The sequence below is a fragment of the Rhyacophila brunnea genome, unplaced genomic scaffold, assembly GCF_057557595.1.
Source record: "Rhyacophila brunnea isolate RB1 unplaced genomic scaffold, BYU_Rbru_1.0 scaffold_6, whole genome shotgun sequence".
NCBI classification, from domain to species: domain Eukaryota; kingdom Metazoa; phylum Arthropoda; class Insecta; order Trichoptera; family Rhyacophilidae; genus Rhyacophila; species Rhyacophila brunnea.
This window is the reverse complement of record NW_028233276.1, coordinates 2,462,242-2,597,548: the sequence shown is the minus strand read 5'-3', so window position 1 is coordinate 2,597,548 and position 135,307 is coordinate 2,462,242. Positions and strand designations below refer to the sequence as shown.

At 31.8% G+C, this 135,307-nt stretch overlaps 1 protein-coding gene across 1 annotated transcript; it reads right to left on the bottom strand.

Annotated features, from left to right (window-relative positions):
• Positions 1-17,114: 17,114 nt before the first annotated feature.
• LOC147065095 (uncharacterized) lies at positions 17,115-123,352 on the bottom strand. The gene is made up of 10 exons (XM_085957109.1): positions 123,044-123,352; positions 72,399-74,022; positions 30,373-31,327; positions 27,636-27,778; positions 26,266-26,814; positions 25,801-25,961; positions 24,328-24,608; positions 23,778-23,941; positions 20,226-20,304; positions 17,115-19,322 (listed from the first exon to the last, which is right to left on the bottom strand). Exons 2-10 carry the CDS (start codon positions 74,004-74,006, stop codon positions 19,006-19,008), a joined length of 4,257 nt encoding a protein of 1,418 aa, XP_085813235.1. The 5' UTR covers positions 74,007-74,022; positions 123,044-123,352; the 3' UTR covers positions 17,115-19,005.
• Between the last annotated feature and the right edge of the window lie 11,955 nt (positions 123,353-135,307).

Genomic DNA, 135,307 nt, shown 5'->3' with positions numbered 1-135,307 from the left:
AGTTAATTAAGTAGAAAAGATGGTTCTGTGTGTTGTCTTAAAATGTGGTATCCGTACTGATAAGCAAGAAGATGGTATTACGTTTCATAGGTAAGTTAATACATGTTCGTGATAATTTACTTTAAAATAACTTAAATTATGGATATCTTTATCTAATGGTTGCATTTTGACCGCTTAAAAATACTGTAAAAAAATAGAAAATTATATTTTAATTCTGAGCGTCTAGTGCGAGCACTTTGGGCGATCACTAGCGAAATGGTCTATGGTCTCGAACATTTGTAGACGAATGCGTTCGCTCGCCCACAAACCAAACGCAAGGCACGCGGCTTCATTTGGCAATGCAACGGGTGGCGTCTAGATGTATCTATAGTCAATGACATCTTATATATTGGTGCTTTCAGTGCGTTTAGAGCAGGGGTAGTAAACCTTTGTATACCAACCGCCCACTTTTGTATCTGTTAGTATTAAAATTTTCTAACCGCCCACCGGTTCCACAGTAATGGCGATTTTTAAAGTAGGTAAGTAAATTTATTTTCTGAAAATGAGAGTTACAGCAAGTTAAAGCATAATATACTTAATAATTACTTACCAAATACCTACTTCAAGTCAGACTTTCGCTAAGTTTAGCAGAATAATCTTTATACAACAGCTTACCGTAGTTAAATCTATCTTTTCATACTTTTATTATTATTATTTTATACTTTGCATAGGTACATAGAAGTATGAAGTCTGATGAATTACATTTAATAAATTAAATTATTAATGCGATCCCCGAGGTTGATGCTGCGAAACAATTTATGAAAACATAATGAAAATGTTTTTAAAACCCCTACCGCGCCCACCTAAAGCTGAAACGCCCACTAGTGGGCGGTAGGGACCAGGTTGACTACCCCTGGTTTAGAGTGACCTACCTATCTACGACGTACGTAACGCAGTTTATCTGTTATAGTTTCATCAAGTTCTTTACACTATAATGTCAATGTTTTGGTTTCAGTACAGGTCAACCATGTTTCATATTCAAAATGGTCGATGGATGTAGTAATTAATAAAATCTATTCACATCAAAACAAAATACATTTTGCCAATATCTGAAATTATGACATTGTTTTTTTGAGCGAATCTAAAATTGTGTTGAAATCCTTTTGAGTTTTGACAGATGCGTGTGATTAATAGTGAGAAGTTTTCTACAAGTGAACCCACAATGCGACAACATAAGTTCTCCTTTTTCAGCTTCACTTTTACATATTTGAGATTCATCTTCTAGAGGTTTTATGTCTTTGTTTCAAACATATTTATTTATAATATATATACAATGTCCCATTTTTAACCAATTCGATTTTAAGCCACCCCTTCCGATTTCATAAATGTAAATGAATGAGCGAGACCTTATTATATTATGGTTTAATATTTCTAAATGTTTATTGAGTAAGTCTTAATTAAACTAAAAATAATTACAAGATAAAAAGAACTTTTTATATACAACGTTTTTAAATTTTCTGTTGAATCATATAAACTTGACTTGACTAGCTTAAACGATCAAAAAAATTTGTACTTGATAGAAATACTGAATAATGAAATGTCATTTCATATTGATTTCCATAGTAACGCACGTATACATTATTTAATAATTTAGTTGCTAGGACCACCCCCTTAGCAACCAATAATGGTATCGAAATAACTTTTCAAACAAAACAGAATTAACTAAAAATGAATTCAATTCTACTTAAAGATGGCTAAGAGTATTAAAAAAATGCATTGGCATCGTGTTCTGATATATTCTAAAAGTTTCAAATGTCTAGCTAGTCGGGAAGTTAGTTAAAAATCGATTGCAAGATTTGTACCAGACAAATAAAAATACGACCTAAGAAAAACGTTGTAATAAAGGTAATGTTTAAATAAACACAATGAATCTGACAAATAGAATTTATTTAATAAAATGTAAGTAGTATGTGTGTACATATTGTACATACATACATTTAAACATCAATATCTTTCCACATAATTTCTCAGTAAATACATGTAACATTGAAAACAATGAGAATTTTAACAATCATCACATTTATAATAAATCAATAAATTTCATTCACTTACTAAGGTACAACATGAAATATTATATATAACCGTGTTCATTATTTTTTGTACTCCATAGATTAACATTTATTCATAGCAGATTATTTTTACAGCAAAAACATCAAAAAGGTGTGCGTAAAACTCTAATAAATAAATAAAATACATTTATTAAATTTGAGGTAACTCGTAGTTTGTACTATACAACATTGGTCTATTTCTTCTGCAAACGAATGTGAAATTCAATCAGCCCACTACCGAATTGTCAGAAGAGCAATATTGCTAACTTCTGATCCACGGTGGGCAGCTGAAATAGTACACTTCATATATTTAAATGGTTTGCGAACAGAGATTGAAATCTTTAAAATTCCGATAAAATCTAACACATCAACTTTAAAACTAAATACAGTAAAATCTCAATCTAATTTAGCACTTTAGAAGTCCGGCACTATCTGAAGACATCTGTATCAGACACTTATATTTTTACTGATACATCATAAAACTTTTAAAATCAATATGCATCATTTTTAGTTTTCCATAAATTCCAGCAATCTAGTACCAACAGGTTTTATATAGTTCCAGATTAGTGAGATTTTACTGTATACATATATGACATCTGGGGGGGGGGGAAGCTTCATCACAGAATTTGAGCATAACAGTATATATGTGGTATAAAACACTTGATGGCATTTCTGGAACTATTTTAGTAACAGGATTCTTAGCCTACAGCAAAATTAATGGTTGGCAGATCAAAATAATGGAATGGAACAAATTTGTGAATTTTCATCTAAATATCCATTTTTTGAAAGTTGGCGACCAAATCGTAGTACGTCTCCTATCCTGGGCCAGTCATACCAGATCCACAACGCCTTGGACATTGAGCCACTTACGGAAATTGCACAGCTGAGAGAATAACCTATCTCTGCTTCCGACATCCTCAATTTTTCCTGCAAAAGTTGTAGTAAATCATACTTCTAATTGCGCGAAATATAGTCGAAGTATGCGAATTTTCTGCACTTGATAATAACAAAGTGCTAGAATACGGTGGACGAGTGGGCGGCACCGGCTTGCGCAACTCAAACGTATAACCGTGTGTGAAGAGTTCGTAGATAATATCTTTTTTTGTGCGTATCACACATGGTTATACGTTTGAGTTGCACACGCTGCTGCCGCCCCGCTACCCACACATACGTTCACTCTGGCCAAGCACTTATTAGTACTCTTAGCTTATTGACTTGTCTTAAAACCACCTTATTGGTAATGTGACCAGCCTAGAAAATTTTCATGGCATGCCGATACAGTCACATTCATAGCACTTACGTGTCACGATTTAATTTTGTATTAAGAATTTGGTAGTCCATTTCAAATTTAATAAACCCTTCATGAATAATTAATTAATTAGCCATAGACATCAATAATAATTTATGGAATTGACTTGTTTTAGTAAATCTAAAAATATATTAAAATCTTTGCAGTTTTTGGTACTTTCATGAAAGTATGGCACGCAGAGTAATTTTTCTTGAAGTCTTAATTGAATATGACATGATTCAGTTTATCAATATGGACCGACAGAATCATTTATGTATTTATCATCAGGAGACAATAACCTGGAGGGTATCCTAAGAAGCTTCCTCCAACAACTTTTTCCATCTATCCCTTAACAGTGGTAGCTTTGATTGAATTTAAATAACATTATTAAACTTGCCACTACTTATGCAGTGTGCAAATATTCTAACCAATCTGTTTTTTCAAAACTCCATTTATTTTATTATGTTAAAAATAGTTTATTATATTACTAATATTTTCTCTTCTATATGAGCCTCTCATTGAGCGAATATTGATTTGGTACTTCGTAGACTCTTATACGCCTCTTTTAGGCATTTTCTTTTTTATCATGACTCAATTTGTGTCGATTGAAGGAGAAAGATTTCATACATTTGTAATCACACTTGTCACAGGAATATCGCTTTTCTTTCGAATGCGTCCATCGGTGAGCCGTCAAATCGCTGACACGTTTACCTCTATAACTACACAGATTACAACTGAATGGCTTATCTTGACTGTGGACCTGCTGATGCCGTTTCAAATTACTCAAAAGGAGACATCTGTGATTGCAAATCTGACAGACAAACGGTCTATCCGCGGAGTGAATTACCTTGTGCCTCTTCAATCTACTTAAACATTTACAGCGATAGTTACAAATGTTACAAATAAAGGGTTTCTCATCTGAATGGATTAACTTGTGACATTTCAACTGGACCGACTGCCGGCATGTGTACCCACATTCATCGCAACTAAATGCTTTGTTGCTCGAATGTATTACTTTATGTTTGGCCAAATCGCATGCCGTCATACAGCGATATTCGCAAACATTACAAAAAAACCTTTTATCCTCACAGTGAATTAATTTGTGAGCTTTGAGATTGCTCGGGTATTTACTACGATACTGGCAAAGATTACAAAAATATGGTTTTTGGTCGCTATGAGTCAATTCGTGGTTTTTTAAATAGCCCATTTTTTTGCAGGTGTACTCGCATTTTGAGCAAGAATATGGTCTCTCTTCGCTGTGGACAACTTTATGCCGTACCAAATCACGCAGACGCATACATTTGTAGTCACAAATCTGGCAAATAAATTCTTTGTTTTTGACATGAGACAATTTGTGTGTTTTAAGATTGTTCGAATATTTTGTTTTATACTGACAAATATCACATGAGAATCGTTTCTCATTAATATGAGTGATTCTGTGTGACTTTAAATCACAAAATTGAGTTGTTCGAAAGTTACATCTTTTACATGAGAAAATTTTTTCTTCCCGATTTCCTAATTGATCGTTCAGCAATTTTGCTCGTGATTTAATACTACTGTGTATATAATCAAAGATTTTCTGCGTAACATGAAACAGTTTGTGCTTTTTTAGTGTTATAAAATCCGTACATTGAAAGTCACATTCCTTGCAAGTGAATTGTTTTAAATCGTTACAATCTCTGGCAGGATCCACTATCTGAGAATCTGTTTTAGAATCATGACATTGCCTAACGTTTTCTTGCTCGTTTAGTGTAGATTCTGATGCTATTGTTTCTGGATTACCAGAATCTTGGTTAATACTTATCATTCTGTTGTTAATTATGTTTGATTTCTGGATAAGACACAGGTTGAAATGTCTCGGTGACAGCATTCGAACAGTATCTATTATGATTTCTTCTCACCGATGCCGTAGTCTCTGAAGTCATATTTATCTTTTGAGAAGTTCACATCTGCAATAAATACCAAATTTCATTATTGACGATACTTGTTTCTCAGCGAGTAGGTATCAGATTGCGAAAAATAATAATTCTCTAATGGTTTTTGATCAAGGGCTGTAAATATCCCCAAGAAAGGATGGAAAGGAAACGAAACTTGTGAAATTTGAATTCTTCCTTCATAAGAAACCTTATTGATCATTTTCTTACTGGGTAGAAAACTTATCATTTCACATACAGGTAACCCCCTGTTGATCGCGGGGGATATGTTTTAGACATGGTTGCGACAAGCGAAATTTCTCAATCATCGGGGGGAGGGTTTCAAAAAACAAAACAATTTAAAATATGAAACACTTTATTAATAAACTAAACAAAATGTATAAAAAAATAAATTTTACATAAAATAACATTGCAATAAACTAAAATAACATTCATTTTGTTCCACGTTGCAAAAAAAACAACAAATTAGTTCACCTTGCTTGGCCTCTCTGCACTTATTATGTAAAATGCACACAGCATACTTTAAAAAAAAAATTAAACAATCAACGCGATAATTTTTAGGTAATTTTGTACGATCATTTTTCGGGGTCTAACCAAATTAACAATAAATGTAGGATAGATAAAGAATCCCTAAGAGTACATAATTTGACAAGAAAATTTCTTGTGTTTGAGTACTTATCTATAGTGGCTTTGTTGAATTAAGTACTCCAACCCAAGACTAATGATAAGGTTTGATGTGAAATGATATGGAAGAAAAATCATTGTCACACTAACATAATATATCATAAGTCAGTTTAACCTAAGTGTTCAGGAGGCAGTTAAAACTAAATATTTCAACTTACGGAATCAAGTGCATATACTTTTTTTGTTGTAGGATAATTTTTCACTATTCTGAATTATACTTTAAGGCGATGTCTTTGGCCTAAATAACACATATAATGTGACTTTTACGCCATCTTTTTATATTTAAAGGCATCTACCATGAATTTCTAAGAATCTGTTACTAAAAACTTTGGTCAATTCTAACCAGATGGCAGTAAGTTACCATAATAAGTTGCAAGTATTATTAAATTGCCAGATGAAAAAAATCGCTAGACAAAAATTCATTTACATATTATAAGAATATAATAATATATTCTACTATAATATTATTATATATATATACCTATTCAAATAATAATATTTTTTTTTAAATAAGTACAATATTTTATTATATCGTATTGACATTTTTATGATTTAAAAGAAAAGTTTTAAATCAATTTATACTTGCCAACTTCTTTTTTCATTTTGAATAGAAATTTAGAATACAAAAGGCCAATATAGGGCCAAAGGAATGAAAATATGGAAGAGAAGTGTCTATTGACAAATTTTTTGTTTTTATTTTATAAAGTAAAATATACTATATGCACATACCAGGTCACACTGCAGATGAATATTACCTACTCTATAAACTTAGGGAAGGTAAAGAAAACAACTTGTTCATAGGAGTGGTCAATTTTAATAGAACATTACACAATAAAAATAATACAAAAACCTTATAAATAGGATAATTAAATATATTTACACTTAAAATTAGTTAAAATTATGAAATAAAACCCTAAATATGTACTTTAAAATTGCTTTGAGCTGCATCCTATACTGTGTGATACAGCTCAAAGCAAAATTTTGTGCACACGTATATATTGCATTTTATGCAAATATACCTGGTGCGGGACTTGCATCCAGGGTATCTGCACACGGATGCTGAATGGTGGCCAACGCTGTCCAAACATACCTCAGCGATCGGTTGGGGGACAACCGTTCTCCTGCGAGCTGGTGGCTCTGTGTCTACCTGCGATGTCGACATGTTTCTTGGCCGACCTCGTGCTGGCAGTGTTAAAATGTTGGCTACCCGATCTTCATACCGAATAATAGCTTTCGCTAATCTGATTCAGTACGACAACAGTCCCATAATATCCTTTCGGGGTACATTTTCTAGTTTACAATTCCGCATATACATTAGCCAACAGTTTACCACCGCCAAGTCCACAAAGTGGTTAAAAACCCTCACAGGCCATTTGCATGTCTTCATCGCAGTCCTGTAATAAGTAATTATCCGATCGCAAAGATCAATGCCACCCATCGACATATTGTAGTGCTTTACAATGGCCGGCTGAGTGGCACTGATCTTCCTCTTTACTTCCTTCGACCATCGCATGCAGGTACCAACAGGAGTACTGCCGACCGCAGTGGAAAATAATAACACGGATTTATTTTCTTTCCACTTGACTACACAGACTTTGTCATCCTACCGAACCTTCTCATCCCAATCTCCCCTCTGCATTGCCTTATCGTTTTTTTAATTTCTTAATCACATCGCCGAGTCTATTACTTCTGACAGTTCCAGTTAAGAACATTTTGTCGTGAAGTAACGAATCGGCGAGCTTCAAACTAGTGAAAAAACGATCAGTATAGACAATGCAGGAGGATTGGGGAGAGTCCGGCGGAGTAACTTGACCACACTTGCGCCCAGACCGAACTGCTTCATATCTCCATCTGATACCGTTCCCTTCCCTACATATATGTGAAAATCTATCACTAATCCATCTCTGGCCGCGAGAACAAAATTTTTAAGGCCTACAGGATTTGGCTTGTTAAGCACAAATTGCCTGTGTCTACAGCGGCCAGTGAACGGCATCATTTGCTCATTGATGGAGTTATGAGCAGGTCTGGGCAAAGTATGGCATTTTTTTAGAACCTCACTTAAAAAGGGACTAATCTTCCAAAGTTTATCTGTGCAGCCCGTGCGGTCAGCAGTGTTATCTGCAAAATGAAAGTGATTCCGCAGTTCGAAGTACCCGTCTCTGGGCATTGCTTGATTAATGATTGGAATGCTTAGATCATAACACCAGTACATTCGAGTCTGCGGAAACCTTAATGTACCCATCATAATTTTGATGCCGGTGAATACGAATTTCGAATTCGTATTCACCGACCACAAGTCCCTTTTTTGTGCTGAATATAAATTTGTCTGCTCAGCTATTTTTTCGAAGAGAGTGAGGTTGAAGTATTCGAAAAAGGAGCTGAGGACATTGTCAGCAACATGCCCTCTCACCAACAAATCTTCCTCCAATTCCGGACCAGCATTCGGCATACTGAAACAATAGGAAAAAAATATTATTACATTATCCATATTTCCTCATTAATTCAAGTATTTAGCAGTAAAAATACAAATAATGATGGGCAATAATATGTCAACTCCTCATTCGAGACAATCGCTACATCATGTGTACAAGATGTAATGAATTCTTGTTTTTATGCCAAAGCATGTAATGAAAATGAATCTAGTGTATGACCGGATGGTCTATAAAACCAATAAATATATTATTAAGAAAATTGTAAACCTACCATTTTGTGAGCCACGGAAGAACCCTGGATTGTGATGTCGAAGGTTGTAAATGTCGTCGCTGTTGTCGGACTCGTAACCGTCGCCGACTTCGCAGTCTGTCGTCCAATATTTCGTCGAGTTCATCAGTATTAAAAGATTTATCTATATGTAAACAAAAAAACATAACCTAATTACATTCATATACTCGTGTCAAACTTATCAGTTTATCACTGTAGATAACGTTTTCAATTTACGATTATGTTGTATTAAAAACACGGACACGTGTTTGAAAGCACATAAAATATTTGATTACAATCAATCATTGGTTACATTGTATAAGCATTGTGAATAATTATAATGATGATTATGAGATACATTTTCGAGACAAGTTTCAGTAATTTTGAATGAAATTAAAATTTTATTTTATTAAATTCGGTTCTACAATCATATTATGCGAATGAAAGAAATTCACTATCTATTAGATAATTTACAAAATGTACAAGATGGGCTCGATGACATTTGTCATAAACATAACCTCAAACTAACGTAAAGTATTTATAATTCTACGAAAACGATGAGTCTACGCCTAAAATAATATATATTGATGATAAATGCATGATGGTGATTGAAAATACAGTATATGTAACTCTTTTCAATAATTTTTGAATGTTTGTTTGACAATCAAAACTGCGTGACATAGTTTGTCATTTTGATGTACGATAATAATATTATTTATTATACACTGAAAAGTTTACTTACTTGACAAAAATGTTACTGATGAGTCGATTCCTTCCTGTTTTCAAACAATATACCTAATAATGGCCAAATAAAGAAGAATTGTCATAAACCCGATATTCGATCTTCGATCGAGAGCACGAATGCTACCATATGTTAAAATGCGAGATTTGTTTATTTTGTTGATTATTTTTATCATAAATAATGATAAAAAACAGTTGTAATTTCAAATACTAATTGCAAATAATTCGCAGTTTCAAATTTTGAATATAGGCAGGTTTCTACGTAAATTAAGTTAATATTGTAATTTCAATTATTAAGTTATTTTTATTCATATGGCAATTTCGCCTCAAACTGATAAACTGATTTTTGTCAAAATGCAGAGAAATGTTATTTTGTCTTGTCTATGTGTGAGTTTCATTTTCAACGTCATGTTATGGTTGTGTGTGTATTTTGTATGAAGATATTTTGTTTCCAAATAATTCCACGACGGCAGCACTATACGGCCAAGCGTCGGCTAAGTGTTGTCAGCATGTTGCCAATTCGAGCAATTATTATGGTTTCGATTTCTATCGATTCGTTAATATACAAAAATACAAGATTAAATTTAAATAACTGCCGTAAAAATTAATAAATAATATTTTTAATAGAAACGCTAATCGTTTTTTGCGATAAATTGCGTCTAAACCGAGATATTTCGATTTTAATTGCATGCTTTCTACCCTCTAAATCGATGTTTTTTAAATTAAAAAAAAAAGATATAAGGATATAATAAATTCCAATTTACGTTTAGCGTTTCGCTAGGTAATAGATTTAGGTATATTTTTATCGTAATTTTGATAATAAATCTTATGTCATTCATTCTTACCACCCGATAGAAATGTACCGAATTTGACACGTATTTTTGGTATATAGAACTCCACGATACATCTTAATTTTTTATTTTATTTTTCTCATTACTTTTGAATGTATATCTACCGATTAATAAACTTTTCTAGCTATTTTTCGATAACAACTTTACCTAGAGACATCACCTTAAACAAAATATTTAATAATTTTTAAATTATAATGTATCTACAGGACTTACATGTTATTAGAACTATCAAGCGTATGAGTTACATTATAGCTTGCAAACTTATGACTAGGGCCCGGATTTATATGCTAGTGCATGTTTTGTTAGGGTGTATGCAGAGCTATAAGAGTTGCACAGAAATCCGTTTTGAAAGACGCAGAATCCAAAAATAAATTTTTATTGTGCATATAAATGCATATTTGAGACGTAAGAGCATATTTGAGACATTAGTGCATATTTCATAAATAAATGCATATTTTAGAGCTTTTGAATGTATAATTTTTTTTTTTTTTTTTTAAATATTTTATTGAAATATAACTAAGTTAGGAAGGAAGATAGTTTAGATGCACTTGCATTTTTAATACGATCTCCGAGCTGTGGATTTATCAGTGGAAAAGTGAAGTCAACTCGGGCACTATTATTTAAAGTTTGCCCAAGTTATGTATGGTTTACATTGCATTTATTATTCAATTATTTGTAGGTACTTGTGAAAAAACTATTTTGAAAATTGTAATTGATTAACTTTATATTCTTTGTTTGTGTTTTTTGTTCTGATATCGTATTATGTTGAAAAATTATTAACTTGTTATTCAATTTGTTGTCAGTAATATTGGGTAAAGTGGGTATTTACAATTTTTTCCCACAAAAAATGTTAATTTTTAACTGCATATTTCTTCGGTTTTAGTGCATATTTTATTGATTTTAAGTGCATACGTGCATGCATATAACCATGTTTTTTGTTGCATACAAATCCGGGCCCTACTTATGACATACGTAATGTTCGACTGGCTGTCGAGACACTACCATAGATAATATATGACACTACTGAGATACATTATGTTGATTTACAATATTTACATGATTCTGTCTTCTTTACACTTGCATATTTGGATATTAAACAAATGAAATAGATGCGTTATCATACTTGTAACTCGAAATCACCAAAACACGAAATCTGAAGAAAAATGACTTACAATATGTTAGAATTAAGCCGACGATATTATTTATTAAGTTAAAAGTTGTCTTATTTAATTTAGTTGTCAATTTAATATTAATTACAATCACAATTCACTCTACTTAAATTTTTTATTTTTGGAAAAAAAAAAATATATACAGTATAACCCCTATTTTACATTTTTTAAGGGACTGAAAAAAAAAACCTAATTGGAGGGAAAATGTAAAAGGGGGGTATTGAAAAAAAGAACATTCTAAAAGTATTCCTAAATTTCGGGCCAGTGAAACGCGTAAGCCAACGTGTTTATTCACTTTTTCGAGAATGTTCCTTTTCTCTTGCACTGAAAAAGCTTTCCTTTGGTTAGATATTATGTGTTTGAAAGAATGAGGACGTAAAAATGAATAATAATCGAACCGAAAGCAATATGAAATAAATAAACCGCGAACTTGTAACTTGTAAGACTGATGACAGAATAATGACAGACGGAGTGTATCCAAAACACAAACACGATGCTAAAAGAAAAGATGGCGACCAATGGACCAATCACCTTGTTATGCGCCGAACTCGGGCCAATCACAGCGTCGCTCGCCGACCAATCACCGTGCGCCGTTCTAAAGACAAGGAGTTTTCCCTCCAAACACCTTCGCCGTTCGAATGTCACGACCCAATTATTGTCAAGCGCGCGTAACTCGCATATTTTGAATATTTCTGACGTAAATCGCGGGAAAGAAAAATGTAAATGCGGGTATTAAATCGAGTGCTTAAAGTCAGACAACGTTATCTACAAAAAAGTGTTTTTTTTTTTTTTTTGAGATAACGTTATTTTACATTTACGGCTACATGATAGTCAAACAACGTTATGAAAATCTTTTCTAATTTCTTATTAAATCGTCAGCTAAGCTTAACGCTAACTACATAAGTTACCCTTGTTTTCATATTTTTTTTAAACTATCCCTATAAATTTTAACATCATCATAAGCAAGATAAATGTACAATACACAATAAATTATAAAATATTAACATTAGGTTTAAATAAACATTTCCCTTGTTGAGTTACAAGAATCTAAAATAACGATTTTTGGCTCTCCTGTAAAGTTGCACTTTTGTAGATAGTGTTGTTTGACACTAAGCCCTCGAAATGTACTGAAATACATCGGGACTGAAAAAATTACACGCAATTGCCGGGAAAACGTGAATTCCGGGCACGTAAAAACGAGGTTGTACTGTATTATATAAGTACTTACGTCTTAAATATTTTATATCAAATGTTTGCGATAATGATCTTTCTTTTGAATTTCATTGTATTCTTTCTGGGTCAGTGTTTGGACAATGATTTTTTTCCATATATGCCATCTAATAGCTTACAGAATTTTCCACAAAATGGCATCATTTGCAATTTTTGTGGACAAAGATCTTTCTTTCCGATTACCCTTCATATATTGTCTTTTTTTTAACATTACAATAGGCCATGAGGCCCAATGAAAGTGGTGTAATTAATAATAGAAGTGAAACAATCACAAACATTCAAGTTTTGAGTAAATCATATACCAGGATCGAACCCTGAGTCCCCAGATGAAAGGCCAGCGTCTTATGCAGTGGAATATGAGGGCCTAACAAATGCAGTGTACTTTAACGTTCTAGCTAAATGAAAGTACAATGTCAAAAAGTTATTTAGCGTAGTAAATATGATAACGATTTGTTCAAGTACTCACCGGTTATCAATGCAAATTATGTAAGTAGGTATTACATTTTCTTTCCAGGGATATGGCTTTATCTATAAAAAAACTATTGGGCCATTTTATATATCAGTTGGTTGACAGGATAAGATGGTTGCACGGTCCATATGCAGTCGATTGAAACCTTTAAGTAGGTATTTTGACAATAGATCCATGTTTTTTGTCAGGGTTAGCCTTTCTCCCAATTTGGGCAAATAGCTCAACAGCTATAGAGTATTGGCCAAAATACACAATGGACATTTTATTTCTCTTCAGCATTCCTTAGCAGAGCGTATTCTAGAAATACTATTTTAACTTAATAACTTACAAACGATTTTACGTAAAACATTGAATGTGATTATTTTAAAATAGTTTTCTTTGTTATCAAAATTTTCATAATATACATTCGAACAAATACCGCGCCCGTATGTGCAGCTGTGTGATTATACGAATTCCTTTATGAATACGTATGTATAGATAGTATTTACATTACTTGGAATACACTTGCACTTTATTTTATCATATATTCATATTTCAGATTAGTATTTTCTTTTTCAATCATGGGAATCGGTAAATTTGAATTGACATTTTCTTCCTTTCTTTGACATTTCGAGAGCAGTTTAAATTCTACTATTTATGGTTTCCATAGACTAAAATACTTTAATTAATACAGTATTGCCATCTTTTTGTCAACAAATTAAAGTACGCGGTCCACGATAATGAATATTTCGATTTTTTAGCCCAATAAGTGTAAAAATAAAATTTATGATTATGACTATGTCGTATTACCAAGCATTCAATAGGATGTCATATTTTAGCAATATATTTATTTAGGCTGGCGAATGATGGCGCTGTGGCATATTTTTTTTAACCCTCGACAGCTGGTTTATAATACATTCCTGCATATATTACAGATGTCGTTGTCAAATTAAATTATTTTTATAGAATTGGAATAATCAAGTTATTATTTAAATACATACGTCAGTAATTTTATTAAAAAATATTTTTCTTAAGAAGGTACCTAGGCTTTAAATAATCGCCTAGTATGGAGTCTAGCGAAGCTAAGAGCCGAGCGAATAGGCGTCAACATAATTAATATTATAATGTTGTGGGTCCCAGGTTCGAAACCTGGGTCTGGAAAATACAAAAATATTATTTTTCAATTTGTGTTTGGAGTCAGAGTCCATATGGACCTAATAAGTTAAGCAAATGGCTAACATCCATTTCTCGTAAAAAACAAAAATCTGTTAATACAACAAACCACTCTGCGGAGGCCCATATTATGATCCTATTAGGATCGGACATGGTCAAAAGAAGAAGAAGACAGAATATGGAGTCTTCCTTGTCTTGTAGTCTTGCTATATATATCCCTAGTTTTCCCTAAGTATATTTCATTGAAGCATAAGGTATCCGGACGAAACAGAATTTATGAAGAAACAGAACTGTTACACAACCAGCGCTCGAAATGGATTAGAACGCATCGAAGCGCAGCTCCTGTTTTTGAAACCTCGTGAAAAAAAAATGTCACTTCTAAAAATTTATAATAAATTTGACAGTCATTTCGTACACACCTATTTCTACAAAAAATAATATGTTGTGTTGTTTTGTTACAAAGTTTTTATGCGATCTTAATAAGACATAAATTCTTATTATTGAGAGTTTGGCTATAGTATTCCAGGATTCTTCAATGTCTGTGGATATTGTATTATCACCGGCCTTCTTCGCGCTTAGGCGGAGATGGCAGACCGTGATAATTTCATGGCCAAAGAAGCGGGGGTAGGAGACAGAAACGCACGGTGTATACTGTGAGGCTGGTTTATTTTATCATTATGCAGGGTATTGTCGTTGGCGGTTGCAGACGCGGCGTCGCTGGCTGTTCCGCGTCCGAGGCAAGAGAGTCAGGGCTTGCGGTCCTTTTTCTGGCTGAGCTGGAGATGATTGTGGCTGGTTTGGCGTCCGATGCGAGAGAGAGATGCTGGCTGTTCGGCGTCTAATGCGAGAGAGAGCTTTTCGCGCGCGTCCAACTGTCAGATCTCGGCGTCCTGTTCGTCTGTCGGTTGCGAACTTCTCTGTTTTACCGACGGATTGACTAGTGGCGGCGCGAGCGGCCGTTTTTGTTAGACCGCGTCTGTTTTGGTGGGAGCGTGGACGAATTTGAAGTTCGTATTTTCAGAGGAGGTAGGCTCCGCTCGGCCGGGGGTTGCGAGAGCCGCGAAGAGTAGACGTAGGCTGTGGTGTTATGGGAAAGTTGATGGTTCGGTCCGTCCTTTGAAGTGGTCTCCTGTGGGAGACCTTTATCCGGTATCAGTATGATATTACTAATTTAACTAATTAAACGATCGGGAATAATACATTTTGTATAAGTACAATGTAATGACTTTCTGCGGGGACAGACAAACCATACACTATTTACGCAGCAGTTAAAGTAATGAAAATAATAATACCATTAATTTTTGACAGCATATTTCGTAAAAAAAATGTCTTTAATAGTAGTGTGTATAAATGATGTCTAAAGACTGTTATTGAATTGTTCCGTCAAAGGTAGTTAGGTATATATATTTGGTATAATATAACAACAACAAAAAACTCGCACACTAATATTTTTGGAAGATTACCAAGCACTCCGGTTCATAAACTTTTCTATTTCAAGCACTAAGCTCTACCCTGTCACTCCAATTTCGAACAGTGTACCACTATGTGTGCAAGCAATGTCCTTCTGAACATCACATTCATCGCAGAGCTGCGAATCACTTCTCCTTATGAGGACGATAAATCTTTTACCTATTGCATGGCCTGATCGTAGCCTCAGTATCAACTTGAGCTTATTTCTGCTCAGAGGCAACGCGGCAAACCAGGACACCAGAGATTGGGAAGGTAGTTCCCCTTGTCTGTGTATGTCCTTTGGTGGGAATCTATCCAAATGCTTTCATACATTTTATTTATGGAATCATTCTAATCCAAGCATTGGATCCACTGATATGGCATCCCTGGTTAGCAAGCTTCTTTTACCAGATCATCTGCTTTTATATTACCATGGAATCCTAGTAGGTATATTAAATTTAAAAATCAATGATATTATTTATTATTCTGGATGTTTTTTACCTTCAGAATATTCTTTTTTAATTAGATAGGTAACTGTATTTCTGGAGTAATGGTATTTACAAAACTGGCTTTTAATTGAGATTGATAATCTTTGATCAATCATGAATGAATTCAGGCTTTTAGTCCCAATTATTCTTGGGAGTGTCGTTACTCTATTATTTGAACTTTAGCAGTAAGTATGTACATAATGTATGCTACAATTTTAATTCATTAATAAGCATTCTAAAATATTATCATCAACATACTTCAGGTTGCACAGTTTCACCCTGGGGGGTTATAGCCCATTTACACGTGCATGGATTTACTGCTGACAGTATGTATTATCGCTGCCATAACAAGAAAATGCAAATGTAAACACGTTTTATCATGCAACTTCAAAAACTACATGCATGGATCAAAAAAGTTCAGCAGCTTCTGAATTTTCACGCGACAGTTGAAACTTGCCTATATCTGTGCATGCGCAGTAGAAATATAGGGGCGAAACTGGCGGAAAAAATATGAACTATTTTGATGTTTGCTGATTTTCATGACATGTCCGAATCTGTTAAATAAAATAGCACCACACACACTCGGGATGCGAGTTAAAGTTGCCAATACGCATACGCACACGCTTCGAATTAATCATTCCTGCATAGACCATCAAAGCTCGCCGGTCAGCGCATCCCATACATATCCACGTTTCGACAGATTACGTGTGACTGTTGTGTGTGTGACTTCATAATATGCAACATCGGTGCGACGTTCCTAGAAGTTTTGATTTATCGCTGTGCGGCAGACGAAGCAAGTTTATATGTACGAGGCGGCTAAGGGTCATTGAAGAAGAGGTAGAAATTTATAAAAAATAAATAAAAAAACACAATTTTCAGTTTATCACAGTATGACATGTTTATTACATTTCATCAGTTTTTACTTTGCCATAATATATTTATTAACATTGTCTCATTTTGTCTTTTAATATAAAATACAATAATATTCCACGTCTCGCTCTATAGGCGAATGCAAAAATAAGCACGATTATAGTAAATTTATTATTTTCTTTCAATATACATAAATTCAATAATTTTGTTCAATAATAATGTTATACGTATAAAATTACTAAAATAAATTTGAGTATTATTATACTACTAATAGTGGAATACTTCTCAATATAATTTCTAAAAATAATTGTTTCTCCTAAATAGTAAATTTACGAAAAAAAGTCTTAAGAAATACAAAAAAAATAATACATATTATATTTCAATATAGTATTTAATTAATAATTAGAAATAATGCACTTTTAAATGCCTGTGGCTTATATAGAATAATAATTATTTTATATTGCAGTAGGTACATAGGTACCCAACTTCAATATTATATTATTTTTCGTTGTCAACATAAACTGAATAATATTAAATAAATTATTAGGTAATTAAAAAGCTTCTAAATCAAATTTTGCACAAAATAGTTTACAAAATAATTAAAAAAAAAATAGTAAGTATTTAATAATAATAATAATATAGTGTTATCTAATACAGTTTTATAATATTATATTTTTATAAATTCTTGATGTATATTATATTTTCTTGATACGGAATGTTTAAATTGAATCCTGTTCACTCTGTAGGTAGGATCAAAACAATCTTTTAAATTTACGATTAAATTGTAAACATAGTAAGTATTATAATGTAATTTTTTTTTAAATAATACATTTGAAAATATATTTAATAATAATAATATAAAACCCGTTGTCGTTTGCTGTAATATGCCAGTTTTCAAAATAAACCATGAGAAATTCATTTTAAGCCGCATTTAGACCAAGCGAACGAATGTTTGTTCTTCCCCCACTCCAACGAAATTCTTATGCTCACTCAACAAAAAGCGAGGGAATTTCGCTGGAGTGTGGGAAGAACAAACATTCGCTCGCTTGGTCTAAATGCAGCTTTACATTTAATTACATAATAAACAAATATAAAATTTATATTAAAATTTGTTTGTACATTAATAATTTTCCCATTTTTTGTTGAATTCTTATTTGAAACTTATAAAAAAGACAATGGTTTACTGTTTATCATCAATCTGGTCGTGGGTGTAATAATAATTAATAGTAGGTAATAGACAGACACAAAAAAGAATATTATTTTAGGATTCATGTCATGATGGTAATAATGCAATAATAATTAGCATGTTACTTAGTTTGAATAAATTGAAATTTAAATCTCTTTTTTTTATAAGTACCCCATAGAACTATTTCATCAAAAATAAATACCACTTTGCAAAACAAAATAATTTATATTATGTCCCAGTCTAGGTTTCTTAAAACGATCGTTAAATCTTCGAATTGGAAATAAATAATAATTAACATCTTTCTAGACATTTTACTCTAAGCATTGACCACGTGACGTAATTATTACCAATGCGTGCGGCATTAAAATATAATAGACAATACTGAGAGTGTCGAAGTAAATGCTCAGAGTAAATGTCAAAGAATAGACAATAATAATCGTATAAAACAGTGTCCATTATTTATATTTATGTTAAATATCTATGATACAAAAATATAAATAGTTTGAAAATATACCAAATCGTCTTAATTATAATAACAGCTTGTTCAACATTAATTGCTATTATATTATATCAATTAATGTTAAGTCTTTTTCTTGTGCTATTTTTATAATATGTAAATATTTTCATCTACAACCTACATTCCTGTGAGGAAATAGTATATTTTCAATCCTATTGGACAGTTTTATTATATGTGTAACCGATCACGTTTATTTCTTTCCGTTTTCGAAGCAGTGGCACTGCTCTCCTGCCGCGTGTTCGTGTCCCCCCTTGACGGCTTGCTGGAACTGCTTCTGACCTGACAGGGCGTAACTCTTGTTGTCTACGCTCTGCTGAGTCTGATATTGGGTGTTTGTGTATTGCGTCTGTGATCCCTCGGGCTGGTAAGACTGCTGTTGCTGTTGCTGGCCATTGATCTTGTACTCTTTGTAGACCTGGGTCTGGGCGGACGCTGAGCCTACAGAACTTTCGTACCAGCTCATATCGAATTTGTAGAATGATGCCAATTGATTTGCAGAACTGCAACCTAGAATAAAAAAATCAATACCTATGAATATCTACTGGTTTAAGAAACACTATATAGCTAGATTGTCTACATAAAAAATAAAATGAAAACAAGTTTATAAATAGTTTTATATAAGAACGACTATAGAGTTCAGAAGATTTAGGAGTTTCTAAGTTATGGGATATCTTTACCCATTGAATCAATAGATAATTTATTATAACAATATCAGAATACTATCTTCAAACACGATTAATACCCCGTTTACACTTGCATGGATTTACTGCTGACAGTATGTATTATCGTGCAAGTTGCAAGATTGCATGCATGTATCAAAAAACTTCAGAAGCTTCTGAATTTTCACACAACAATCGGTAGGTACTTGCATGGCGGTGCGCATGCACAGTAGAACGATAGTGGCGAACCTACCGGAAGAAATCCGAACTACACCGCACATAATATTTTTACGTTTACCGATTATCGACGAACTCATTTGAACCTGTCTGAATTTGTCAAATAGCACCATACGATGACAACATCGCGTCTAGCTTACGCTTGAAGAATGAGATTGGAGAGACACTAGAGACAGGCAGCACTTTTACATGTAAACAGTTATTATTGCCATAGTTTAAAATACCCACTATTGGTGCAAGCAAATCCATGCACGTGTACAGGACTATAAGATACATTTGGCATGTAAAAACATGTTAAACTCATCTTATATGCTTCATCATCGACAGTCTAGGACGTTATCTTGCTCACTGCATGAGTGCCGATTAAATAATTTGATATAAAAACTTATTTTATATTTTATCCTGAATTAAATTAAATTTCAATTAATTTAATTTAAATTTAAAAAGTTTCATCAAAATAAGTAGATTTTATTTTTAATTTTAGCAAATATTGAAATTGTATTATGATCTTTACCTGCGTCCCATGAGTAAACTCCTTCCAAGGTGTAAATTCCATCACCATTAGTGCAAGCGAGAGCGCTTCCAATGTCAACCTAAAACAATTAAAAAATACAATAATTAATAAAAGAATATTTTCAAAACTGACAAAACTTCAGAAGATATGAAATGAAGCGGTGAACCTTTCATAAAAAAGGATTTCACTATGAGGGGGGTACTATACCAACACTCACTTAATTCACTTAGTGGTAGTTTTGGTATCGCTATAACACAAGCTTGTAAACATTATATACTAATATATATTTATTCAAGTATCCTATTAAAGTAAATGCATTACATATTATTATAGTCAACAATGGAGAAAATCTCATTAAGTTTTTTTTAGGGATCACAACATTTCAGTAGGGGATGGTGGAGGTAAGTTGTGGAGATTCGACATAAATAGTGGACACTAAACTTTGTCAGTCATACTTATTTGTTTTCATTGAACTAAGAATACAAATTTTAGATGATAGTTTTTAAAATTATATAAGATTTTATAAGAGAACAATCTTACTATAACAATATTACAATTTGTTAAAATAATAACATTTTATACAGAACTTCCACAAGTCCAACAAGAGATAATATAAGGAATAGAATGGTTATTATTTTTAACACAAAACAGTTACGTAGTTTGTTATTAATTATAATATTACTTATACTCGTTTAATCCTCAGAATTATAATTATATTATAAAATATCCATTTGCATAGATGAACATTTTTCATAATTCATAGATCTCTGGGAAAAAGAATCATTAAAATAATGCAAGTATTTAAAATTTTACAAACAATATAATATGTAATACAACCTGTTTGTAATAAAATAAAAGATAACTTCCTCGATAAAGTGGAATGAATGTTACCAGTTAGTTGCATATTAATTAAATCATTTGACTTTATTATCACTAGAGAATAATTAATTATCTTTGCTATAATTATTTTCAATCCAGAGTGACGGTTTTATGTTATGGCAGCTAATAAGACACCATAAAAATGCCGGACCCGCAGCAACCACAAGGTCAATATTCTAGTTTACTTAGTATAATTTAAAATTTTAATGATTGAATTTTTTTAAATATCCAACGGAAAATTTCGAAATGACAACAAACAGCTCATTCTGTTGGTCTGCATAAAATTACAATATATCTTATGAAGAGTTTTATTCGAAAAAATGGTAAATATCATTGCTACATTCTCTTTTTAACATAAACTTGTTCTTAATTTAAAATTCAATCTTTCGGTTGTCAACTGACACGGGTTAAAGAATAATATTATGTCAATAAATGAATACAATTTCTGTTATTATCAATTTTAATTACAATTTGTGTGAATATCAAAAAGCTTGGAGAATACTAAGAGTGATTTTCAGGTAACTCAGAAATAATGGGAACTGAAATACCTAACGGGTAAGGAGTAGCAGGTAACCGATCTTGAGTAAGGAATAATCCGGGATAAACTTTCTTAAGCACGTGTCAAGAATACGTCATACGTTTAATACTCACAACTGCTCTCGGTTTATGTATGGACACTCATTTAATATTGGTGTATAACAAACACTATTGCACGTGCATAATGTGTGTTTCATTTTCGTAGAACACTCACACATTCAAAACCCTGCATCAAAATGTAGTTTATTGAATATTGCCTATCGGAATTCTATTTATTATCTGTTCTGTGGGGATTTTATATTATACCACTCAATGGAGTATCCACGTTTTAGTGTGGTTGAATTGGTAATCATAGAAAAATTAATATTCTTTACTTTGTCTGTTTTCACATTTTGTTAAAATGCACGTATGATAAACTGCTGTTTGCGATTTCTGTGATTGCTCAACTAAATAATATTGAATCACCGCCCATTTATAATAAATTTTAGTTTCATTGTTTATCTGCAGATTTAATAATTTATTGACCGATCAAGTTAACAATAATATTACTGATTGGTAACTCAATTACCATATTAATTATTTCCTATATTCATGTAATTTTCACCTCTGAGGGCAATGTTATAATACCAGCGTATGGTTCATTTGACAAAATGGCCATATCTGGTAACAACAATAATCATTTAAAAATCTCCATTTTTATGAATATAAAATAATATGTTAATTTTCAAATCTATGATTTGTATACGTGCATAAAATTACTCTTATATTGGCTGGCCATATAAAACCAATTTGAATTTGCATTTTTCTTTTTGTACAAATAAAGTTGTAGATTATATTGCCAGTAGTGTAATAATATTATAATGAACAAATTTATTGATTCGTAAATTTTCACTGGATTTTTAGAACTTATTGTCAATTCAATATAAAATAGAAAAAGATAACCCATTCAGCCACCTGACATGAATATATTATTATTGTTATTATACTTTGTGATGATGTGTCAACGTTTAAAATAAATTATTGGTTAATTAATAAAATACCGGTTATTTAAAGAATCCTCCTTGTACCAACCTGTGCACTAATGCATACAAGTTGCCAAAAAGAATGTTGTCATATTAAATGAATCATGTTTTTAAATAACAAACAAGGTGTTGTATTGTGTTGTAGGCAAAAGTGACAGTTGACAGATTGCATAGGTGCTCTACAATTAACAAAGAAAATGATTGGATAATAAATACATAATAAAATGATTTGGAAGAAATCGTAGGTACATAATTAAGTTATTATGAGGATTTTCCATTCTTAATTTATTCTATTGAAGATGGGAAGGAGAAGAAGAAGGGGATAATATTGGATATTGGTATTTGATTGATTCGATTGTTGATTAGGTACTAGAACATCATTTGCATGATCAGTGCCACGGGCGAGTTAACTCGCGGGTTCTTGTAACTGTTTGTGTATATTTTCTAAACAATATTACTAAGAAGAGCAAAGGGAACCCCCGCTTAAAACGAATTCCCATTTTACCGTCTTTGCCATTGGCACCACTGCTTGTTGTCTATGGCAGTGGGCGGGAAAACCTGACTTCCGTTTCAGAAAAGTCTGCACGAATTTGCAGTATATATTTTTGTTTTACGAAAGTTCGAGTTTCTGGTGCAGTATGAATTTTATTATCTCGTTTTATTTATAGGCGACGATCGTATCCGAAGATGTTGTTTGCACTATAGCTTGACATTAAGTCTTTAGTAATGTTTCCTAGATAACTATAATATACCTATAGTCAATTTTGTTTCGTTTGTCAAGTGTTTGGTTTGGTTTATTGAAATGTCTAATTTGTTTATCTACATTTTATTTGATAAGCATATTTTTTTTTGTAAAACTATTATTGAACGATTAAGCAAAGGAAAAACTGGCGCATGTTACTTTCAGGATGTTTTGGGCTCATATAAAAGAGAGCTACTTACTCTCCATAGTAAAATAAAGGAAAATAGGTAGTAGGTATAATATTATTATGGTAGAAACTATCATTTGGTATAGAAATAATTGAGGAAGGGAAAGAAAGAATAAAGAAGGCAAAAGTTATATTTTATTCAATTATTCTGGTGTATAAGATAAATAAAATATTTGGTTACATACCTTGCAAACGCTAGCACTGGCTAGTGAGGGTTGACCGCAGATGCAGGAGTTGGGATCGTACTGACTCAACAGATGAGGGTAGTTCTGTGAGATCTGAGCTTGGCACTGGCCAGAGGGTATCAAGTTCATATCCACTGCGTGCATGATGCTGTTGGGAATGTTGACTGGAATAGACAGTAGAGAATATTGCAAATACATACTGAATACATTTTAATTAATAATATGTTTGAACTATTAATAATTATTATAGAAAAGGAAAGAACAGAGAAGAACATACCTGAATAAAGAAATTTATTTAATAATCTTATGCCAGGTACTAATTAGGGAGCCGTAACTATGGCCGTTGCAGATACAGTAACCAGTATGGACGCCAAATAATTAGTTCGCGAGCCAAATAAATAATTATTTCGCATCTAGAGTTGGTTATAGTATCTGGAACGGTTACAGTTACGGCTCACTAATGAGTACCCGGCTTTATAAAATGAAATCAAGAATTTAAGCAATATTATTACAACAACAATAAAGATATTTTAGATATAAGTTTTCTTACTCTGTAACACTTGTTTTCCCCATCCGGTGGTGACGCACTGCAGTCCTTGGAGTGTCTGTTCACTCTTTGTCTGGCCGGGCAAGCAAATCGGTGAGATATGCTGAGCCAATCTCAGTCTCTCTTGTAAGACCAGCGCGGCGAGGTCATACTGGTAGTTTCCTGGTGTGTATAATGGATGACGGATGATTTGTTCGACTTGGATGATCTGGAATGGCCTTGGCTCTTCATCGATGCCCAGTTTCCATTCTCCTCCCTTGATCATGACGTTGCGTGCTTCAAGACTGGAAAATAATAAATATTTTCAGTGAAACAAATCTTTACAATATACAGTTTGGAAAAAATAATGTCCACAATCTTCAAGTAGCATTGGAGATAAATAAAGACTGCTTCAAACATCCAGTATATACTAGAAGAACCGAATTCAAAATAATAAAAAAGTTATATAACCATGACTGATCTAGTAGGTATTAAAGCAGAACTGCTTTATAAGAAATGATTAATTCGGGCTTGTTCTAGTTTATTCATAAAGCTAAAAGTAGTACTTGTATCTGTACAGCTGTATATTATTTAAGTCTTACATTCTGCTTTAACAGCATTCTCGAATCTTAGAATAAGCCCTTACGGTATAAGAAAGTTGGAGAATAGAATAGTCACAAATATTCATGTTCAAGATCCAAAAACATAAAATGTCAATTGAAAACAATACCTAGGGCAGTGGTGGCAAACCTATAGCACGCGTGCCACTAGTGGCACTTGAGGTGGTTTTGAGCGGCAACCAAATGTTTTATTTTGAAAGGAAAAAAAATATAGCTATAATAATAAATATACGTATAAAAAAATAGCAGTCAAAAATACTCTTCAAGAATAAGCATTATGTTAAATCTAAATAATATATAATTGCATAGGTTGGTCCTCAGGCTTTATGCGTCGCATATAATATTATCGCACTAACCTCATCAGGCGGCGGGGGATAGATGTTCATAGATTTACAATCCTTGAGACCACTATAGCGAGAGAATGCCTCACCTATCAGAGTAATGTTGGTGTCAATTTGCGCGTAAAGAACCAAACTAAGTATTACAGTAACAAACAATTTCATTTCTACCCACAGAAATTGCTGTAGGTACCAAATAAGAAAGCAAAACTTGGTGGAGCTTGTAATAGTAATTCTGGCAGACAGTTTCAAAATTGGTGGACCGAAATGTATGGTGTAATTGAAAAAAGTGATAAAGCTTTATTATGTGTGTTTGTTCTGTGAGTGATATCTAAAACATCATCATTTTTAGAGTTCTTAAAAACCATTTTTTTTCTCCATGAAAAACTGCTCGGCACGTCAGACAGTCGAAAAATAATATTTGGGAAATTTTGGGACGCGTACGTAAAAAGGTTCGCCAACTCTGATCTAGGGATTTATATTTATGAAAATATAAGTTATATAAAGTTAGATGATATAGCATGAAATATATTATTTACCCTTCAACGCAATGAGCGCTGGTGAGGACAACATTCGCTGCAGTGATGACTCCTCCGCAAAGGAGAGACTTGTTAGTTTGCAGCAACACCATTGCTTGCCATGGTATTTCACCGAAGTCTGTCTCGAATGCATCTTTGTTTCCAAAAGGCTTCTGTCCTCCCTATAAACATGGAAAGAATAAATTATATTTAATAAAATCTTTATTTCATAATAAAAATATAATTATGATCATAATCAGGGGCGTAGTGCTATTGTATTTTAACGAAAAAATGCGCCTCCTACTTAATACAAAATGTGTATATATGCACACTACTTGTACATAATTATATAGTATGTAGTAGGTACATATAAAATATATTATGTTCACCTGTGTTCTGTTACCATTAACAGATTAAAATAAGTGTCGTAGTACTAGACTATTGAGATATTATAGTTTAGGATCAATCCAAGATTTAGGTGCTTACCCGTCTTGCTCCACAGGTTCCAGCTTCATTGTAGTTGCCTAGTTGAATTTGTCCAGTAGTGTAGGTGGGTTCACCAGGGTTTCCGGGATTACCAGGGGTCTGTGGGGGGAATCCAGGATTATTTGGGGTTTGCGGGAAACCTGGGTTAGTTGGGTTCTTTGGCGATCCCGGGTTTCTTGGATTGTTGAATCCTGGGTTGTTAACATTTCCAGTTGGGTATTTTGGGTTGGGTTGGTAATTAGGTGGCGATCCAGGGTTATTCGGGTTTGCGGTATAGATTGGAGTATTGATTGATCCTTCTGGTCTTGGGCCTTGAGGGAAGTTGTTGTTGTTGGGTCCATTGGGACCACGGCCAGGGTTGGGTCCTCTTCCAGCGTTCGGTCCACGTCCACCGTTTGGTCTGGGTCGATTAGCGTCTGCTTTGTAGGCTCCGGTATCACCGAATGCTCCGGGCACCCATTGGCCGAGCTGGTTTGTTGGCCAGGGGTCTGTGTATGTCGGATCACGGCAGCACTTTCCTACTAAACCGGTTGAGGGGTCTTTGCAATCCTAGAACGGTAAACGTAAAAATACAATTACATATAAGTTCTTTTTATTAGTTGTCTTCTAAGAGCACATTATCTACATCAGTATATTAGAAATCTAAAAAAAATACGACGCCCGGCGGAACTCGAATCCGCATCCACTGGATTCGCAATAATGTTACATTCTCAAATCTTTTGAATTTTATTATTCGTTGAATAAAAAAAATATTTTATTAACTACCTATAGATATACCTACTATCGACTAAAGGAAGTTTACACACGTCAGATAATTTTGAATACAATGTCGTCAATAATTATAATTATCTCCACAGATTTTTTTTCTATTGGTTATAAAATACATTTTTTTCAGAAGAGATTTCAAATTTATGCATGTTCAATACTTAGAATATTATATTCTTAAATCTTGTGAATTATTCGTTGAATAAAAAAAAATAGTTAATTAAAAATTATTAGCAAGTTCAAGTAGGTAAGTTACAACACAAAATATCTTGGAGTAATCCATGACGTCGGTTAGGTTAGTTAGGTTAGTACAAAAGCCGATAACCAATGTAGCTCAATTTTGAAAATCGCTTCAGAGAAGTATTATAAGAGCCATAAGTTAAAATTTGACGAAATTAAGTACGGCACCTTTAACATTGTGGTCAATGTGCTCGGGCGCGAAACCCAAGAGATGCAGGTTCGATTCCTGCGGGTGTCATACTTTTTTTTTTTAATATTTTTTCTATTGGTTATGTGTTTTTGTTAAGTGTTTTCAAAATTATGTATGTTCTATTTCTCTATTACTCTGAAGCGATAATATAAAAATATATAAAATGGTAAGTTACCGTCAAGGGTACTCTGAATTCTTCTTGGTCTTTGGTGAGGTACACGCTCGTGTTGGAAATGATACCATCAGCCGTGCAGAACTCCTTGCTCGTGCATTTCAAAGCAGCGGCGCAGGCGGATGGAATAATTGGGACAGGAGTTACTGTAAACATAAACAACAGACGGGATAAGCATACAAAACCTTACTAGAAAAAATAAGCCACGATATTCTCATAAAACAGTTCAGGTGCTATGACCGTTGTCGTATACATAGGGAATGGGACAACTGGGCGCCGGGAGAATTGGGCGCCGCACTGTCGAATGAAATAAATAGACTTTCGTTACGATTGTATACAGAAAGTAGACGAGGAATTTTAATCAGTTTCTATCTACTACTTGGTAGTTTTAACTCATTTTGCTTTTAACATAATGTTTTTTATTGCGGATTGAAAATTATCATGCTTAAGGCATAAAGCCCACCAAGACGGACGAGCGGGCGCAGTCGGCGTAAGAAGCGTATATTCATAACCATAATCACACGCCTCTTGCCGCGCATTACCCATCACCTATGTAATAAGGGGCCCAAGAGCACAAAATAATTATTATTACAGCGTCTCTCATAACAAAGCAATAAAAATATTATATTATTTCTCGGGGATTGTAATTAAATATCGGACACGCAATAACTAAACAAAGCGTACACTGTTCTTATATAATGGTCTTATCGACGACGCTTCGAGGAGCATGATTTTGCTAGCCGTGTTCAATTAATAGACTCCGTTGTATTTTCGTTAATACGTATCGCCGAGAAGCGAAAAACGGTGACTCATGCGGCAGGCGGGCACAAGGCGTCGTCAAATCCAGTGTGCGCTGGCGTATTTGATTACGTTGTATTTTCGACAATTTACGCGCCACTTGTAGAAATTTTGCGCGAGCGCCCCACTCGCTGCGCCAATGGACTTTATGCATTAGGCTTTATATGAAAATAAAAGATCTCTCTGCTCATTTAAACAATATGCACAATTAAATCATCATTTACGTGTGCATATTTAAATTCTCACTAAGTATTACAATAATTTAAATATAAATAATAATATTAAAAGTAGGTACCTATATTATTTACGAACGTCTATAATATATTTTCGAATTTCATTTGATTGCGTGGCACCCAGTTGTCCCGGCGCCGAATCGTCCTAGACCCGTATACATAATATAAGAGACGCAGTTTATTTTGTGATTCATCTACTTCAGACGATAGTATACACATACACGCAAGTCACAGTGCCAGGTTCAGAAATGGTCGTGGTTCCCACTCCTCACTTTCGTAACTTGGTACCTACTTGACAGGAATCGAGCGCGCATTTCGGATTCGTCGGCCATTCGTAATTTCTCTACCCGAGAAGATAGTAGGTATACACGAAAAGTCATGGTGACTGCTACGGAAGTAGTTGTGGATCCCGTTCCCTGTCACTTAACTTGATATTTTAAGGGCACCTCGAGCACGTATCAGTACCCGGTTTATAATAATTACTGTCGTAATACTAAAGCGTAAAAAAGGTGAATTATCCAACAATCCTCTCCTATATATGAGAAAAATTATCCAATTACATGTCAATGGTAATAATAATACGATTAATTCCTTCAATGGATTTAAGTTGTAAATAATCTTTGAATATAAAAATATTGATTTTTCTCTAGATAGGTATTATTAACATGAAACATGTTTTACACATGATCTCCGACGCAAAAGCGTTACGAAAAATAGACGTAGAATAACTATAGACCCCGATTACTTACGCTCGTCGATTATTTTAATTTTACGTTTAGTAGCCTACATTATGTGCGACGTATTGTTCGTCGGTTATTATTACTTCTTTAGTTTTATTATTGTAATTACATAATTTTCAGAAAAGTAAAATTGTTTGAATTCTGTGGATCTTTGACAAATAAATTTTCTTTCGAATTTGGACAACCAGCATTCAGAGAATCAGTTGGCAAAACATGTTCCATGTTTAATAATTTTAGCCGTCAGGGTTTAAGTAACCATCATTTTTATTAAATCGCATGTTTTGTAACCCCGTTACTAGATTACGCCAGTCAATATGACTGTATAAAATTCTTATGTTATACTGCAATAGCTTGTCGTCTGTATTTTACCACGTTTTTATTAGCTCGTATTCTTGTTTGTCCGGTGAAGATTTTTCTTGTGTGTCCAGTACAATTTTTTTCTTGTTTGTCCAAGATTTGTATTGGACGATTGAAGATTTTTAACCAACTTCCCGACTAGCTAGACATTTGAATCTTTTAGAATATATCAGAACACGACGACAATGCATTCTTTTAATACTTTTGGCCATCTTTAAGCAGAATTGAATTCATTTTCAGTTAATTCTGTTTTGTATGTTTCGCAAAAAAATCGTTAAAAGTAATATTTACTACTCACTATTATTGGTTGCTAAGGGGGTCCTAGCAACAAAATTATTAATATATACGTGCGTTACTATGGAAATTAATATGAAATGTCAAAATGACATTTCAGTATTCTATAATATTTATTCAGTATTTCCATCAAGTACAAAAAAAAGTATTTATTAATACATAGAATTCTCAAGTTTATATGATTGAACAGAAAATTTAAAAACGTGGTAGGTACATGAAAAGTTTTTTGATCTTGTACTTATTTCCAATTGTAATTAATCAGGTATCAATAAACACTATTGTTCCATAACCACGAAATATAAAATATAATTTAAATACCTTTGCTGGGTGGGTTTCTGGTCTCATCTAATAAGATTGAGCCTTCGATATCAGGTCTTGGCAAAATCATCTGGCTTCCAGTTGAAGGCTGTGGCCTCTCGTCTTCTTTAGGAGGAAGATATTGGGGTCCCTTGGGTTCCTGGGTAACTGGTCTGTATGGCGTGGGTTTAGGTGCCGGTGGTTGGTAGGGTGTAGGCTGTGGTTGATAAGGCGTGGGTTTAGGTGCTGGTGGCTGATAAGGTGTAGGCTGTGGCTGGTAGGGTGTTGGTTTAGGTGCTGGTGGCTGGTAAGGTGTGGGCTGTGGTTGATAAGGTGTGGGTTTAGGTGACGGTGGGTAGTAAGGCGTGGGTTTTGGTGCAGGTGGTTGATAGGGCGTTGGTTTAGGTGCTGGTGGCTGATATGGTGTCGGTTTGGGTGCTGGTGGCCTGTATGGTGCAGGCGTGGGTGTTGGTGGACGCGTTAATTCATCAATACTGCCGCCTGTCACAGGGGGCAAATATGGTATACCAGGCTTTAAGTTTGATCCCGATCCGGGGAAGAAATCTTGGGTCTGCGCGAATGATGAGTCGAAGAATCCTTGCTGCTGCTGTTGTCCAGAGATGGGGAGAGTCACATCGCCTGATGGCCTACCACCGCTTTGAGAGCCTTGGCTGGTGAAACCTTGTTGGTTGTTAACCTGGTCGAATTTGCCAAAGCCTGTTGGTTTATGGTCTACTGAGCCCTGAACGTGGATCAAGCCTGATGAACCGGACACGTGCGTTAATCCGGAAGAAGTAGTGCCAAATTGCTGATTTCCTGAGGAGACCAGACCGGAGCCGCTTGCGGTTGAGTCGATTCTGCCGGCGTTGCTGGATCCAGACTGGAAGGAGTTGCTTTGGTATATTTGAGAACCGCTTCCTGTTGAACCGTTGGCCCTGTACTTGCAGCACACTTCGGTAGAGGTCCTGCATTGAGTCTTGAAAGAATAAGAAAAAACATAAATTAGTTACCGTGCTAATAAATATACATGTTGTGTATTTAACTTTCATAGATAAACAATAAACGAATAAATTGAATATTTGTATTACATATTTGTCTAAAAAAATGATGTTTGTAATCAGGGAACTCGGAAATAATGGGAATAATCGGACGCTCAGTTAAAATTGGTGTATTACACACACTATTGCACGTGCATAATGCGCGTTTCATTTTCGTAGGACACCACACATTCAAAACCCTGCATCCAAATATAGTGTATTGAATATTGCCTATCGAGAATTCTATGTATTATCTGTATGGCGTCAATATAGATAGGTTTTCAGAATGAATGTGTCTGAGTAGGTACACAATGCTGCAATTGCGATAGAAAAAATGATTATATTATTAATTGTTTCTGTGTAAAATTTACTAATTTTGCGGCGTTGATTTGACTCACCCCGTTTATCCTTTACGATACTGATAATGGTTGTTTTGGCATATTCAAAACAATCATCTCACTTTTATTTTTGCTAACAGGGAGATATTTTCTGGATATCTTAATTTAAGATATAATTATCATTAAAATCTTTATTAGCCTGTACAGTAGTGAATCGTAACGCAGAAAAGATATACAACTAATTCATTTTCAATTGTCCAATTAAATGACGATATCGATGGTCAAATATTGACACCTCGTATTTTATAGTTTATTTATAACATTTTAACTACCCCCTACCAAAATATTGAATGTCAGGTACTAGGTGTCAATCTTAGACCATCGATATGTCATTGATGACAATAATGTGTTCGAAAATTCAAATATAAAATGTATTAAAAACAAATGAACAATGCCCAGTAAAACAAAATTATTTTTTCGCAATCCTTTGTTGATTTTTTTCTGCGTTATGTTAATCAATTAATCCGATGTATTGCATGTCGTTACACATCACAATACAAAAATAAATTTCAAAAAACATCATTTTAGGCATTTACGTCGCTTGTTCGTATAATCGATACAGTATTAAATATTAATTTGCGCAACAGTTCAAAGAGTTAAGTCGCCTGATTAATTGTTCGCGCGTTGCGCAACGCTCAGGCGGACAAACGCAGAGCCAGCGGCGAAAGGTCGCAGTGGTAATTGATTATTATTCGGCAAAGGTTGATTCACTTGTCGCCGCCATTTTGACACACGGCCGATTCGGCGCGGTTTACGCTACCATTTGCAGAACGCTGCATACAGTGACATTCCGTGGGGGTAGGCTGGTCACGCGTTGCTTAAGGGCGGCGAATGAAGGAACGAATACGAATATTACAGCTTTTTAGAGCTGTGGCGAATCCAAAAAATTTCAAATATTTACTATTTTATAAATATGGTGTTTTATCGCAGACGCAATTTTTTCACAAGGGGGTCTCCAAATCTGTTAGATCCTTAGACCTCGACGTAGGTACATAAAAATAACTTTCGTTGAAATACTTTAAATCTCAATCAATTATGCGTACCTATGTATTTTTAAAGGAATTTTGTTCCATTCGTCTGTTTATGACAGCTGAACATAAAAATAATAGTAGTATAGTAATAATAGGTGAGATTTAAAAAATCTATGAAAGCATTTTTAATCTTACGAAGGGCGTCACACTTCGTCATAAAATATTACCCCCCCCCCCATGTCTAAATTACGTCACATTTTTTAACCCCCCTCTCATTAAAAATTTCCCGCTTCTTTTCTAACGTAGAATCATTTGAAATTTGAAAACTATGACTGACTCGGACGAATTTGCATATTATAACTTTCATCTCAGGCAATAGAGCTATTTTTTCTAAATATACAACTAGATATTATACAATTAGAAGAATATATTATTGCATTAATAGTTATTACATATTTTTCTTACAGACAATGATTGTCGATTAGATTTGCAGAGGCGCCAAATACCGGTCGGTAATTTAGTTTAACTGTTATTAGAAAATTATCATGAAAATCCTCATTTTCGCTTAATATTATTATAATATGGAATTGGTGACTCTCTTTGTAAACCAATAATCCATTAAAATAAAATGAATTTCTTACATTCCGTATCATTATCATATATTATTATAATATATGTAATCAAAATATATGTAAAACCGATACCGTCTTACCGCGATAAGATCTATTTAACCACATTAACGTGATAATTTACGATTCGCAAAAGTGTGAATAATACTAATTATAAGACACATTTTATTTTACTGAATATAGGCTAGAGCTGTGAAATAAGTAAAACTTATACATATCTTTGTATTTTTAGAAAATATTATGAATTTAAGTGATTATGTGCTACGCCGTGCTCGCGTTGTAGGTAAAAGGTCTACGACTACGAAATCATCGTAGCAAAACGTTTTATAACTGTAGTGTTCTTTATGTGGGTTATCACTTTGGGAGTCGTCGATGTATCGTAGGTTATGGTGTTCAGGATGATGATGAAGAAGTCGAAGATGTATGCAGGAGCGAGTCTTATTTGCAGCGTAACGGTCGGTACGATAGTATAAATACAATGACAGTACATATCATATACTGAGATAGTTACGTGCCAGGTACTTAGATTCGAATGACATTTTGATAAATCAGTATTCGTAATTTATACAGTCAAAAGTAATACCTAAACATTATAATCTAGTACATAATTATATTGAACGAGTCAGCTGTTTAAATACGAGTAGCTGTGAATTTTATTTATTATTACAGTCATAATAGAATATGATACTATGGGAATGGATATAAGACTAATTTTCCATTGCAATACCGTATTTAATATCGCTAATCAATCTGCTGATACAGGTAAACAGTTTTTTACCGGTATATGAGTCGCTGAGAATTTATTATTGCAGTCGAATAATTTGATACATTTAAAATAGATATTTGATCAATAATATACTGATAGCTACATAACCCTGCAATAATATATAACCGTATACTATTTTATAATAATGGTAATGTAATACGACGAATGCCTTCAATAGATTAAAATCTATCCACCATCTACAATTAACTATCTTATGGTTAGATACAATGGAGTCAACAATGGCTATTAAGTTATTTACAGTTTCAGATTTATTAGCTTAGACACTTTGCCACTTTTAATCTTCTCAACACGGGATGTAAGGACTGTCAGAGACGAAATAAAGCACGACCTGTGGCAATGTATCAAAAGCGAAATTGACGGGTTGATTGCAGCGCTGTGGGGTCAGTAATGTCAAACGAAAACTCGCAACGCGGTCCACCGGTATTGTGGGGTCGAACGCGTAAGGATTAAGTATAATTATTGTATCTTACAGCACTATTATTATTACAGCGCCACCATTTCAGCGCGAGGTAAATATACATCGACCGTTTATTAGCGTCTACGACGATTCGGCGCCGGGACAACTGGACGCCACGCAATAGAAATAAATTCGAAAATAAATAGATGATCGTGAATTATAGATACTTTTAAAATATAAATTTAATATTATTATTTAATACCTTGTGAGAATTTAAATATGTACACGTAAATAATGATTCAATTGTGCATATGTTTAAATTTGAACGAGAAAAAGGTTCTATTATTTGTATATAAAGCATCAGGCATCATAATAATTCTCAATCTGCAATAAAAAACGCTATGTTACGAGCAAAATGAATTAAAACTACTAAGTAGTGGATAGAAACGAACGTCTATTTGTTCCATTCGATAGTGCGGCGACCAATTATCCAGGCGCCCAGTTGTGCCATTCCCGTTTATTGTTATTATTGTTAATTAAACAATTAAAAAAATGTTTGGCGCTGAAATATCCAGTGATGAAACGGCGGCGCTGAATTCTACCTCCGATCCCTATTCGGGTTAGTAAATCGCTTTGGCGGGTCAAATGAAGCCTGCCCCTACAGGTCAGATGATGCACAGTTTCGCGAAATGTTAACGCTGTATCGTTTCGATCTTGATTTACCGCCGCAATCAAGACTCTACTGTAAAATTACAGGCTACGAAAATTCATAATAATACAAATTAATATATTACCATTATGCATTTTATTCCATCAACGCAATGGTAAAAATTAATATTGAAATGAAATAATTGATAATAATGAAGAAAATTACTCGAACCTGATTGCTAAACCATTTTAAGAAGACATTTTTTGATATTGGTTAAATTTTATGTCCTAACATTTTTCATCATTTAACAAGTAATTAGATACGATAATACTTATATTATTGCAGACGTAGGTTATGGCCCCCTACCCATCGCTAAGGTGTTACGATCTATAGTAGCGTTTTCCATAGTACGACATTAATTGAAACTTTTAGAATATATCAGAACACGATGTCAATGCATTCTTTTAATACTTTTAGCCATCTTTAAGCAGAATTGAATTCATTTTCAGTTAATTCTGTTTTGTATGGAAAGTTATTTCAGAAAAATCCGTAAAAAGTAAAAGACTATTATTGGTTGCTAAGGGGGTGGTCCTATGTACATGGGTTACTATGGAAATCAAAATGAAATGTCAAAATGACATTTCAGTATTCTATATTTGTTTGTTTGTTTGTTTTTTATTTACTTCATATTATCAAGTACAATTTTGAGCATATTGAGCATAATAATTCAACAGAAAATTTAAAAACGTTGTATTTAAAAAGTTCTTTTTATCTTGTAATTATTTCAATATCAAAATAACCTATCTTACAATATATCAAAATGGAAATAATTCTGACAGCAGTAAATTCTTTCGAGGTAAAATAATTAAGAGTAGATATTTAATGTAATTTGGCGATTTTGTTGTATTGTTAATACAGATATATTAAAAAATAGATACTTGAATTATATAGTTGTTGAGTATCGACAAACAGTAAATAAAAGTTGCATCGTACAATCACGTATTTTAAAATGTTATATTAAAATAGCACCGCGGTGACTTTTTCTTTACTATTGGAGTAAATTTATGGTGTGTGTTTATCTCAGTTATCTACTCAACTTTCTTTCCTGTGTACCATCACGCCGGGCCCCCGTTGAGCCTTAACTTATAAAATTTATGATTGAAAAACAGTACAGTTAAAAGAAAAAAGAAGACGTAGAAATTTTATAGAGAATACATACTTATATAATATCGTCAACTAGATAACTTGTTTGGATAACAGTTGATAACAAGTTGGTCATTGTTGGGAAAATGAAATTTAAACTTTACTTGATTACCAAACATAATGGATAATAATTCTGACCTGAGAATGAAAACTGGACAAAAACCAAAAAGTCTAAAAACGGTTTTTCGGTTATTTCATATTTAAAAAAAACACTGTTCAAAACCATTTTAACTATCATGTTACATTAACTTTTTGAATGATAGAATCACACATATTTTTAAAATCAGTTTATAGGCTCCCCTGTAAAATTCACTAATAAATAGCGAAATAGTTAAAAAAAAAATGGTCTTTGTCAAGTTTTCATTCTCAGGTATTCAATTCGAGTGCTTAAAGTCAGACAACGTTATCTACAAAAAAGTGTTTTTTTTTTAGATAACGTTATTTTACATTTACGGCTACATGATAGTCAAACAACGTTATGTCAATCTTTTCTAATTTCTTATTAAATCGTCAGTAAAGTTTAACGCTAACTACATAAGTTACCCTTGTTTTCATATTTTTTTAAAACTATCCCTATACATTTTAACATCATCATAAGCAAGATTAATGTACAATATACAATAAATTATAAAATATTAACATTAGGTTTTAAATAAACATTTCCCTTGTTGAGTTACAAGAATCTAAAATAACGATTGTTGGCTCTCCTGTAAAGTTGCACTTTTGTAGATAGTGTTGTTTGACACTAAGCCCTCGAATTGTTCTTGTCTAATTGGGATCAATTATTAAATAATGTTCAATTTTATGAAAAAATATTGTAGATATATTATTTTATTTAATTAAGGCATTTATTTTATGGTTTTAAAATTATCTAATATTTTCCCATTAACTTCTGACTTACTTAGTTCACTTAGATGTATCATTTTGTAGAGAAGAAAATGTAGAATCATATTCAATAGCTATCGAAAAAACAGTGAAAATCAATTTATAATAATTTTAATAATTATACTTTTGTTAATCGAAATCCTTGATAATTGTCGTTATTTACAAAATATAATTTTATAAATTAGAAATTTATTTGCTCTGTTATAAAAGTTTGAAATATATATATATATATATATATTAATAATGTTATATCTACTACACTTTCAGTATAAAGTTAAGAGGTTGATTGAATTATTGATGTGTTAAATTCACATTATTGTTGGTATATTTTTAACCGCCTCCAGCCCCAAATTATGACATTTCGTCTTTAAATATTCCTCCCTTGTTGAAATTCGTTATAAATAATTTATTGAAAATTGGCGATTTCAGAAAAGGCTTTTTATTTTTTCATTTTGTGACGTTGGATTTTCTACAACCCCTCTATCCCCTTTGACATAAATAAACCCCTTCCCCCGTTAGGACGTGTTTGTCATAATATGTATTGACGAGCCCTTATTAAACAAAATAATATGTAAGTATGCTTTAGATATTTACATGGTTAAATTTATTATAAATATTCCAATAAAATACCTATATATATATATAAAATATAACCAAGATGTTTGTTTAGCGTTGAATCTAGCCAGATTGAAAATAGGAGTCATAAATTATGATTAAACTATACAACTGTTAGCAACTCTTGCGAAATGAATCGGTGATGTATTTATTATATTGTTATTATAAGTACAGAGAGATTGTACTTGATATTACATTATTTTCGATGCATTTCGTCGGAGCCATAAATAATCGACAAAATACTGCATCGAGTAAGCCTGGCTCATAAATAATGATGGAAAAATAAATAGCATTACGTACTTTAAAACAGGGGCCGCATATCAAAAATAAAATTCTCACCGGTTATAAATCAATCTCACGATGGTTCAACGATTCCACAATTTTCGGATATAATTAAATACAATATTAAAATAAAAATGAGATGCTTTCTTAAGCCAAGTTTTATAATATCAATTACAGTGTTTTTTTTTATTCGAAGATTGCTTTAAAAGTGTCTTCAGAGTTTAATCTAGCTAGACAATAGTGCATCAGTATTGCCATCTTAATAAAAAAAATATGGTACGTGTTGGTTGCGAGCATATTATTATTATTTCCTCTAACAACTATCTATGAGTCTCTTTTTTAGTTTTTCTGCATACCTAATAGATTTTTTTCTTGAGAGTTATATTCAAAAGCTTTTTTTCAGCATCCAATAAAAAAAATCTCTCAGATTCATGTCTGAGAGCTTTTTTTGAAGTGCTAATCGAAAATATTCTTTTTAAACTGATATGTGAGAGGTTTTTTTTCGATATTACGAACTGAAATCGAATATTTTACTCGCAGAATCAAATTTAATGCAATAATGCCTTTTTTCTGTCTTCTCAATAGAGATACTATGTTACAATATCATTTTTCAAATCATATTATTATCTACTAATATTCCGATTTTCAATACTATGGTATATTATTATCAATATAATTTGCGATGCATTTAATATTTCGGTATTAAAAGTTAACTATAAGCCTCCGCATCATTAGAATAACATGTTGTTTCTACTCTACCTAGAACAGTACCTAGTTTAACACTATTGACAACATTATTATGTTAGATGAAAAATGTTTATTTATTAGTGTTTAATCATTTTTAGAACAATTACAGTAAACGGATCCCTATGAGGATATGATGATAAAGGTAGGTAGGTGCAACCACACATATTAGTTGTTTACTGCATAGTGATTTTTCTGTCATCTCACACGTGAAAGTGGAGTAACTCCTTTTGGTAGACTACACCGAATGATTGCATATTAATATCAGAGTGAACTTGTGGCAACTCGAGAGTAAGTCCAAAGACGTGCCAATAAAGCAGGAGCATAAAGGATAAGCCACCCAACCAGCCAAAAGGTTTCCCTTTATTCTACAAGAACTGATGAGGAGAGTCAGGAGACATATACTAAAATGGTTGGACTATGTATGTAAAAAGTTAGACATCGCATGTGGATAAGAATAAGCCAGTAGAGGTAACTTGCAGCAGATAAATGGGAGAAGAAACGTCTCATGGAAAAAGGTATGGGCTTCATTGGGTTGGATAGGCGATGATTTTGATAATTATTATTCAAAAATATCACTTCGATTTTTTCCTCACAGTTTGAGTGGTGGTGAAAATGTAGCCGATACCGAATTATTGTACAGGAGAAATTGTCACGACACCTTCTGTCAGAAGCTTCAGCACTGTGTATTTATTATCATTCAAAACATCAGCAATTACTATTAGTTAATAGAATGTATATGGTTATATGATTAAACTCAAATAACACAATATTATATAATATAGTAATTAAAAAATATAAATTGGCACTGTTACCAACACAATGATATTTATAGTTAATGCATGTGATGCACTTTAGTTTTCATATATTATTGTATTTGGGGAATAATTGAGCAAAGCAGTCAGCAGCTGAGTTAAAACGGCTTGATTTTTAATTTTAAATTTTCGCGCGGCTTGGAGATAAGCAATGTTTGAAAAAAAAACACAGAATAATACGAGTAAGATAGATATTCTAATACCAATTGCTACCTATAGACTAATATTTTGAAACCAGTTTTCTGAATGTCCTCAAATATTACCAATGTTAAATGGGCCTTTCGTTTACATTAAAAACTTTTATGCAAATATTAAAATAACACATTCTTTAACATGTTTAAGTTTAACCCATATTTCTCTACATTCGAGGATCGTACCTTTTTACCAGAGAAGATAAACATTTTCCCTTATTTTTGTGTTCCCTGGAAAAAAACCAACAGATACCCCATGACGATTTTTTCAACAGTCGACAGTTAGGGGTGTCATATCGAATGAAAGTACCTATACTGCTATTATATCGGAAGACAAATATCGATGATTGCCAGTAGGTATAATATTCAGACACCGAAATATAAATATTTATTTAAAAATAGTATTCCTCATAAAAAGTCTAATAATAAAACCTTAGTGAAGACTTATAAAATGCTCAAACAGCAGTGAGGTATGAATTAGTATTAGTCGTGGTGGTTTTAGTTACGAGATAGACCGAGGCGCTCTTGAGAGATGAAAGTTGTTGCCTATGCGATAAACCTAGTAATACATTTTGTATAATTTGATTGTGGAATATATTGTGTTTCTTTTTAATTTGTTGATATTTTCGTCATAAAGGGACCTGCTTCACGGAAAATTGCCAATTAATTCTTCTTCTTATTGTGCCATCCCCTAGCGGAGGTTGGCCACCATCAAGGCGATCTTATTTTTGTCGTCTGCTACCCGGAACAGTTCAGTGGAGCTGCACTCGTACCAATCACGGAGGTTCTTAAGCCACGAAATGCGGCGCCGTCCTCTGATACGCTTCCCATTGATCTTTCCTTGAATGACAAGTTGGGGAATGCTGTATTTTTGTCCTCTCATAATGTGGCCGAGGCACTGTAGTTTTCTGGTTTTGATACTACGTAGAACTTCTCGGTCCTTCCCCATTAGATTGAGAACTTCAACATTTGTCACCCGGTCAGTCCAATATTCCAAATTTTGAATTTTATTTAGTTTCGGTGATCGTTATAATATTATTATAAAGTATAACCGATTGTTAAGGCTGCAGTAGGCATTAGCTTATTTTTACCTATGGTCCACCGGCAACATGTACCTAGTTGTATGAATAATTTTCGTATTTATTTTTTTAGAAGAAGACACATGTCACAGCTAGCACATGTAACTCTTTATAACCTTGAACTATGAAAAAAATGAAAAGGTGATATTTCGATATGACCAAAACGAGAATGGCTAACATATTATTATATTTTGGATGTAAAAAAATAATAAAAAACGACTCAACTGTCAAAATAAATTTGTATAAGTTATACATACTTACTTGTTTTTTTTTTGGTTGACGCATTTTACGAATACATTTTAAGGCTTTAGCAACCGTTTGTTAGACAGACACATTTTGTTCGGCTTATTATAGGCTTATTTTATTATACGTGTAAACAAATTGAGCATCTCGAAACTATTTTGGATTATTGTTTGGCATTATGCATCTATAGATCAATCTATGTTATTTTTAAACAGAGATAGTAAACTTCTTTAGGAGAGATATTATAACTCTCTATTTGCATTCGACTGTTGTATCGAGATTATTAGCGTCGCTATTTTCATTCTATTATCTACATAATCGATATTTATTATTACCCTTCAATTATTTTAACTGCTCGATAAAAAAACATATTCGACCGATTTCATTTCACATGTGTAATGTTTTCATGACATATTCCCTTTGGTTTTATGACGTCACATGTCCGATTACTTTTACTTCAGCTTTATTATTATTTATTGTTAGGTTAGGTAGCAGGTAAGCTAGTAGCAAAGCATTTTAAACAATATGAAAAACGAAGTAAAAGTTATTGATAATAAAATATATTGTGACGTGTATGATAATTGATAACATTTTCTATTGCAATGATCCATTTGGATTTTCTCAAATTTTAATGTAGGTAAATTTAATTGGCACAGTCATCATAGATCAACAACCCGATGTGGATCTTGGGCAGCTCACGGAGAGGACCAGAATTACCATATAGCCCAGAGTCCCCAAATCGCCCATAAAGAAACTTTGAGCATCATTACTTTTAAATACGATTCGATCAATTTCGTATAGTGACTGACGACTCAGGACTTTTTTTCAGAGCGGAGACACTTCTTCGCAAAGTTCTCATCAATATTATATCTATTACATACAATAATAATTTATAATCACGTGATAACGGAAAATCGAAGATTTTTACCGTCATTAAGCTAGGTGTAAAATGTAGGAGAAACGATTAACCCGTCCAATTTCTAAGTGATTATGGAAATATTTATTGCCTTTTTATTTAGCTAGTTAAAATTCGATCGTCTGTATCCTTCCATTACTTTGATTTTGTCGTTTTATTGATAAAATTATTGTTCTATTTTCGGTACCAACCTAACAGTCGAAATATTGAAAAAGTGTTTTTAAAAAGGGAGATAAGGGTAATTATGATTTAAACAGTACTACACCACTGAATATCACAATAATTCGTATTTTATATATAAATTAATGATTCAATTAGGTGTCGGAATGCAGTAGGTAGCAAAAACATCACACAAAAATACCAACTGGCAACACATGAAAATGCTACTTACTTAAAAAAACAAACTTATAATAGTTATTTTATTACATAAATTTAAAATATAACCTCTCACCTACATAGTAGGTAATAAACACATTATCATATTGATTCAATGCATAAGAAATTTATTTATTCCTAAATTATTATTTGTGAATGTGAAAAATCATCATCGTCTCTTAAAATATATTCATATTTGTTGAAAGTTGTACAAACGAATATTTTAATTTGTGTATTTGGGGTCGCCATTTTTAATTAAACGGTGATTTATAACATGCTAAAAGATTCAGTCGCCATTTTTGGATGTACTGGAAATGATTATTTTGTTATTTAATATTTGTAAGGTCAGAAGACAATTTTATTTTAGAATAACCAATATATAGGTCATGAACGATAATAAAATGCACTCCATATTTTTATTCTATTTTAATATTATAAAAATAATAATTATCCTTGTTATGGAATAAAATTGTGCTAATCGAAATTGTTAATGTATTCCTTTACTTTTATAGTTTTGTCTATGGTAATTTTGATAACAAATATATACTTTTATTGAATTGGTTATGTTGTTATATTTATTGAACGTGTTTGAAAGGAATGTATCAAAGAAGACAGACCCACCTACACAATAAATTAATATTGTCAAGTCTGCATGTGAACTTTAACAATGGAATTATTTAAAAATGGCCTTAGAAATATATTGCCCCCATAAATTGGACACTAATCGATATTATTTCATGATGCCTGCATATATTTCGCATAAATTTGCGGCGGTTGACATTCGTTTTGGTTAAATTGCTGTAAGATGTAACACGACCTCTTCATTAGTATGAAAATATGCCGTTTGCTGTAAATAATATTCAGCTTTTTCGTACCATTTTCCTTTTTAGTTTATTTATCTATTATTTAACTTTATTATAATATTGTCAACTGACACTCCGAATATAATTAATTATACTTACGGATAAAATGTCTTGTATCCACGTATTAATTACGAACAAAATAAATTTATTATTATATGAAATTATTATGTTATGACATAATATTATTATTGTCGTATGAAGTGACAAGATGGACGAGCACGGAGCGTAGAAAGAGCCCAAGGAGGCCTGGCGGAGGATTAAATAATAAAACCAATGATGATGGCAGGGCCGTAGCAAGATGTTTTAGCGCCCGTATAAGTAACAAAATATCTATGCTCCCTTACATAATACAAAACTTATACCAATACATATTTATATAATATATACTAGGTAGATACTTATACATATTGAATTAACTTGTGTTCACTTACCTACTTTATTTATTAATTAAATAATATAGATTGTAATAATATCAATGGTAAAAATGTACGGTCCCCTAAAACTGAGTAAAAATTCTAGAATCTCTGATTATTGTGATCAATAGGTATAATAATCCTACCATTCTTCATAATATACATCGTCGGTGTTTTGTAAAAAGGGCGAATCAACCATTTTGGCGAAATCGAGATTTTAACGAAAATACAATATGTACCCCACTAGCTTTGTTGTGTAAAAATGACGAATTTGTATCTCCACAGAAAAGTACTTAAAAACGATACTCGACTAAAATTAAATTAATTAAAATGTCGAAATAAAAAGCATATGTGACATATTAGGCCTTTTAAAATATTATATAATACTACCTATTATAATGACAGTATTCTTTCTAAGTTTTATTATAAACTTGTTAGATATTTATAATCATCTACAGGTAATAAACAAATAAATGTCAAAAGTTAAAAATCCTCCTGTAAAATAGCATTTTGGTTAATTCGCCCTTTTTACAAAACACGGACGACATGTTGATGAGTGAAACACAAAGAATTTACGTATAACATAATATGGTACACATATTTATACGCCGTTTATAAAGAAATAAATAATATACACTGAGGGCATTTACATCACAGGTATTTTTTAAGGATAGTTCTCCCCATAATTTGATTATTTCAGAGTGATATTTTCTTTTATTATTTCCATTTTTTACTCTTAAAAATTGCCATGATTCAAAAATACCGCATTCGTATTTTGTCAACAATTTCATTTATGATATATATATATATATAGTAAGTATATTATACAGAGGAATCCCCGGAGTGGTGCACGTTATTATTTATAGATTTGTAACTGCTAATATTAAAATCCTTTTTCCTCGATATCGATCTTACTTAGCACAGAGACTTGTCTTGCATTATATTCTATTTTTAATAACTGCATAGCTATAACTGTGTTATTTAAATGTTCCGATTTAAAAATATATTTACTATAACTAACTAAAAACTAAACCTCACAACCATGTAGTGATCTACGCTTTCCAGTTATCATTATTAAAAAATATATTTTTGAACGTTTACGAAACTGCACTTCTCCGTCTCTACCCGGAGTGCCCTGCACTCCTACTCCTTTGTTACGCCACTGGATAATAGTGATTACATCAGGCAACTGATCAAACATTGAATCCGCACCTGGTTATGCAAAGTTATGGCAGGCATTCCGAAAATGATTACAAAGAATAAATTTCAAGTTCATAAGAGTTTTGTCAATAATAAATACGCAGCGTAATGAAAAGCATCTGTGATTTTGAAAATGATCGCCTATTATTGCTTGTTTCCTTTCCAAAATATCGAACCTTACTGATAATGTGGTACATTGGAACTATAACCGCTAGTTATCATGTTCAATTGACTCACTGAATGAAATGAATGACTCGCAGTCGTTGTGATCCGTCGCACCTACAAGTGTTAATCGTGTGCGTGTGGCCTTACATGAGAATCTTCAAGTAAAAAAAAAAAGTAGGTGCGCATATTTTGCGCTTATTATATCATTAACTTACCGTTCTTGTATTATTGACACAATATGCTACTGAATTGATTGTTAATATTCGGCCAAGACTACTTTTCAAGGCAATTCACTTACCACTATCTACTTAATAATATTGTTTTTCGAGATAATTTTACAGCTAGTCAGTTTTACGCTGCAATTCAGTGCAAGTGCGTTCGACAAATTTGTTGATTTTTCAGAAGATTTATTTAAATCCTCGTACTACGTTTTAACAATAAACTTATAAGGTGTGCAAAATAAATACATCACTATACAATATTATTATTCCAGTATATTTTAGCCATATTCGGCTTTTAGAGAGAGCTTTATTTTATAGACAGTATATCACAATGAATTATCAGTTATTAGTTTAAAATTCTTTAATTAACGTATTGGTATTTAAATCAAAGACAGTTATAACTATCGGGAAGGGTATATTATTATAAGTTATATTTTAAATAAAATTTAAATACCTATGTGGATAGTAAAATAAATATAAAACATATCACTTTTACAAGTTCTGAAAAACTCAGTTCATTTCGATTATGTTTTAAATCCAAACTTTTGATGACTATAATAATTGTGACGAAATTTTTCTACCAATCAACCCGAGGCTTCATATTTTACATATTTTTTTAAAATTATTTTAGATGCGTATTGATTATTTAAAATCAAATGTATCAAATTGTAGGTTCTGCTAAAACCGATACACTCCACCTTAATGAATATAATTGCCAATTTTCACTCAATTAAAGTTAATAAGTTTATTGTTATCAACTTATCAATCACAAAAATATTTTAGATATGTATGATAAGACAGCAAGCAGCAAGAAATGCTAGATTTTCTCGAAATTATAAAAAAATCTAAAAGTCAGCATTTCGAAACAATACATCATAATAGTATCAACATTGTTTTCTTGAGAATGAACATTGGAGAATATTTTATTGTTTCACACCTAATAAGTATCATAAAACTAAAAGTTAATTCAGTTATAAAATTTAGTTATCGCTTAAATATTGTAATGTAATATTAGTTTTATTGGCAATATGTCGGCATGTCGATTTAAAAAATCTGTTGTAATATTTGGATTGTTTTATGAGAAGTCTTAGACTTAAACTAGACTAGATTTAACGCTATACACCATTTATACGATTTTGCAAGCTAGATGCCTATTCAAAAATTCTGGATATGACAAGAAACACCAAATTGGCAAAAATGGAAAAGTTGAGCTTTTTTGCAAATTTTTGCAGGGCCTCAAAATAAACAGGTCTCAGCAGTCTTTTTGACTTAATAAAGGCTACAAAGTATTACTACAGAGCATTTCTCACTAAAATTGGTAATTATCTATAAAAATTATTGATAGGTCTTTATGCAAATGGCCGACAAGTTAACAGTGAATTAATGATCGTTTAGCCAATAACATAATGGAACAGCTTTGCATTTAAAATTGACACAAAACATGTCACAACGTCTATAAGTTATGCATGTCAAACATTCCATAGATATTTGTTAATTTCTCGGAATCTGATAAAGCCATTGTTTATTATGTTTAATTTGCAATTTTTATTAACAATGTATTCTACAATGATGCCAAGAAAATGTTGCAAGAGCCAAAAAATTAACTATATCCAGAGTAATTCGTTTACAAGGTATTACAGTTATTTTTGCGATTATGATGATTGCTCGTGTCAGTGTGAACTTGTTATAAATGCTACTAATAATAATTATTGTTATTTGAATAAAAACGATGTACAGAATGACGTAGTTAATTTAAACATTAGTTCAAGTAATCCTTTTCAGATTAATTTTTAATATAAGCTCCATCTGTGTTATAGACGATGAAGGAAGTTTTTTTTCCTAATTAACATCTTTGTGATTTGCTTTTTTTATACTGAACAAAATGGTAATGGGTAATTTCTGATATTTTCAATATTTTTAATTACAACATACGAAATAATTAACAATAAACATATTATTGTATTATCAATGTGTTATAATATAGGTAACCTAACAGTAGGCCGTACTTAATTGAATATCAAGTACAGTTTATTTTAAATATTATTTTTGTATAATATAGACTTCCGAATCTTTCTTGTATATCCAAGGTGCGGCGCTAGTTATTTTAATACAAACATTGGTTACGATTACAGCACAATTACAAGAGCGTGAAACGAAAGTGAAACGGCAAATAATTTTCAATAATATTTGGGACGTAATTTCGGCCGCGTTGCCATTCGGAGAGGGAAAGTCGACCTGTGGGCACGTCAATTTGTTTTGTGACGGCGTCGGAGGAATATATTCTCAAATTGTGTAAAGATGACTAAAAAACGTTCCGCATGTAGGTATTTGAAAAAGAAAACATGTCAATGAATATACTATTATTATTAGTAATATAACAATAAACATAACATTAAATGGACGCATGTTGGATTTTTATGACAAATTATATTTGGTTCGGCCGCGTCATTTGCACAATTCGCGCATCGCCTAGTCACGATCTTTTTAGACCATGCCTCAGCTGAGGTATAGTCTTAAACACGAAATAATACATCATTTTGAACGTGTAGTGGTAATTTGGTACATTATTCACAACATTAGTACAAAATTCTCGTATTAATTTAATTTTGTTTTGTGAAAGTAAATGTTAAGTTATATTATATCAAAGCCTCGCTACTGGCTCATATTACTGATATAGTATAATTTTGATATTAGTTTTCCGACAAAGGAAAACCATTATAGTAAATATATTTTATGTGTGGTAACGATTTTTAAATTAATATTATTCAAGCAAAAAATATGCAGTCGAATCATAAAATAGCACATAATTAATATTGGTATGCATTTATGAAATTTGAATACAAGTTTAATAAAATTGTAGTTATCTGGTATTGCTTCAAAATTACGAGCTGTTTCGTAGAGGGCAAATTTGTCAGAAATTGTCAACCAAGCCGTGAAAATGGAGAATCCGTATATATTAAATGTAATAAAATAAGCTCTCTAAATCATACTTTTGATCATAAAGAATATTAGAATATTGAAATTTATATCCAATTTATATAGATATGTAATCATCATAAATTTATTAACATTCCATTAAGCACCTGTTGTCAATAAAATCAATTAAAAAATCGATAAGCCCAGTATGCATGTCATCACATTTTGACAGATGACATCTTAAATGGCGCCAAATGACATTGCTAGACTTTTAGCGCTTGCAACACTGACCGTTTTGTGGCGCGGACCAATAATAACAAAGTATTACAAATTCGAGGACATGCGTTCGAAATTCAAATACTAGGCGTAGACAAATGGATTTATGACGCATAGGACATCTCAACTTTTAAGAGATTAGGTTATGATTTATAACATGGCTCATTATCATAATAACATTTTTTAGCAATAAAACAGTTTGTATCTTGTAAAACAAAAGATTAGCAATAAACACGCATTTATGGATTCCCAGCATACGATCGTAAATAACAATTATGTGCATATAAGATGAGAAAAACGCCGTTCATTTGGGACATTTGGAAACGTCTATCATGTTTACAAAATATAGTATATTCATTTAAATCCCTATAGTACCTACGCCCCACTCCGCAACAATGTAATTTAAAAAAAAATCAGCACGGAAAATGAATAAAAAGTTACCCACCTATCTAAAATAATAATTATATCTCCAGCAGAATATAATATTTTCAGCCAGATTGAGGCTATATTACTTTGCCATACAATCTTTCAAAATCACTTTATTCATAATATGAGGCGTCATCAAACAACGGTACTGAAGGACTTTGGATCGATTATATATATATAAGAAAACAGTGTAATAATATGATAAATTAAACAACACAGGACAGCAGGAAGAGGCCTTCATCCAGGAGTAAGCCGATGTTCACTAAGATTATGATAACTAATTTTTTTTCCTTGTTTGTCCCTGCCTATAACCATTGTATTTGTTTAATTATTACATTGTATAATATGTGACGTATTAGCTACAAACTGTTGCGTCATAATATGACTGACTAATTAAATAAACAATGATGCTATGGAGGTATAATACTGATTTGCTATACAACAGCATCTTGACCTCTGGCGAAGACTCCTTAACATGTTTTTTTGTTGTTACGAGAAATATTTGTTAAACACAACCTATAGTATGCTCAGCATCTACATACACAAGATTTAAATTTTCCAGCCTAAATTTGAATCCATGACCCACGATTGTCAAGATTGGTCGTATGTCACTACTGGAGTGCGAGTGCCACATACTATTATAGGCATGGCCCCCACAAGGAGCTCTAGCCTGGGGGCCTGGGATCGGGGGAGCCCGGCGTAGTGAGTCGACCTGATAAGTGAGATAAACACATATCACAAACTTCCTTTAATAGCAAAAAAAGTCGCCTGCGGTGCTATTTGACTATAACATTTTAAAATATGTGGTTGTGCAATACGAAAAAGGATGATTATTGTGTGTCCAAAAATAAATTCTTTCTTAACTTTCTTCTTTAAGCACTACGGCGGATGGTTGCAGCATCAGTCCCGTGCGGCTCCGTCTCGGGACGGAATAAGCACTTAAAGTCACTTCTTTCAGACATGTTTAAAGCGTCATGGAAGACGGCCGTGCATATCCACGGCTGTACATATATGACGGGTGGTAGTGGGAATTTTAACGTAAGTAATTCAAGTGGATGTATTAAAAACATAAAAAATCGCTAAAAATACACTGAATACCCTTAATTTTACCTCAATCACCATTTGGAAAATGTTACTGTAGAGCGTCACACACACTGCCTTTAAGCTTTGCGATAGGTAGGAGAGGCGCTAAAGATCCTAGCCTGGGGGCCCGCTTCAGTATATATATATAAACAATTTAAACAATACAAATGTTAGGTTAAACCTAAAATTTTCCATTACAGTGTCATCTGTGTTGTAATTTAACAGTATTGTTAATTTTTCTTGTATCTAATAACTTTGATCTGATAAAAATTCGGTAGTCACTAAACAATTTCACACTAATATGGAAATACTAACACATTGTTATATACGTGTGAAAATTGAAAAATACAACCTTACTGCAAAATCCGGGTTAAAAGTCTGCTTCGTACTAAACTTTGTGTAAACAAAAATAATATTATATCAGACGTAACAGTATCTATGATAGCATGGATAAACCCACTATTTATTATGTAGGTCTAAATTTGCAATCCTGGTGTTTTAATGTAATATAATAATTATTGATCAGGTTTTTTCACGCTATTTATAGTAAGCATCTTGATTTTATACATCCGCATTTTTAGTTACAAATAACTCATGCAAATTTTGTGTAAAATAGCATGTAATTAAAAAATACTGTATTACGGCTTGACTTGTTGGTAGGTAGGTATATTACGTATTTTTTTATGGAAGTTGCTGCAGTCCAGTGTAGCCATCTTTTTGTTCGGTGAATAATTTTAATACGCGGTCTAAGAAATTATAGTATTTTGGCAAAAAAATATAGTACAGGTTGTCATATTATGTTGAAAATGCAGGGCTCGAAATGGACCGTAGCGCCGTTCGGGTTCATACAATCCGCAAAATTATCGTGGGAAAAAGATCTGACCCTCTGAGCTAGATTTATGTCATATTATAATAAAAAATATAACACACTTATTTTTATAAAATACACATAAAACTGGAAAACTTTACTATGTTAATATTTTCGTAAATTTATCGAGCGCTCTGGTTCGTAAAATTTTTCGTTTCAAGCACTGTAAAAATGTATAGGTTTTTTGTTTTTTACAAAAATAAATAACGGATAATATGAGAAATTCTGAGACCCCTTTTTATTAAGGTACCTCTTCCGATCAAAAACGCTGACCGATAAATTCAAGAATTTTCATTTTAAACCAGTCAAAGGCTTTTTTTACGTTTTTCGAGCAAGTTTTTTCCATGTTCTCTAAATTTTCTTATATTGCAAAATTATAGTACTTTTCACCAATTTATAGTATGGAAATATCGAAATTTTAGTTGTTTTTGTGTATTTTTTCCGATATTCCGATATTCCGATAATTATAGTATTTTGGGCGTACTATATCTGTTGTATTATCGTACATAGTACGCAAACGAAAATTATAGTACGGTTGGCAACACTGTTATAGTTAAGTAATATATATCGCGCGTGTTGTTATTAAATTTACGAGAAAAAAAATCTCAATGTAATAAAGTTGTAATTTTCCTCCTGCATTTCATTTGGGCTCAATTAATAGAAAAGGTTCCCGTATTGATAGTTGTATAATTAGGTATTGAGCGTAGACGAAAAATAAATATTTTATTTGTAAGATATTTTTTTACCACATTTTGTTTACTTGCGACATTATTCCGAAACGAATGAATAATTATATTATATAATATTTAAATAAGAAAAAAGGTTTATGTGTAGGTACTAATTTTCATTAATTTTGCTCACTGACAATTTTATTATCCCAAGATCTCTAAAGAAACGTAATGTTTAATAAATACACAAATATAAAGGAATTTGGTTACCTTCTGGATGTGGCTATAAGAAGGAACAATAATTCTCGACATGTAGACATTACTTAAATACGTGTTAAACAAAACAATTAGTATGTTTTTTCGTTAGAAGTTTCATTAAAGTTTTTCACGTTAAGAAAACACGCATTCAATATTGGTCATATTTGAGAAAACTCAGATGGAATTTGTATTTCTTATGTTTTAGGGCCTGACTGTCATTAAGCTTAAATTGTCTTCAAAGACGTGGTCGATGGCGAATGGTTTACGTATTTCTATTTTTAATATTCCATTTTGTAGTATTAAGTGTTTATGAATTTATTTGACATCGACTGTATTTTAACTTTTTTTTTCACAATGGTCGATCTGCTATCGGAGCACTGCGTAGTACCTACACATAATTTAGGATATTATTGTTAGTGATTTTCTCAGTTTCTTCTCCATTTTGCTCACTCGAGCATGAGTTGGGAAATTGGATTATACAACGCAACTAAGTATTCGTAAAATAAGTCTTATAGAGCATAATATGATTAAAACGTTGAATGTTTTTAATACAATATATTGAACCGATAAAAATGTTGCTAGATCCGAAATTATAATGTTGACAATTCATTTTGTAATGAAAATTGTCCATGGAATTATTTGAACAAGTCCAACCGCAAATACTTACATAGGTATATCGCTAGCCGCTATTAAATGATTTAAAAAAAATCAATAAAACATTATTTAGTATCGGTATATTGCTATGCATGGCATTCGTTTCAGTTGCCCAACCTGTCGCATGTAATCCGCGACCGACCCCACGACCTCCTGTGCGCCTGCACGCCGCGCGGTGACACACTTGTGAAAGCGCTGATCGATTGATGACGTCCAATCGATTTATATCTTTGAGAACCGCTTTTGCATAACCTACATTTTAAACGCATTCTACGAACATTAAGTAAACATAAATATTCAACTCTGGTTTTAACTCTTGTAAGAAGGATATTGATAAATGAGTCGTTAATAACTAAAGTGGTTTTGTATAAAATAAACTCATCTTATTTAATCATAAACATTTATTATTATTACATAAATAATTTTTCAGATTTATTTTGTTTATAATTTTTTGAATACAGAAATTTCATTTAAAATTTGAATGTAGAACATAAAATTTTTAATTAAAAAAAAAAATGGTGATACACTGGATGGATAGAGATAATCGTAGAAAACCGTTTGATAAACATGAAGTTAGAGTATGTCATATTTTAATACTTATATACTGTGGTTTTTAATTACTGGATTATTTAAATATGTTTTAATAATGAATACATTTTATTGTACCTACCCCGTTATTTGTATATATTTAAAAAGCTTTTAGCCAAATTTTAACTGCATTAGGATTTAACATAAAGCAATTAATTTTGACTGCATATATTATTTTGTTTTTATAAATATATTATGGATTACATTTGACCTATAAGTCATAAAACCTAAGAAATACATGTTTTCAAAAAATATATTATACACACAGATGAAAATGACCGCTATCTGGATTGTATTGAGGGTCAATTTATAAACTGCGTTAAACTATATACCTCATTTTTATTGTTACTTTAATTTTAAATAAATACATTATGTATGTACTTAAAACTGAATTCTATTTACATTGCAATATATTATTAGGGTGGGAGATCCACGGTGGCCGCGCGGCTTAAGCATTGGACTATAAAGCCGTGGATCCCAGGTTCGAATCCTGGGTCTGGCAAGTACACATATTGTTTTTCAATTTGTGTGTGTCAGGGTATGGACCTAATAGGTTGAGCAAGTGGCTGACATCCATCTCTCGTAAAAAACAAAAAATCTGTCAATACAAACCTCCACTCTGTGGAGGTCCATAATATGATCCTATTAGGATCGGACATGGTAGAAAAAAATAAATATATTATTTAATTAAAGGATTATTATTTATATTTTTGTCAGATGTCTGTATTTTTTTCTGGGAAACAGTACTCATTTTTTGTTCAGATATTGTGTGGACGTGTACATCTTGTAGATTTTGAATGATTGCATAGTAATAATATGCAGATTTCCAAAGTTTGGCAAAATGTCATTTAATTTTAAAATGCATCATAATACGTTCCATTTACTTACAAACATAATTTTTCAGTCATATTTTGTTTATGATTTTTTTAGATACAGAAATTTTATTTAAAATTTGAATGTAGAACATAAAATTTTTAATTATGAAAATTTCGTTACACACTAGATAGAATAGATACTTGTAGGACGCTGTTTGACAAGTATGAAGTATGTCACTGTAAAGTTTCTATCATTATTTTTATATATTAATAATAAGTTAAGTTATAGATTCGTAAAGATCATACGTAAATCATTAAATATTTTGAAATTTGTCACCACGTACGCGACAAGCGATGAATAAATTATTCTGTATATTATCTTATAGGTTCTGTGTGAATAAATCATATGATTAACGGTGGATGTGTTATATTATTGTGATCATTATTCAAAGAAAGGTATACGCACGCAATAAATTATTATCTACCTTTTGTAAACAGTTGCATTGCGCGGAATTACAAAATTGCAGCAATGATACGATATATCAAAATGTCTGATATATCATTGGATGTTCACAAAATATTTTTGAAAAAAGAACACGATATTTATATACGTTTAGAAATATCGCTTATTTCTATTATCTCATTAAGATAAATAACATGGAATTTCTTAATTGAGTTAGCATTTACTTGGTAGAATTCCATTTTACAAGAAATAAAAATATAAATAATAAGAAATTCTACAGGTTTTAAGGTAAGAAATAACCAAAACACTCGAACATTGTACTTATATATCCATTAAAAACCCACTTAGGGTTTTCAAAGTATTGATGTTACACTGGCATAATATTGTTGGAACGAATAAGAAAATGTATTCTATCTCTATCTATACGTATAGTATTTAAGCAAAGGCAAACGGCCTATCTGAATAGTCTTGATAATGGTGTTACAGTTGAAATAGATATCGACAAAACCTTTTTAAAAAAACCTGTAGAATTTAATATTATTTATATTTTCATTTCTTGTAACATGGAATTGAAACAAATATTGTTTGGGGAACAATAATTAATATTAATACTAATTATTAATATATGCCATGGGGTAGGTATTATTACAATAATTATTTGTCTAGTATGACGTGTTATCGCGGCCATAACAAGAAAATGCACGTATAAACACCTCATATTAAAGTGCAAGTTTTAAGATTGCATGCATGGATCAAGAAAGTTCAGAAGCTTCTAAATTTTCTCGCAATAATTAGTACTTGCATACGGTGCGCATGCGTAGTATAACGATAGTAACGAACCTGCCGGAAGAAATACGAACTACACCGCACAGAAAATTTTGACATCTATCGGTCATCTACGAACCTGTCAAATACATACAATGACAGCATCGCGTTTCATTTACGCTTAAAGAATGAGATTAGAGAGACAGTCAGCACTTTTACGTGACAAATTATTATCGTGTATGTTTAAAATACACACTATTGGTGCAAGTAAATCCATGCACGTGTATAACATTATGGTGCTATTAGGTCCACACTCTGAATTCAAACACACCCATTTGCCATTATAGACCAGCACATTACCGCTCGGCCATTGTGGGCTTTAGATGGTAACTAACATAATATGTAATTAATATTACTCGTATACGTACAACTGTAATCTTTTGGACATTTGAATTACACTGTAAATCCTTAAGTACTAGGTACATGCAAATTAATTGTCGATTTGTGTATAATATTAGCTCTAAAATGTGAATTAATTATGCTTTTAATTTTTTGATTAATAATAATTATGTACATACATGTAAAAATACTACAAAGTATAAGGCGTGTGTATGTTTTATAATTATATATGTAAGTATATTATATAGAATTTTAAATGTTAATGCGAAAACATTCTATCGCTAAATAATATTTCGCAAATTTTAAAATCTAATAAAACTCTCTTGATAGAAAGAGAATAAAAATATATTGCATGCCACAACAATGCGTTACAATAATAGACACTAAGTATGTACTTGAAATATAAGATTCGCCGATTCAATTATCAAAATTTTTTGTTGGATAAATTCTGAAGTATCGACGAGGTGCCGAGAGATCATCTGATTTGAGTAGATAATTGACGCAATTTTATTATGAGCATTGTACAGCCTTTTTCTCAACACCCAGTGTGGCTAAGGAGAGGAGACTGTCAAGTGTCATCGTATTGTCATCATCATCAGTCAGAGCCTCTGACCCCTGCAACCTGTCCTTGTAATTTGGTACTTGGATGCTTTTAAGCCTACAGCGTGTACACTTACTTGCTAATGTGAAATTATGCATTATCTACAGAGTGCACATGCAATACTTACTATTTTTTACTACGTTTTTATTAGCTCGTATTCTTATTTGTCTGGTACAAATCTTGCAATCGATTTTTAACTAACTTCCCGACTAGCTAGACATTTGAAACTTTTAGAATATACGAGAACACGATGCCAATGCATTCTTTTAATACTTTTAGCCATCTTTAAGTAGAATTGAATTCATTTTCAGTTAATTCTGTTTTGTATGAAAAGTTATTTCGGAGGAAATCCGTAAAAATTAAAATACTATTATTGGTTGCTAAGGAGATGGTCCTAGCAACTAAATTATTAATAAATATTATACGTGCGTTACTATGGAAATCAATATGATATGTCAAAATGACATTTCAGTTTTCTATAATATTTATTCAGTACCTATTTCTATCAAGTACAAAAAAAGTATTTATTAATATATAGAATTTTCAAGTTTATATGATTCAACAGAAAATTTAAAAACGTGGTTGTTTATATAAAGTTCTTTTTATTTTGTAATTTAACTATAATATTAATTAACCAAAAAAGAGTTGCTATATAAAACAATTATTATTAGACGAAATAATAGGTACTCCCGTAGTCGCATGCATAAGTCATTGGATTATCATACCGGGGGTTAAAGCTTTTATAAAATATCCAAAGTGGAATTGAAAAAGGTCACTAAGTTTCCCTTGTGGTTAAGTTTACTACAAAACTATCCACATTATAGGTTAATGTTTTGTGAAATAAAAACATCTTAAATTATGCAAAAAGCATAAAGTAAGTATGCGACGAAACTTCATTATACAGATGACCGATCACGCAAAATGTAAATATAATTATGTAAGGTTTAGGACAACTAAATAAAGTCATTAACAGTTAATAGGCCCCATTTTCTTTTTTTATTTAGAAATAATGAATGCATTGCTGCCAACGCAGTATATTATGTATTTCTTTTATTAATATATTTTTCTATTAGGTACCTACATTAAATCTTTTGGAATTGTTATATGTAGTATTGTAATACAAAACATTCGTCTTGGTATCTCTACTATAATAGATAAATCTCTTTGTGGTGATGCCAATTGGTAGGGCAATTCGGATATTGATATATCCCATGTACGTGAGGATGAGTATATATAGGTGGACGTTGTTTTATAAATTCTTAAAATAGGGTCTGCTTAGCTCATTCGGTGTACCTACTTCGTTGTGTCTAATTTATATTTTTTACTGTTTAATAACTTAATGATTTATATATTTTTTATGTAATACTGTTTTAATATTATTTTTTTCTTTCTAAATGTCATGTTGTGAACGTCTTAAATTAATAATTTGTAATGTTCACTGTATTTATATAAAAAAAAAAGAATTTAGATATGTATGTGAATTGTTCATGTATTTGGAATTATAATGTATTGTCCTAATAATCAATTGTACGTAAATGGCATGTTAAAGAAAGTTGAAAGAATAATAATGATGTGTGTACGATCAAAAATAGAAATATCCATATTTAAAGCTAATAATGAGAAATGTATTGTATGTTTTAAATACCTAATAATATATTAGTTTAATATGATACCTATTGATATTCTATGGGGCTATATTAGGGCTAATTTATAAATTTGAGTAAGTAATCCCAATAAATAATATTGATAATTGAAAAAATATTCAATACATTTCGTTGATAGTTCCGCAATAGGCGTATTAAATAATGGATAGTTCTACTTTTGATTGTATTCAATTCATTAATAAGCTATCGTGATTTAGAAAGCACTCTGTACGGATGGACGTGCTCGTTGAGTCGGCGGCAAGCGAAGAGATGTCGCGCCGAAGATATTGTGATTAACTGGAGAGTGGAGGAGACATAAACGCAATATGATGCAACTGGTGTCAGAGGACAATACTAAATTAATATTTGAAAGGCGTTCAGAATTAGTGTCTTATTTGATTTTCATTCGTGTATTTTGCAGGTGCGTATTTAAATTAATGAATACGTATGTATTAAAACAAGCCAATTGCGTATGCCGCCTGAATAATGTCTTCAAAAGTGACCTCCCACTGTGCCTAAAGCGCAAAGTGTTAAACCAGTGTGTGCTTCCCGTAATCATATATGCGTGTGAAATATGGACCCCAAGTTAAAGAGAGATCCAGAAACTTAGAGTAGCAAACGGCAACAGAGATTTAATTGCTGTTGTAGCCAATGGAGGATATTGATTCCAAAGCGATATCAAAAATGCTGACAACTCTAGCTCAGAAGATAAGGCTTTGAGCACAGGGTCGTATTTTAGATCTATTAAAATTTCCTCCTCTGTATTTGGTATGTACCGTCGAATCTTGCGAATGGATTGATGACCTACTGGTACATTTGATAATCAAGTGATGGAAAATGATGCAGAATGGAGTTCTAATGTTCTGCACTTCTGGCAGTTTTGAGGCTTCTTCCTTCGCGGCACACCCTGAGATTTCTTGCGGCACACAGTTTGGCACATATTTACTATAGACTATAATTATAATATAGCAGAGACCGAACTTGAGTCAACTGAAATTGAGATGACTGGACTCGCTGGCGTTTGATCCAGAGCGTTGGAGCGGAACTCGGAGCAGGAGCACGGAGCAATGGGATATTACCCGGAGCACCGAAAATTTGTAGTGCTCCACTGCTCCGGATGTTTTTATTATTATTAAATTTTCATCCTAAAATCCAATGAAAATAGAATGATGCTTGATGCCAAGTTGACACTTTGCAACACTGGAATTACTTGAAATATGGCAACACTGCCGAGTGATAAACAACCTCACTTTTTTGACAGAAGAGGCAAATAATGAGTGACGATTTGCTGTCGGGAATTTTGTTTAATTGTATTAATAATGAAAATGACGATTATTTTAAAACTAGTTTTTTTAATTTTTTAACATTTGTATAGGTACATACAATACTAATTATTAAAACTTTTTACCGGAGCAGAGCAGACCCTGGAGCGAAGTTGGAGCAAGTATTAGGTCCCGGAGCGGAGTAACTTAAAAAAGGGTCTGCTCCAACGCTCTGGCTTGATCGTCCAGATCTAAGTATTTGGAAGAGGGTAAAACCCGCCAAGTATTATAATGCCACAAATGATGATGATTATTGATTATGAATATTTTAAAAGTGTATTTTCAATTAAAATAATGATGCTACTACATTCTTCAATCTTGTATCTAGACCTCTTAAATTAATTAATAATGTATTTATTCACAGTAAAGGGTAAATATTCTTTTTTATTTATTCTAGTAATTATTGTAAAATAATACAGTATTAAGTTTTTTAGAAACCGTATTAATGTAATTAACTAGGTACAGAAGCTGTGTATAAAATTTTGAAACTTATATAGAAATATCGGAACAGCCTTCTCATTTATCAATATTTTTCCTTAAAACAGTCCTTCATTTCGATTGCAATGTTCCTAGTATAAAATATTTCAATTTAAACGTTTGCCTATTTCTCAATAATTGCAATAAATTCCTTCGTGCACGCTAATGGTAAGTGCAATTTATTAATGTTGGTATAATACACGACGAAGGAAATTTTATTGAGAATCTCTCTCGGTGACAATCAATATTGGTTGCGAAATATTTTGAAGTTATTGATAGTAACGACACATTACGTTGCGCTAAATGGATTATTTATAGTTATTTTATGTGTGTTTAATAGTTAATCTATGTAGGCGCCGTAGAGCCAGGTAGGGTTTTTTAAGTTTTGAGGTGTCTATTTAAAAAAAACCGATTAAAGACACAATTCATTATGTATGGTGAATTATAAGTGGTTGGTATTAACAATTGCAATAGGTACATTATTTAGATTATTTTAGTATGCTATTGTTGGGTTTTGTAAGTAATAGACCGTTACAATAATATTGTGTGAAATTACATATAGAAGGTACGTATTTTTAAAGTTATACTTCTTTTGGCACGTTTGGAAAATCAGATCAACGTGTATTATTATTTAGTGACATGTAGCTAACACATAATTTATTTTTTCACACAAAAAAAACGCACTCGATTGGATTCGAGCCACCGGTTGTTCGGTTATTAGCCGAACGCATTACCTTTACGCCACAGTATGATACTGCAATCGTGACAATTATACAGTATACTATTATAGTTTAGAATTGTTCCGTTGCCTAGGCAGCGAATTTATTATTGTCGGCCATTTGCAATTCCTTACGTAAAGAAACGATTAAACGTCAGATTGACATTTGGTACTTTAAAAATAAAAACAACGAGAAACCATTATATAATTTAGTAATATAAGTTACAGTGTACAGAAATAAACTTAAGGCGTTCCAATAAGCGGTCCTTTTTTTTGAGTGTGTAATTTAACAAGATAATTAAGAGCTAGTCAAAGAATCTAGTTTATCACAAGTTTTGTTTTTGTTTGTTACGCCAAAGAAGTATAACTTCTAACGCGCATACATGAGTACACACACCGATTTTTTTTGTTATATATTTACCATTATTGTGAACTTATCGGTTTTTGATAATATATGCCTCATTTAGTTGTGTACATATGTGATCTTGAATATTGACAAACACTTTTCTTTTATACAAAATGCATAAATATAAGTAATATCAACATCTCGTAAAAAATGATGCTTCAGAAACATTTTTATTCACTTATGTATGATTAAGTGAATGTAATTATCCATTATTCATTTAGTAAAGGTAAATTAGCGCAATTTTGGTGCATACTCAATATTCTATCTACTGAGTATTGATAACGACATCTTATGATTAATATTTAAATACCTACTTTTATGTATTTGTTATTATGGTGTAATCATGGGCCCCATATCCTGAAGCGGGCCCCCAGGCTACGATCTTTGGCGGGCCCTCCTACCTATCGCTAAGGATAAAGGCAGTGTGACGCTCTACAGTAGTGTATTCCAAATGGTGTACGCGGCAAAATTAATGTGCATATTTAGTGTTTTTTGTATATTTGAATTATGAAGTTGTCGAGTATCGATACACAATTAAAAATTATATCGTGCAACTACATAATTTAAAATAATAATATTATGGAAGGAAAATAGCGCAGGCGACTTTTTTTGCTATTAAAGCAAATTTGTGATGTGTGTTTATCTCATTTATCTGGTCGACTCGCCACGCCAAGCCCCTCCTTAGCCCGGCCCCCCTGGCTAGAGCCCTGTCAGCCCCCCCTGTGGGGGCCATGGGTGTAATACCCCGTCTACACGTGCACGGATTTATTGCTGACAGTACATATTATCGTGGCCATAACAAGAAAATGCACGCGTAAACACGTTGTATCGTTTGCAAGTTGCAAGATTGCATGCGTGTATCAAAAATGTTCAGAAGCTTCTGAATTTTTACGCAATAAATTGGTACTTGCATGGCGGTGCGCATACACAGTAACACGATAGTGTTGAATCTGCCGGAAGAAATATGAACTACAACACACAGAATATTTTGGCGTCTACAGATTATCTACGAACTTGTCTGTACCTGTCTGAATCTGTCTGATTTTGTGAAATAGCACCATGATGAAAACATATCGTCTCTCTTATGCTTGAAGAATGAGATTGGAGAGACAGTCAGCACTTTTACGTGTAAACAGTTATTATCGCGATAGTTTAAAATACATGCCATTGGTGCAAGTAAAAACATTCACGTATATAGGCGCTATAATACGAGTACTATACAAATATTCGAAGAACGTACCATTATTAGTTAGTTGCGTATAGGTAGGTATTTACGATTGTCATCCTCGAAAACTATTTTGGGACCACGTTTTAATTAATTGTTGAATTCAAAACGAATTTTTGAAGGAAAATATGCGTGATTAAAATAAAATAACAATATTGTAATATGCAGATGTTTCCTAATTAATTGTATCTCATTTGTGTTAACCGAATATGGTTATAAAAATAAAATACGATTAATTGTGGCCATCTCTAGTGTGCATACTTAGAGAAACTATGTGAGATATTTCCAAATAATAAATTCCAATCTGACAACCGCTAAATCAAACACATGTTTCATTAAAATTCCTAAATTCAGTGATTTTTAAACTATCATTATACAATTTAATATAATAATACACCAATGACATGTTTGTTAGGGATTTATGAACCATTTCTATACAATTCACAATGACTGCTGTCAAATAATGAACCAGAGATTATTTTTGATTTCTCCATCTAAATAATTATTGCTGTGAAAACTAAACGTAATTACAAACTTGTTAGAAAAAAAATATTATTATAACTATGATAATAATATATATTCATAACTCCCGTCTCTACTCTATTTTCGTACTTATCTACTCTATCTAGCAGTTTTCCTACACACATAAAACCCGTCACACAAAATAAGCACCTATAATATGACTTAATATGTATTTCATATTTATAACATTGTAAATGATTCGAATATCATTCTACTCGGACCATTCATTTCGGACAAAATTAATTCAGCTCTACTTTCAAAATGGATAGAACTCTCCTTTACTTGATTCTCTTATATACCATGTAATTATACTTTGAGATTTGACTAATAAACCAACACTGAAGATTAACACCAACCCAGTCGTATTGCTGACGGTTGCGAAGGGTGACTTTTGGAAATAGATAGGCTGTGGAGATTGGAGAAAAAGAGCACACCTGTTAGATATACTTACGGAAAAAAGAAGATGATATGATATTACTTCTGCTGAATTAGTACACACTAATGATAACGACACACTAATTCGATGAAATTCTAAGAGCTCACTGTTGATATAAAATTGAGCGATGAGTTTAAATCATGTATTTTGCTAAGCATTTATACACATCAAAAATCATTAACCTTGATAAAATAAATTTTTATTTTTAGATTGACCGCCATAAATATTATCTTATTATTAATTATTTTGGACAAAGCTGCAGTCATAAACAATTCTGTAATGCCCAAATGTTTAAGGCTTCGTATTTCAAGCCTACGGTATTTTATATATTTCTGTAGACGGGGCTGAATAAATCTGAATTCCTAATAAAATAATCGTATAAATACAATAGTTGAGGAATGGTTGCGCAGTCGCATATTTTTTACATTTGATTCGAATTCTAAATTCACTACTTGAAGATTCGGACGACAGATGGGTCTGTTTTTTTTTTTTTTAATTTATAGTATCTTCAGTCAATTTTTTAGAAAGCAGGCTTTAAGTTTAAATATTCTGATAGTGTGGAGCCTTCGCCATTGAACTACGTAAAGGATCGGAGGCCATTGGTAAGGATTTCCGTTGCCGAGCACAATATAAAAATATCTATTCAATAGTATTTTAAACGACTGCTATTATAATGACGGAGCTCTATTATAAAAGAAATCATAATATTTTGAGAACATTTTTTTGTGTAAAAAATCAATAATACTGTGTCAAAACTCAATACATCAGCCGACCTTCACACATTGTAAGATGCGAAATAAAAGAAAATATATAAATCTTCCTCTTATTTATTCAATCAATTCGAGAACCTAACCTTCACCATTTTTTATTTACTACTCTTTTAATATAATTTTAATTTGTATTGATACTATATATATATATATATATATATATATATATTCAGTGGCGAAGGATGGAAGTAAGCTGTTAAGATCCGCCATAAATAGTGGACATTAAACTTTGTCAGTCATACGTATTTGTTTTCATTGAAATAAATAAGACTACAATTATTTACAGATGGTGTTGGCTAGTTTTTAAAATTCAATTAAACCTTGCGAAAACCAAGCAATAATAGATAATAGTCAAAAAATACTCGTCTATCTATAAAAAATCTAAAATTATACAATTAATTCATACATAACTGGATATTTTATAGATCGAATAATATTTTTATCTATTATAGTTGGTTTAGGCAGGGTTTAATGAATTTTAAAAAAAATGAACCAACAATATGTGTAATAATATGTATTCTTAATCCAACGAAAACAGATAATTATGCATGAAAGAGTGTGCACAATTTTGTCGTATCTCCAAAAATATACTAAAACTATTATCGATAGGGTAAAGCAGGGCTTAATTGATTTTTTAATCAATTAGTGGTACAGTACAGTACCAGATAGATACAGTTAGATAATATCAGGCATCTTAGTAGATCGCACCCTAGGGATGGAGTCGTGAAAATGCAAAAACTTCATACATTCAGTGGTAAAAATAGTATTATTTCAATCAGATTTTGAAAGGAAGCCATTCACCAGATGCATATGCATTTGGAATCAAGTATGACAGTGTTAAAAATATGTAGCAGAACTACTTTATGACATTTAACAGCTCAAGGTTAACGGTTACCTGTAAGTTGTGCGTATGCAGTTCATCGTGGGACACTTATTCGTACGCCGCAGTACGTGAAACATGAGTTCGTATAACATTTTATCAAATGACGAGTTCTTCGTTGAACATTTCACCGTGGAATACATTTGTACGTATCTTAGAAAATGTGGCGATAGTTTAAAAATAATACTGTTCCAATTAGATTAACCCTAACCTAACCTAGTAAAGACATCTCATAAAATTTGCCACATGTTGTAGCATACGTACAAATATACTCCACACGGTGAAATGTTCAACGAAGAACTCGTCATTTGATTAAATGTTACACGAACACAATATGTTTCACGTACTGCGGCGCACTAATAAGTGTCCTGCGGTGAACTGTTTACGTACAAATTTCCGGATACGGCGGTGTTGTGTGTCATGAGCGGCCATGTTAAAAAGTAACTTTCAGTTAAGTGATATGTTGAATAGCCTTGCTGGAGCAGTTTCTAGAACTGCATATAAAAAACTCTCTATAGACTTCGAATCATATAAGAGAGGCAGACACAGTCATAGCAATAAGAAGACGTGTAGGATTTTGGAAAAGTAAACCAAAAATAAGATATTTTCACATGAGGATTATCAACTTAATTGAAAATTAAACGACATCTTACAAGGTAAAGAAAATGGAAAAAGAGTGTCGTAGTCAAGACCTAACACGACTAATAAGAAAAAAAAGAATAACAGATAGTTATAATATCAATTTTTTTTATTATATCAAAAACGTGAGATCATACAACTGGCCATACGATTTGAATTTTTATTACCTTTTTAATTTTATTGCAAAGAAATTAAAAAAAACTTGCAGAGAGCACTAATGAATTATTGATCTTGATTAAATAATTACTGTATTATTTTAAAATGATAATTAATTTGATTGTTTTCCATATTATTTCAATTTTAATCGACGTGTATCTTAATTTATGTGTCTATTTTAATAGGATTTGACAGAAATGCAAAAATATATTTGTAATAATTGAGAGCCAGTGTATCGTGTGTCCGAAAAGAATACTTTCGGGAAAACACAATTAAGATTTTTTACCCACTTGATTGATGTTTATGGAGTTTTGTTTTTAAGAATTTCAGATTTCTGTTGTAAACAGACTAAACAAGTTGATTGGCTTTAAGTGCACAATCTATCTTTTTTAGCAAAGTCGAACTTAATATGACACACTGGATTTATGAGGAATGTCCACCGTAATTTTGATTATATTTCAAACATAAACTTAATGACTTATTCTCTATTGAAAGCAGGGAACTCAGAAATAATGGGAACTAAAATACTCGACAGGTGTGGAGAAGCAGGCAAGCGATCTCGGTGTTGAAGAATATGGGATAAACTTCACGTGTCAAGAATACGTCACAAGTGCTCTCGGTTTATGTACTGACGTTCATTTAATATTGGTGTATTGAAGGTTAACACACACTATTGCACGTCTATAATGCTTGGTTTATTTTCGTAGGACACTCACACATTCAAAACCCTGCGTCAAAATGTACTGCATCAGGATATAGCCAATATATATTACTCTGTTCTCTGATTGAAAGTAATAACACACACACATTTTCGTTATCAACAAACCTGGCGTATACGTAGTAGAACTCCATTAGAATTATTTTAAATCAGGGTATTTAACAATTATATGATATTTAATTAATTAATTAATTAAAACTATGAAGATAGAGCCTTATAATTTAAGATTGTTGAGTTAAAACGTTGTAAGTGGCAATTAATAAGATCGCTTGATAGCAATTTATTTGAAATATAATAATAATATCAACAATTATTGTTTATACTATCGATTAATTCTATAGACCGAAGGTTCTTGATGGAATTTGAATTTTAATTCTAATGGATTTAAGTAATTTATATTGACAGTTATTTTGGGCTATAAATCCATCCTCAGCATGATCCAAAATCATAAAAATCGGACAGTAAATGCCAATGGTCTTTCAACAATTATATTTCAAATAAATTGCTATCAGGGTATCTTACAAATTGTCACTTACAGCGTTTTAACTCAATATTCTTTAAATTATAAAGCCTCTATTTTCATAGTTTTCTTTGATGTCATATAATTATTTCAATTGACGCTTAGCATATTTTAGACGAGTATTCATGAATAGAAATTAAATTTATTGGTCTTTCATGGATGCATGCAGAGTCGAATTTTATTTATCATTTTTACGCATTCTTCTATCGCGAACTATTAAAAAAAATACTTTTTATGACATGATCGGCCGCCAGATATCCTGCCAAAAGGTCACGACCAGATCTTCTAACCACCTATTATAAAAAAATAAATAAAAATAATTGTCGCTGCAAACAAGAAACGCAGGATTATTCGCAAGAAAGGTAAATTTCGACGACATATTAGTACGTTCGCGTCTCCGTGTAAATATTATTACAGAACATTATAATTTCAATGCCAAGATTTTTGGAATGGATTCGATGAAATCCTCATAAGATGATTTAATTAGCATTTATCGTATATTTCAGTGGCTTTCAAACTTAACTATGTTTTTTCAAGATTTTTGACGACGGATATATTATTTTCGTTTAAAATATAAGTGTCAATAAAAATCAATAAAAACTTTTTGAACTAAAAAGGTTTTTGAATGTTTCAGTAGTGTTATAACGGGATTTGATAGACACATTGATTTTGTTTCATAAATGACAGTTAATCGTAGCGGATTTTGAAAGAGGCTATAAAATTTTCATGCGGTTTAATAACGAATCCAACGATATATATATCTTAATTATTTCAAAATAGTGTTATAGTGGGTTTTGAAATTTAGCGACACATATATCCGTTTATATACCTTCTAAGTATACGCATATGTATTTAGTGACAATATATTTCCATGAACAGAAAACACAAGTTTAGTTTGGAACACGGTTCAAATCCATATGCAGTTTCAGTACTTATATGGATGGCGTCTAAGTCATAAATCTGCCGTCAAAGTCTTGGTCTATGGCCAGCGCTCGAAATGGATTAGTTTACGAACCGGAGCACTCGACAATTTTCTGAAGATATTAACATAGTTATCAAATTTTATGAAAATAAGTGTGTTAGATTGCATATCTAGCTCAGACGGTCAAATTATTTTTATACAAGGCGGAGCAATAACTTTATCGATTTCACGAACCGAAACGGCGCTCCGGTCATTTAGAGCCCTGTCCATGGCCGTATCCGAAAATTTGTACGTAAACAGTTCACCGCAGGACACTTATTCGTGCGCCACAGTACGTGAAACATGAGTTCGTGTAATATTTAATCAAATGACGAGTTCTTCATTGAACATTTAACCGTTGAGTATATTTGTACGTATGCTACAACATGTGGAGATGTCTTTACTAGGTTAGGTTTGGTTAGGGTTAATCTAATTGGAACAGTACTATTTTCAAACTATCGACGCATTTTGTAAGATACGTACACATGTATTCCACGATGAAATGTTCAACGAAGAACTCGTCATTTGATAAAATGTTATACGAACTCATGTTTCACGTACTGCGGCGCACGAATAAGTGCCCACGATGAACTGCATTCGTACAACTTACATGTAACCGTCGATGGCAACTGGCTTTCCTATTTCTATCTTATTAATCCTTTATGTGGTCGATAATATTGCTTTTAAGAAGGCAATTTGACTAGATGTTACACAAGAAAAAGTTACAATAACTATTTGATAATACTGAGGCATTGCAATACACCGAATAGTTACGTTACTTTGGTATATTGATTTTTGAGTCATAGTAATTAAGTAAATTAATGAATTGCAAATAAATAATTTGTGAATCGATCAACGATCATGTTATTTTCTATCATTATCGATTTCGATTTGTATCCGCTTCTTGAGGCAGATGATCTCATCACGAAAGGATTCGAAGTCGTAAGTTTTGTGTGTTTAAAAACCACGACAAGAGCAATCCGATGAGGTGGTAGGCATTTTTTTCTGTTTTATTCAATGTGCAAAGAAAAATTATTACCGTCAGACATGCGAATTCTGGAAAACGACAATTCGCACAAAATTTGCGTCGCATTATTACTAATTGTGATCACCTCTATTATTGATTCGCGGTACCGGTTAATTCGTCAATATATTCAGGTAGATTGTAAAAGAAACAAATCTTTTTTGAATTGCGATCAGTTACTACTGAATTTATTTTGTTCTCAGTGATAATCGTCTAATTTTATCAATTGGTTTAGGTCTTTACTACCCGACATTCTACTTTGCTGTATATTATTATAATCTCTCTTCTTTAAAAAATTGTAATAGTTAATTTTGGAATTTTTTTCTAAAGCGTTTGATTCTGAAGCCATGGATCGCGGGTTTGGATATCTGAAAAATTCACCTAACCAAACCGGTTTACTAGATGACTAAGGTTACATGTAAATTGTACGTATTACATTTCACCGTAGCACAGTTCGCCATGAGCTTTCTTGCTGAGGTGAAAAAAATACGCGTTGTTAGTGGAGCATTTTTATAGCCGATTTTGACAATATTCATGAATTCAAGAATGAAAACCTAACCTAACCAATCTAACATAATCTAACCAATCTAACCTAAAAAATAATCCAGTATATCAGCTATTTTCAAAATTTGTTTGCTGCTGGCTTCCTGTAAACCGACAAGAACCGTGTTTTATTTAGACATGAATTTTATCTTAGTACCATAAGACAGTCTTTAATATACGACCATATATTACCGATACAACATTTCACGGGGAAGTGTGATATAGCAAACTGTATACGTACAAATTGCCGGACACGGATGACTAAGCTACTAACAAATTGCATTTCTCGTAAAATTAACCTATTTTAGACGATACGAGACTATTTTAGATAAAAGAAACCTATTTTAGACGGCGGAGAGGATCTATATCGGTCTGTAAAGCCGATTAAATGAAAAAGATTTTTTTTAATCTGAAGTAATTCTATAATATCAAATAAAAACACAATATTTAAATTTTTAAAAAAGTTAAAGTTTGATCCCAGAATTGCACAACACGACTACTAACTAATGCTACATACAACTACTAATAATAATATTTGCCAATGTTTAATAATTATGACTAAAAAATTATTCACTTCTGTAATTTAATATGCTATTATATATTAAGATACTGGTATTTTTTGTTATGTAATTGTTTCTTATTAAAATAAAATTGATTTAAATGTTGAAATATGTAAATAATTACAAAATTAAAAATAGTTGTCGATATTCAGACGAAATATTTAATTAAATACATAATAATATCTTACGTGAAAGTGGCTTCCAATACTAGAGTAGGTATAGATTGGTAGATACATAATACGACGTTATTATAAGACTAGTTTAATAGAACTTCAATTATTATTGTTCCATGCCCCTACAATATTCCCTCTTTATTGTATGCTTTATGTGTGTGGATTTGCACTGTCATAGATAGCATTGCTAAGATAAACGGAAACTTCCTAAAGTCGGCCATTTATATTTTATAATCTTACAAATAAGGCAAAATTACAAATAAAATCAAATTTTCATGTTCATTTTCCAAAAAATTTGGGTGTGCACGTACAAACGCATTGAATATAGTTTTCACTGGCCAACAACAGAATAAATTATTCTATACTTAAATAAAATATACTGGTTCATAATATTATATTGTATTGCTTTTTTATGCACGATTAATGATAGCATTTCTTACTATATTATGGATAGTCAACAAGTAAATTAATTATATAATAATCACTACATAAATGCTTTTAATTGAATATATTTTAATATTACTACTATCGACCGAAGGTGCTTGATGGAATTTGAATTCTAATAGATTTAAGTTTTGTACTTAATCTAATTGAGTAGTTTTTTTGCTACCCGGGTTTCACCTTTCGGCATCTTCAGGCACTATGCAGACTCAAATGGAATAGTACAAAACTTAAATCCGTTAGAATTTGAATGTATTTTAGTTGCAGGTCATTCATTTACTTTGTTTTCTAGTACTATAAGATTAATGAATCATTGATGAACTATTATAAAAACGTTTTTATTTTCTGAATTAAGAATTTATTTTTGACAAAACATATAAAATATGACCGTAAATTAATTATTTCTTCAATTATTATTATTTGATATTTACCTACTGCTGTATTGATTTATCTAATAATAGACAATTTAGAAAAAAGCTGATTTGACACACATAGATATTGTGTTACTATTTTGTTTAACGATTTTAAGTTTTTTTTTTCAGCGGCGCGTGTAAGATGAGTTCGCGAAGATGTCATTTAAAATTAATTTACACATCGCCTTTGGCTCTTAAACAAATTAACTATTAGCGAATAGAAACAGGAAAACAAAAAAAAATAATATTACGCATTTTCAGTAAGAAAATGAGAAACTACTAAATAAAACTAATAACACTTAAACAGAATATTTGTATGCTTTTGTAATTTATAACTTACTGAAATGCGCACCTGGTAGATTGTGAGGTTTGGTCATAGAACCATTATTATTGACAATACTAAAACTTAGACCATGAGATCAACATCACAATAATTAATTTGGATGTCAAGAGGCACGTTTGAAAAATGAAAACATGCCTTATTCAATAATGCTACATTATTATCCGAATGAAGAATCGGGCCATCAGAAGAAGAAATTTTAATATCGAGTCATGTCAGGCTAGCATAGAAATTGTTCTATTCTGCCCACAACTCAAGAAAACGATTCAAACTGTCATCGATAAGGGAAGATTGTTGGTATGAGTCATTTATAGGCCATCCATGGACTGAAACCGTATGCGGTTGCTTATACTTAGCTTATTTTTTCTGGTCATGGAAATATATTTCCACAAAGTATATTATAAGCATCTGATCGTATCCGTTTATACTATACACTTACACTTACAAATTTAGTGAAAATATATTTTCATGAACAAAAATCATATGGCACACGGATCTAAACCGCATACGGTTTCAGTTCTATGGATGGCCTCTTAAACAGCTCGTGTAATTCTTTATAATAATATCGGGACATCGCTTGATCAGAACGTTTATAGGACTGACGGATATTTAGCTCTACAAACAGTCATTTAGGCTTGTAGTGTACTTTAGAGTGGTTCACTGCAATGGCGAAGGGTGGAGGTGGGCTGTTAATAGCCGACATAAATAGTGCACGCTAAACTTTATCAGTCATACGTATTTATTTTATTGAACTAAGACTACAATTATTTACAGATGGTGTTGGTTAGTTTTTAAAAAATAATTAAACCCTGCTTAAGCCAAACCACAATAGTTTTGGTATGCTATGGATGATCCGACAGAATAGTGTACATTTTTTCATTTCTAATTATTAGTTTACATATTACATAGTACACATGATGTTGGTTAGTTTTTTTTAATTCATTCCCCCTGCCTGAACCAGATAAAAAATATTATTCTATTTATAATATATCCAAAATTATGTATGATTTAATAGCATAATTTAAGATATTTTATAGATAAATGAACATTTTTGACTATTATCTATTATGGCTTGGGTTTCGCAGGGTATAATTGAATTTTACAAACTAACCAAAATCATCTGTAAATTGTAGTCTAGTTCAATGAAGACAAATACGTATGACTGACAAAGTTTATTGTGACCTATTTATGTTGGATCTGAATAGCTTACCTCCACCCTTCGCCACTGGGTTATAGTAATTATAGGAAATGGTGGAACTGACTTAATATTTATTATTTGGGAAAATATAATATTGGACTCACCCCTCCTCTAGCTTGAAGAATATTCTCTCCATATTCATTGACGTATCCGTTCACACAAATGCTTTTATCCACGCAAATGTTTCCTTGTCCAGTGCATGTAACAGTAAGCTCTCCTGCGGAGCCGGTAGTCTCTCCTCTGAACCCTCCTGCGGTCGCGCCTGGTGGATGAGGGAGGTTAGTAGGAGGCTTGTTGGGGATCGGTTGCACTGGTGGACGATTGGGAATTGGCTGTACTGGTGGCCTATTTGGAATTGGTTGTACGGGAGGCCTATTTGGGATGGGCTGCTGGCCAGGATACTTGGGCTTTGTTGGTTGCTGAGTGGGGAATCCTTGCTGAGTTTGTTGATCGAGTCCACAGAAAGGTCCAGAGCATCCGGCACCAGAATTTCCAAATCCGGAAGTGGTCACTTGACTTTGCTGACCGAAACCAGTTGTTGTGATCTGGCCTTGTGGCTTATTGCATGGGGTTCCTGATGCGCCTCCACAATTTGTAGAAGTTGATAACTGAACTGTATTTCCTACACTACCAGGTTTGCCGCCTTGTCCACTTGTGAAGCTGTTGCTTCCAAAGCCTGTTGATGAAATACTCGATGGGCCAGTTGCAGAGAATGATCCTGTGTGCTGAGAGCCAGTGTTACTTCCAACATATGTTGATTGAGAGCATGATCCGGCTTTGCCGCCAGCGCAGCCTGTCGTTTGACCAGAGATCTGACCATTTAAGAATGGATTGGCATCGATATTGATTCCTCCAGATCCACTGGTTCCACCAAATCCAGACTGTGATGCAAAAGAGGTTTGATATCCAGAAGATGATCCAGTTGCTCCTGGCTTGATGAATGCTGGAACTTTGATGTTACCATTCAAAAATGGATTCTTAGAGATATCAACTTTGCTGCCTGAGCTACCAAAGCTATTTGAGGTACCAGCGAAACCACTTGAGGCTCCAGTAAATCCTGATGCGAATTGACCATTTAATAAAGGATTTGATGCAATATCAATATTGTTATTAATTCCTCCTTCAGATCCCTTATTTCCAAAAGTGCTTCCAAACGGACAGGTATTGGTGCCGCAAGGAGACGTAAATGGTGGATTACCAAATCCATTAGCCTTAACCCATTTTTCATAAGTAGCATGAGCATCTCTGAATGGGGAGTCTTGAGCTGCCCACCAGAAGGGTCCATTAGCTGGAATATTTCCACCGAAAGCCGCGTTAATATCAGCAGCTTGCAGCGCGAACTTCTTATGAAGCTCTTCAGGACTTAATGCCGCTGGATTAGTACCTCCCAATCCTATGGCTGTTGGGTCTCCGAACTGATGAGTGACTTTTCCGTCTTCTAAAGTCACGCCAGCGCATCCTGAGGCAGAATTACACCCTTTATAAGATGCTTTGGTTTTCACGACTGGTTCTGACGCGAAGGCTTGTTGGTCACCAGCGCCGAATCCCGAAGAGAAAGACTTCTCGTAATTGGACCCGAACGATGACTCATGATGGTAGTTTCCCGGCGATCGTGCCAGTCTTTGGTGGGCGGCTGCCTGTGTGTATGTCGTTAGGGACGTTGCGCAAAGAACGCACGCCAAGGCCAACGTCACTGCTGACCCACGCTTCATGTTGCGGCTGGTGATTCTGTAATAAAAGAAAAATACCTCATTAGTATCATCTGTTTATTTCATTCGTATCGTCTTCCAATAATTATTAGGGTACTGTCCGACAGGAAGATCTAGGCAATAACCGGAAGTCGCTGGAGTCGAAATGCGATTAACTTAATAGGATGGGGCTTGTTAGTTCACAGTTTTAACACGTGGACAACTCGTTGTTAACCGGAAGTCGTTGCAGTCGAAGTGCGGTTAAAAGTAAAAGGGGCTTATTAGTTCACAGTTTTAACACGTTGACTAGAAGATCTTGTTCGACAGTACCATCCTCACCAGTGCTGCTAACTGGTATTCACAAAAATATGCCGGAATAGATAGGCTAAGAGAATAAGCTAGATGCCAGAATAAAATGCTAGATTTTTTCAAAATTGAAAAAAACTAACATTAAAAAAATGTGTTACCATTATTATAAATAAACATCGATTTTACAAAAAGAAGGATTAAAAAAGAATTAAGAATTTTACAACTAAGACAACAGGTAATAAAATATAAAATAAATGTAGGTAAGAAATTTAGTCGTAATTTTGGATGTAGTATTTAGTGTTTTTAATTATAAGGTGTATATAAATATATTATTTGTCTTGATTTAGCTTTCTGTAACGCTGCGCAAGATACAATATACAGACGCACCCACGGTATCTCTCTATATATTATGTATCTGGTGTAATATTCTAGCTTTATTACGAAGAGTTTTAAGCTGTGTGCGGTGTCTAAAAATGCTAAATTTAATGCCACACGCCAGATGGAAATTTTACAAGCTAGATGCCTATTTAAAAGGCAAGAAAAACGCTATGTTGGCGACGTGAATCGTCGCGTGCACAGAACAGATAATAAATAGAATACCGATAGGCAATATTCAATAAGCCGCATGGTGAAGCAGGCTTTTGAATGTGTGAGTGTCCTACGAAAATGAAGCACGCATTATGCACGTGCAATAGTGTGTGTAATACACCACATTAAATGAGCGTAAATGCATAAACCGAGAGCAGTTTTTAGTATTCGACGTAAAACGTATTCTTAACACGTGTGTAAGTTTAACCCGGATTCTTCCTTACTCGAGTCGGTTACCTGCTATCGCCTTACCCGTTGTGTATTTCAGTTCCCATTATTTCTGAGTTCCCTGGTCGCGTGTATTTGAAGAATGATTTTACTCGAGACAAATAATTAAAATCACTCTATGATAAGATACTCGATATTATTTGCTTGGGTATAGACAGAGTATATAAACATATTTTAATAACAAGACACGTAAATTGTTTCACTCTTGCTACGCTAAGTTAATATGTAAGCAGCAGGTAAAGTATCAAAAAAATATAATTATTTTTTATCTTGTTAAAACTTAATAAGCAATTATAACAATAGGTAATTATGTAACCCGGATCTTAACATTAAACATATGAACACAACGTACAACATAATAATATAAACATAAACAGGTGTTGCCTGCCATGTCAATTGCAATTTTTTTGTCATAAAAAAAATATTTTTATTGAATAAAATAATACATTTAATGTAAAAAATTACTTGTCAGATAGTTTTTATTAAATACTTGTTAAAATGTAATAATATACATAATGTGGAGGTTATTTATCTATTTTTAATAATGGTTATAGATTTTTTATATCTATTTACGTGTATTTTAAAATATACCTACACTTTGATCTGGCTACACTGCATTAACATTGTATTTATTTTATAAAAGAGGTTCACATGGCAATAATATCGTTAAAAAATAATAGCGTCATTGTTCCCAAACCACAAAATGTATTTAAATACTAGTATGTGAACCTGTCATAATGATTTTAAATATTTGTCAGGTGTATAAAAATGTACCTATATGTTATTTTTTTATCAGCATTTAAGCAATATTAACTACTAAAATAATTACTAGGTTGCAGTGCCACCTGTCAATATTATTGATGTAGAACTAAGCCACATCTATCAAACTATTATGAGAGTATCCTATTATTTTATTTTCCCCGACCCGGTTAAAATAAACTAATCATTTAGTTTCATGAACTTATAGCTATTCATATTTCAAATTTAGAATGTGCGTTGACAAGACATACGTTACATTCTTTCACTATATTTTTTTAAATACGTATTATCCCATCTCGCTCTTTCCTACGCATTCACATATATTTTCTCTCGTGCGTTATAGATAAATAGAGACAAATATGTATAAAAGGTGATGATAAAATAATAAACATGAATAAAATATTATACTATGAAATTTTAAAATCATATATTATCGCATTAACCTCATCAGGCGGCGGGAGAAGCCGCGTCGCGAACCTTTGATTTTGTTCGATTTATACTTGAGACCACTGTAGCGAGAGAATGCCTCATGTGATTGGATTAATTCTGCTGTCAATTTGTGCGTAAAAAAACATACTAAGAGGCCATCCATGGACTGAAACCGTATGCGGTTTAGATCCGTGATCCCTACTAAACTTATTATTTTTGTTCATGAAAATATATTTTTACTAAATTTGTAAGTGTAAGTGTATGGTATAAATGGATACGATCAGATGCTTATAATATACTTTGTGAAAATATATTTCCATGAACAGAAAAGATAAGCTTAGTATCGCACACGGTTCGAAACCGCATACGGTTTCAGTCCATGGATGGCCAATAAGTAATGCAGCAACAAAAAATTTCATTTCTATGCACAACAATGGCTGTACTGAGTAAGAAACAAAAACTTGGTAGAGCTTATAATAGTAATACTGGCAGACAGCTTCGAAATTGGTGGACCAAAATGTATGGCGTAACTGAAAAAGTGCGTAAGTTATATTTATATGCTATGTTCTGTGAGTGATATCTAGAATATCATCATTTTTTTTAAAATAGAATTCTTAAAAACCATTCTTTTCTCCGTGAAAAACTGCTCGGCACGTCAGACAGTCGAAAAATGATATTTGGAAAATTTTGGCACGCGTACATAAAATCGCCAACCCTGATGTATAAGGTTTAAAAGAGTGCCAATAATGTTAAATAATGTAAAAAAATCATAGATAAAGACATACAACATTACACATATTACATTTGCGTGTGAATAGTTAAGTTATTATCGCACACATTATGAAGATGAAAGATGAGTACTGTATGTACGTGTACCCACCCATTCAATGATAAACCTCTAACTGAACAATGCCCAGAGGCTAAGAAAAAAAAACTAATAAACGTCTTTAGCAAACGATTTAACTAACAACACAAAAAATACTTGACACTTAGGCAACAAAATGGGGTACAGAAGTGCTACTTGTCACTGTAACGTATTTTTAATAGACAACAGTTTAGCACAAAAAATATGTATAGTAAAATGGCGTAGAAATAACTCCGAAACATTGTTAATACTCGTACGTAGTGAAGTGCTATATTGTAGTGACACTATGGATATCCACTGACTAAATTACAAAACATGCAATTTTAAATAATTTACAGAAAGTTTACCATTTAAAAAGGAAAAAAAAATCAATGATAAACTGAGTGTATTAAATAATGCTGAAATCATCCAATTTATACAAAACACAAACAGAGAAATAAACATATAAATAGAATGTTAGTTGTGATCAGCGGGTCTATTCTATACAAAAGGCTGTTTTCGTCCGCTAAAACCGCTAACTAGGGTATGTTTGTATCAAATTACTAACACGTATTGTAACAATTATAATTAGCCGGCATTAATTTGTTGCAATCAATGATATATTTTAACGGCATGCCTCCTGCCTGTGCTAAAATTTAGAGCGTGAGCTATAGTGAGAGAGCGAGAGAGAGACAGTTTCGACTGATTAACTGATTACAATACAATTACAATTATAATAATATTTCAATATAAAATGTATGTAACAAATACTAACACATTATCACGTCAGCACGTTAGCGGTCGATAGTCGCCTTTGTATAGAATAGACCCGCAGGAATTTATAACTACACACCATCTAATTCTAATACATAGAATTGTTTGACCATGTCCGATCCCGATAAGATCATAATAAATATGGGCCTGCACAAGGGATTACAATATCGAATGAAAATACCAATACTGGTATTTCGGTATTTCATATTGAATACCGGTATTTTAAGAAGATGAATGTAATTTATGCTATTATTATATTTTTAGTGTACCTTGTGTGATCGTTTTCTGTAAATCAAAGGTAGCATATTTGTCAATTATTGATTTTTTTATTAATTTGTAGAGCAAAATTCACATGTGAAATGAACCAGTGTGCGTGAAATGAGCATTTTTCTTCTAAATTGTAGCCTTATAAGGACCCCGTTTACACGTGCATGAATTTACTGCTGACAGTACGCATTATCGCGGCTATAACAAAAAATGTACGTGTAAATACGTATTATCGTACTAATTGCAAGATTGCATGGATGAATCAAAAAAGTTCAGAAGCTTCTAAATTTTCAAGCGACAATTGGACCGTGAAATATCTGCGTCTGCGCAGTAGATCGATAGTAGCGAACCTGTCGGTAAAAAAAATGAACTACACCGCGCAGAGACTCATTTTGATGTTAACCGATTTTCACGACCTGTAAAATAGTACCCTAAAATGACAACCTAGCGTCTTGCTTACGCTTGAATAATACGATTGGCGAAAAAGTCAGCACTTGTCCGTGTAAATAGTTATTATTGCGATAGTTTAAAATACACACCATTGGTGCAAGTAAATCCATGCATGTTTACAGGCACTATTAATGCTTTCTGCATAACTACACTCAATACTAGATTATTGTTTTCAATATAGATTTGTTACTATTGTCAATGCGTAAATATGTAGCAAAAGGTAGTATTCCTGTGTAGGTAGGTAGGTATATTTCTCAGGCTTAGAGTAACAGATGTTGGGTAATGTGAATGATAAGACTATGAATGAAATGACTTCCATGAATGGATTCGATCAATGAGAAAAAATCTGAACGGTTTACATAATAAATTATATTTTTAATCCGTAATTTTAGTGTTAAAGTAATCCCAATTATAATAATTGAAGACATAGCAGTTAATGGGTGCTCAATTGCAAAGAGCGTGACTGATTATTATTAAAATATCATAATAATTCTCACATCATGATAAACTGGTAAAGTACACACTTTACACATAATTGGTCAAATTAATCCTGATTACGCCTCTGTTTTACACAATTTATTACTTCGAATGCGATTAAGTACATACTTATTTACAAGCAGGAATATTTTGAAATAAATGATGTATTTTCTCCATGATTATAATAATTATATTTTTACTTAGATTTTTAGGTTACCTACGAATAGTTAGCCAATTTATGTTTATATTCAAGAAGGATTATCAATTATTGTAATTTTATTATCGAAGACTTAATATTAAAAGTCCAGTCGTGGTATTAAACGGCGAGTTCCGATAGTAGTGCTACTCGTAGTTATTGGGTTACCTTGAATGAAATGTTAAAATAAAATAAATTAGATACCTAACTTAATAAACTATTTCTTTTATTCAACGAATAATCACAATATTTGAGAATGTAATGTCGGGTACTAATTAGCGAGCTGTAACTCGAGGGCTTAGTGTCAAACAACACTATCTACAAAAGTGCAACTTTACAGGAGAGCCAAAAATCGTTATTTTAGATTCTTGTAACTCAACAAGGGAAATGTTTATTTAAAACCTAATGTTAATATTTTATAATTTTTTGTGTATTGTACATTTATCTTGCTAATGATGATGTTAAAATTTATAGGGATAGTTTAAAAAAATATATGAAAACAAGGGTTACTTATGTAGTTAGCGTTAAACTTTACTGACGATTTAATAAGAAATTAGAAAAGATTGACATAACGTTGTTTGACTATAATGTAGCCATAAATGTAAAATAACGTTATCTCAAAAAAAAAAAAACTTTTTTGTAGATAATGTTGTCTGACTTTAAGCACTCGAACTGTGACCGCTGCAGATACAGTAACCAGTATGGACGCCAAATAACTAGTTCGCGAGCCTAATAAATAATTATTTTGCATCTAGAGTTCAAGTACAGTTACAGTATCTGGATCGGTTACGGCTCGCTAATCAGTAGCTGGGTTAACATTCTATATTATATTGAACACATACAATATAATATAGCCAACATTAGTGCAATTTGATAAATATTTCATGTAAGAACTAATAGTTAAATACGTCATAATTAAGTAGGCTGTCTATAGCTAAATTGGTTAGAGCACATTAGTGCGAATTCAGTGGTTACAGGTGCAAGTCGGGTGTCGTAGTATTTTTTTTTTCCTAGTGGGTATATATATTAGATGCTTTTAAATGATGTATGTTCATATTAAGTAACCTTGATAAAGCTAGAGGAAAACCATAACTTTAGGGGCTGGACTAGAAAGACGTATTCTCTAGCTAGAGTATAGACTCAATGTTATGGCATGTACAAGTAGCTATACAAAACTGAATCATGGAGAACGATATCGGAGACCACACCTGTCTGTCGCTGTGATGCAATTAATCAATAATAATGTGAATTAAAATCTGTTTACGGCAATTTATATTTTATGTTAAATTCTTGCAATAAAACGTGATAAGTTCCGGTAGGTAGCAACATACATTCTTCTTCCATATTACAATAAGTTGACCTGGCCAAAAATTGCGAAATCGCCATTATGTTATCGATTACGATCTATTGTGTGTTTCAACTTTTACCTTGTTTATGACTCACACTTATGTAAATCAACAATAATATCGAAGAAGACGCCTCTAAAGAGAGTTGCCATGTAATAACATTTTGTGCAGAAATGTTTAATTTTGGTGATGCCGTATTTCAACCGCTTCCTTTTTGGGCGGAACCATAAACAAGAATCTCCCAAAACCCACAGACAATAAGGAAACGTAAGTAATCCAAACGTAGTATTACCATAAATTCCGAATCCGTTTCTTAAAATAGAGAGAAGACGTTTTTATTATGCATGCATTTATTTTTATTGCACTACATTTAGGTTTTAATTATTTTTTTTATAAAATGTAATAAAACGGACAATTTGAATAATCAAATTCCAACTTATACGCGGTGTAAATGTCAATTTAGCTCATTCGTTGTATAAGAAGTCCTTTTTTTTAAATTTTGCTATTTAATTTTCTGATTACGCTGTTTTTCTATATATTATATACATATTATTATTAATATGTGCATTGGTAAATTATTACCCATGCAATGAATTACTTCAAGGAATCGCGACGGTCCGTTCATACATTAAGAGCATACTTCAGTGAAACGGCAAATAATTTTCAACTATATGTGCGACGAAATTTCGGACTCGCTGGCAATCGGAGAGCGAAAGTCGAGCTGTGAACACGTTAATTTGTTTTGTGATGGCGACGGGGGAATTAATTCTTAAATCGTGTAAAGATGACTAAACAGACCGTTTACTTGAAAAAGAAAACATGTTAATGAACATATTATTATTATTACTAATATAACAATAAACATAACATTAAATGGACGTAGGTATGTTGAATTTTTATGACAAATTATGTTTTGTTCTGCACGCGTCGTTTGCACAAGCTTCCGGTCGCGTAGTCACGATCGTTTTAGACCGTGCCCCAGCTGAAGTATAGCCTTAACCAGATCCTACCGTCAATTAATTATCATATAAAATCAACAAAAGTTTGGTTTATATTTTGTAAAGTTCGTAGCGACACATTATTATTATTATTTAATATTGAATAAAAATATTATAATATCTACATTAAAAATAATAATTCATTATAGTTATTACAATCTAGATAAATAGTGGAAAGATCGGAACCAGTCCTAAAATAAGTATTCGCCACAGTGGAAAGGCCAAAGAAATGACAACTTCAGGTAAATCAAGCAAACATAAAAATATACATGTCTCTGAATGAAGCTCATGGGTACGAATTGACTCAATGTCGGCGAACTCATGTATTTTATGGGATCACGCACTATCCCTCAAAACACCTTCAAGTTAGCAGAATATTTTTATTATTCTGGCAAACAAATAATACAGTGTTTTATAGAGACACTTCAATCAAGAGTTCTGTAAAAAAACAAACTAAAATAAGGCTTAAAAAAACCTTCATTGACTTATGGGCTGGAATGTTTGGTTAGATCTAACGATCTTTGTACATAACCTAATTGTTTCACCTGACCAATATTTTTTTCCTCTCTAAAAGTGAATCATAGGTATGTATATAAAATATTATATAGTATTTTAAATAAACGATGATCTGACAATTTTATCTATCAAAAAAAATTAATAATATAAAACTAATTATGTTATTTGTGTTCATCCATACGTATGTGAATAAAAAAAGGTGTTATTTCACTTAAATGATGAATAATTTTAAATAATAAAACAATTCTTATTAAAAATCATTACTAACGTCCTTCAAATTGCTATTATTATAGATCCGTAATACATGTGAGATACTATCATAATTTTATTTATAAACGTCTCATAAATTTTAATTTATAATATTATAATAATAGGTATAATTATGTAGGTAGTTATAGAGATGATTAATAGAGGAATTGTGCGTTTGATGTTGGATTCATATTATTATGTCCAAAACATCACTTATTTTTTTTTAAATTACCAATGATTATTAAGTGTTTAATATCACTTCCAAATCCTGGCTATAAAGAATAAGATTTCAAAAAGTAATTTGAAAACCTTATTTATATAAAGATGGTAAGAACCTAATTATCTGTGTATATGAATTACTATATCACTCACAAGTCATCATAACGAATAAAAGAAAACATAAACCTATATAATATATAATACATTCTTAATGTTGCTATCTGTAAATTTTAGTGGAGATAAAAAAAAACAACAAATTGTCGAGCCGGCTTAGCCGTCTGAGAATGAGATTGAATATGAACTGATAGATTCGGAAGTGGATAAAACCAGGAAAGTTAGAAATAATGGGAACTGAAATACTTAACGGGTAAGGAGAAGCAGGCAACCGATTTCGAGTATGGAAGAGTACGGGATAAATTTAAACACGTGTCAAGAATACGTCATACGTCAAATACTGACAACTGCTTTCGGTTTATGCATTGACGCTCATACACACAATATTGCACGTCTATTATAATGAATGCGTGGTTCATTTTCGTAGGACACTCACACATTCAAACCCCAGTGTCAAAATTTACTGTATTGGTATTATAGCCTATCGGAATTCAATTTATTATCGTTTCTGTGAATAAAACCATTCCTGCTCTGTAATGTATGTGTATATGTGGACTATTTTATAATATTTAGCTTTGTATTGCTGGAAATATTCTTATTCTTATTATATTCTGCACAATTTTTCTTTACCTTATGAAAAATTTTCAGTAAGGGGTCGTCCATATATGAAAAGGGAGAGGAGTTTCATAATATATTATTTCCATGATTATTTTTTTTTTCGTCAAAAATATGACCAAAATTTGTGAAGTGTGACGTTGGGTAGAGAGGGAGATCAAAAATACCGAATGTCGACCACTAATTTAAATGAAAAAGTTTTCGTTGACTGTCAATCGATATTTTTATAAATAATGTAATATTAATAATTAATTTTTCTATTAGCTTGATGGTCACTCTGTATTAATAATAATTTTATTAGATACACCTGTTAGATAAATAAATAAATGCATTGCAACTTTCTTTTCATGTCAATTTGTATTGTAACAAAACATTCATAACTCAATTAAAAAAATATTGACATCTGTCAATTTGTACAGTTCGCGAATTACGCCCAATGTATGGATAATTTGCACAGTGGCGCCCGGTGTAATTCAATAATATAAAATCGAAAAACTATAAAATCATCAAAGTTGCGTAGTCATTGTTTCATACTTTTTTTTGTAAGAAGTAGGTATGTATTAAATTATAATTAATTTTACAATTCATATCTGGGTTTTCATCCAACTTGTAAACGTTGAAACTAATAAATACCCAAGTAATAATAAATAATAAACCAAGCAGATTTTTTTTCAATTAATTTCATATTATATAATAATCATCTCTAAAATTTTTCTTTTCTTTCAAAATAATAAAGTAAGTTTTTCACATTATAAAAAAGCTAATTACAGCTGAAAACACACATTTTCAATAGTTTTCGACATTGCTTCTAGTATGGTGTTGCCTTTCAGCAACAAATTGTATTTTTGAAATTTTTTTTTATATGAATGAAATTTTATTTTAAAAAGTGTGCTAAAAATAGTTACAGTTTTTATTCACAGATGCCACTGTGAATTTATAATAATATTAAACATTAAAATAAATATGATTAATTTAGGAAACCTACATTAATTGTTTGCCTTCATGCATTTAAGGGTTAAGTGCAATGATACACTATTTAACGGGTTAATACAAGTTAATGTTGCTTAGACTAATAAATACGTAGTTATTATATTATATGAATGGATAGTTTCTAAACTTGTGTCTTACGATATTTTTCAATTCAGGCCTACGGATATAATTTAAATATTGAAAAAAATTATAAACGTATTTAAAAATATATATATTATATATTATTTACTAACGATCTCTTATGAAGTTAGTTGATATTACATCAAACAGGGGTTTATAATAAATGTATTGCAAAATCTCCGCCACTGCGCTAGTGTAATTATAAATTTAGACGTCGGCCAAGATGGACGGGTGCCAGTTTGTTTTTTGCAGTAATTATTATTAAATTATGATATTACAAACTCATAATAACATGACTGACGTCTTCTTCCGTGTTCGGACCCTCGTAACAGCGATTTACATAACTCCCGATGGATCGCAGAAGATAAAATAAACACAATGAGAGACTGTCCGACTACTTGACAAAGAAGATAACAATATTTAATGTTTTATTATCGTATCGGTGCGAACAGCCTTGAACCCGCCATGTTGTTTTAAGAATCCGCAATTATGGAGAGTCATAGACAATCGCGTGCGTCCACGGCGGAAATTCCGCGTTTTCAGCGATGCTATGACGGATTATCTATGGGAAAGCGCACGCATCAAGGCATGTATTTATTTTAAAAAAATCGTTTAAACCATTCTGTATTATTACATTATGCCTCAAACTTGCTATACCTACTTTGACTACGAACTTTGTACGTATCTAACAATCTTAAAAGATTAGACATTTAACTGGAAATTCGGAGAATATTTCGAATTAATAGAATACAACGTTAATATTCGACGACGTACAATGATAATAATAGTAATATGAATAAAGTAGATACAAAAATAATGTTGAAGTTCTCAATTGAATGGGGAAGGACCGAAAAGTTCTGTGGCTATTTTATTTTATTATTTGTGGCTTAAGAACCTCCGTGATTGGTACGAGTGCAGCTCCACTAAACTGGTCCGGGTAGTAGACGACCTAAGATCGCCTTGATGGTGGTTGACCTCCGCTAGGGGATGTCACAATAAGAAGAAGTGGAAAAAATGTGATACCTTACACAGGTAAATCGTGTCCGGATACTTGTACGTATGCAGTTCGCCGTATCACACTTCCCCATGAAATGTTCTATCGGAAATATATGGCCGTATATTAAAGTCCGTACAACCTCTTTGGGTCGTATTATAGTACTGACTAAATAAAACACGGTTTTTGTCGGTTTACACTTTACAGGAAGCCAGCAATAAACAAATTTTGAAAATAGCCGATATACTGAATTTTGTTAAGTTAGGTTTTCGTTCTTGAATTTGCCAAAATCAGCTATGAAAGTTGAATTAATGTTCAGGTTGAATCTGGTAAATTGGAGACCGGATAGTATACGGTCATCTCTTTCCAATAAGAAAGCGAAGCACAGCGAACTGTGCCACGGTGAAATATTTTACGTACAATTTACATGTAATACAGGTAAATATAAGGAATCTTGTGATTGCAACTGCCTGAAAATTAAAAGACAACTGAGGAGCTGGGATTCGATTATCTAAATTCTAGTGGGAGTAATTGAACAAGCAGCCCTTTTAGACTACATGATATCACGTGATAAGTAACCTACCTAGTACTTATTGTGTCGTGACAGCTTGTAAGTTATGCCACACATTTTGCGACAAGAAGGCATTATATTTATTTAAAATTAAATTCTACTGACCACTCGTTTATTAAGTAGACAATATGTCTGTCTAGGATTTAAAATACAATATTTAATTATAAAGAAAGATGAATATTATTTTATTGTTAAATAAATATTGGTCATTATATGCAAATCAAAACCAATAAATAGAATATTTAGAAAACTAAATATACTCATTCCTCATGATTTAATACCGACTTAGGTATTCAATACTACTTTGATGACATTGTCATAATACTCGTAAATAGTTTACGGAAGATAAACTTTAAAAATTATTATTCCAAGTGAGCAGATATTTACACAACACATTCGTAAATATTTATTTGAACAGTGTTATTTATTATTTTAAATAATTCTTACGTACTGGAAAATTGCGTCATTAAATTACTGATGCGGGGAAAACCCGTTTTCAAGATTTTTTTGTTCAATTTACGGAAAATAAATTATTTATGGATCATAATATAATATGTCTCATGACCTTTTTTTTGCAAAATCGGATGAAGTGATCGTCGGAGTAAATCGAATGCATTGGCATTTTGAATTGAATTTTATAGAAGCGTTTTTTCTGTTTTAATCTATTAACAAAAATTAATGGTCGTAATTACTACTGTATCAAATAATATCTACATAATCTCCCCATCTTATTCTACTCTTCCCGGTTCGTCGATTCAGCTGGTTTAGAGCAATTAAGAGTAGGGGACACTCAGATCACTTTAGTATTTGGTAGAAAAACATACCAACAGGTCTCAACGATATAATGCTCAGTGGTTAATTAGGAGTTGCCTGTCTATGTCACACCACGAGAAGTCGCACCAAAGTTAGATATTGGTGCATACAAGTTTGATACGGTCGAAAGTTTCATATACCTTGGATCTCTTGTAACTCGACATAATGATATTACAGAAGTAATCAATAAGAGAATCATTTCTGCGAATAAATGCTACTTTGGCCTGTTAAGACATTTTAAGTCCCGCATACTATCTCGCCGAACTAAAAGCACTCTTTACAAGACACTTGTAAAGCCGGCGCTCACCTACGCATCGGAAACCAGGACATTAGCTCTGAGAAATGAACGAGCCCTGAACATCTTTGAAAGAAAAATTCTCCGCCGTATATATGGACCGATCAGGGATGGCACCAATTGGAGGAGAAGATATAATGCTGAGCTCTACGGGGTCTAGGACGATTTGGCACCGGACAACTGGACGCCACGGAATTCGAAAATAAATAGACGTTAGGTACTTACACGTACTTTAAAAAAATATATTCAATATTATTATGTATACTTCAATGATTATATTATGATTTAATAATTGGTAAGAATGTAAATATGCAGACGTAAACAATGATTTAATCGTGCATATGTTTAAGTTCCAACGAAAAAAGAGTTTTTTATTTAATATAAAGCCTTAGGCATGGTAATTCTCAATCCGCGATAAAGAATACATTATGTTAAGAGTAAAATGAATTCAATCTACTAAGTAGTAGATAGAAACTGATTAAAATACCTCCTCTACACGTGTCTACGAAAGTGCGGCGTCCAATTGTCCGGAGGACAGTCGTCCCATTCCCGCTCTACGGGCTGTACGAAGATTGCAGCGCAGTTCAATCAAATAAAATTGGGAGATTGCGATGGCCAGGTCATGTGCACCGTATGAATGATAATGAACCGGCAAAGAGAGTGATGTCCAGCAATCCAATAGGACGTAGAAGAAGAGGGAGGCAAAATATTCGCTGGTTGGATGGAGCTGCCAGTGACTGCCGTATTCTGGGGGTACCAAATTGGAAAGCGGCCACACTGGATAGGGACAGGTGGAGGGAGCTGTTGGAGGAGGCCAGGACCCAGACCGGGTTGTCGCGCCCCTGATGATGATGATGATGGTTAATCAGGAGCATCGAATATAATCCTCATTTATGCATTAGGTATATGCAAAAATACCGGGTAAAGACCAAGAATTAAAAAATAATAGGTTTCGCCTTTTCTAGTTTTTGGTGTAATAAACCTGTTTGACAAGTGAGGTTTTAAATTTATCACAATCAAGGAAATACAATTTAATATATTTTAAGGATACGTACATAAAATTATATTTAATTACAATTCTTGAAATATAAATCAATAATTTGAGAATTTAAGAATGGTTTAAGTATTCATAAAATGATTTTTACCATTGGTCATAACAGTTTGCTTATTATATTAAATTATTATATCTCCAGTTTTGTATGTTTTGAGAAAATCGAATCTTAAGATTTGAGATGCATGAAAAATGTATCTACATATTATTTTTTTGAATGGCAATATTTTTACAGCATACAGAATACGATACAGACGAACGTTTTGTGTATGTTAACTCAATTTAAACAAAAGCTGGACATACAATATTATCTTTGCACTAAGGCATCGATAGATAAGTAAGTACGCCTACGATGACCGAGCATCTTAAGCGTCGGTTTATAATGTCGTGGGTCTGGCAAATACACATATTATTTTTAAATGTCCGGAATATCCAAAAATATTTAAAAATAGGTGCTAACAAATGGGGCTTAAATGTTTCAAAATTGTCTGAAACAGATAGATATTTTTGATATCTTGTTGTAGGGCCGCTCAAAAAAAATTATTAAATACCTAAGAATCCTAAGCTTAGTTATAACTAATGGACGTCATATTCTTTGAGCTGATTTATCATGACGTACCATCTCCGCAATAAATTATGCATACACCAAACTTTTCTGAACAAAAAAATATAACAGCAAAGATAAAAAAGATAAAATAGTTCAGGTATCTGACCTGAATCGAACAATCGTGACATAAAAAAATCTGCGATACAGTTCATTGACTTACAGTAGTATAGTCCAACTAGGAGATAATAACACCTTCAACAATGACTCACGAAAAAAGCAAGTAAATCCACCGTAGTTGTTTCTTTATTTAGTTTTTTTTTTGTTATTTGCGGAACGTGGAAGAATGCGCGGAACCACGCGTCTGTTTTGGGTGAAGTAATTTTAAATATCATGACCACTGACGTCGATTTTCAATTGAGTGGTTATTTTTATAGCGAATTAAACAGAAGCCGTATTATAGCCAAAGGTGGTACTTAGTGGGGTCAATTTTTTATCGACGTTATTTTGACTTAATATACTAAAACGCAGTGTGAATATGTGTATGATTTCTTTACTAGGACTAGATTAAATTTATAAGTACCTAAATCAGTATACAGTGGCAACGTGGGTGATTCGCATGCTACCAAACATTACATAGTATGCAACAGCGAATATATATTTCACCATCCATAGAGTCACTGTGGAATTATTTACTTACTTATGACCATGTCCGATCATAAGAAGATCATTATAGGCCTTCACAGAGTGGAGGTTTGTATTAACATATTTTTAACGAGGAATGGATGTTGGCCACTTAGGCAACCTATTAGATCAATACTCCGACTTATACACAAATTGAAAAACAATATGTGTACTTGCCAGACCCAGGATTCGAACCTGAGACCCACGACGCTATAGGCCGACGCTTAAGGTGACGCATCAGTGAAACGGCAAATAATTTTCAACTGTAGGCGCGACGAAATTTTGGACTCGCTCGCATTCAGTGAGAGAACGTCGAACTAGAAGCACGTCACTTTGCTTCGTGATGGCGACGGGCCAATTAATTCTTAAATCGTGTAAAGATGACTAAAAACGTTACCCATTTACTTTAAAAAGAAAACATGTCAATGAATATATTATTATTGTTACTGATAGAACAATAAATAGAGCATAAAATGAACGTATGTTGGATATAAATGACAAATAATATTTCGTTTGACAGGCGTCATTTGCACCCGCGACCCGCAATCCGCGCATCGCCTAGCAACGATCTTTTTAGACCGTGCCTCAACTGATGTACGGCTTAAGTCATGCGGTCATCGTGGGATATATTATTAAGATATCTTGCATTATTTTCATCCTAAAGCCGGAGTGCAAAGTTATGAAGCATATACTCTAGGTACTTGATGTTGTAAATACCTGTTGTACACCAAGGGCAAAGTGGAATTTATGTTAGTCTCTGATTTCTTATAAAATACATAATATGTTTCTTCTTATGGAGAAATACAATATTATAAGTTGTCTTCTGATATGCATTTGAAGGTAACTGATGCATTTTAATTAATTTAATTTTGAAATATTAAAGACATAGCTGACACACGAAACTATTTTGAGGGGGTTTATAGTTATTTATGACATCCAGTGTACATTGATAGACTACGAAAATCTTCCGAAATCATAACATGAATAAATTCATTCATTCCGCGTTGCGGTAACCTTTCTTTTTGTAATCAAGAAAACATTAATTTAGTATATAGAAGGTTAAGTCTAAAATGCCCACTCAGCCCATAAAATGTATCCAGCATTCAGTCACCATTAACAAATCAAAACATTTCAAATAGATCTTTTCAACACACCATTATGATCGAAACAACGCCCGAAGCGGTCTCTCACGGTGTAAGTATGCATTAAAATAATACATTATAATCTTTTTCAATTTCTTCTTTCGGCGTGGAATTTCATTATTAATATCGAGTATCCATAACGCGTTATTAAACGCTTTAAAATAATATCCGCGTGTTATAATATATAATTTGAAATCAACACCTTTGGGATTGTTACTGTTAAAATGTAATAAGTAACAGTCTGGGAGAAATTTCAACTTACGTAATAAGTGGGTAATTGAATATTACCATACATCATGATAAAGTAATACATTTTGAACATTAGTATTAAAGGTCACCTCACTTTTTTAATGTAATAATAATATGTCAGTATTGAGTAACTTTAACTATATACCTACTTATTTTGTGGCATATAATCGTAGTTTATATTTCGTGCATTTTTGCAACACGATTTTCCGCAATGTGCCGACATAATAGAAATCGAGAAGTATTGTTTTTGTTAGGTTAGGTTTAGTTACATCACGTTCGGTTAGGTTTATCCACCCCCAATAGGTATTTTCAGGTATATGTATATACTTATTGTAACTATGTCCCACACAAAGGGGGGGGGCTGACAAGGCTCTAGCCTGGGTGCCCGGGCTCATGGGGGTCCTGGCGTGGCGAGTCGACCAAATAAGTGAGATAAACACACATTAAAAATTTGCTCTAGTCTCCTGCGGCACTATTTCCCTTTAATAATGGTTATATTTTAAAATATGTGGTTTTTTTTTTTTTTTAGAATTATTAATAACCATGTCCTTGCTTTTTCGTACAAGGTGGTTGTTGTTAGTAATTTTGAACAATCACAAACACCCAGGCTTTGAGAAAAACACATAAATGTTTTTGTCACGACCGGGAATCGAACCCAGGAACTCTCGGGTGGAAGGCGAGCGCCTTACCAACTTCACCACGAGAGCCGCCCAAAATATGTGGTTGTGTGATTACTTGATAACTCCATAATTCAAGTGGATGTAAGTATTAAAATACACTAAATACCCTTAATTTTACCGTGAACGCCATTTGGAAAATTCTACTGTAGAGCGTCAGACTACCTTTAATCACGGCGATAGGTAGGCGGAGGGGTGACAAAGATCCTAGCCTTAGGGCCCGCTTCAGGATGTGGGGGCCATGATTGAAACATTCAAAGATCTTGATATGTACGGGTTTTAATTACCGATCATAACCTAACCTAACATAAAGTTTGAAACTTCCACGGTTGATTGTTATAGTAATAAAATTTGGGTTATCATCGCGTATTCTTCCTCTTCTTCCCTCAATGTTTCGGACTCGTTGTAAAAGCAATAATGCACAATCTATTCAACAAGATCCAATATTCGATCTTGTATCTATCTCTGGTCATTTTATCACCTCATTTTTACTCCGAGCAACGTTTTTTTTCATCTAATTATACAACATACCTATTCCATTTTGACACATTTAAAGCGACGTTTTAGAGAATGGTCTTTGAAACGAGTCTAAAATGTATGTGAAAGAAGGAGGAAGAACACACAATGACAACCTGTATTAAGATTATTAGCTAACTTTTCCTTCTTTTATTTTGACCATGCCCGATCCTAATAGGAACATTATGGGCCTCCAAAAAGTGTAGGTTTGTATTGACAGATTTTTGTTTTTACGAGAAATGGATGTTATCCATTTGCTCAAACTATTAGGGTCCATACGTTGACTGAATTGTATTTGCCAGACTGTGTGATATCAATTGAATAAATTATGTTTAAATAAACTTACTGCATCCACTGAGCACTATCTTTCAATGTTATTATGGAAAATTGAAGAATACATCTTAGTGAACGAGTGTTATCAGAACCGTCGAGCCCTTGTGTGCTGTGCATACAGGCGACTGAACCAATGGACGGCCGCAGGCGATCTACCTCTCCACACCAGCTGCCCTCCTTAATTTTGTGGTCTTCATGAGTGATTTATTCATATTATCATTAATAATAACTATATATGTATAAAAAATAATTGGATATATTGATATATGAATTGGTTTTTATCTAATATGAATACCTATTAGGTATTTGACTCATATTTTGCGTTTGTATATCCACAATAAGATCAAACCGACATTAAAGTGGCTAATGTCACTTTTACCGCTGATCTATTAAGACGTTTTAGGTGTTTATAGATCATATATTGTTGCAATATGTCTAGTCCGGCCAGCCTGGTAAAATTATCAGACCAGAATTCACACGGAACAGGTGATTATAGCAACCGTCTTATTTACGATAATATTATAGTGGGCAAGAAGTAATTCACGTAACCACAAAGAAATTGTAATTTAAAGGCAACAGTCTCTCTGAATGTGAAAGAAACAAATTAATTACATTTATCTTCCTGACAACAGATGGCCGCAGGCTTTAAGTTTTAACTCTCATAACGCTTTTTTGTGAGCAGAAAATTACGTCAAAAAATATTAAAAGATTAAGTAAGAGGTATTCATGATTGATTTTACAAATACATCCTAGATGTTTTTATTGTAATTATGACAATATTAGCAGTGGCGTCTTCTAAATTATTGATATTACAATTAAAATATAATGTCTGTCTTTGATTTCAAAAGCGTTGCCTTTTGACTATAACTAAGCATAGAATAGTTCTGTTTTAACTCAAAAACACATGATAATTCGAAAAAAAACTAAATTTAAAATAAAACTTCTCCAAAATAACGCACTTTCAATAATTCATCACGTAAATTGACTGATAGCAATGGTGGTGAAGTGAGGTGCTGGTAGAGAAGCGCGTCTTCATGCAACCGTTGTCGATCGCACAAGCTTAATCGGAGATAAAATTACAATTGAATCACGGGTTGGTAAAGTGGTCAGATAGCAGCGGCTAAATGATAAGGTGAGGTGTGGGTATAAGTGAGAGTTTAGATTCAACCGTTATAGTGCATTGATTTGGAAAAAAAAGTAATTTAATCAGACAGTTTCATCATTCTGTTAACTTTTTATTTCAGAATTTTACGTTTACGTAGACAAAATCACGGACTATCGCTAGTAATAGATGTCTACAAATGCAAAATAATCCTTTGCATTTATGTAAAGTCAGTAATACAATGATAAAGTAGAGGTTTTTACAAAAAATGAATATATCCACAAGTACGAAACTTTGCATACGCCACTGACTGGCGAAAACAAATTGCTATTATATATTTTGAATTATAAATACTTAAAGTAGGTGATTATTTGTATTGTAGTATTATAATTTCATAAGTTATATGTATGGATTTTGGCGACATACAATGAATACTTATTTAGGAAAATCCCTTAAAAGGGGTCTGTTATACACTCTTTTCTGCTTCGACCTGTATATAAAAATCGACACAGTATCTTGTAGATGTAGATGCTCTCAATTTGATAACTTCCTTTACCCTAATCATTATCTGGTAAAAATATTTTTTTTATATTGATACTTAAGATTACGTCGATAAAATATATATGGTTTTGTAACAATTTTCTTGAGTATCTATCTTTTAAATCTTGATCATATTTTTTATCTTGCATATTTTCGGTTCAAACATAGCTCAGTAAATGAGAGGTACAACAGTGACTTATGTAAACACGGATCATTTACAGACTTGGTATAAAATGAAATTCTGTTCGAAATCCGTTGATTTTTGAATGAATACGTAATATAATTAATTAATTCTAACAAATAGTGTAATTAATAAACCATTTCTTATATTCAATGAATAATTCACAAGATTTTGAGAATGTAACATTCCATAATATTGAACATACATAACTTGAAAACACTTAAACTGCCATGCTTAATTGCGACAAATTTTAACTATTGACCGTCGTAGCATAGTGGTAATGCACAGGGCGTGAAACACAAGAGACGCAGGTTCGATTCCTGCCAAGTGTCTTGCTATTGGTTATATTACATTTTCTCATAAGTGTTTTCAAAATTATATATGTTCAATAATTAGAATGCTACATTATTAAAATCCTGTAAATTATTAGTTGAATAAAAGAAATAGTTAATTTAAATTATTAGCAAGTTCAAGTAAGTTACAACAGAAAATATTGGAGTGATCCGTGACGTCGGTTATTAATTAATGCAATAAATACTTTAATTTAAAACACAAAAACCGATCGCCTACGGTAACCTAATTTGGAGAGCGTTTTTGAGCAGATACTAAAAAAATCCAATAGTTCAAATTTGTCGCAATTAATCATGGCAGTCGTAGCATAGTGGTAACTATGCTCAGGGCGTGAAACCCAAGAGACACAGGTTTGACTCCTGCCAAGTGTCTTACTTTTTTCAAAAAAAAGTTTATAATATATTTCTATCGGTTATAATATATTTTCTCAAACGTGTTTTCAAAATTAAGTATGTTCAATTTTTAGAATGGTAGGTACATTCATAAAATCTTGTGAATTATTCGTTGAATAAAAGAAATAGTAATTAATTATACGTGGATTAACTCTCCCATAAAGCAAAATAGATTCCACGATATTATATTCTAAGTAATTTTATGAACATGTCTGATCAATCATGTGTCATTTTTTTTTTGATGAGAAAAGTCGTCCGGAGACGAAAACATAAACACGTATTATTTCGTGGATGAAAATATATACGCACCTAAATAATTATAAAAAAAAAAAACAACATAATATGTTTGACTTGACTTGGCAAATTAACACATAATTATTGACCATTTTTTTAAACACGATTCTTAGCATAATAATTATTATTATCTAATATTTTTTTTCTTTTAGCAAATTACTCGGATGGTTATGTTATCTTTTTAATTGGCAGATCGCATGATAGGCACTGTCAAAATTCCAATCATCCTAACTCACGCTTAGCTATCGATATATTCAATAGATAGTATTTGAACTTGTGACCCTTTGGATTAATTAAGTAGCTGTGTACAAATAATCTATAACGGCTTATGATGTCATCTTTTTATGTGAAAAAATCCAATTTACATGTAAACAAAATTACCAATCTCACTATCAAAATCAAAATATTCAATATCGAATATTGATTGCGTTTACAGTTTTTGATTCAACACGTTTTTTTAACTGGTATAGAATCAAATTCGACAAATTAGTTGGTTTGATTTTAGTGAGTTTGGTATTTTTGTGTTGAATATTGTCGTTATGAAAGTGAGTATCGACCTACATCAATAACAGCGTGCAACTGGTTTTAAAAACACATGTTTTCAATTTTGAAAAGTTATAATCAACACGATTTTTAATCGTATGCAATACTTTAAATTGATTTTTTACATTGAAATTTAAAACGATTACAGATATTTCCAGATAAATAGAAAATTTAAATCACTTGAATGACGCAAGATTGTATCACAAAATAAAATTTTATAATACAATAAGATTTTTCTTTAGTATCTCTCATAAGGCGATTTCAAATTTAATTTGATAATTTCAAGTTTATTAATTTTAAATACGATGAACATTTTTTTGACCATGTCCGATCTTAGTAAAATCATATGTGCCTCCACAGAGTAGACGTTTGTATTAACGAGAAATGGATGTTCGTCACTTTGCTCAACTCATTAGGTCCATACTCTGACTCAAACACAAATTCAATTTAAAAACAATATATTGTGTATTTGCCAGACCCATGATACGAACCTGGGACCCACAACGTTATAGGACGACGCTTAAGCAGTTCGGCCATCGTGGGCGTTGAACATAACAAATTACAAATTTAATGTGTACACAAGATGACATAGACAGCAAATAAAATAAATATTAATAATATTTAAATAAAAAACAGTGTAATATCAGTGAAAAGGTACATGGAAGTGCTTCAATGCATGCTTGCTGTCGTTCAAAAGATAGAATTAGTAATTTATTCATTGTTTGCTGCCCACACGTACCACAAGCCGCTACAAAATGCGATATCTTGCGGTAGCCAAAAACGTCTTAAAATAGTCGTCGAGTTTTACCGCAGAATACAATATGCAATGACAGGTTACTGTAACCTGCCGCAGGATACCGCAACTTGTGGCATCTTGCGGTGCGTATTGACCAAACCTTACGGATGTCGTAAATGGATATTCTGACATGACGTGTGTTTTTAATAAGTAACGAAATTGAGACCATTAGTATTTTTTTTCAAATACGATATTTTACACACTTACCGTGAAACGCTATATGTGTGTATTACGCCAAAAATACTATAATGTTGAAATTCTCTAGTAATTTACATGTGGCAGATTAGAAAAGCTAAAAAGGTTACAAATATCGATTCTGAAGGGAAACTATTCAATTTACTGCTCTGAATATCCAAGAGTCCGTAAAATATATACCTATCTGTAAATGGGTACTGTCATAACATAAGTTTGAGAAACTTGTCCTAAATAGTAGCGTGTCCGGAAACTTGTACGTTTGCCGTATCACACTTCACCATGAAATCTTCTATCGGAAATATATGGCCGTAATATAAAGACCGTCCAACCTCTTTGGTTCGAATAATACTGACATAAAATTCATGTCTAAATAAAAAACGGTTCTTGTCGGCCTACACTTTACAGGAAGCCAGCAGCAAACAAATTATGAAAATAGCCGATATACTAGATTATCGTTTAAGTTAGGTTAGATTTTTACTCTTGAAATCATGAATTTTGCAAAATCGTCTATGAAAGTTGAATTAATGTTCATATTGAATCCAAAAAAATTGGAGACCGTTTAGTATACGGTAATCTTTTTCCGATAAGAAAGCTCACGGCGAATTGTTCCACGGTGAAATGTTTTACGTACAATTTACATATAACCAAATAGTACTAACTTGCTAATAGGGGGAGGAGACATATTCATATAATTTTTGAGGCTTTCACGGTTGTTTTTTATCGTAATATATTCTTGGGTTTTCACCGTGTCTCCTTCTTCCTTCTGTACTCGACGTTTCGGGCTCGTTGCAGAGGCCATTATCAAGAGATATGTTTTATGATGAAATATAGTGTAGGTATGTGAATGTAAACGTTGCTCTTAGAATGTCAAAAGGAATCCACAGAAACCCTGATATTATTAATAGAGATGATGGATTACGGTTAAAAACGTTATGGCTTCCGGCACTATCAGCTAAATCTAATATTCGAGCCGGTATCCCCGGTCGTAATGATTGACAGATTACTCTGAGCAACGTTTGCTCTTAGATAATCGGATTCCTTTTGACATTCTAAGAGCAACGTTTACATTCACATACCTACACTACATTTCATCATAAAACATATCTCTTGATAATGGCCTCTGCAACGAGCCCGAAACGTCGAGTAAAGAAGGAAGAAGGAGACACGGTGAAAGCCCAAGAATATATTACGAGACATATTCATGTTAAAATATTTATTGTATGTATGGTTTTAGGTTTTGTTGTAGGTTGTAGGACTTTTGTATCCCTATGTAAATAAATATAGCATCCCTAATAAAAATAAATATGTAGTATTATTTTATTAAAACTAGATTGTTGTTTTATTGAAAATGTCAGATAGTACTTTGCATCAGAATATATACGACATCAATATGTTTTAAATCACATTATTGAATTTAATAAAATTGCAAGGACTACTTCTATAATGTTTATAATGTTCGATATTAATAATTTTATGACAATTCAAAAACATATTTTGAAAATATGCGTGCTTATCAATGGCATATTATTTTCTTAACCAGAATGAGCCAGTTAGTAATAATAAAGGTACATTAAACTGTCAAATAAAAATAGAATTTATAATTGTACTCATTTTATAAAGGTTATGTTTCAATGTAATAGAAATATAATTTCCCAAGACCTTTTGTTACCGGGTCATTTGTACATTGATTGACAAAGGGACATAAACACAATATAAAAATTTCACCACGCTAACAAACAACCATGTAAGCAACATAGCCAATCCAAAAGGGCCTCTTGCATAATAGATTAAAGATCCAAGTAACCAAATCAATACTCGAGCTTTTGGATAAGATGACGCAAGGTAAATGTATTATAAAAGACGTAACAGAAGGCATGTATTTACACGTTATGTGGAACACTGTGGAAATAATAAACTGATCCATGCACGAATATGGAAAATTTATAAGAAAATTATAATAATATTATTTGGTTGCAGTAAAAGTTTTTGAGGGAATACTGCACCATGTCATTTGAACGTGTAAAACTTTTCAGAGGTAAACAACACTATGTATAGAAAACATCATTTATTTTGGGAAACAAGTGCATTTTCTTTTAAATTTTCCTTGAATATCGTAGAAAAACACCTTAAGTATAACTAAATCAGGTATCATAACAAATAGTATAAGAGAACCATTGGTATTCTAGCAAAATCTTCATGAAAAATCTTTAAACAGCCATTGTGAAAAAGTGCGATTTTTGACATAGTGTAGTTTACCTCCCACGTACAGATATATAACGTGGAATGTGGTGAATATAGACTAAAACAAGGCATGGATTCCAACATTTTTTTTTATTTACTATGCCCTTGCTTTTTGTACAATGTGTTTTTTTGTAATTTGTATAATCACAATATATACACAGGGTTAGAGAAAATCACATAAATATATTGTATCTTCACCGGGATAGAACCCAAAGCTCCCGGATGGAAGGCCAGCGCTTTACTTTTTACCACGAGAGCCACCTAAACACAACTTTACTTAGTAACCAACGCATGTGATTTTTTAATGTTGGTAACATAATTTTTCAAAATAAATATTTACGGAAACAAACCAATAGATAATTAATGGTTTCGTTTTACGGCGAGCTTTTTGTGAGAGATTTTAAAAATATCACCACTCTGTTCATAATTTGTTGTCAGGGGAAAATGACCTGTGAATTTCCATCAATTGTCACAAACTTCAGTCTCTCTACAGTACATATTGCTATGATTAATCAATTGGTTTAAGTCATTGTTACTCTGAGTTAGGTACAGTAATCGCACATATTAATAATTATAGGGGTTCAACATTCCATCCAGCAAGATTATTTTAAAATAATTAAATCGTGATGACACTGATGACAGTAAGTCATACTAAACTGGGTCGGTTTAAGGGGTTTGAAAAAAATCGTAACATTTTCTCTAATTTAAAATATATACTGCTGTTCTAATGCATTTAAGATTTTGTACTATTCCATTTTGAATTGTACAAAACTTGAATCCATTAGAATTTAAATCCAAATTCCATCAAGTACCTTCCGTCCTTAGTATTAATTATATTTTTTTTTTTACTAATAAAATCTTAATTATGTTAAAATAATTACAAGATAAAAAGAGCTTTTTATATACCTACAACGGTTTTAAATTTTCTGTTGAATCATTTAAACTGAACTTGACTAGCTTAAACAATCAAAAAAAATTGTACTTGATAGAAATAATACTGAAATGTCATTTCATATTGATTTCCATACTAACGCATGTATATATTATTATTAATTTAGTTGCTAGGTCCCCCTAGTAACCAATAATGGTATCGAAATAACTTTTCATCCAAAACAGAATTAACTAAAAATGAATTCAACTCTACATAAATATGGCTAAAAGTATTCAAAAAATGCATTGGCATCGTGTTCTGATATATTCTAAAAGTTTCAAATGTCTAGTTAGTCGGGAAGTTAGTTAAAAATTGATCGCAAGATTTCTACCGGACAAATAAGAATACGAGCTAAGAAAAACGTTGTAATAAAACGTTGTAAAATAAAATACCACTAATTGTAGAGAAAACACCAGTATATTTAAATACCTAAAATAAATTGTATTTAATTCAGATTAATTGCATAATATTAAGAAAATAATATGTTTTTCGTGAGGAAAATTGTGATACTTTGTAATAAGTGGGATATGTTTCAGACCAAGATTTATTCAAACTGGTATATTTCTAGAAATTCTTTAGCCATAATTTTTAATGTTACTTACGTAAAACATTTTGAAATACTAGTAAGTAATCGTACTGAATACAAAGTGAAATAAAAAAAATGTACATCTAAACTTTAAACTGATAAGAGTGATAAGTGATAAGTGAAAAGGAAATAAATAATTATTTGTAATATTCCCGGTTCATTTCTGTTGTAATCTAATCCGATATCAAAGGTTTCAAACAAAATGCGTAGGTCAGGATAGGTCACAAGAAACATAATCATTGTGCTTTGCTCACAATGCCCTGATAATGAAGCATTGAATTTGCGTAGGGCCCATTCATAATGTTCATTTACAACACATTAAAATAATTAATTCAACTTTTGGCGCCACGTTTTGTTACTTCACACATATTATGTTATGTTCGTAAAATATTATTTATTACACCTTCTCTATGGCGTCAAGATTATTATGTATTACTACTTTCTATGTAGATTTTTATTGGTAATTCATTGATTTTAATATACTACTGCCTAATTTTTTTTACATGTTTCTGTATTCAATAAAACATAACTAGGTTATTGATAGGGATGTCATATCGAAAGAAAATGTATCGATTTTTGGTACCGGTATTGTATACAAAGAAAGGTATCGACATATTTTTGTGAAAATACGTGATATAAATAATTTGAAAACACCTCATATACACTTAAAAAAAATAGAAAAAAATATTACACCTGACGGGACTTGAACCTGTAACCGCTGGATTTGCGCCAGTATGGTTTTACAATTAAGCTACGGGCATCCTACTTGATTACGACAATTTTAACTAGTAGTTCTTATATGTAAAGCTTATCAAATTGCGTTACATTCTTCAATCTTGCGTTTTATTCGTTGAATAAAAAAAATAGTTTATTAAAAAAAACCTGAAGAGGTGAAATTCAAACATATATATTTTGATTGACGGGAAAGAACTATATTTAGCCGCTGAGTTATCAACTCAAAATATTACGGATTTTCCAGTATTTCCGTCGATTTTCATTCTTAAATCAAGTCAAGTCAAAAATTCTATGTATTATTTAATTTAATATAATCATTAAACTGAGAAAATCTCTGACGTCACAATATTACAATTTTACAGGACAAACAAAAAACTGATATACCTACAAGCAAAATAATGTGTGTCGATAGGACTTTCAAGTTTTCTTAAAACAGATTTACAAGCAAATATATTTCGGTGGACTTTCATGTTTTTCTGTCTCTAAATAGTCTGACTTATCTAAATAATAAGTAATGTTGGGCTCGTCATCATTGAGTGATTGCAATAAATCCGATGTGATGAGTGATGACTACTACGTACATTTGAGGTATTATGATCTTTTACAATGAGATGTTATATTACATATATTTCAAAGAGACGTTTCGATACAAATAACGAATTATATAATGTTTGAGGCTTTCACGGTTGTTTTTTATCGTAGTAGATTTTTGGGCTTCCACCGTGTGTCCTTCTTCCTTCTTTACTCGACGTTTTGGGCTCATTGTAGAGGCCATTATCAAGAGATGATATGTTTTATGATAAAAATGTAGTGTAGGTATGTGAATGTAAACATTGCTCTAAGAATATCAAAAGGAATCCGATTAGCTAAGAGCAAACGTTGCTCAGAGTAATTTGTCAATCATTACGTCGAGTAAAGAAGGAAGAAGGACACACGGTGGAAATCTAAAAATCGACTACGATAAAAATAACGAAATTATAATTTTTGTGGCAAAATTATGCGGTAGAAAATATTTATAATAAACTATTTTGACAAAATTTTCACATAAGAGGTTTTAACAGTTCATCAAAATAATAAAAAAATGAAATATTTCAAGCAATTTGATAGTTGTGTACATACAGCTAAATATTGTCTTAATGTTAACACTTAGTACCTATAATATATGAAATTATTCATTACATTATATTATGCATACATTGGCTATATACTCATAATATTCCTGTGACTTATGTATCCACATTACTACAGTTTTTTTATACTATCAAACATATAATTATATCAACAAGATTACGACATAGTGGTAAGATAATGATTTATAATAACTACAGGAATATTTTAACCATAAAATACTTAAATTGGTCATCAAAATATCTATGATATTATATAATAATAATTTAGTACACGTAGGTACCTAATGTATTCTAAAAAAACATAAAAAAAGTAATTACTTAGTTTTTATGGGTTTTGTTATATTTTGGTGAGTTATTTTAAAAATAATAACGTACTTATAAAATAAATATCGAGGTACCTATCAATGTAAGTGAGTTTAAAACGTATATATGGCATTAGTAATAAACTATATGGTTATATTGCATAATATCAATTTTTAATCATTTTTAATGGATTTAGTGTATTAGTAATTAACGTGGAATTTTTGAAAGATACCATCAAGGTATTAATTTTCTCAACACAACCTTAATCAATGAAATGCACATATACGGTAGTTAAATATTTATTATATGAAACTGGTGATTAAAATTTCATATATACCTAAAGACGTATTATATAATATCAAAATTAGTGTTGTTAATTTTAATGTTATCGAAAAACATCTAGAAGCAATATCATTGAACCGGATTTCCCCAAAGTATACGCGTCGTAAAAACCATTTTTATCCGAATTAACCGTTCGTAAAAAAAGTAGTTTTCTGCTTCTTTTCGTGCGGATCACCATTTTTTTCATCAGTGAATCACGGTGATCAAAGTCCCATATTGCATTCCGACAACAAAAATAATGTTATAGGGCAGTATACCACACCAGCAAGTATTCGATTTGTTTAAAATGCAGTGAATCATAAATGCATAAATGCATTTTTTTCGAATGTTCTATATTTAAAATATGGCTTTATTTTTTCGGGTTACATTACCTCCTTGAAACTTTTCTGTAGATACCGGATATACTGTCAATTTTATAGAAGATAAAAATGGAAACGAAATGAATTGATGAAAATGATTGTAGAATAAAATTTTTATGTTTATACTGTATGTGTCATTGTCAATCTTTTCATCATTTACTTTAAAGCAGTGTTTCCCAACCTTATTTCTGCCTAGTCCCAAACCTCAAAAATCTCCATGCCTCCTCTCAAAATTGATTCAAATAACAGATGCACATAGGCAATACTATTTTACAACGGTTTTATTAGCTCGTATTCTTATTTGCAAAGCTAGACTTTTACTAAACTCTTAGAATATATCAGAACACGATGGCAATGCATTTTTTAAATACTTTTAGCCATCATTAAGTAGAATTGAATTCATTTTGAGTTAATTCTGTTTTGTATGAAAAGTTATTTCGGAAGAAATCCGTAATCCAATCCACTATTATTGGTTGCTAAGGGTCTGGGATCTAGCAACTAAATTATTAATATATACGTGCGTTACTATGGAAATCAAAATGACATTTCAGTATTCTATATTTGTTTGTTTGTTGCAAAATAGCAAAAAAATGATTTGTTGACAATTGCTTTATTTGTACTAAATTATTAATACATATAATTGTCAAGTTTATATGATTCAACAGAAATTTTAAAAACGTGGTATATAAAAAGTTCTTTTTATCTTGTAATTTTTTTAGATTACATTACCTCCTTGAAATTTTTGTGCTCCGGATATATTAACAATTTTACTGAACATGAAATAGGAAACGAAATGATTGTAGAATAAAAATTAATGTATTTTATGTTTACATTGTATGTATTGTTTGCCTATCTTTTCATCATTTACTTTAAAGAGATTAGCTTTTGCAGTACGTGGTATTTTTTTCAGTTATTTTTGAAATGATTAATCTCAAGGCTACAATTGCAATGAATCGTCACAAAAAAAATGAAACAATTTTATAATTATTTATTCCTAAGTACAACATAATATAATATATAATAATATTGCGGCGCACACTGGCACGATGATTCTTTCAATGTGACAAAATATTATTCTTTGGTTCATTATATGCATAGGCGAAAAAACGTCTAAACGGGAGATAATTGCATTGTTAATGTTTTAATTTTATTGTTATTTTAATGTATTATTACAACATAAAGAATAAATGGAGGCGTTTAAGACGCGACCTTGCACACTGTGACGTGACAACAAACAATAGGATGTAGGCAATACTGACTCATCAAATATTAATTATGTTTTACTTACAATAAGAATAATGTGTAGGTAAATACTTAAATTAAATGACTTTAACGAATTTACAATTGTCGTGCATCTATTTCAAGAAAGTGTCAGACCAAATTTTGTCTGTTAGTGTAGTAAGAACGTCAGTGAAACGATAAAAAAATCCAGAGTTAGAAGACACTTCTTTATAATTTTATAATACAAGTCAATATATTTTTTAGTTATCCATTACAAATGAAATATATAAAGTTTAAGTTAAATTATTCAAGAAATTAAATATGGCTAGTTAAGTAACATGCCCACGGTGGCCGCGCGGCTAAAGCGTTGGACTATAGCGCCGTGGGTCCCAGGTTCGAATCCTGGGTCTGGCAAGTACACATATTTTTTTTCCAATTTGTGGGTGTCAGGGTATGGACCTAATAGGTTGAGCAAGTGGCTGACATCCATTTCTCATAAAAAACAAAAATCTGTCAATACAAACCTCTACTCTGTGGAGGCCCATATGATCCGATTAGGATCGGACATGGTCGAAAGAAAGTTAAGTAACCATCAGTTGGTCCTTAGCCTAAATCTCGTTTAGTGATTAGCGACGCCATATTTTGCAGCATAATTTTAACACGAATAAAAAAGGAAACTTAGGTACCTATGTAAGTACGTATGTGCTATTTAAAGCCTATCGAGGTGCGAGTTTTAAATTTCGCCCTGTTTCTTCAAATAATCATAATGAATAGTCACAAAAATTAATAAACGTAAAAAATCTTAACACCACTGCACAGTTATGTACCGAAATATGACTATATTCTAAAACATTAGAGCGAGAGGTTTAAAAGAATACTATTTTATGTAACAAATATACTTTATGCAGTCATCAAATGTTTAAAATAACTATAAAGGATGATAAGGCTTCAAAATTATATAAATAGATTATCTACAACGTTTAAGGAGTGTCCAGGATCATGATTTGAAAATACAATAAAAACTCAATTTTGACCTTCGACGAGCATGTCCCCCCTTAAAAGAAAAACAAATTTTGTTTATTGATAAAATTAAGAGTGTAAGTAGGAAGTTATTTTTTAAAAATGGCTTATAGCTACGCTAGATTTAGCGTCATGCTAACGATATCAAATAGGTGTAAGTATAATCGTTTAATAAGCAATAATTTGAGTTATATAACGCTAAACGGATAATAATTTTGTTAAATGACGCGTTGTTCGGTGCAATTTTCGCAACTTAATATGGCCCATGGGTGCCATTAAGAATTCCAAATAAAATTAGAAATTCGATACAGGCGAGATTTTCACGTAGAAAAAACAATCATTATTCTGACTAACATGTTTAACATCATAATAAAACACATTAGCATCGCAGTAGGTGAAAGAAATTTTGCCAAAACTATTTTTTCTTCTTCAAATATAATGGCAAGGGATTGCGAAATTATACATTTTCTAATATTATGCAACAATTATTAATATTGACAATGACGTACTTAATGTATGACACTAGAAAAATGTTAAGAGATCGACGTGGACATTAAACAATTCTGTCAACTTATAACAAGCAGGCTTATAATCGTGACAAACTTTCCACCAGTTTGCTGAACTTTAATAATATTAAAAAAATGGACATTACAAAAAAACAAACAAGGTGGTACCTCAAAATATAGTGAAACAACTTAAACAGCTGAATATAAAATTTTAGATAGATTTAGCCCTAAGTAATACTTCACTTCCAAGGAAGAAGGCAATAACTGACTCTCACACACTCGAGATAAATGACATACTTACTTAAAGTAAAATTTTAGTACTTACTGTGAATTAATAAAAAAAACGGTGATATTTTTTATTAATAGGATGTTAAAATACTAACAAAGTTATAATAAACAAGCAGTAACTGCAATAAATAGGTCTTGAAATGTGTATAATTTTAACAGATATCCATTTTTTTACTAATGATTTTAACGGTATTTTAGTGATAATACTGATTTTAAAGTTAACAGATTATTTAGGTATATAGCTTTCAAAATTAGTTAACGGATAGCATTCATAACTTAATTTCACAACTTTTGCGAATTACTGTCTTCTTCCTTGGTAGGTCAGAATAATCATGTTACGTTTTATAAAACAATGTAGAGTCGAGAAATAAAAAGAAGTCCGACTTTGATATCTCTTTGAAGCTGTTCAGTCAAATACATCATAGTCACAGGAGAAAACGATGTGAATGTAAATTGTCTGACCGGCGGAAAGTTTCGAGGTGTCCCATGGTTTGAAACAATTAGATGGTTTGGCTTTGATGTTGAATACGATTTAAGTACAAAAAAATAAGCGCATATGACCAGGTGTCTTACGTTGGGCAAAAAAATGCGTCGTTACTATAGAAAATACGCAAATACAAGTGAACGTCAATCATGGTATTGGAAGAAAAATTTAGGAATTCTCTTGACATAACTATAAAAAACAACACGATATATTCTCGCACAATGTTTCCACACTAAAAAGGTTTCAGAAATATTAATGCAATAATTAATATTGTTATCTTAAAATTTATAAATTTCTAGTATCTATATTCTATAGTCTCTCTATGATCGAAATATTTGGAGCTTTTGACAGATGACAGCCATCGTAGTATGAAATTTGTCACAAATTTACTGATTCTGCCATAAAAAGTACTGCGCAGTAAAATTAAACGTAGGTTAATGAGTTTCCACTTAATTATCGTGTTAAATGTTTAGCACAATCTAGTAAAGAAAGATTTCTTCGCGTAACTTTAACTTTGTTTTTCTTTTAGTTAAATTTTAGTAACTGGTTGGCTAATACTGATTATTAACTTATCTCATAACTTTTCCGTTAACGCCATATTAATTATATGACGTATAGGTAATAAAGCAAAATTAAAAGCGATAGAGAATTGATATAGAGAAAAAGTAAGTTTATTACTATTATAGTCAATAATTCTTTGGTATTATTTCACCAGAGACGTAATAAAATAAAGGTCTTAGTTAATTTTCCATACCTACATAATTACTAATGGCAACATTATAATTACGATTGCATTATAATTTATGACTATATTGGAATGATGATTATTGGACGTTTTTATAATTCAAATAAATTATGTAAAATCAACATCTCCGTCAATAAATCTTACTAAGTTCAAGAGAAACGTCACCAGGAAGTATTATTTTTGAATTATTAATAATATTTGACTTCAATATACCTGTATATATGCGATCATTTTGTGTAATTATTCTTTTATTGATATTTTCAATGAAAACCTTGACGCGAAACTCCAGAGGCATTAATATTATCATTGTCGCCGGCATTGACTTTGGGTGTGTCGCCTCTTGACAGTTTTTTTTGGAACGAAACAAGTTATTTTGGACCTTGAGTATTCTTTAAAGAGAACTTGATGGGTGTGCGATGATAGGACCCTAGCGAGGGCCGGATGTAAATTTTGTACGTAGACGTCAGCGCGTAGGTGAAAATATTACTATTTTTCCTAACCCACATATAATTATTTTACATTAGAATTTTTGAAAAACATATTTTTCTTTGTATTGAGAGAAGAACCTATCAATTTTATTCAAAACTATTGTTGAAAAAAATTGACACTTTATACATTAATTTATAGATAGAATAAATAACTTTTAAACTGCTTTTACCTTGTCGCAAAAATCATTTTGATTTGATGATTAGAGATAGATACCGCTTATGGTCAATATGACGTAACTGATTGCTTAGGGTTAATTACGCATTTGTTTCAAGACTATATATCAACACTTATAAACATGGCACCCACAAGGAGGGGTGACAGAGCTCTAGCCTGGGGGCCCGGGCCTGAGAGGGGCCCGGCGAGGCGAGTTGACCAGATGAGTGAGACAAATTTGCTTTAATAGTTAAAAAAATCCTAATTCGCTAATTTCCTTCAGTAGTGTCATTATTTAAAATTATGTGGTACGGTAGCGATAGGTAGGGGGGGGGGGCGTCAAAGATCCTAGCCTGGGGGCGATGCTTACAATCCTCTTAAAGTAGAAGCGTCATCAAATAATGGGCCTACGATTATTAAATCACTTATGCATTATTACACTTAGTATTTATAGTATGCAGGGATATATATTAGAAATGTTGGTGATAGTTATTTTGGAAGCATCCCGACAGGTAAAAGCCACCGCATTCCACTTGTGCCTATGATTATATTTGAGTATATTAATATATTCAATTGAGTGAGATCATGGTGATATTGGAAATCTTAATACCATAGTATGGACTGAAAAATATAGTATCACAGTGAATGCTTTTTTAGTGTCTATGTAAATATAAAATTCGATAAATTTACATAATAGCACGTGTTAGAAATCTGGGATGCCAAATTTGTCAGTTGGCAACCTTCCCATCCGATGTTTTCATTTTTTTTTCATTTTAAAATATTTTAAAATTAAACTTTTGACCTCACGTTTTATAAAAGAAACAATAAGGTGTTGAATATATCGCATGTGTCAGTGATAGACAACTCTTTTGTAATGATTCTAAATTATTTTAAATGCTGCCAAAATTACATAGCAACTATTCTTATTGTTAGATAAATAAAATGTATCTAAGATTATAAAACTTAATATGTATATCATAATTTTGTATTTTTTACCATAAAATTATTCGTTTATTCTTCATTATCCTTCTATGTTTATTACTCTTTTTTTCAATTAATAGCAACAGGTTTATTCAAATAAATTAACAATGAAATGTGTGTTTCGAATCCTACACATATATATACAAAATGCTTACCTGGCCATACATATTATAGTTGTTTTAAAAACTTCTAATATAAAGTTAAATATGCAACAATTTATTTTCGTTTCGTAAACATCAATTAAATAATCTACAAAACCCAATACATTACGAGGCTACATATTTGCTATCTATTGTTCGTATTATTATTTATTATCGGCTTTACAATCCTACGTAGATTTCGTAATAGCTTATTTCATGAGGTCCACATGAACAACATGTGGATTTTTCTAAATTAGGGATTAGAACCTAAGGACACGTTATCACTCGTCCATCATGAGTATCAATATCATTTGTATACATACCTAAATAATTTTCTATTTGAGAAGAAACCATAGTCTTTTACACTTGATCATATACGATTAAAAAATTGCTTAAAGATATACCTACTAACTGTAAGTCACATTTTCAAGACATTCAGAATTTAACATGCCGGCGCCCCTCATAGTCCAATGCATAAGGTGCTGGCTTTTCATCCGGGGGCTGTCCGTGTTGGATTGCCGGTAAGACTACAATATATTTACATAACATAATATGATTTTACTATATTCTTAATTTTCCACTGTATACTGTTGAAAATCTATGCCATTTTACAACAATAAATATCGAAATTTTGTATATTAAGTATTACTTTTAATATTACGCGTATTTTTAATATCTACTGTTTTGTTGCTCATTGAAACATTTATAAATACATTGAAATTGATCACTAATAATATTAAAATGCTCTCAAATTTATTTATTTTACCAATAAATCTTCCCTTTCTTCAATCCTAACACAAAGCTATACACAGATAACTGTCAAAAGAGCTGGTTCATTTCTGCTAAATGTTAGTAAGTCCCGTCTCACCTTACAAAATGCGATTATTTTGCATGATTAATTTGATTTTTACGTTTTTTAAGATGCAGAGATAACAGTTAATACTTCAATTTCATCTAAATAAACAAGGCACAAACAAATTAGCAGTAGGTATACCTGATAGAGGGCATGTCAAACTTTCAAATTGCAAATACTTCATAACATAATTTTGAGACTTCCCAACTTTTGGCAGTATACCCACGAATGTGATTTTATCAAAGCTTGAGTGTTTGATTATTTCACTTCTAATACTACATAACAGTAAGTTTTTCTACACTATTGTTTTTGGATTTCATATCATGGCTTGTTATAGTGTTTAAATATATATATTTATATCTTATTTTTATCATATAGTATTATTTCATGATAATTAAAAATGAGTTTATTCCCTGTTTTCATCACAATATATTATAAAGATTATTTTTTGATCGTGTTTCACTCACATGTCAAGTTGTATCAAGCAGCACTATCGACATTTATACTTTAGTTGATGTAATGTGATAATTATTATGATTATTTTCAAGCTATGTAATCCGGGAAAGGGATAGTTGATAAAAAGAAAAGAGGGTGTAGATTTTTAATGAGAATATCGTTAAGAGTAAAGAGACATTACGGTTAAAAGTGTTGTTTATCTAACATATTATCACTGTGGTTGTGTGTAAAGTGTTAACTTTTTTTTCTAATCTCAATTTATTCATGTAATAAAAAAATAGAGTTGATTTTAAAATTATAATTCATTTAAATTGTTCTTAACAATTATTAGTACTAACAGTATTTCTTAGATCATCTGTAATCAGTGATTTAATAATGATAGATAAGCAATATTTACGATGCAGTCACGACAATTATTTATATTTGTTGATTTTGTGTATATTCAGTTATTGTAAATAGTAAATAAATACTCAAACCAGGATGTTTTCACAAAATTCCGAGAGTGCAAGCAGCCAAAGGTGACTTGCTGATTGATACCTCTTAATTCGTTTTACCATAAACTGCGTGCCAATGAATACTTTTTATTATTTACATTCGACAATCCGCCATTAATAAATAATTGTATTGTTCGTCATTATCAATTCACAAAACTGTTTGATTCACACGTCTTCCTTATCGTTAAGTATATTTTTGAGGTATTCCGTCATTTTTAAAAATACTGTACAAGTAGCTTAATAATTTTGAGTAAACGTACCTATAGAGAATCATTAAATTTGATTGTCTTATATTAAAAAATTCCAGATGGTCAGATTGGTATCAATTAAATACTATACTAGCTATACATAATCAGAATTACTCGCAAAACATATGAAACATGCGCGTTAACATCATTTTACTCCCTACTTCAATTATAGTTTGTCAATTTATGGCTACGGCCGTATGTTGTAGCTTAACCACTGGGGAATGCCAAAAGACATGGCGTATTTCAAAAAAACACTACCTTATTCTTAGGTCAATAATTATTATATAGCAATCATTATTCATAGGATGTTTATCATATCACACTTGAATGGTCAAAGACATAACTTATAATTAGTATCTTTAGAATTATCTTCAAATGTGTTAACCTTGCCCATTTTTTGAATAATAAAATGCCCAATTCTTGTCAAATTTGGGATCACAGAGATTATCAATATATTTTTTTTATCGTAAATATTTCACTATAATAATGTCGATATAAATAATACTGATGGTTTTATAAATGCGTTTAAAAATTAATAAATGTAAAAAATCTTAACACCACTGCACATTTATGTACTGAAATATGACTATATTCTAAAGCATTAGAGCGAGAGGTTTAAAAGAATACTATTTTATGTAATAAAAATACTTTATGCAGTCATCAAATGTTTAAAATAAATATAAAGCATAATAAGGCTTCAAAATTATATAAAAAGATTATCTACAACGTTTTAGGTATGTCCAGGATCATGCTTTTAAAATAGAACAAAAGCTCCATTTTGATCTACGCTGAGCATGTACCCCCTTAATAGATATATTTTGTGTCGCCCAGCGCATCTATTCTATAGACAAGGCTGCTATCGAGGGTACTTTATCATATTTATGTATTGAGGTATTATAATTTTTATAATAAGTTAGACGTATAAACTGGCAAAATTGTTTATCTCGCTCTAAAAGTTAACACAGGCAAGAGATGTGCTGTTAAAACAGCACATTTTTATACATATCATTATCTAACATTTTTTTAACTTTAACTTCATATATAAAATCTCTATCCAAGTTAAGTAAATCGATTTCTAAGTGGAAAATGTAAATTATACTTTACTATTTTTAATATTCCGTAAATGAGATTTTATTTTCAAATAATCCATTATTACTATAATGAGACAAAATATTCATATTATGTATTATTATATTAATTCGAGTGCTATAAAGACTGTAGTATTATATTTAAAATACAAACGTTCCTATGAAAGTAATAACTACACAGATATCTGTAGGATTTTAAATTTTAATCTGGTTTTACAGATAAAAGATTACTAAAAATATATATTATGTATTATAAAATATCCAAAGAATATTTAACATGATAATGATTATACATACTTATTTTCAATTGATTTCATCGGTGTTATAAGTATTTTTTACTCTTAACAAGCGAGATGGGAGTAACATATTATGACAAGCGACAGAGAAGAGGATTGACCTAGCGAGCCGGACATGACAACAGCCCAGGTAAAGCGTGGTGCCCATTGTAATATATTATACGGATTATAATATATATTAGTTATTCAGTGATTTATAAAAAAAAGTAGTTTACAGAAATGGCGTGTATTATGACGTCGAACAGCGGAATGTGACCGGAATCATTTACATAATCTCCGTGACCCGAATAAAAAGGACGAGTGGGATACGATCTTGATTGAAGATCCATCTAACCGATATATATTATGTTTTCATTATGCAGATTGTTAAAAATGCAATGAAATGTCTTACAATGAAATGGAACGTTCGAAAAATCTCAGTTGAGAATGTTCAAAGCAATTAATGCTTTTAAACTGTTGTGTCAGATATTTTAAAATTCCTTGAACTGGGCATGTAATAAACCAATTAGTAATCCAGAGATTCAAAATATAGTAACTGTTAAGTTGTGATTATATTGAGATTCACGTCGCGTACTATCACGTGACGTCACAGTAAGCTGTCGCTATGGGAGTAAAGTGTGTAATATCGTTTTTCTTGGTGTTAAAAATGTTATCAGACTGATGCTCCTATCCCGTAGCACATTTTGAACCTTAACAAACTTTTTCAGTTAGCAAAATCTGCCGAAAACACCTGAACAACAATGAAGTGACCTCATGTTGTACCGTACTGCATCGATACCTGCATGACTCAATAAACGTTTTTTAGCATTTTCTATATGCCTAAACATTTTCGACTCATGTCAAAATCGCGTGTTTTTTGTTTTTAGCGATTGGCACTATGTATTTTCTATAACAATGTTGTCTATTATCTATGGTCTGCAGGTTGGGTTCTATTCAGAATATTATCTATGGATATAATATCGCAAGTAATTTTAACGTACGCACATGTAGAGACTGTTAAAATTAATTGAAATTAGCATGAATAATAATTCAAAATACTAATACATTAGAGTTGGCACTCTCCATCATTGAATTTACAGAGGTGGTGATCGTTTAAAATATTCTGAAAAATAACAAAACCATAGACTAAATTTGTCTCCATGACAGCGTGACAGTACGCGACGTGCATCTCAATATAATCACAATTTTATCGGCAAATATTAAATGTCAATAGTTTTTAGGGATATTGCTCGCCGGAGATCGGAGAATCTAGCAAAACTGATAGTGTTGGATAACATTCAGGAACCTAATGATTAGTGAAAGTGATTAATAGGGACAATACAACCAGAATGAATGGAGATTTTTACTAGCTTAAAGTACAGCATTACCCACTTGTCATTCAAGGATGGATCAATGGTAAGCGTAGTGGAAGACGATGTCGCATTTCGTGGCTTAAGAACCTCCGTAATTAGCAATGCAGCTCCACTGAACTGTTTCGGGTAGCGGATGACAAAGCTAAGATCGCCTTGATGGTGGCTAGCCTCCGCAAGGTGATGGCACAATAAGAAGAAGAAGAAAAATTCACTGCTTTTCAGAATGATCGCGATCTTTTACTCGAGTAGTTTAATACTCGTACATACAATATAATAATATGTAAGTGTCGTATACAGGTAAGTAGTATATACGAGATACAACATTCACTCAATAATAACCATCGCCGAAGTGGCTGGAAGGCATTGTTATATAATTTTATTTTATTAATTCCAGTCAAATAATGACTTCAATTTATTTATGGCTATACCGGTTTTAATCGCGAGTTTATCTTCTAAATTAATTATCATTTTATGGCACAAAATGAAAAAAAAAAATATTTTTACAACATAAAAGATGGACGAAAAAAATGTCGCTTGCCCGGTTATCGCATCAACACTTTGAGGTTACCATACAAAACAAAAAAGATAATTTAATAATTAGTATCTACCTAATGAGATAAATAGATAATAATTTTTGATATTTAGTGCTTATCTTTTTTCTATGGTTTTGTCATAGATCGTGCTGTATTGCATAAGAGGTAATTAAATTTACAAGTTAAATAAAAAAGGGGAGTTTAGATGGGTTAGTTATTTTAAATATTTATTGAGTCAATGACTGCTTAAAAAATTGCCACCTCCGTTTTAACTTCACGTTTGTCTACAAACCATATTAATTTTATGGAAAACGATGTCAGTTAAGTAGGTTTACGTTTATATATTATCTCAAACTACTATCATATTTTACATTTAAAATATTTCATATTTATCACCCATTTTGAACAAGCTGTATTATTAATCTGTAAAAAAAACTTTATCACCGGAACACTAAAGAGTTATTAAAAAATAACAAGTAGATATGTAGGTAGATAAATTTAAAAAATGATATATTATTTTATATATCCGGCAGATTTAATAAAGCATCATTTTTGACCTCCGAAAATAGCTGTTTAAAAATACAATATACTAGAAAAATATTTATTTTAATTAAAATATATGTTTTATTTATTATGTATTTTCTAGGCATAGGAAGGCCTTCGCCCAGGAGTAAGTGATAACAAATTTATGTGTTAAAGCTTTTTGGTAATACTTATTTATAGCTGCTTATTATGAAAACTCGTTTTCATTTATTTTTTTATTTTTTTGTAAAAAAAAATAACTGTATTTTTCCGTAGTATTTCTTGTAGTCATAAAACTTTGAAAATATTATTTTTTATCGGTACCTACCTATTAATTGTAAACAACGTCTTGAATGTGTGGTAAGAAGTAATATAAGACGATATATTATAAAATAATAATGTATCTATTTTTACCTACAATCACATCATGATAATAATAATATATTGCTGTATTATTTTGATGTGAATAATTTGACATAAACATTCCCAATTAATAATTGTAAATTTAAAATTTCGCGCGGTTTTGTGACGAGTAAGATAACTTAGAAAAACTTTCCTAGTCGCGCAAAGGGGTTCTTAATAATCCAATGTTTTAATGTATAACTATTAACCATTTCTGTATTTGTTTACTAAAATAAAATACCTACATTCCAGTATAGGTATTTCTCGCGTAATCATATGAAAACATACTTGGATTATAATTGTGTACTTATACCTACAATAATAGTCCAAATTATGATTGATGAAGATGAAGAAGATAATGATATTTATTTTAAGAGGGCAGAACTACGTCTTGAAAAGGTATTAACATTTTTCGCATTCCAACAAACGTTTCTATGTAAATTTATTTATTTGGCAAACCAGTTACAAGTGTTTTGTGATGATAGATAAAACGGAATTTGTTTGCTCTACCAATTACTATTATTGAAAACGAACACTCCGAAACGAATGTCATGTTAATAAACAGAAGAATGTGATAATATGGATAATCAATTATCATTTTCAATGCCTCATACAAATGTACCACAAACAATAGGCAGCATAATTTACTGATTTAACATGACAGCAGGATATTGGATACGTACACAGTATGAAGGTTTTATAGTTTAAAATATAAATTTATATAAGTATCTTTGCTCTATTTTATGCTACTCACATCCAACTATATAAATATCTATGTACCAGAATTCAGTAGTGAAGTTTGTTAAAATCTGCCATAAATAGTATTTGTTTTTATTAAAGTAAGACTACAATTTACAGATGGTGTTAGTTAGTTTTCAAAAATCAATTAAACCCTGTCTCAACCAAACCATACTAGTTTTGGTATATTTTGGGCGATATGATAAATTTATGCACACTTTTTTAATCATACTTATTTGTTTTCGTTGGATAAAGAATACATATTACACATATTGTTGGTCCACTTTTTTAATTCATTAAGCTATGCCTAAACAAAACTATAATATAGATTATACATTATTATAAATTATTCTATCTATAAAATATCCAAATTTATCTATGATTTAGTTGCATAATTTTAGATATTTTATAATTAGACGAGTATTTTTTGACTATTATCTATTATGGCTTGGATTTTGCTGGGTTTAATTGAATTTTAAAAACTAACCAACACCATCTATCTATAAATAAGTGTAGTCTTATTTAAATGAAAACAAATACGTATCACTGACAAAGTTTAGTACCCACTATTTATGGTATATCTTAACAGCCTACCTTCACTCATCCCATCATTGTACCTACATACAATGAAACACTTGACTAAAATTGACGATTTTTATAGCCACTTACTACTACTAAGTGTTAATAAATAAAATAAAATGTATAAGTTGGTACCAACTGAATATATATATATATATATATATATATATATATATATATTTAAACAGTCTAAGCAGACTGAAGTTATTTTATTGAGAAAGCTATGAAGATTGAATAGCTATCTATTTTATTTTTTGTTTTATTTCGTTTGATATTATTATGAACTTTCCAACAAGATTGATTAATATTTAAGTCCATTTCCGTATTATCTATCTCCCTGCAACCCAGAACCTGCATTATTTGTTTAATAATACAACTACATAAATAAACTATGTTCATTTATGATAATATTTTATTAAGAATAATAAAAAAATATTCCCAATAAATCCCCATTCCACTAAAAAAATCAACTAAGCTAATCTTTTATACTAAGACAAATCTTTCTAGCTCATTGAATCGTGAGATTTTTCAAAAATATAGATTTAGATACACATATCTCCAAAGTGAGATAATAATAATTATCCAAAGATTTCTGCAGTTCTTTATCCACATATGTAGAAGAAGAAACAATAATTTGGAAAGTCTGATCGTCAACAATCACGATGATCCGACCCAGTGAAAGACGCTACAGGCCTCTAAATACTTTCAGTTATTCGGCTGTCGGAATGCAGGGATCGCTGAAGAGGTATAATTAGAAAATTTAATAAGAGTTTATATTCTCTACAGCGATGGACACGAAAATGAAGAAAATTAATCATAATATGATAATTGCGGATTTCTTTGCTGTGTTGATTGAAATTGTTGTAAATTTATGATACTATTATGTTTATTTAAATATCCGTGAAGGTTCGCGTAAATATATATTATTAATATAATAATAATATGATATAGAATCTAAATATTTACAAGTGGAAATGTTCATAGTTAATAATGAGATAATGATAATCGATAACCGAATAGCGAAACGTAAGCAACTAAGCAATGTTTTGATACAGAATCATAATATTATTTTTTAAATCCTATTGCCAATATAAAATATCAATAGTAATGATATCATGATATTATTATCAATATTTAAATTTATTATTAATTTAACATATTATTTAACCTTTAAATTCTTGAATAAGCTTTGACGAAATTTAAACGCAGAAAAATATCCAGCAACAAATCAATTTGTATATTTATTAACTCTTTCTGTGTCGAGTCAAAATATAATTCAAACGGCAACCAGGATGTAAAATATTTCAAATTATTTAAATCATTTTTAAAATTTTATTTATATTTGTTTATATACCTAGGCAGTACAATACAAAAATATGTACAAAAACGTCGTTAAAACAAAAAGTGTAATTTAAGTTGTAAAGCATTTATTATCAAAAAGAAAAAAAATATGACCATCAGAGTATCTAATTTTTTTGGTAACAGACATATTAAATTATTAAGGATAATTTGTTCGAAACTATTAATTTGGGGTAAATTAATCTAAATCTAACTCTAAACATATCTTATAATATGTATCTAAGTATATTCATTATAAAACATTAACAAAAGTTTATGAACAATAATTATGTGGTAATTTTTAGATTATGATTAAAATGAAGAAATTCATAATAATATATTATATTAACTAAACCATGCAATATTTTAGTAACCTATTTTAAGTTAATAATTGCGGAAATGCGGTTCCAAAAATACTGAGTAGTAGGGTATTCTTGAGTGGACTGTATATGGGTCTGTATTATGATACAAAACGCTGCTATATTTCAAGCTTTAAAACACAATTACTGCTAACCTTTTAATTACCACATTTAAATAACACGTTAATTATATCTAGTAGCCAACGACTCCAAACGCGCCAGTCGTGGTGTTAGCACTAGATGCAGCTATTAAACTGCAGAGTTAATAACTTGTAATTAATATAAAAATAAAAATCTTCAAAGTTTTTTCAAATATTAAAGATTTTATAAGTAAATAATTACTTTAATTATTTTCAAAGAAAATCTCAGATATATGCAATGTATTTCGACAATTCGTACAAATAGGTAATCGATAAACATTACATTATTGATTTCAATACTTTTCTCCCTTATATGAATCGGTCTAATAGATGCTTATAATATTTTACGTATAAGTGTTATCTGTTTTTAATATTGTAATATAATTTGCTATGAGTATTTATAAACGCGTATGGTGCTAAAATCGTTATGACTCTCTCGAAGATTGGACGTGTTATGTAAGAGAAGATTTTTTGCGTCGATTAGTCTGAAAGGCGCAACAACAAGATGATGACGGCTAGGCATGTCATATCGAAAGAAAAAGTATCAATATTTTGTATCCGTATGTATTGGAAGAAATTACAGATACTGGTATCGCATCGGAAGAAATGTAAAGATACAAATACAAAATAAATATCGTCTCGAAAAGGGTGTCCGCGATATTTATTAGTTTTTATGTCCGCCGCAAAGAAAAATTATCGGTTAAAAATATCTATAGTTTAAACACATCCCGGTAGATTTTTTTATATATATATAAATAACCATACCCTTGCTTTTTCGTACAAGATGGTTGGAAGGGTTAGTTACATCGATGTGTAGTTAATTATGTTCCTCCATTTATATCTTTTTTCCGACCATGTCCGATTTTAAAAGGATCATAATATGGGCCTCCACAGAGTAGAGGTTTGTATTAACAGATATTGTTTTTTACAAGAAATGGATGTCAGCCACTTGCTCAACCTATTAGGTCCATACCCTGACTCACACACAAATTGAAAAACAATATTTGTATTTGCCAGACCCAGGATTCGAACCTGGGACCCACGGCATGATAGTCCAACGCTTAAGCCGCTCGGCCACCGTGGGTGTCAAAAAAAATTTATATCTTTAATTTTCTTTATGGCCAGAATTAATTATTTTGTGTAGTGTTCTTGTGTTGTTTTATTGTTTAGTATTTCGTAAACTTTTTGGAGGTCAATTTCATGGTTATGCTATCTACGTAGAGTCCCGAGAGTCCATCGGTCCTTTTATAGTATAGGGCAGTCGTTGATGACATGCCCATCCATCCATCCCAATAGATTTTTTTTTTAGAATTATTAATAACCATGTCCTTGCTTTTTCGTACAAGGTGGTTGTTAGTAATTTTGAACAATCACGAACACCCAGGCTTTGAGAAAAACACATAAATGTTTTTGTCATGACCGGGAATCAAACCCAGAACTCTCGGGTGGAAGGCCAGCGCCGTACCCACTGCACCACGAGAGCCGCCTGATAATAAGTATCTAATATATTATTGATTTTTCAGTTTGTTTTACAAATCTTGGTTTTGGATATTGTGTTATTAGCAATAATAATTGTTTACGTTCAAATGTAAACTGGGATTAAAATTATTATAATCAATATAAATCAAATCAAGATAATAGAGACAAACGTTGTTGAGAAAGAAAGAATTTTAATTTAAAGAAAAGATTAAGTTTGTAAATAAAAATAATATTAAAATCTTATAAAAGTACTATGTACCTACCTTAATTTTTATACTATCGAAAAATAATACATTATTATAGGTAATTAATCTTGTTATATACGCTTCTTAATCTGACGTTTATTGTACTTATATTTTTGTTGGTATAAATTCATACCATGTTGGTAGCAGACAATACGATTTTTTTGGGTAAATTTTAAGTACTTTGTTCAATTCCGAGTTTGGAAAAAGCGTGATCCCATAATCCCGGAACAAAATATTTTGCCGAAGACGCTTAAAATAAATTCATCTAAAGTAATTACAGCATTTACTTAGTAAATACATACTAATTTAAGTACCTAAATATATTATATCAACATAATATGTGAAAAATACAATCATCCAGTGCTACTTAGCGGTTGAAAATGTCCGCAACGAAAAGTTAAATCAACGAAATAGTTAAGTTAAGTATGTCGCAACGTAGTGCACAAAAGCAAGGAGATTATCATAATCTTGGAGATCCATTCAGGGTGATTATAGTATTTCAGAACAAAGGAAAATATTGAGAGAATTGCTAACAAGGTTTGTAAAAATACCTTTTAAAATAACATGTTTACTGTTGAGATGAATATGCTTCGGTTTTTATTTAATATAGTAATTATCCTAAGTATTTTCTTGAGTATATATTATACTTATCATTTAAGAGAGATAAAAAAATTAAATATTGGTTATTCACTGCTTTCATACTCGTATGTTAACAATATTTTTTTACGATCAGAACCGATTTTATTAAGATTGTATCTAATATTCATACTAATCTTATGTAAGGCTTTGGCATTACATCTTTTTTATTGTAATAAAAACATTATATGAAAAGCTCATTTTATAAGTAAAATATTTATAATAACTAGTTACATCAATATACTTTAACCAATATGACATGACTTATATCTACTATCAAATTTAATGTACTATACCTAAGTCCAAAGATAACAGAACTCTCTGGATTTGTTAATAGAAGAAGTAAAATATTAAATAATCTTCTTATATATTTTTTGTTTTGTATTGGCTCTACAATCCAATCCGTATTGATTAGTTTTTGATAAGTTTTTTTTACGAATAATGTTAAGTCATTCATTCATTCAAACAAACCAACATGTATTTTTTTCGGCGCGCGATTCGAACCGGCGGCCCACGAGTTCGGAAGCGGACATTCTGCCAAGACTTGGCGCCACCTGGGGTGTAAGTTATATTAGAAAATTGACATTATCAAACAAAACTGTGAAATTCAAATCACACGTTTACAAATCGGACATATTATTTTCTAACAAAACGGTATCTATGTAAATTTTAGTGCTTTGGAAACTTTTAATTCAATTTAAATTCAAAACTGATAAATCGGAGAAAATAGATGTATTCCTATTGTATATTTATTTGACGAATTATTAACATCACACCTTTATCACTACTTAAGACTACAGTTTTTATAGAATCGCTTAAATTAGAAAAATAAAGTTTTTCTTTCGATTTACCTGTTAACGAAATAAATCGTTATTTATTGTAATTTGCAGAATTAATAAGGAATTCTGAATAATTATATTACAATAAAATAGATTACGATCAATAAAATTATAATATTAGAAGGGACAAGCCAAAAGGACGTAAGTGACGATTCGCAATATTGCAGGAGAGCAAAAAGAAAAAAATCGTAACTTCGCTTTGCCGAAAATGATTTTTTAAATAACCCATTTGCAATTAAATATCTCGAACGTATTTTTAGTTTACCATATTCGATAATATACAGATTTAAAACGTATTTCGAAGAAGACATCGCAGGAAAGCGAATTATATAATATATTAGATAAATATCACATTCCAGAAAATTGGCGGTAAAATATATTAATTCTACATTTTTCTACCAGCATGAATGTTTATATTAGATTTCATAGCATATACTTACGTATTTATATAATATAAATCCTCATTAATTATATAATTATAATGTATACTATTTTAAAATATAATGGACAATTATTAATTATTTTACAAAAATAAATATAGGTTAAATTAAACCCCTAGTGCATTTTATCATGAGTTATATAGACAGAAAAACATCATTATTTTTTTTATTAAACTTTGGTAAAGTTTTGTAAATAATGGTTTTGAATAAGTTAAATTCTATTTTAAAAGAGTAATAAAGCCAAAATATTTATCGACGATTTTTTAAATATAATTTGGTTCTATAAAATAAAATTGTTTACTGTTGTGTTGTTTTTATCACTTTTATATTATAAGTTATTAATACGCTATTATTTTCACATAAAAATGTTTTGAATAAATTAAATAATAAATTATTGATAAAAAAAAATGCAAACAGTAAATAGGAAATATAATTTTCATGGAATCTATAACGAAATTATTCTTCCAAAGGGCATATAAAAAAACTACACAACAAATAAACATAAGGTACTATTCCATTTGAGTCAAACAAAACTTAATGCATTAGAATTTCAATTCAAATTCAATAATGTATATGGTCGACAGTGTTAATTAAATAAACATAAATAAAATACACTCACTTTTCCTCGTAAATCACCGGTGCCACAGTAAATAAAACACCACACAGTCCTTCAGTCCTTACAAAAACCACATATAAATCGTATTGTTACACTAGCCACTTGTAAAAAAAATCTCACAGGATCAATATCAATAACTGTGTTGTATTAATTGAGTTGAATTTTGCTCAGTGCTTTGCGAACACTTGGCGGCTGTTTTCGGGAGACGTCGTTTTTCAGCGGCTATATCCGGTTGAAAGGATACTGGTCGTATTGTTATATTATTAATGTAAAGGCGCCCTACCCAGGCAAGCGTCGGACCGTCAATGAACCGCCGTACGCGACGGAAACGCTCTTATATAGCCGTCGAGATGATATTATTATGTAGTCCTGCGGTGTGGCGACGTCCTTGTGATTCGACGTTTAGGCGTCGGTATGACTCACGGGGGCTCCAACGCTCCGACGTATGGATCCGGATGAGTGTTACTCCAGAATTATAATCACAACCTTGCAGTAAACATAAAGCTCGATCGATTTCTTAGTACCGATTTGTATGTATAGTATCAGTAATTTCTTACAATCATCAACCGGACCTACTCATAGCTTATTATATTACATATATTTATATTTTAATTTGTTCACTACCATGTACTTTCCCTAGACTTAGTTATCACACTAATCCAGCGAGGCATTAGTCACCTTTGTGACCTTATAATAAATTTAAAGCTCATTTAAATTGAACCTATATAAAAATAGATAATTTTAATTAGTTGTATTGGTCATTCCAATCTATATTTTGCAACCATCATCATTTTCACAATCTCAGTCACTATTGATACACAGCTGGATGAAAGCATCCCTTTGCTCTTTTTACTCATCTCAATTTCTAGTATTCCTATGCCATGTATTTCTGATAAGCATAATTATCTGTTAGGCTCCTTGTCGCCTTTTAATTATTTTCATATTAATAGGTATAATAATATTAATTTTATCAGCGTATCTCATTGTTAATTTTTATTAATTATGAGTAATAAAGTAAAAAGTATTTCAATAGACTTGCTAGACGCTTCAAAATTTTAATCACTTTTTTACTTACTTAATGATAATGTTTCCACAATATTTTCGTGCATTAATTTGGTGTATAAGCAGTGAATAGGTACATATATTTTATATCAGTGTGAATTTTCCATTGGTGACACGAGAGTCACAAAAAAATACTCAGATAGAATATTTAAAAAAAAAACTGAAAACATTTATATATCCTTCAATCAATAGTATTAATTTTCTTTTCATATGACTTGGGTACTGTATAATTGTGATAATTATCCATTGATGACTTTTTATCAAACGATATGCTCTGCTCAACTCTTCATACCGTTTTGTTTCACTTTGTATTTAACCTCTTTCACATATGTCCATATTTACCATCAAGTACGTCAATACATCGATTAAACACTTTAAATTTCTCGATGAATATTATACTCGTATAATGTGTAGTAAATAAATAGATGAAATTAATGTTTATATACAGAAATGCTACTAAATAGTTGATCATGAAAATAAAGCTAATCGGAGAGTCGCAAGCGCACGTCATCGTGATATTTATTCATAACAAACGACATTACTACGCTAGTCAATAAAATTGGCATATTAAAATTTGTCTCGTATTCAATCGATCTATGTGTTGTGCTTGATAAATTGTACATAGCCCCACAACACATAGATGGCGAAGATAAAAGCTGTACCTAGAGCTGAACGTCTGGAAGTCACATATTATTCAATATTTTGCAGTATAGCAGTTTTAACATAATTAATCTAATCTAGTTAAAATACTCACTCGCGTTCAGACTAAAACTCCGTATGTTGGACTTCCACACTTCTGCAATTAGTCTTTTTGCTATAGATTAAAGGTACAGCAAACGGAACGAATAGGATATTTCTGTACCAAACGCGAAGAAGTAGGTAACTACATGAGAAGCAACTTTTCAGGGGAACAGTTTAAGCTTTGTTATTTTATATTTAATTATACAATAATCTTTTTGTTTAGTTATACAAACAAACTGTGACGATATAATTTTATAATTTTGTTGTATTTTACATATTTTGTTAAGTAACTAATAACTTATTTATTTAATTTAGATGTTATGACTTATTATGAAAACAAGACTAACCTACATATTCCCGGTTGATATAGATTTAAGATCGCATATGCAAAAATGCAAATGAGTTAATAATTATTATCTGTGAGGTAAATAGTATGAAAAATCGCTTTACTTCTAATATACGTCTTGAATGCTGCTGAATGCGTATAGACTATTAGTAGAAAAGCTTTCCGACGCCCAAATCACCCAAGGATCAATCCTCAGTTGTGATAAAGTGGCCACGGTATATATTTTGTAGATTAATAGTGAATAAAATCCATTCTAAGACGATCCATAAATATCTCAATATTTCAAATGCGTATTCTAAATTTAAATCAATACGCTCCACTTATCGATATCAAATGTTACTGCTCGCCAATTCGGTAACTAGACATGAAGCCATCATTGATAGATATATTTGTAGGTTATGGTCATCTGTACAGGTGCATATAACCTAATCTTGATTGCACTATGTTGGAATTGCCATATAAACCGTAGAGCTAAGCGATGTATCTTTTCTGATTTTTAACAGACATAGTTTATCGTGGAATATTAGCTGACAATTATTTATTTATATTCTTTTTCCTACTTACCTAGTCATATTCATGAATGTGCGTAAATCAGTGGAGAAGACTCCATACTAGGTGATTATTTAAAGCCTACCTTCTTAGAAAAACATATTTACATAATCACTTGATTATATTTAATATTCTATAAAAATAATTTCATTTGCCAACGACAGATGTCTTATATGTAGGAATGTATTATACAGATTACAAAACAATCTATATAGGTTTAAAAAATATATTACAGCGCGCCATCTGTCTTGACGTAAATAAATGTCGGATTATTTGTCAAGGAATGGTGATTTTTTTTGTATAGACTTTACGTCAAGTAATCACAGTCAGTCTATCGAATTGTATGAAATGTGGTAGGTTCCTATCGCATAGCCTAAAACCTTCGAGCACAATATTGTTGTCATGACTGCACGTCATCTAAAATAATTAATAATTAAATAATTTAAAAAATATATATATGGTGTTAAATCACTTGTTAATAAAATATACATAGATTGTTTTTAAAAATAAAAAGAAATGTTTCTAATGATTTTTGATGTGTACACATGTTTTGAAAAATACGCAAAATTTCATTGAATTAGTGTGTCGTTATCATTAATGTGCACCTATTCATTAGTAGTAATATCGTATTATATTCTTATTTCTCGTAAGCATACCTGACAAGTGTGATCTTTTTCTCAGATCTCCACAGCCTACCTCTTTTCAAAAATCACCCTTCACCATTGATTACCTCACCTATTATAAAGCAAAAATAAGCCCTACTTTACTCTATTCTATAGAAAAACGACAAAAACTCTCCTATATGTTTATTCACTCCGTATAATATTATTTTTAAGAATTTATACATGGATTTATTAAACTCGTTTGTTGAATGATTTTATCTTTTATGAAATGAATATTAAAATATCATTAGTTTAATAATTCAGATTGCTAGTTTTGTATTCAACTAGTCGACTTTGAAACAAATACAACACTTTGCAGCAAAACTTATTTAAAATAAACATTCATTTCGTTGAAATTGTAATATATTCTTCGCAAAATATGCATTAACCATATACATAAATTGGTTTAAATGGCCGAAAACCTACTTAATATGATTTTTACATCTTGCTCGCATAATATAGAAAGACTAACAACATGGCAATTTACTACAGTAATTTTTGATTCTATAGCCTACTGTTTAGAAGTGCAGCTAGCTAAAATTTGCTTGATGGGAACATAGGCAATATTATAGAAAAATGATATTGTATTTTTTTAATATTTATTACATTGAATAGGACTCAGATATGATTGTTCTTTCGCGGATGTACCTACATATTACATGATATGTATTTGAGCTGTAGTAGATACTGATACCACCCTCACACTTGACGAAAATTTGAAAGAATTTACTTTAAACATCTTTCAATTATAAACCACTTTTTTACCGATTGATACTGTGGGCTAGTTAAAAATAATTACAAGATAAAAAGAACTTTTTATATACAACGTTTTTAAATTTTCTGTTGAATCATATAAACTTGACTTGACTAGCTTAAACGATCAAAAAAAATTGTACTTGATAGAAATAATACTGAAATGTCATTTTGAAATTTCATATTGATTTCCATAGTAACGCACGTATATATTAATAATTTAGTTGCTAGGACCCCAGACCCCTAGCAACCAATAATAGTGGATTGGATTACGGATTTCTTCCGAAATAACTTTTCATACAAAACAGAATTAACTGAAAATTAATTCAATTATACTTAAAGATATTCTGATATATTCTAAAAGTTTCAAATGTCTAGATACGAGTAGTCAGGAAGTTAGTTAAAAATCGATTGCAAGTTTTGTACTGGATAAAAAAACCACCGGACAAATAAGAATACGAGCTAATAAAAACGTTGTAATATGGGTGGGAATAAAAAAAATACATATAATCCAACGAAACACCATATTATCTGGCACGTCATATAGGGCAGAACACAAATTACTCTTTCCATGATGATCATAGTTTTAATTAATTCCTTTTACTGCCATTCTTTGGTAGATGTCATAAAGCAGTTTTCTCAACCGGTGGTCCGCAAACTTTTGGCGTTCAAATGCCTATGCTAAATATTCCAAAAAATCGTGCACCTGTGTTTGTGCATTATGTTTTTCTTCTTAAAATACATGAATGATTTTACGTGACAAAATCAAACGCGTTCAGACGTTATTGTACGTTACTATATAAATAATATATTTTTATTTCACGGTTTTGCGGTCCGCAAAACGTTTCTCTTATTTTCAGTGGTCCTTAGGTGTAAAAAAGTTCAGAAACACTGTAACAAGTTAAATTATAATACGCGCCCACGATGGGCAAGCGGTGCAGTATCGGCTTATAAATTCGTGGGACTCTGGCTCAAGCCCTGCATCTGGCAAATTCACATTTGTCTTTGTACTCAGAGTTTGAAACTTATAAGTACGAGGGTGGGTCAATAATTCCTTAGAAAAAAGCATTAAAACAGTTTTTATTTTTGTATTTTTTTTTTATTTCTCAACATATTCTCCTTGGAGCTCAATACACTTGGTTAGACGTTTCTCAATTTTTTTTAAACCGTCAGAAAAATAAGTTTTCGGAAGGTCCTCAAAATAAGCATTTGTCCGATCGATGACTTCTTCATTTGAAAAAAAACTTTGTCCACTTAGCCATTTTTTTAAGTTTGGGAAAAGGAAAAAGTCACTGGGGGCTAAATCTGGCGAATACGGTGGGTGGTCGACCAATTCGAACTTCAATTCTTCAATTTTAGCCATTGATCGTAAACATGTGTGAACACGGGCATTGTCCTGATGAAATAGGATTTTTTTCCTGTTTAAATGAGGCCGTTTTTCTTCAATTTCGTTTTTTAGCTGGTCCAATAAAGATGCATAATAATCCCCTGTTATTGTTTTTCCTTTTTCCAAATAGTCAACGAAAATAATTCCACGTGCATCCCAAAATACAGTAGCCATAACCTTACCAGCTGATTTTACGGTTTTCGCCTTCTTTGGACATGGTTCGCCTTTCGCAATCCACTGCTTTGACTGTTCTTTCGTCTCGGGAGTATAGTGGTGTATCCATGTTTCATCTACAGTCACAAAGCGACGAAAAAATTCATCCGGATTGCGTTGCATGAGCGACAACAGGGCTTTAGAGGCCACCAACCTATTGCGTTTATTGTCGACTGTGAGCAAACGCGGCACCCATCTTGCAGAAACTTTTTTCATGCCCAATTTGTCATGTAAAATAGAAATGACGCTACCTTTTGAGATCCCTGTAACCTCAATTATCTCACTCAACTTTGATCTTCGGTCACTTAATACCATATCGTGGATTTTATTGATCATTTCTGGTGTAGTCACCTCTACAGGACGTCCTGAGCGTGGTTCATCCTTTGTTGATGTACGACCACGTTTAAATTCATTTAACCAGTTATAAATAGTTGCAAGTGAAGGAGCAGATATGCCGTGAACTAAATCCAACTCATTTTTTATTTCCTTTGCTGTTAACCCTTTTATATTAAAATGTTTAATAACAGCTCTAAACTCAATTTTCTCCATTTTTGTAAACAAGCAATTTTTTTTTTTAAATGTACGAAAATAAAAAACAACAACCCGACCAATCTGATTGAAACTTCGCAGCATACTGAATCGGTAGTGCCGCTGCATGAAAACAAACCGCTTACAGTACTAGTCGCGCCACCTGTCGGCTTTTCTAAGGACTTATTGACCCACCCTCGTATATGTGGCCAATATCCGCTTCTTGTAAAAATTTAAAAAAATCTGATCATACAACCTCCACTTTGTGCAGGCTCATAATGTGTTCCGCTTAACATTCGAATGTAATAATTGTGTACTTTCTTTTACTTAATATTATTTTAATTTTTTTTTTGCTACATTACGAGAGGACAGAATTTCTGCATTCGTTATCCAAAGAAAGGGCAACAGTAAACTTAGCAGTATGGTGTTTGTTACTAATGCAGCTTCACCAAACTATTACGGATAGAAAACGATAAATAAAAATCGCTTTCTAGTAGATCATGTTACGATAAGATTTTTTTTCTCTCGATTTACTGTTTGCGGCACTTAAAACATATTTAACTGATTAACGTCATGACTCCAAATATTAAGTTGGTACTACTTTTGATTGTATTTTTAAATTAGAAATTTCTGAAAATATATTATTGTTTATAAAACGACTACGAAACGGTGGTTCAATTTATCACCTAGAAAACACTTTACAACAATGACTAGAATACGAGCGGGGTCGCCGGATGAAACAGTAAACATAAAAAAATATTGATTTTAAACTAAATCGCACCCCTAGTATGACAAAGTCCAGCGTTACTTCCCATAGCTAACAAAAAATAAACTAAAATGGTACGAAATCTATTTTCTCCTTCCCTTGATGTAGCCAGGATTCCCGATGAATTACAAGATGGATTATTATTATTCTTGACACTACAAAACGATACCTCTGAACGTAACCCTCAGCTGGGGCACGGTCTAAAACGATCGTGACTATGCGACGCGAAGATTGTGTAAATGACGTCTGCCGAATGAAATATAATTTTGTCATATAAATCCAACATGCGTCCATTTAATGTTATATTTATTGTTCTATTAGTAACAATAATAATATATTCATTGACATGTTTTATTTTCAAAGTAAATGGGTAACTTTTTTAGTCATCTTTACACGATTTAAGAATTAATATTAATTAAAGAATTAATTGAAAATTATTTTCCGTTTCGTATCGTCTTAATGTAAAAATTCTGAATCAATTCTGGTATGATATTGTATCAGTCATATCAAAATGTCACCATGCTTGCCTTTATAGTTTTACTAACATTAGCGTCTATATTTTCACATAGAGTTGATTTTTAACGCTTCTTTATTTTAAAACCAAAACAAAAAACAGATTAAATGTTGAGAATGACATGAGGTTGGCATTAACGAAAATTATACTGAAAAATCTATTTTTGATGCATAACAATAATAATTATCCTTTTCTATAACAATATCGGTTTAAACATGCATACATAAAATGAAAATAATTCTGATACAGTGATATGCATCCCCAGGTATTAAAACAAATTCATTCATTATTATCAGTTTAATATATTGGAATTAATATATTATAATTAATATATTGAATCTGCTGATTTTGTCCGCTTAGATCTTCTTAGCATTAGACGAACATTCTTAACTTATACGAAAATGCATTGTTATAATATTTTAATGATATTATTATTCACAAGGATGTAAATAACTGTGTTTATGCATTCTTTCTTATTAGTAGAATATGTGTAAATATCCGTGTGACCAAAAGGCCGCTTGGTTTTTTTTTTATTAAATTATGTGGAATTCAATGAAATATTTTTTTAAATTATTTTATGTAATGTTTTTATATCTTTTTGAGACAATAACCATAATTTAAATATACTTACAATCCTTTTTTTTCATCACTCGCGCAGTTCTTAGTTTTAATATATATTGGTAACTATAGAAAACTGTATCAAAATAAATATATTTTTATTCGACCATGTCCGATATTAATAATATCATAATGGGCCTCCTAAAAGTGGAGGTTTGTATTAACAGTTTTTTGTTTTTACTAAAATGGATATTAGTAACTTGCTCAATATATTAGGTCCATGCTCTGACTCAAACACAAGTTTAATAATAGTGTGTGTATTTTCCAGACCCACGATTTGAATCTGGGACCCACGACATTATAGGCTGACCCTTCAGCCAGTCGGCCATCGTAGATAAAATAAATATATTATTTATTATCCATAACACTACCCTCCGCTTCGATTTCCACCCTCTATTTTGCGTCGTTATTTTAGTTAGGCCGAGTCTTTTCACACTATCTAGCCAGTTTACAAAAACTTCACACCCCACACAATTAACAAATCTCCCCACTTCTAACGTCTTGTACGGAAAAAAAGATTTTTTTTTAAATTGCCATACATTTTATTCGCTGTTCAGTAGACATTTTTGAATTATCAATCGGCTTAATTCTTTATTACCCAGAATGATACTCTGCCGTATATAGCAAAATCGAACATATTAGTTGAATTCAAGCTTCAAACTCGATTGATTCAACACTTATAAAATTAACAAGAAAATCTATAATGTTATATTATGATTCCAAGTATTTTTTGTGTGTCAATCCCTGGGTCTGGCAAATCCACATACCCATATCTTTTAAATCTATGAATATATCAACATTTGGACCTAAGTTGAGCAAGTGGCTAACATCATTTTCTCATAATAACAAAAATCTTTCAATACAACCTCCAGTCTATGGAGGCCCATCAGATCATATTAGGAGTGAACATGTCAAAAAAATATTTTTTTAGCATTTATTTGTTTACTTGTTAACACCATCCGTAAATTGTAATCTTATTTCAATGAAAACAAATACATATGACAGACAAAGTTTAATGTGCACTAATTATAGCGGATCTTAACAGCCTATCTCCACCCTTCACCACTGATATATATATATATATATATATATATATATATATATATATATATACATATATACACTACAACAATAAATATATATTATAGTATTAGTAGTAGTAGACAGTAGTATAGTGAAATAGTAATGTAATTAGAAACAATCACAAACACCCAAGTTTTTGAGAAAACCACATAAATATAATGTGATCTCACCGAAATTGAACCCGGAGCCACTAAATGAAAGGCCAGCGCCTTAAGCACTAGACTATGACGGCCAATTATGACTATTTCTTTATTATAAGCCACATTGTTTGCAACGATTGAGGGGTACGAAGTTTATAATTAAGGCTCTTAAGGCTCTAAGGTCTAGGTCAATAAAAACAAATGCGTATGACTAACAAAGTTTAATGTGCACTATTAATTGAGTATCTTAACAGCCTACCTCCACCCTTCGCTACTATACATAATATATATATATATATCTATTTTATAATTCTGATTAAAAAAAAACATAAATAGTGACTTTGATAATGTCATAACGTTTATTTCATTTCTTCAACATTGCGAGAAGCGATAGTTTTTTGGAGAAGCCTATGTATCTAGATTTTCCAGTGTATATAATATGCAGGGCTATTCAACCTGGTCCCTACCGCCCACTAGTGGGCGTTCCAGCTTTCAAGGTGGGCGGTAGGGGTTTTAAAATCATTTTTATCGAAAGAGGAGACCTTCGTTTGTTCGTCACAAAAATTGAGCCAGATATTCAGTATTAAGTTTCGCAGCAGCAGCCTCGGGGATCTCATTAATAATTTAATTAATTAAATGCAATTTCATCAGACTTCATGCTTTTATGAATGCAAAAATTTTATAAAGATTTATTCTGCTAAACTTAGCGAAAGTCTGACATGAAGTACTTGGTAAGTAATTATTATTATATGTTTTAACTTGCTGTAACTCTGCTTTATAAATTGTATAAAGTAAAATTACTTCCCTACTTTATAAAACACCATTACTGTGGAACCGGTGGGCGATTAGAAAATTTTACTACTAACAGAGATACAAAAGTGGGCGGTAGGTATAAAAAGGTTGACTACCCCTGTAATAAAGCAATCATTTTCTCCTGCAGCGGTATCGTATCATACTTTGCAAGCATAAATCGTTTTTATGCCGATGTATTGTCCATTTTCTACAATATATCCAGTGACGCCCCTAGACAAAATGCCACCCCATTTTTTTATACAGTAATTTTTATCATCCTTCCATGACTCCAATCTCTAAGAAATGTGCTGTATGGATACATTACTAACAAAATATATACTTACCATTAAATCTAATTTAAATGCCATCTCTACTTTTCAATAGAAAATATTGTGAGTCTACGGTTTTCAGATACATTTAAATATACACCTGACAACTTTCAAAACTCGCGAGTGACTGGCAAAAATATTTGGAAAAATTAATTAGGTAAGTATGTAGGTTGATATATTAATATTTTGTAGTTGTGATCCTTATCGTCACAACTACAAAATAAAAGAGAAAAAAGTCTCTCTTTAAATAGGATGGAATATAGAGTGTAAAGTTAAAGAGAGCATGAGACATAAGCAAGGGCCATGGGTTACCTGCATCCTTTTCAAGCTGAACAATAATTACTTCCGTAACCTCGCAACTGACAACTGTAAAAATTAAATTAGAATACAAAAAGGAATTGCACGGCTGAAGGCACGTACAATCTATGGTTAAAAGATGTACCTGGGCGCCACGCGATATTGAAACCGTGAAAGATAATAATTTTATAACAGTGTGGAAGAAAGGGGGAATAATAAATGAAAGAGCAATTTATGTACTTGACCGAAACTATATTATAGCAAAAACAAGAATATTACATTAAAAGGTTATTAAGGAAATACTATAATAAAGGCAAGCAGCTAAGTTTTAAAAGAAACATTGGAAGATAAGTGAATCAAATAATAATAGTTTTAAAATACCAAACTTGGAACGAACAGAGGCTTGAAGCACTGCGGCTGCAATCGTGCTCTTTAAGTAACGTCCATTATAAATGTTGGGTAAAACCAAAGCAGAGCACGACTATACTGGATGACAGACAGAATCAAAAAGCCCTGTTGCTTCTTTCACACCTCGCGACGTCCGTTGCGGCCGGAAATTCTGTCAGCGACATCTGTGCAATGGCGTACGCTCCATGACGTGACCATAAATATTCGTCGGGGTTGCCAGAGTATGAATGTTAGTTATGTTCATTTTGAACATAACAAGGTACCTACCTATAATTCAAATATAATTCTCAAATCTGCACGTATCATTGCTGGTCATCAAGGATGTGACGTCCAAAGAGAACGGAAGTAAATTAGACATCGCAAACCCGACAAAAAATAGACTCATGTTAAACATTCTAATATGTTAATAAATACATTTTCTTTCCAACCGGTTTTTAATGGAAAAATATTTCCGTGATTACTAAGTTTAGGTAGGTACATATTTCTATATATACCTAATGATTCTTCTCGATTTGCCGCCCCCAAGCGACGCTCAATCTGCCTACCCCCACGGGACGTCACTGAATAAATCCAACCAAACGGCATATCTAGAGAAATATTCAATTATTAAATTAAATTGCGTTTATTGCGTTTTTATACAGTAACTAAATATTTAAATACAACGTTGACGTAATTACCATGCTATGTATGTGTGTAAACAATGTAATACTTTGAATGTATATTCATATTAATTCAATGATACATCATCGGTAAAATCGTGATAACTTTGAGAAGCGTCTGCATGAAAAAGACATTGACAAGGTCGCGTTTTGTATTGTTGTTTTTTTATGATTTTCGTTAATCGGAAAGTTGCGATTTCCCCACTTTTCAAGGAGGCGATAACTTTATTGTTGATGGTTTACTTTCACACGAAAAAATGTAACATCTGATCAATTTTACGCAATCGAATAACATTGTAATACTTATGAGTTGATTGGAAAACATCGATAGAAGACAACACATAGTGTGGGATGCGCCTTACTCATTCTACAATAGTTAATAATAATAATATCAATGATACTATTTTAATAACATACTTT

Bases quoted from the DNA above. Each gene is read 5' to 3' on its own strand.
- LOC147065095 (XM_085957109.1), bottom strand. From the start codon at position 74,006: ATGAAGCGTGGGTCAGCAGTGACGTTGGCCTTGGCGTGCGTTCTTTGC. The intron at 31,328-72,398 runs GTGAGTCCAATA...TATTCTTTCAAG, and splicing joins TTCTTCAAGCTAGAGGAGGG to ACTCAATGCAGGACCTCTAC. The intron at 26,815-27,635 runs GTAACTTACCAT...TTACCGTTCTAG, and splicing joins AATTCAGAGTACCCTTGACG to GATTGCAAAGACCCCTCAAC.